The 144179-nt window shown below is 43.3% G+C and overlaps 1 protein-coding gene, 2 long non-coding RNA genes and 2 pseudogenes across 3 annotated transcripts; 4 read left to right on the top strand and 1 right to left on the bottom strand.

The window, feature by feature from the left end:
- Nucleotides 1–30470: 30470 nt before the first annotated feature.
- On the top strand, nt 30471–53168 carry LOC118983566 (uncharacterized). The gene is made up of 5 exons (XR_005065742.1): nt 30471–30705; nt 42722–42783; nt 42889–42948; nt 43242–43481; nt 52644–53168. It is a non-coding gene; the product is annotated as an uncharacterized LOC118983566 (long non-coding RNA).
- On the bottom strand, nt 47630–57446 carry LOC118983567 (uncharacterized). The gene is made up of 2 exons (XR_005065743.1): nt 57008–57446; nt 47630–47866 (listed from the first exon to the last, which is right to left on the bottom strand). It is a non-coding gene; the product is annotated as an uncharacterized LOC118983567 (long non-coding RNA).
- Nucleotides 57447–62101: 4655 nt separating this feature from the next.
- ZNRF2 (zinc and ring finger 2) lies at nt 62102–138428 on the top strand. The gene is made up of 5 exons (XM_037041216.1): nt 62102–63424; nt 102242–102337; nt 122556–122661; nt 129709–129788; nt 135329–138428. Exons 1-4 carry the CDS (start codon nt 62944–62946, stop codon nt 129764–129766), a joined length of 741 nt encoding a protein of 246 aa, XP_036897111.1. The 5' UTR covers nt 62102–62943; the 3' UTR covers nt 129767–129788; nt 135329–138428.
- Nucleotides 96405–97225, top strand: LOC118983565 (10 kDa heat shock protein, mitochondrial-like; annotated as a pseudogene).
- Nucleotides 124160–125719, top strand: LOC118983619 (ubiquitin-conjugating enzyme E2 variant 1-like; annotated as a pseudogene).
- Nucleotides 138429–144179: the final 5751 nt, after the last annotated feature.

Genomic DNA, 144179 nt, shown 5'->3' with positions numbered 1-144179 from the left:
GGCAGCTGTGAGAATAGGATTCCGTGATAAACAACCACAGGCTGATCAGGAACCTGGTATGGATTTATGAGCCAGCCATTATATGCTCTATCCAGAGAGAATGAACTAAAACATTAAAAAGAACAAGCCAGTAAGGAGTTTGAGACTGAGACTCCTGTGACCACCAACATCCATGTGTGCCGCTCCCCTGGGCACAGCTGGATGACATTCCCGACCCCTCCCCACCATCTAGAGACCATGTGACTAGTCCTGGGCAGGGATGATGAATGCCACTTCCAGGCCTGGCTGCACAAACCTTCTGTGAGATCATTTACACCCCCTCTGTTCATTCAGCTGCTGGTTGGCTGTAGAGAAGCCGGCAGAGAACTTTGAAGGCCTAGGTATCAGCAGAGACGCGAGGTGGAAGAAGCCCGAGCCCCTGCATGACTTCGCGGAGCAGAGTGTCTCATACCACCCCACACTCCCAGCATCATGGATGCAGTGTGAGTACAAGTTTAAACTCTGTTGTGTTAAACCACTGAGACCTGGAGCTTGCTAGTTAGAGTGGTTACCATACTGACTATTAGAGCTGAAGCTGGGAGATCATACCCCTGAGACAGAGGCCAGGACTACTTAGTGCTTCTCAAATGCTTCCCACTGAAGTTTCCAGAAGTGCAGGTAAGTGTAAACACATGTCCTCAGGTCCTGGGGCTTCTGACCCAACAGGCTTGCTTTGCGTTTCGATTTCCTCTTTGTCTTCCCAGTGGCAAATCTGTCTTCTCTACACCGTACTCATGTATCCTTTTATATAGAAATAATATTTATTGAGATTTTACCCTTAAGTTGAATTGACTTTTAGTCTGGCACCCGACATAATGGCTGTGTTAAAGTTTGGCTCTAGGATCCCGGCCCCTCCCTTTTCCCTGGTTGTGTTGGTGAAAAGCAAACTGTACCAGGAAGGCCTGTGTGAAGGGTTTCACTCAGAGCTCTTCAGATTTCAAATGCCTCATTTAGTTCTTTAAAACAAAAATACAAACAAACTTGGTCCCATTTTTGTTAAGGTTGAAGCTATTAAAATGTTTCAATAACTTGGTTTGACAAGAGAAACAGATCATATTAAACAAATCTGAGGATAGTTGGTGAAGCCATGTCCCTCCCTGGGGTGGGATAGCCAAGATGTGAAGATAGGCAATGTCTTTTTTCCTGCCTTATATTTCCACCTCAGAGGGTGTTCCATCTGCCAGCGGAGGCCACGCTTCCTGGAAGGTGACCAGCCAGAAACACTTCATCTCGGAACAGGAATCCATCGAGGTTGCCTTAGATCAGGAAGAAAGTGCCTGAGTCCACTCCCCCTTTCACTGTTTGGTCCACAGAAGCTTCTAGTTCAGGAGCCAGTCCCTAGAGAGAGGGGCGTGGGGAGGGGGAGGAACCAGCACTCAGCACTGGGTCTGAGTCGATGAAGAAGTATGGCACTGCTGACATCCTTAACAAGCGCCCTGGAGCGCTCCCAGCTGCCACAAAGGTCCGTATTTTACTCTAAATCCAATCTGTGACTCCTGTCACCTTCTCACACGGTGGGACGCTTATGCAGATGTAACAGATGGCTGTGTGTGGCAATGGTGCTCTTCCCCCACTGCCAGGCATGGTGGGTTTTTTCATAAATTCCTTTTTCTTTCACCCAAGAATAATTTTGCATGATATCAAAAGCAATGTCTTATTCCAACATTGTAAAAAAGCATAAAGAAGAAACTTGTGTCTCTTGTAATGCTACAACACTGAGACAACCACTGCCTAATTTTACTGTGTTGCCTTCCTGCTTGTTCCTTTGTACTGCTCTGTCTGGCTGTCCCACTGCCCAGGTGTGCAGAGGGACTTGGGCTAAACCTTCCGCATCCCCCAGGCACTCCTTTGGCTGGAGCGGACCAAGCCAGGGATGGGGCGCTTAACAAAGAAAGAAAACTAATCCGCCCATAAGGGATGCAAACCACCACCTTTTCAGCAGATTCCTCACCAACCACAGACCTAATCTTGACACAGGCAGTTTGATGACATTCGGTTGGCTCCAAATATGTGTTGGAACATATGTGGTATTTATGTTTAAAAAGAAGATTGTAAATGGCGGTTAGATGCCTGGGCCACAAAAAAGCATGGTGAGCAGCAGTGTATCTAAGAGATCGTTGATGGTGGTTCGGATCGCACATTCTTCCTGAGACCTGCTGAAATCCAGGTCCCCCTGAGACCCAAATCCCATGCTTCCAAGGCTTATTGCCCACCCCCACCTCCCGCCCCCACCACACACACACACACACACCCTTTTCTTGAATCTCTCTAAATCCTGAGGCTTTTGGCTGGGCAGATGGCTGTGCTCAAAAGCACAGTGAGAGAACTCAGATGGGAGATACATGGGATCATTCACAAGTCCTGGCTGCTGGTTTGGGAGTCAGGGTTGACCCAAGCTCAAGTCCCAGCTCTGCCTTTTGGTGGTTGGGTGAGTTTGGGCAGATTGCTCAACCTCTTTGAGCTTCAATATTCTTATGGCTAAAAATGCTAATAATTACACACATTCCTAGGGATTTATGTAAAGATGAGATGGGATAAGACATGACTTGTCAGACTTGAGAATGATATCTTACAGATTCCCACTGTTGATTTAAATTATTTAAATAAGGATATTTCTTAAACACCAACAAATACCCTTATACTACTTTAAAGCCAAAGGCAAGCTTACGAATAAGTAAAAACCAAACAACAAGCCAACAAAATTAAAATGGATTGATGTGATGAATGATGTTATTTTGTTGAGATTAATTCAGCTTCTTGAAATGTTGGTTTCTAGTGCCTGCCAGGACGGGTTCTTGGCAGGGTTCTTGGCACCCTGAGCCCACCATATGCTGAACCACAATTCGACACTCGTAGCTGTTTTCTCCAGACACTGCACATGGGAGAGCTGGAGGCTGCATGCAGCCCAGGACATGCTCTGTTTGCTCACGGTATTCATTTTTCCCCAATTAGTGGCTTTAGAGAAGAATAAAGAAATTTCATAGTAAATCTGCCTTTCTAACTTCTCTTGAAAAGCTGGACACTCTGGCCCCACAAAAGCCACATTCCCACATGGCCACAAAGGCTGCAGCTGAGTGGCGCCTCCCTCTAGCCTGAATGGTGGCTTCCAGTTTGCCCCCAACCCTCCCCCCACTTGCCAGCCATACTCAGATGTGTAAGCTGCCGGCCCCCTCAGTATTGGTCTGTGACCCCTTCCTATGTGACTTATTGAAAAGCATCTCTTCTTTCGTCACTAGTCAGTGACAATTAAATAGCACTTCGAATGCCAACAAAAGATGAGAGACCCAAGTACAAAAACATTCCTGATATTATGAATAGTGCTCAGTTATAAGGTGGCGGTCCAGAGGACGCAGCCAAATATGCTTGTGCAAATGTGTTTGAAGAGTATATGGAAGTAACCCCCCTAGGATTCTCTTAGTCCCCCTGGGATCCTTAAATCCCAGTTTCAGCACCTCTGAGATAAGGGTGACAGGCATTTAGCATGGTGCCTGGCACAGAAAAAAGATGAATAGAAGGGCAGGGATCTGGATTTCAGTGATAAGGCTGAATAACTGGAGCGTTGCCCGAAGATTCCTACTCAATGCCTGCTCCACTCCGAGTCAGTGGGCTATGCTCATTGACATTCGCCTTGTGGTCAGCCATCACCTACAGAGCTCCTGCTTCGGGAGGTACACCCCAGGTTGTCCACCCACTCTCAGCGCTCCTCCCCTAAGACTTCTTGCAGGTCTTAACTGCAGGGGCCAGTGTATGAGACAGGCACCTCTAGCCCCTCCCTCTGAAAACACATCACACACTTTTGGCTCCTAGGATCTATCGTGGTCAGGTGGTTAGCCAACCTGGCTCAGGGAGGCAGAGATTCATACGCAAAAATGAAGTCAAGGGATTCTGGGAAAAAAGCACACGGCACTTGCTGATTATTTTTCATGGCTTCCAAAAAAAGAGGGATACTGGGCTTATTTGATTTGAATGTTCTTAGGAAAGGCAATAATATGAAAGAAAGAAAGGTAGGACTATCGGTCTGGAGATTGATTACACGTGAGAGGGGAAGGATGTCACGGAATACTATGTAGGGTAAGAATACGTTTCTATACATTTCTACACCCTAAATGTCCAATAATCAAAATCAAATTGATCACCCTCAAAAGATGAGCCCATGGCCTGGATGCTGTTTAGAAGTAAACGGGGAAAATGAAGCATAACTATAGAGCACAGAACCCGTTTTCCCTTTGTGGATCAAATGAAAGCTCCATGGGAGGCATAACCCAACTTGTTACTGTTTGAGGCTCGTGGTTTATAGCAGCTACCACAGGGCATGTGCCCCTTCAACTTTCCTTTGTTAGCGCAAATGGGTAGTGGTGAGAACGGGAATTAAAGGGGAACAGATGGGGAAGACATGGTGTCTGTGCCCCCTGCAGGCTGCCGGAGGAGGCCTGGACGCACTGGTGTGGGGAACAGATGAGAGGAACAGATGAGATGCCTTGAAACACTTTTCTGAGAGTTGGTGAGCCTCCCGTAGCCACACCGAGGATGCTCCTCCCCACAGGCTCGTGGGGCCCCAGCATGGCGAGGAGAGACTGCTTGAAGGCAGGACGGTGCACAGAGCCCCTGGCTCACACACGGGAGTGCATTCCTCAAGGTCCAAACAAGCAGCACGCTCCATGGTGACCAGTCGCACCACAGGGCCACACTTGCCCAACTTACTATGGAAGTCCAGAAAAGCTGGAGAAACACAGGAGTGCTGGTGGGTATAGCCGATTGTGGGGGGAGTAGGAAATGGGGCTGCAGAGGCAGATTCGTGCTGGAATTTAAACCCAGGAACAGCGGTCATACGGGTTGAAACCACGCGATTTTGTCGAGGTGTAGAACGACACGGCTTTGGGAGCTCACCTGTGGTTTTGGGGCTCCCTTAACGATGCAGCTTAGGAAGCTGGAAAGCAAGATGTAGCGTGATGCGGAGCTCTCTCTTAGCAGTTTGGAAGAATGCAGGAGGGAAGCTGCAGGAAGGAAAGGGGTGAAAGGACTCTTGCTGGTGGGCCATGAGAAGGTGCTGTGTGGTTTTGGATTAACAACTGGAGATCCTGGTGACACAGCTGATGGTGCTGGGAACCAAGGGAGGCCTGCCAGCCAAGCAGGGATTACTGGGAAGAGCTGAAGGCTACCTGAGCCACACACTTCTGTTTCTTTTCCTGAGATACGGTACCCTTGACTGGGCAAAGGGGGGAAGGAAGCACTGTGTGTTTGTAGGTGTTTTAAGAGACTTTGGGATTTTAACATAGACACTAAGTCTGTGTAACTTTTGAATAAATAATTCCTTTCCTTTTCACCAAACTCTGGCACTGAAAGCCATAATTCCCTGGTGGTGGGCAAGGCGAACCTCGTACAGGGGGACCCAGCGAAGGAGTGGAGCATTTGGTAACGGTATCTTGTCCCCCACCACGGGTCTGTTCTGCAACACGTGGGTGAAGATTTTTAAAAAAACAATTCAACTTCAGTGACTATAATGTGTTGAATTGTGTCCCCTACAAGGACATGTTGAAATCCTAACCCCCAGAACCTACAGATACAAGTAAGTAAGATGCGGTCACACAGGGATAGGGTGGGCCCTGAATCCAATGTGTTTGGTGTCCGTGTGAATGGGTGATGTGACATTACAAGGGAAGGAGGCCATGTGATGCCAGAGGCAGCAATGGAGGGATGCAGCTGCAAGGAGTGCCAAGAGTTGCTGGCGACACCAGAAGCAAGGAGAGAGGCAAAGAACCCACTCTCCCTCCGAGCTCTTGGGATGAACTGACCCTGCTAACACCTTGGTTTTGGACTTCTGGCCTCCCGAACGGTAAGAGAAAAAATTCCGTTGTTTTAAGCCATCCATTTTGTAGTCATTCTTAGGACAGCCTTAGGTAATCAGTGTTGTCACCTTGCATAGAATTGGACCTGAGAGAAGAATGAAATGGATACGATTGTCACTGGACTGCCAAGAATCTCTCAACGCCACGCTGCAGGCTGCCGCCAGCATCAACCCCCCCTGCCTTCTGCTCAGTTCCAATTCCCTTGCACTTCCTTAATCCACTGTCCACTCTTTCTCTACATTTTAGTGAACACCAGGTAAATGGGACCCTCCAAACAATTGCATGGCTGGCAGAGACGGAGGGGAAGCAGGGTCCGGCCCCGGGATGGGAGATGGCTGCTCCGAGAAAGGAAAGCCAACGTGGCTGGGAAACATACGGCATTCAACACATTCTGTCCGAAAGCTGCGCCTGGCAGACTGTGACAGACATGTAAACACAATGCCATCGGTATCTAATAGTGAAGTCCCCGTTCTCAGCCAATTCAGAGCAAAACTGGTTTTTTTCTTCTAAGAAAAAAAGAAAACTAAGTAACAGTCCGATCTTCAGCAAAGCTGCAGAAACAAACCATTCACGCGGTGGGAGTGTTTAAGGATGGGCCTCACTCTCCAGCAGGCTCTTCTGCCGCACGGCGTGCGAACTTGTGCTTCCTCTGGCTCTTTTCTGTGCAGCACACGGGCAACCCTGTTGGCAGCGCTTTCCTGCCAGTGTTTCCCTGCCTTTCATGCCCCCCAACCCCACCGCCACTTCCGCTGACATTGATCTCGAGTGAACTTTAAAACAAAGATGTGTCTCGTCTTTAACGCCCACTTAGCCTGCTGCTCTTCTCTCTGTGGCGACACTCCCGTCTGTCCTTGGATCTGTGGGAGACACAGGCTCCGTCTTTTTTATCAGACCTCGTGTCTCCCAGCCTGTCACCTTTGTGCCCTGACACAAATCGATGTGCCGTGTTCATCTTTTTAACCAAGTGTTTACAGCTGGTGGCACCTCCCCCCAGTTCACTCCCTGGCATTCTGGTACTTGCATGGCATTAACATGCAAATGAAGTGAAATGATACACTTCCTTACTCAGCTGAGAATTCACAGTTCTGGGGCTGAAGCTGGGCTGGTATGTTTTTTAATAGATTTCTGTAACACCAAGTGTTGCTGCTGGGGTGGAAAGCAGGACCGTTCCCAGATGTTCGCCTACCCTTTTCCTTTCCTTCCTTCCTTTTCCTTCCTCTTTCTCTCTCTTGCCCTTGATGGGACTCAGCACATGCTAAACCCAAAATATGGCACCTTGGCGTATTGAGTATTTTAAGCTGAAAAAGTTTGAGAAAACAGCCCACGCAGGAAGGTCACGCTGACTCCCTCCTTCGCCCCCATCGCCACCGGTCATAAAACCCTCATGGGGGAGCTGCCCTTTGTAATCCGGAGGAGCCCGGCATGCCTTCCCCCAGTCCACCATGCTGACGTCGGCACAGTAATCAACCACCCTGCGTAAAAATACTCAGGTCTGGCTGTTCCTTTAGCTCTTCCTTCTTTCTGGAAGCTCCCAGGTCACATAAAACTCAGATCAAATACATCTGTGTGATTTTCTCCTGCCCATCTTTCTTTGTCAGATTAATTTTCAGGCCCAGCATGGGACTCTAAGGGGCGCAAGGAAAACTTTTTCCCTTCCCTACACCCTCTAGTAACTATGGACTCTGGTGGATAATAATGCGCCAGTGAACAATAGGCTAACCCATTGTTACGCTACCCCTCAGGTGCACGGTGTGAGCATGTTTCTTTAGGGGGTGCATGGGAAAACTCTGTATGTTCTCCTCAACTTTCCTGTGAACCTAAAATTGGCTCTTTAAAATAAGACTATTTAATAAGCAAATGTTTTAAATAATTCAGTAGTCATGACCACATGCCCCTGTCGTTCCGTTCGTAGGTACATACGCGGAACCGGGAGAGCCCGCGCCCACCCAAAGACTAGCACACAGAAGTTCAGAGCAGCTTTAGTCCCATGAGCAAAAACTGGGAACAAGTCCAGCGCCCCTCCATGGGTGAGTGGATAAACAGAACAGGGCATTTTTTCAGGATACGCGTGCATGATGGGTCTTAAAGGGGATGATGATTTCCCAAAGCCACTCGGCCGCTCTGAGAGGAAGGACCCTTGGCATGATCATTCTGTGAATGCCATTGACTGGAGAGGGTCAGTAGGATGCCCTGGACACGGCTTTGGACTGAGTCCTCACCCCAGGGAGTGTCCTAAAGTACAACATTGGGACAGACCCAGAGCAAGTCACTTGCTTCTTTCCCGGGCCCCAAATTTTGCCACAGACCCTCCCTTCAGTTTGTTCCTGCAGCCTCTGCCCAACAGGCAGGTGGCAGTATGGCCCAGTGACGCCTTCAAGGTCACAACTGGAGAGTGACATGGATACAAGGAAACTTCTGCCTCACCTCTCTGGCATTGTTTTATGAGATTCCCAAAGAACAGGAATGTATTTTAACAATTGCTTATGTTCGCAGCCTATTTTACTTATTGGTGGTTGTGTAACCAGTCGCTCCAAAGCTGAGTGGCTTAAACCACCATGATTTATGACTTCTCGGGATTCCATGGGGTGACTGGGGTACCGTGACTCATGTGGAGTGGGATCAGGCACTGGGAGTCCAGCGAGATCCAGAGGACCCATTATTGGTGGACCCAGGGTCCTCTCCCCGTGGTTGCTGGAGCGTCCTCATGGCATGACAACGAGGCTCCAAGAAGAAAGTTTTCAAGAGTGTAAGGTCATAAGCTGTCAGGATTTTCTAAGGCTTTGGCCTGACACCAGCATGGTGTCACTTTCATCACCTTCTATGGCTGAGAACAGATCCCAGGGCAGCCCAAATTCAGAGGGAGGGGACTATTTAAGCCCATGAATACAAGGAGACATTGGAACCACCACAACTACAGGGAAAGGACCCTGAGGGGAAGGAGAGGTGGCCAAAGGCAGGAGGAAACATCTGGGGGGTGATAGGTATGTTCTTACCTTGATTGTGGGGATGGTTTCACAGGTGACACACATATCGAACTTATCAAATAAATTTGTGCCACTTATTGTATACCAGTCATACCTCAATAAAGCTCTTTCTGAAAAGAAAGCAATCGACTTACAGAATAGAGAAATATTTTAGTAAATTATGATATATCCATTAGGTGGAATCTTTTATAGCTAGTATCAGTGATAAGAGTAACGGGAATTCTGATGACATAGGATGAATGAAAAAAGCAGTATGAAATTCTGGGTGCACTAGAATTTTTGTAAACACATGTATGTGTTGGCAAGGCCAGAAAAGCATATACAAGATGAAAGTATCTCCACTAGGGAGGTAGAACACCGTGCATTTTCCCCTTGAATTGCCCAAAGTTTCTGCTCTGTTGCTGTATTTTCTTTGCAATTCATCTCCTGGTCCTTTCATTTTGCACTCACTCAGTTATCGACCTGTCAGCCCCCCTCAGCTCATGCCCCGGCCGTGCAAATCCTGCATCTGTCTAAAGCAACTTGTTCCTGACACAGGGCCACTTTTTTAGACAGGGGCCCTCAGTGCTTCCATGGAGTGACACATACTTCTGTCCCCATTAGTTCTAGTAACAGGCATGCTCCCTCTCCCACCAGGAGCTGTCACAAACCCAAACAGGTTCTATTTCACAACTACGTCCCTATTAGTCACTCCCCGCCCCCTGCCCTTTGCTGCACCTTCTTATAAAGCACACGGGCTCAGCCAGCGCTGTGTGTCTGAATCACCGCCAGCTTCCAGCTCACTGACTGTCTGCCCCAGCTGCTCACCCCTCACTTAGCAGAAGTGCACAAGCCTTCATTTGCCTCAGCAGCATCCAAAGATAGCAAGACAGCTACTGCTGGTATCAGCTGAGAAGTTCCCCTCCTGCCTGTCCCCCTCTCCCCCTCTCCCCCTCCTTCCCGACATTATCTTTTCGCAGAGAAGCTACTCGGGGAAATGTGCTGTTATTCTTTCCCAGTTGTCACACAATCACAAAGGCAAGTTCCCAGGGACATGGGCTCAGCAGGCCAGCACCCAGGATAGGGGAGAGAAGGGAGTTAGGTCTTTTAATCACTTCTTATAGGCTCTGAGTCCCCCTTTTTACCTGCCATGAGGGTGCTCACTGTCAGCTTTGGATCAGGTCTGCCCCTCCGGATGGTGAGCGTGGAAAGACAGGCGGTGGCAGGCTGCCATTTACAGTCTCGTGGGCCAGAGTGAAGTGTGGGAAGCAGGTCCATGAGGAAGGAATTCAAGCCAGAGACAGAGTGGTGCCTGCCAAGTCCCTGTCACCTGCCTGCATGCGGGGTGACACAGGGATAGGGTGGAGATTGAGTGTGCCAAGGCTGTGGGATGGCTGAGGGGGGCAGTGAGGGGCACAACATCCACATCCAGCCCCAGCCGTGTGTTCTGTCGGGGAGGCTCTGGCTGTAAGCGGGCAGTCTGGCGTCTGTTAAACTGCTCCTCCAGGGGGCCGGGCCAACCTCGCCTCAGTGCCACAGGACGGCCAATGTGCTGTGGACTAATTTGTTCTTAAAATGGGATTTTTTTTCAACAGAAGGCCTTTTCTCTCATAGGTCCCTGCTTGCCCTCTGCCTCTCTCCCTGTCTTGTTGACTCTCTGCTTTAAGTTTGCACAAAACTTCTTGCAGAAGTGCATTTTGCACGTGGCACTTGTCATCTGAGAGTTCCAGTGCTGGGCCCAGTCTGAGGGAGAGACGCCCAGGCCCAGGTGGTGATCTGCTAGGTGGCAGCGGGGTCTTCCGCCCTGTCTCTGTCCTCTTCTCTCCCTGGTCCCCATCAGGCAAGAGTGCAAGCAGGAACACAGGTGCACAGCGGTCCCGACACATTCTGGAAGGGAGGCAGTATACCACAAAAGTCTTCCTTTTCAGTGTCCGTGATTTGCATAATAAAAAATGTTTCCTGTCTCTGCTTGCTTCCTGATTGCGCTAAATACAGCCAGTGCTCCTTAGAGACAGGTGGTTGGCTACAGGAGGCCGGAGGATACCAAAAGGCGGGAGGCCACAGTCCCTTATACAAAATGGCATAGTATTTGCATATAAGCTGACACATCCTTCTATATATTTTAAATCATCTTTAGATTACTTACAATACCCAACACAATGTAAATGCTACAGAAAAAATTGTCATGCTGTATGGTTTAGGGAATAATGACAAGAAAAAAATGTTTAGTACAGACACAACCATTGCAGACCTAACGGCATAGTATTCACATCAGCATCGACGTAACTGGTTCTCAAATAGTTTTGGTCAGAGGCTGGTCGAACCCCTAGATGTGGAGCCCACGGCAGGGGGAGCAGACTGCACAGCCTTTCCGAACAGTGGGGAGGAGGTCCTGAAGTTGACCCCTCGGTGATGTATAATCACATTTCTACCTCATCCAGAAAGCTTTCTTTGCAAGAAGAAACGGGGTGACCTGAGGGAGTTAGGTTTATACATCAAGATGACTGTCCTAAGGTTAAAAAATGCTTGTCTATAATAGAAGAAAGTGATGGTACTTGAAATCCCTCAGACATCCTGAGTGCTGGAAAGAAAGATTTATTTCCCTGTTCACAGAGCCAGGAACTGAAGGGCAAATAGAACTCAGCTCTTCCGGGTTCCTGACCTGCGTGGGTCCCCATGAGGTGGTGAGGTCCTTGAAGGTAGAGTCTGTCATTAATTTTTTTTAATGTATTGATTTGAAAAAGAGAGAGAGGTTGATTTGTGGTTGCACTCATTCAACAACATTGGATCATAGGCTGGTTCTTGTATGTGCCCTGACTGGGGATCAAACCCATAATCTTGGCGTATAGGGACAACATTCTAACCAACTGAGCTATGCAGCCAGGGCGAGAGTCTATCATTTTGAAACATTTTTGCAGCCTTGCTGGGTCAAACACAAAGTAGGGATTCGATAAATATCTGTTTATTTATTAATAAATAACTGTGTCCTGAAAAGAACCAGCAATAGCAATGTGTTGAACATGGACACTTTCATTAGGACAATTACTTGCTTAATAAATGTATGAATCCTATATTCCTCCATATTTTAGTCACCCCCAGAGAATTAGCTCAGCTAGCAAAGAAGCAGCCAGAAATAGATAGCAGCAGCCAGGAATGCCTCCATTTCTCAAAGGGATACTATTTTCACAGTTTCTGGGAGTTTGTGAGACAATTAGGACTATTTGTACAATTTACAGAGATTGGACTGCTTACATCACCTGCGTTGCTCAATCTCACTTCCTCCAAAGCCTTCAAAAGCATGAGTTCAGGTGTGTTTACCCTGTCTCATCAAAAAACCAAATGAGGTCACAGTGCTGGGTGTTTGTTTATGTTCCCCCATGGGGCATCTTTAAAAATGTCTAATGCCCAGGTCCCTCCCTGGACCAATTAAATCAAGATCTCTCGAGAGTGTCCAGGTATCGTATTTGTAAAGCTCTCTGGAGGGGTTTCAAATGGAGCCAGGATGGCGCCCTCTGGAAAGCCACGGGGAAGGAGGCACGAGGAAGGAAAGGGAGAGGAGAAAGGTCCTTTCTGCTTTCTACAGGCTGCAAGTTTGCTTCCAGCCAGGAGTGCTGCTCAGATTTTAATGTCCATGCAGATCACCTGGGGATCTTGCCGAAATGCAGGTTCTGGTTCAGGAGGTCTAGCTGGGGCGGGAGATTCTGCATTTCTAATGAGCCCCAGGCTGGTGCAGGCACAGCTGGTTAGCAGGTACCCTCGGAGCAGCAAGAGTCTAGAGCATTTTCTGTTCAGTAAGGCTGATAGTGATATATGCTCCCGAGCCCCGTTTGCATGAGTGCCTTCAGAGCATTCTCAAGCCTTACAAAAGAAGATTCTGGAAAACAGAGCATTGCTGGGCCTTTCCCCTGGCTGGGCCAGTGACAAGCCCATGACTCTCAGAGCTCCAGTACTACGACTCTGTAACTGTCATTGTGAAGTCTTGTTTTTCTTTTCTCTGCCTTCCTCAGGGTTCTTTCCTGGGCCTCAGCAGGGAACTCACTGAGGCAGGGGGTGAGGCTGTGGTTGCTACGTCAGCCACGTGAAACACTCAACTCTCGTAGAAGCCTATCCTCAGCCTCATTCGGAGGCATCCCTTCTTGCAGGATTATCGTTGGAAATGCACGTATAATAAATTATTGGCATTTCTCTTAACTGCACATGAAATAAATGTATGCCTTTCTTCCACCATAAAGAGGAAGAAGAAAACACAGCAGCTGAGGAAGGACCTAAATAAACAGCCTTCCAGGTCAGGCCTGGGTGAAGGAGGCAATCTCTTCTCCTGTGGGATCGAAATAAGAGGCAGTTAATTGACTTGGCTGTGCCAGGGGTGTTGGGTAGACATCGAAAGAACTATCAGATAATGAGGATTTCTAAACTGGGGAATAAATGACCTGGTGGGATACGATCTTCTTCCCTCGAGGTATTTAGAAGCTGGAGTAGGAGCCAAGCAGGACTTATGGAGAGAGAAGAAATAGCCTGTGTGTGCTCCGCAGAAATAAATTCCTCATGCTGTGTATTTCCCAAATACTTTCATGCTACAGTGGCAACACTCGTGAGTCAGGTGGGAAGGGCATCTATTACTACTGTCATGGGAAGAGACCGACGGAGTACGGTGAACTGCCCCCTCGGCTGCCTCAGTTAGCCTCGGGGTGGGGACTTGGGTGAGTTTCCTGATGCATTGCTCTTTTCCACTGGTGCTTGAAAACGCTGAATTGGGCGAAGTATTAGGGATGGTGGGATCCCACTACTGTTTAAATCACATTTCTGAAAATGTTCATTGTGTATAAAAATGGAACTAATATGGACTTACCACCTTCTCCCCTTGTTAAGATTTGGCTGGAGGGCAGGATGGTTTGGCTTCCAACTACCCTGATTAGAATTGACACATGCTGCAAATTCAATTACTTTGGGGGGTGGGAGGGAAACAGAGTGAGAGAGCTCTCCTCTGCTTCATTTCATGGTCTACTTAACAGTGAGGCATGTCCCAGGGGCTTGACTCGAAACCAGAAAACTCCGGGGCACCAATTGTTGGGAAGCACCCAGCCTTGCTGGAGGCGAACGAACCAGATGATCTGATTATGACTTCATTGTCCAGCTGGAGTCCTGCATGGCTCCTTGCCTTAAGAAATTTGGAGTAAAACGGAATTTTAAAACATAACTGCCACCTCTTTATATCTCTCCTATGGATAGGAAGTCAAAGAAGGGAGTAGCCGAGTTTCTGTACTGAGGGTTGTTTTTAGTCCAGGGGAGCGGAGGGTGGAGGGAGGCTTAACGTGGAATCAGCTGCTGGTGTCCACCTTCTAATCAATTGTCCGTGCTCTGTGGCCTCTTCTGTTCTCGTCTCAGGGTACAGCCTTGCTTCAGAGAGCCCATGTACATATCAGCAATGTCTGTGAAAATCAGGAAAAGAAATACGTAGTATTCCAGAAGATAGATGTATAAAGATGAAAAATCAAAGGTATATTTAATTTTTTTCTGCAAAAAGCTTTATTGTTTCCATTTGGTCCAATGCACAGGGGAGGGCTCCAGGGTGGTTTAAATGATCCCTAGCGGTTGCAGGGAGAGGCTCAGGCAAAAGCCAGACAGACACCGGGGAAATGCAGAGGGGCCCCTCCAAGGCCTTGGGACTCCAAAGGCTCCTAGTTGTGCTTGAGGGTGAGCCTTTTGAAGAGATGCCTGTTTGGCCCAGCCTGGGGGCAGGCCAGCCTGCGGATGTCAGTCAGGGGGTTGCCCATCTCCTGGATGAGCTTCACCTGCTCATCCAGGAAGTAGTTCACCGGAGGTCACAGAGCTGAGGGGCTGTGCAGGCACAAGGGCCTGGGTCAGGTCCTTCTCCAGGACCACAGCAGCTTCCCTGGCATCCTAAGTGTCACCCACTCCCTGTGGGGAGGCTTCAGCATGTCCTGGAAGAAAATGAGTCCACTGCACTGGTTTTGCAGGTTTACAAGACACTTGGCACCTCCCGCTTCTTCTCAGCCACCTCCTAGAAGAAGTGGCCCATGCCCTGCAGAGCCACTTCGTCAGGGTCACAATGGGAGCCCTGAGAGAGGTAGGTGCGGGAGGCCTGCAGATGCAGGTGGGCCGGGAGGTTGACAGCAGCCTCCACCCCGGTGGAGTAATTCTGATGAACTTGGCAGCTCATGGTTGTACAGCAATGAGCAGTTAAGGATAAAATGAATGGTGTTAGCTGGTCTCGAAGGCTGAGGTTAGCTGAGGCGGTTCAGAAGGCAGTGGCTGGAAAAGAGGTTGGAGGGTGGTCGGAGGCTGGAAGAAGGCACGGCCCTGGGTCTGTTCTGTCCAAACCTTGTTGAAGCAAGAGACAGATCCTGGGGACCACCGAAGGCACTGTTGGTATATTTACTATTTTTGTAAGAAATGTCAGTCTGGAACTTGAGAAGAAGGGGTTATATTTTTCTGTTTTAAAAAATACACATATTTGGCCTGGCTGGTGTAGCTCAGTGGATTGAGCATGGGCCCACGAACCAAAGGATCCCGGTTCGATTCCCAGTCAGGGCACATGCCTGGTTGCAGGCCAGTTCCCAGTGAGGGATGCGTGAGAGGCAACCATACATTGATATTTCTCTCCCTCTCTCCTTCCCTTCCTTTCTAAAGACAAATATATAAAATCTTCAAAAAATACACATATTTGTGTGTATATATGTGTACTCCCTTAGACATATACCCTCCCCTTATAAATAATTAAATCTGCGTACACCTATGTGTGAACACACCCTAAATATTAAACACCCACACCCAGGCTTTAACATATGAGGACGCTGCAGAACTGAGTTTCAGCAACTTCTGTTTTGTTTTCAACGGAATTATGGCTAACCTTTAATTCTTACCCTTTTGTAACAGATGTGGGGTTCTGTTTGTTGCAATCTGAGAACGGAAGTGTTAAAAAGAGACAACAGGCCCAAAGTGGAGGAACTTGGGGTTAGTGTACATCACCAACACTTTCAGCCCCTCCCAGGAATATGACCTTCACAGTCCATGTGGAACCTGGTCAGCACTAGTGAGACGGACTGCCTGATAGGCCCCCACCTTCCCCTAAAGGAGGGTGACCCTGCCTGAAACAGCCTGCGTTTGTGCTGGTGGTGTCTTTGTCCTGCTCCCTTCTGCCTGCAAGACTCTCCCATTTTGTGCAGCTCCTCAGATCTCCTTCCTTTTTTTTTTATTTTTTTAAATTTTTTTATAAAGTATTTTTTTTTCTAAGACTTTATTTATTTATCCTTAGAGGGGAAGGGAAGGAGAAAAGGAGAGAAATGTATGGTTGCCTCTCGTGAGTCCCCTGCTGGGAACTGGCCTGCAACCCAGGCATGTGCCCTAACTGGGAATCAAACTGCAATTGTGTGGTTCGCAGGCCGGTGCTCAATCCACTGAGCTACACCAGCCAGGGCCTCAGATCTCCTTCCTTTTTGCTGCATGGGATGTTGCCCGATTCAGAAATCATTTGATAGAGCCAGGAAGATCTTTAAAATTTATTCCGTCAAATTGTGTTTTTAACTGACGAAGGAAGAAAGAATTTTTAACAGAGTTACTTGGGTGGTAGGGTTCTGCATAAAATGACTTGCCTCTCCCAGGAAATAGGGAGGGAAAACATAGAAACCGGAAGAGAGACTTCCTGGCCCCCATTACCTACACTGTTAGGAACTTCCCTCTTGAAGCAAGCTGGTGTGAACCTTTTGCAGGGTGTATGTGTGATATGTGTCGCCTTTGACCCAATTCCTCTTCTAGGAATTTGCACTAGCCAGGGGTGCAAAGACAGAAGGGTGGGATGCGCATTAGTGGCAAACTGGAGAACTGGAGACGATGTCAATTCAAGGTTAGACATTATTCACTGTCTGTTACATAGGTCATACTACACCCACACTTAAGAATAATGAACTGCCGTTCAAGTGGTGACACAGACCCATATTCCTGCTTGGGAAGATAATGAGAGTTGATAGTTAATGACTGTTGAGCGTGTCTTAGGTGCTTCACATATGTGTCTGATTTCATGCCCATAACCATTCCTTAAGCGAAGTATTGTCATCCTCATTTTACAGATGAGGAAAATGGCTGGAATTAAGTAGGCCCAAGGTCACAGATTTAGTAAGCAGTCAATCAAGATTTAAGTTTTAGAGCCAAATATCTAAAGCTCTCTGTGAAAATATCCACAGTCCCTTTCTGAAAGAAACAAATCAGCAAAGGAAGTAAAAGAGCTCCGTCTACACGAATAGATACACACACAGAGGACGCAGGAGAGTTGGGGAAATCATGCCACGGTTCGGATTCGCAGGTTTCGGTGTAAAAGAGTCAAATTCAAATCCCACCTCCCCACTTACTAGTCCTACAACCTTGGGCAAGTAACTTGGTCCCTCTAACACTTTGGTTTTCATAATTACAAGAGAGATAATGTTGCCTTTCCCATGTGTTCATTGTCAGGCTGAGTAATAAATGAGCTGTTGCATGTGCAGAGAGACTTCTAGAAGGATGTTCACCTACTCCTTTGACAATGGTCGTATCACCCGGGGAGCAAAATTCTTTTACCTTTTCTCCCTTTCTGTATTTCTTTAAGACTGCTTCAAAGGGTTTATATCATTTTATAAACAGAAAATGCAGTAAAGCTCTTTTGATTTTGGAAAAGCAATAGTCAGGAAAAAGGATGAGGACAAGGAGGGAATGGGAGAGAAGTGGAAGTCGGAGAGGGCGATATGCCTCCATCTTGAGTAGAGCTGACTTCCACTGGCAGGACCCGGGGTGGAACGAGAGTGTTCTGCCCTTCTGGGGAGCGGGCTGTGCCCCTGTCCTCAGGTGGGGGAACACTCTGCAGGAGTCAGGCCGGTCTCACTCTAGAGCAGGGCTTTGCCAGGGCAGGGCTCCCATTGCCAGGCCTGGCCCATCTTCGTGCCCTTTGCCAGATCCCTGCTTTTTCTGGGAGCTCCCGGGAGGGAAGGAGTCTGAAAAGATGATTCTTACAAAGGTGTAAGTGACTCATCAAATGACGGCAGTCCTCGCTAAGTTTTTGTGTTAAAATAAAAACATTCAGTGGAACCCTTGGCTCTCTGGAGGGAGACTAAGTTTGTCTAACCACTTAAAGTTAATTTAGATTTGTACCCAAACTCTTAGAATTAGACCTGCATTTGACCTAGTAACTCTACCTTTGAGAATGTATTCCAAAGAAATAACCACAACTATACAAAATGCATAGCTATGTGAATATTCATTATTGTAGCTCTTTGTACTTGTGAAAATTAAGTTATTGTTGGAAAATTAAATTATTGTCAGACTGCTTACATGCCCAACAATAGGGAATTGATTGCATAAATGACATCAGTTCCATTTAATGCAAGACAGGATTCCTTCTAAAAACGTTACTGGGGGCCTACATTTACGGTCATGGTGAAATGTTCACAATACAATATTAGGTGAAAAAAGCAAGTCCCAAATGTAAAAAAAGCAAGTCCCAATGTAAAAAAACCCCCACCCAAATGTATACTTATATATTAAGACTTTTGAAAGGAGCAAAATGTTAGTATTTGTTCCTGAAGCAATATGTGAATTTTTTCTTCTCTTTCTTTATTGAATATGTTGCTTTTGAAATGGAAAATATATAATGTTATTACAAGTTTATTTTTAAGGCATAGAAATCCAAAGTAGACCCTTCCTACATTGCATCACCCTATGCTGATAACTTGCTAAGGACAGCTGCCGCTGCTCTCTCATTGTACCTCTGTGATTCCACTTTTGCATTGAGCCTGACATGTGGACGTTCTTCATAAATATCTGTTGAACAAATGAATGAATAAATAAAAGAACAAATGGAGGAATGGAGTGGTGGCAACAGAGGGCCCAAGATGGAGGAGAAACCGGGTACACACACGCTTGACCTCCCCCTCAGTGCGTTGTGCGTAGTGCGTAGTGGGGGGGCTCAGCCAATGCTGCGTCAAACTGTAAATGATGCTTTACCTCTGCCCACTGGGATCCTTCCGCAGACCCTCCCGCAGCGGGCACATGCATACCCTGACTGCTGGTCTTGTGCCAGAACTGTGATAACAACGGCCACTGCAGTAGGAAGCTCAGTGAGCTGGGCTTTTGTCATACAGAAAAATAAATAAAATGAGGCAAGAATGGCTTGTTAAAAATTAAATGTTGATCTCTTTCTAACGTTCAAGAAATGTAGAGGCAGGCAGCCCAGAGTCAGGAGGCAGCCCGCTGGTGTGAGGGACCCAGGTTTCCTCTATCGCTTTGCTTTGCCACAAGTGGCTTCCGTTCCCAAGGCCACTTCATGCTCAGGATGCCTCCTGGGGTTGCAGTCATTTGGTCGGCATTCCAGCCTGCAGGGAGCAGTAAGAGGAAAGAAAGGCATGGCCTCTCTCCACAAGTTGCCCATAGGACCTCTCCTATGTCCCATTGGCCAGAATTTTGTTGAGGGAGCCTGACAAATACAGTTTCTATTTTGGGGCGGCCTTGTTCTCAGCTAACGGTAGGGGTCTTGTTTCTGTGGAACAAGGGAGGAAATGACCTCGGAAACAACTGGCGACTTCTGCCACTCAGATGTCCTCCCGGCCCTGTCAGTAGCCAACCTGAGCCTCACTGGATGTGCAGCGTCTGCTCTGACGACACAGGGAAAGTCGCTGTGACGGTGGCTTACAGGGAACCAGGTGCTCACCTGCTGCCTGTAAACACCGCCTGAGGGAGGGCACACTTCTTTAGGTGCCCCTGAGTGGCCACTCCCACTTACAGCACAGTCTCTGCTAGTGTCCACTCCTTCACTGACCAGGGGTGACCCGGGTCACTGCTCTCTGCACTGCAGCGCTGGACCACAAACTGGAAGTCAGCGTCTTGGCTGCCACAGTGACTGCTTAGAGCCTGCAGATCCTGGCCGGCGGTGGCCTTCAGTCCATCAGAGGAATCAGAACGAGCCCAGGAGGATTCTAATTATATCAGTGAGGGGACAGTGTCCGAGTACGTGTATTTGAGTCACCCTCATGAGCCAGAGGGATGCTGTTCTTTCTGATGTCACCATGGGACTGACAGGCCATGGATTTAGGAGAAGAAGAGCAGAGGGAGAGCACTGGTCCTATGTGTGTGTGTGTAGATGATAAGAAGCAAATTATAAGCCTCTCAGCAGCTCTCTCTTACTTGGGTGCTGTGCCAGTGTGCGATCGCCAGCATCCAAAGCAGTTCTCAATGATCCTTGCTTCCTGGTACTCACGTCCTTGTACGGTTCCTTCTCACCTTGAATCAGGGCTGACCTGTATGACCAATAGAACATAGTGGAAGTGGTGATGCGTGACTTCTGAGGCTAAGTCATAAGAGGCATTGCAACTTCTACCCTGGTCTCTTGGTTTGATTGCTCTGGAGGGAGCCAGTCACTGTTCTGAGGACAGTCGAGCAGTCTTAGAGAGAGGCCCATGTGGAAGGGAGCTTAGCCCTTCTCCAACTTATCAGCCAGGTAGTGAGCAGCCTTAGAAGGGGCTTCTTCAGCCCCAGACTAGCCGTCAGATAACTGTAGCCCCAGCTGATGTCCGACTGAATATATGGGAAATCCCAAGTCAGAACCACCCAGCTAAGCTACCCCTACATTCCTGATCCTCACACACTGAGAGAGCAAATGCCTCTTGTTGCTTTAAGCCACTATGTTTTGGGGAAAACTGTTATCCAACAACAGACAACTAGCACAGCCATTGCATATAATTTTTTCATCACAGCAGCACTCTGAACTAGCTATTATTATCCCCATTTTACCAATAAGGAGACCAAGGCTTAGCAAGGTTAGTTAATGTTCCCAGGGTCAGAGCAGCTGGTAGAAGCAAAGCTGGAACTCCAGTACAGCTTTTCACACACAAACCTGTGCATCGAATACCTGCTCGCTCTGCTGCTTGCGTGTGGGCCCACCTGCGATTTCCAGAATGCCTGGATGCACAGTGAAGCCAAATGTGCCTGACTGAACTGAGTGGTCTAGTTACAGTGAGGCTTGGCTGCTGGCATCTGGGATTACGCAGACCCTAGAGGTAGCTGCGGATCTGTGCTCAAAACTCCACAGCCAGTTTAAACCTGAAGCACATGAAATGTTCTGAAAATCAGACCGTTTACACCAAGATTGCCTGTCCAGTAGCCCCATTTAGGTCTTTGGGAGACAGAAAGGGTCTCAAACTCACAGCAGAAGTTTGAACAGCCCTAGAACAACTGCCTTTATTGGGGTCTTACCACCTGATGTAGTTTGGGGGCTGCTGACATACAAGGTTGTCTGGATACCAAGAGCAGGGGTGTGGTCTATGGGAAGGATGTAGAGTGGAATGATCATTTGCCCTTCACTTGTTTCTGTGATGGGTCAGTTTCCATTTAAAAACTTGGCTGGCCACCCACCCATGTGTGGATGGGGCCGAATTTAGTCAGTACCCACTTGTCAGCACAAGAACATTAGCATTCTTCTGACGTCACAGCAAACAACGAGCCTCTGAGCTCTGGTCTGCAACTAACTCATTTGTGTCTGCGCCATTCTGGCTGGAGCCCTCACAGAGAGAGAAGCAGCCCTGTGATGCCTGGCAGAAGCTTTATAGTACTGTCGCCCTTGTTAGCTAAGAACCCCAGGGACGTGGGTGGGAGAGAGGCTTCCCCAGGTTTCCCCAATGCACCCCAGATGAGGGTCTGTTCTGGCAGCTGCATAGGCAGCTGTGTAAATGTGCGGAAGGTAGGTCCCTTTCTGAAGAATGAAATTTCATGTCTAAAAGAGAACTCATGATCTTGCAGCTCTCTCGCCCTTTCCATTCTAGGACTCCTGTCACTATGCCCCCAAGCTCAAAGCTTTAGAATCAACACCGACGGGCCCCTCCAGCCAGCCTGTCAGATTGAGCCAGTCAGCCAGGCTTGTCAACATACCTTCCAGACTCCTGAGGACCAATTCCTCTCCATTTCTGCTGGGCCATTGGCACATCACTGAGATAGGTGCCCGCGCCCACATCTCTTCCCCTTTGATAGCTCTAAACTGCCGACTGAAATGGCTCCAAATTTGTTCACCTACCTTTCAAGCCCCTGCATAGTTTGTTCCTACCTCATTTATTTTTCACAGTTCCCCAACGCTAATCCTTCTACCCACAGCTGTGCACAGGTGCACACGTGTGTGTGCACGCACGCAGGCACCTAGCCACACTCTTGTGTGTGTCTGCCAAGCCCCACACCACCCCCCACCATTTACTGGGGCTGCCTCCTCTGCAGTTTTTGATGGTCTTTGTAATGCTTTCTTTGTCTGTTTCCACCCATCCTTGTTTGCCAAGGAAAACTCGTCCCCCGAGTTGGACAGCAGTCCCCGGCTGTCTCTCCTGTCATGATCTGCACCAGCTGTTATTTTCCAAGACAGCTCACACCTCTGCATTAGCCCCATCCTCCAGGCCCCTCAGGCTTCTAGAATCGCTCTGTATCGAAAAGTCTTCAAAAAACGAAACAGAATGGATTGGAGGGGAAGCACAGCCCTGAGGGCCCAGTTCACAAACACTGCTGCTGGAGCAACTGTCCCGGGGACCACACTGTGTGGAGATTTTTGGTTTGCTGGGCAGAAGGAAAACACCCGTTAATTGGCTATGACCACGAAGGTCAAGCACACGAATGGTGAAACAGGCAAAACAACAGAGGACAGGGAGACAGAAAAGCTATGGTGGAAAGCGGTGCTAGACGTGACTGGAAGTGCTGAGGGCAGTTAGGAGCCGCAGGCGCTCCACGGCAGAGAAGCTACAGAGGAGACCCGCTCTGTGGTCCGTGGGGTGGCAGCAGTTTCTCTCCCTCTCCCTTCCTCTCTCTCTCCATTACTCCCCACCCCCCTCCCCCGCCCGCACTCTCTCTCAAGGCCACCTTCCTTAGAACTAGGGAAGACTCTGGGGAAGCAGCCTCTTCCTGGCCTGCCCTGAGGGCTTGGGTCTGCAGCTGCCAGAGGACATCAGCCAAGTGGAGCACATGGGCAGCATATGTGACCTGACCATTTCTGCACTTTTCCACCAGAAGCCGCATCTCAAGTGCCTACAGGGACCCAGCAGGTAATATAAATGTGCAAAGTAGGGCAGGTGTGAGGCACAGAGAGGGGCAGGCACCACGACAAATTGAAGAGAGCATATCCCATTGAAAGGCATCCAATGTACATCTTTCTTAGGATAACATGACAGTTAAGTAAGACGCGTATTGGGGCCAGATACAGCCCGCAGGCACCCTGCCTATAACCTGTGGGCTCCGCAGGCATATGTGCAACCCAGCAGGAGGGCCGGTGATGGGAATGGTGACCCTGCGTTGCCAACGTGTTGGTTAAGCCCTTTCAGACTGCCAGGACCAATGTGATCCGGTGTGGCAATAGTGGGCATTCTGGGGAAGTGAACTGGGCAGCTCCCCACCACGGAGCACGGTCAGGGAGCAGTCAGGACTCACAGCAGCTCCTGTGGGTCCACAGAACTCTAGGAGGTCAGTGGAGGAGGGGCCTGGCCATCTTACTGTTCCCTTAATAGCAGCCTTGGTGGCTTCCCGCGTTAAAGGCTGTGCCATGGTTACAATTCTCCTGTCACCACCCTGTCACTCTTTTCTTCTCTCTACCTCTCAGCTTCTGCTTATCCCTGACTTACACTGATTCATAGCAGCTGCTGATTCTTGACTTGTCTCGCCCAGTGGCTTCTGCCTTCTGGTATCGTTCCACTTCTGCCTCACAGGAGAGCCAGGAACATCTACATGCTTGTTTGCTGGCAGAGCAGTCTGGCCAAGCCACCCCCTTGGCTACTCACTGACCTGTGGGCGGGTGCTTTGGGTGAACTTCCAAGTGTCAGAGTCAGCTTAGCTTTGGCCTGACAATCACAGTCACCCAGCACAAAGCATGGGGCTCACTTGGAAAGAACCAATAGTGCTTTTTCTCAGGAGGGGCTATATGCAGATAGTTGGAGTGTCATGTCTACGCCACCAGGGTATTTCGAATCATATTCAGGATGCTCTCTTAATGAAGGCAGGGAAAAATCCAATGAAATAGGCACAGGAATCAAAGGCTTAACTGTCAGGTATAAGAAAAGTGAGGCTAAACTTACATTCTTTCTGTATCCGTTAAGGTTGCATTTGTTTGCAGGTAACAGAATACCCAATTGGGAGTAGCTTAAATGAATATGGACTTTTCTCCCAGAGGAAGCAGAGAGGTGGGTGGTTTGGGTACTTGTTCAGCAGCTCTGTGACATTAGGGCAGCCTCTGTGACGTTCCTTTGGCTTGTGCTTCCTGGTCACAAGGTTGCCACTGCAGATCCAACATTGACATCTATGTTCAAGGAAGAAAGAACGGGAGAAGGTGCTTGACAACTGAGATTTTCCCCTTTTATCCGGAGAGCAAAAGCTTTGTAAGAACCCACCCACGTCCACCAGTAGACAGCCCCCTTCACATCTCTTTGGTCGGGACAGTGCCATCTTAGCTGCAAGGCAGGCTGGGAAAGGAAATAAGATACCCAGCACTCCAACTTCATTGACAGCATCTTGCTTCTTAGGCATAGGGATTTTCTCATGTTGTGTGCGCACCTACATGTTTCTGGCCCAATATACCATACAGCATTGGATGCATTAGGTGAGGAAGTGTGAGCCCAGAAAAAGAACCCAGAAAAAGAAGTGTAGGTTTAAATATTAACTCTATCGTTTATTGACTCTGCAATGTAAAAGCAATCAGCCTTGCTGAATGTCCTTCTCCTGCTAGGCAAAAAGGGATGCTAAATACCTCCCTATAGGGCTGTTGTAAGGATTAAATATGACAATGTATTTATAGCTCCTGGCTCTGTGGAGATACCCCCAAGTGGTTACTGTTGTATTGTGTTGTGCTGTCTTCTGTTAGGGGGACACACAGTAGTAGACAGTATAGCCTGAAGGTCAAAAGCACAGGCCTCTTCCATTTGTTAGCCAAGTGACCTTGGAGAAGTTACTCAGCCTCTTTGAGCTTCAGCTCTCCTCTCTGTAAACTGGACCCAATAATAGAACATATGTTGGAGGGGTGCATTAGAAGGAAAGAGGCAGTGCTCACAGCGCCCTGGGTGCTCTGCTAGGCCCGAGCACACGAGGCTGAGAGTTGGCTATTACTAATATCAATCGCTTTGCTCCTCCCTTGACCCAGAACTAAAGCCTGTTGAACCAGAAGAGCGAGTGCCTTACTGTTGAAACTTTAAAACCAAGCAGTCCCCAATCCTTTAAAATTCACAATTATTATAAACAGAAGTAGCCTCATATGAGAGTAAAGTGTTGGGGTAGGATGGTCTGCCCTGGATTTAAGCAATAACAGACAACATTGTAGAAAAAAATATTCACTACTTTTTAAAGACCAAGTGAAATTTAAAAAAGTATCTGCTTGCTATGATCACCTTGGGCCCACATTTCTAAACAATGTAAGTGATAAAACAGCCCCCTTCCGTGTTGTTTGCTGTGTGGAGAGGATGGCTGCAGGCGCATTTTAATAACAGCGACGTGAGCTTTGGGTGAGCACCTTCTGACACCCTGTCCCACAATGGACGCCGTGCTGTCCCGGAGAGCTCCCGTCCGTCAGCCTCCGACACCTGCGGGCGCAGGTCTAATGGTTTGGAGCTTCCCTCAGTTGGTCCCTAAGCCCTGCAGCCCTCTCACTTCTGCCTGTGAACAAGAGACCCAGAATCCACAAAGAGAACTCAGGACCCGTGAAACAGAGAAGCAAACTTGAGTCGCTTCAATTACATGTAACTTCTGGGACTCCTTAGTGGGACTCAAAGTTTAAGGAGTTAACTTTGGGCTATAGCCCTTCGTGGGATATCTTTGTTTTGCAGGCAGAAATTTTAGTTCATACATGATATAGTTTACCACAGTGGTGATTTTTTAAAATGCAGTCACGCTTTTAAAATGATTTGTTTTTAGAATTAACAAATCAAGGCGAGTGTGCTAATTTCTGATCACTACATGATTACTGCTAAAAAAATAATTTCATTATATGGAGGAGGATGTTAAAAATGATTTGTTCTGATTAGATGTTTCGCTGCCCTCGTGCTGCTGTTAGCAAAGGTGGGGGAAGGCAGAGGAGCGTGAGCAAACAGCCGTGTTCCATCAGTCCTGAAATGTGCGGTTTTTTATTTATTTATTTTATTTATTTATCTTTAGAGGGGAAGGGAAGGAGAGAGGGAGAGAAATATCAATGTATGGTTGCCTCTGCTGAGGACACACAATGTATTGTGTGTCCCCTGCCGGGAACTGGCCTGCAACCCAGGCATGTGCCCTGACTGGGAATCGAACCGCAATCCTCTGATTTGCAGGCCCGTGCTCAATCCACTGAGCTACACCAGCCAGGGCCTGAAATGTGCGTTTTGACTCACCTGTTAAGCTATCTCAGTCACTGTGATAATACACCGGGAGTATTACCACTGGCTGGCTAGAAGTCACCGCTTCCAGAGCCTGTGCATCAAAGCCAGCAGCAGCTTGGAAGAAATCTTGGGGCCAATGGTGGAACATCTCTTTTAGAAATGCTGCAAGAGCACAGTGCCCTGGGCCAGGTGGAAGGGCAGGTGAGGTGAGGGGAGGCCTAGGAATGTCAGACTTTGAATAGGTTTAGGGAACACTTGAACTGGCTCATTTTGTTTATTTATTTTTTGATGCATGAATGTAAAAGACTGACAGAAGAAACATGTGTAAAGATAAGTATGCTCCTTCAGAAAAATACAAAATTTTTTAAATCTCAAAAAAAAAAAAGGACTTGCTCCCTAGCACACACGTTTACTAGACTGCAGAGAGAATGCAGCCCAAGCCCCTCTCTTTGCAGCTGTCCGAGGCCATTCTGACCTCTGCACCAAGCCCCCAGGCCCTGCTGGGAGGCCCTCCCCGGCCAGTCCTGCCTGCACACCGGTGGGGTTTGGCTGGTTTGGGGTGTCAGTGCACAGACCCCACAGACCCCTTTGGCCCAACCACTGAGCCATTACCTATCCTTTCACTTGCCTTGTATCAGTAACAAATGATGATACATTTTCACCACCATCAGCTGGATACCCTTTGATTTATTTCTCAATAGGTTTTGAATTTAGTCAAGAAAGAGGGGTTCTATTTCTTGGCATTCTCGGGGATCCCAAGGGTTAAACATCGCATATCAATAGACATACCGCAACTCCTTGCTGCGTGGGACCTAGGGTCAAGCAGACTAATCATGGTTAAATCAATTAACAGTTGCATGGGGCGGAGTAGGGGGGACAGGGAAAGCTTCAGAGAAGGGGGGACATTCTATTTAGGCTTCAGAGGATAAGAAGAAATCTGTCAATAGGGCAAGATAGAAATAGGCACAGTGGGGACTGGGCCTGGTCTCTGATGATGTGTTTAAGTCCCCATCTTTCCCTGACCTGTTTTGCTCATCTGTGGAAGGAGGACAAGAGAGCTGCCCTTGCCTCCCTCCCGGGGTCCCTGGAAATGTCATGTGACACAGTGGAGGCTGTGATGTTTGACAACTACACAGGTTCATTATCTAGGACTCAGCCCCCAGCACAAACAGCAGCTGTCAGCAGAGAGGGTGAGAGCAGATTTTTTTGCAAGTTGATGAATTCTTTTAATCTCCTATAAACTGTCCTCTTCCGGAAATGGTTTTCATTAATGTCCAAGGCCCACAGTTGCAACACCAGGCCTCTTGTCTCTTACCAAACACACTGATAAAACCCAGTCTGGCTTGCTTTGATGGGTAAGTTAAAAATTCTATTTTCAGAGAGAACAACGGAAAAGCAGACAGTGTTGTCAGTTTGACATTCCCGGGCTAGAGTACTTTCAGGCTGCTGCTGTCTATGTGCAAACAATGCATTTAGAAACCAAATGGGTGTCTGATGAATTTCTTTCTTCTCCCCAATTTGCATAGAGAAGAGGCCAGTGGAAAATGTAGTGGCAATCACATCTCAGTGGTAATGAAACAATGAGGCGTGTTTTGACGGTAGATGGGTGATTAAATAGTCATGAAAGCAGCAGCTGGCTCCTTTCTCTCTTTTGTGCAATTAGGAGCTATTTCTCCTGCGAGGAACACTCCAAGGCGATCACACCTGACTCCACCACGTTTCCAAAGCCCGTCTGGAAGACGCACCTCTCATCCACCACCATTTAAAGGAAGAAACAGGACGTTTGTTTTTCTGTCTTGGTGTGACATCACCTCAGAGAAAGGTTGCCAGCATGGAGCAGACACCTTACTTACTCCCCAGCGTGAAGGGGAGGGCCGTCCCCCACAGGACCAGAGAGGGTTTTGCCAGGGGAGGTACCTGCCCGTATGGCCAGATACTGTCGGCAAACCAAGGCTCTTGGTGGAAGAGTAAGAGAAAGAGTGCGTTAGGGCAGACAGGTATGGAGTTGCCCATGTGAGAGGCTCTGGGAAGAGAAAAGCTCTGTAAATAGCCCCCTTGCAGGCAGTTCGATGCTTTGAACAATAATTACAGCCCGTGTGCAGTAACCAGGGGACAGGGCAGATTTCAGACCTCGCTTCCGGCAAACGTTCTGGGAACCTGGGGATGAGGAGGGAAAGATGAGACGGAGGAAGACTAGGAAACACAGCTCGGGCCTCCACCCTCTCTGCAGTACCCCTTGAAGGGGCCCTTCTGTGGAAGGGATCCTCGCTGTTGATTAGAGCCAGTGTCCCTCTTCTTCGGATTTGAGACTGTTCCCCAGCTCACTTCAGAGTCGATAGTGTTCACTGGCCACCTCTTGTGCGCCCAGCATGGGGCTGGGGCTTCGGGGGGATTGAGAAGACTCCCCATCATAATCCCAAGCATCTGTAGAATGGCGTGAGGTTTATGCTGTGTTTTCACATAAATGTTGTATATTTTTGCCTCCCTGAGGGGTCAGAAAGAATGTGGGAGTGATTTTTCTGGGAAGAGGTAAAATGATGATGATAACAATAACTCAAAGGTATTGATCATTTACCATTGAGAGACTTAGTCTCTGAATTCTCATACTTAATTCTCCTGCTTTATAAGGAAGGTACGACTCTCATCCCCAATTTGCAGATGATGAAACAGAGGCTCACAGAGGTTGGGTGAGTGGCCCAGGTCATGTCACTAGGACGTGGCCTCCAAACCAGCTGAGGCAGAGCCTGGGGTCTTCTGAGTCCCATGATTTGGTCCCATTTTAACACTTAGTCCTGTCCCTCCCCCAGGGAGAGACATTCAACAGGCATTAAGAGCCTACTGTGTGCCGAGAATAGCTCTTGACCCTGGGGACACATTCATGTATTCAACAAGTATTTCCTGAGCACTCACTATGTGACAGGCACTGTCTGGTCCCTGGAGTTCCTCCGTGAGCAAAGCTCTCTGCCCTCCCGGGCAGCTCTCTGCCCTACTGAGGCAGACAGGCAACACACACATTGTGTTTAAAGAAATAATGTTGTGTGTGCATAAGTGATTAGATCTTTGGACAAAAGGAAAGCTTGGGGCACAGTGAAAGGAACCAGCAGTGCTGGAGTGGGGACAAGGGGACAGAATACACTTGTAAATCGGGTGGACAGAGGAGGTCTCCTTGAGAAGGTGACACTCAAGGACAAATGCTGAAGGAAATGAAGAAAGTCGCAGCGCCTTTACAGAGGAAACAGCATTCACGACAGAGGAAAGAGGAAATGTCGGCTGTGTTCAAAGACCAGTAGGAAGGTAGTGTGGCCAGAACAATGACCTCGGCGGGGAGCGATAGTGTCGCATGTGGGATCCAGGTCACGGTGGGCCTGGCGTGCCATTGTACAGACTTTGACCTGCGTCCTGAGTCAGACGCAGAGCCCTGCCAGGCGCTGAGCAGAGGAGCAGCATGTTCTGACCTCTGCCGTAAGGACGGCCCTGGCTGCTGCTTTGAGAATGAACCCTGAGGGGGCCAGGCAGGGAGGCCAGCCAGGAGGCCGAGGAGGAGGTCCAGACAACTGGTGATGCTCACTGGGCCTGCGAGGTGAGAAGCAGTCAGACTCCGAAAGTTTGCCAAACGTTAGACCAACGGAAACCTGCTGAAAAGAGAGCTGTTTGTGCAAACGAGGAACATTACAGAGGAATTTGTGAATGCTGATTTTAAAAACTGAGACATGGTGCCAGCTAGGAATGAATTACACTTCTAATGACCCAACAGAAAGCACAGCCATTGTAAAACCAGGATGCATAATGAAGTATTTTATTACTTATATCATTAAATGCAATGCGTTCATGCAAATACACAAAGTTGCTAGCAAAGCCACTTCCTTCAGGACCTTGCCCATGTGACTGTGCTGCACGCAGCCTGCAGAAAGAGTAACAGTATTTTAGGAACCAATGCATCTTTGTTTTCCAAGCTGGACTAGAATTACTTTAATTCACTGGGGAATGCAAAGAAAACGAGGAAAGGAAGCACAAGAATGCGTGTATTACATAACCGTTCCTGATCCCTGTGACTGTGGACACCTCGCAGTTACAAGAGTCCAAAGGCGCTTGGTTTTCTTCTTTTCTGGTAGACTCCATGCAGGGGTGTCCAACCCGCCACCCCTGGGCCACACACGGCCCAGGATGGCTGTGAATGCAGCCCAACACAGAATCGTAAATTTACTTAAAACCTTTTCTTTGCTCATCAGTTTTTGTTAGTGTTTGTGTTTTTAATGTGTGGCCGAAGACAATTCTTCTTCTTCCAGTGTGGCCCAGAGACTCCAAAAGGTTGGACACCCCTGACCAAGAAGCTGAGTTGGAGTAAAACGGTGGCCTGGACGGCTGGGTTCACAGCGCTAGCTCATGAGAGGAGGCTGAGTACCTGGTGAGGAAGGCAGTCATCCTTGGTGTGCTGTGTTCATCCTCTCTGAGGGCGGCAAAGGAAGTGGTTTGCTGTTAAGGCGGACTGGATGGTCACTGGATCCTTTATGACAGGTGAGTGTGGGACTGGGAGGGGGATGAGCAGCGTTGATGTTTACTGATCGACTCCGGTGTGCCAGCAGTCTGCAGTCTGATTCACCTTTGCACCCGGTTTACAGGCTTTGAATTCAGCCCGACATCGTTCATTATTGAAGTGCACGCAGTTGAGGGACAAGCTTGCTTTCTGTTCAGCCACATGCTCCATGGTCTGTATTGAGGAAATGTTACTCTCAATGGAGCTTGCTCTCAAACATGTGCTCGGATGCTGGTTCAGTGCTGAGCGTGATGAGCTAGCCGGGGAGATCGGTACATGCCTGCTCGCCGGTGGCAGATCATGCAGCCGATATGGAACTGCGGGTCAGGAGAACAAAGTGCAAGCTTCCCTCCAGGAAACTGCTATGTGTAAATGTCTCTGTTTATTTTCTTTAAAGCATGTTTAAACCCTCCCAGCATTCTTACTCATGGGGATCAGGGTTTATGGAAGTTCTAGCCACTAAAAGACACGAAAATGAAACCAGTAAATAATACTATTATCATTTGTGAGGGTCCATTAGAAATAACAAGAGTTCAGTAAGGAGCTTCTGCTAAAAATCACATTCTACATCTTTGAGGAAAAGCTCAGAGAAGATCACCCCTGGCCGGGCAGGGCCTTGGGCATCAGCTTGCTCACTGGAGGGAAAGGGACGTTAATTCCTACACGGAACTTTGTCTACACTCCAGGGTGAGAGCAGAAGAAAGGGAAAAGTTTGTGAACTCTGTGTCCAAAAATAAACATGGCCGGCTGAAAGAAAACTAAAGATGCCTTATTTTTAACCAGCTCAAAAGGAAATCAGACACTCCAGACCAAGGACCACAATAAGAACTGTAAGAACCTTGGATACAATTAAATTTCTCACATTTTTGACACTCTGGTGATTCTTTGTATCCCTTCCCCTCTTACTAAACACACACACACACACACACACACACACACACACACACACACACAGATTCATGGCAGAACTTTAATAGGAAAAGAGCTTCTGAGTTTGTTTTCAGGAGCAACGATGATAAGATCCATTCCGTCCTACAGCCAGATTGGAGGAACCCCAAGGGATACAGAAGATGGTAGCCATGACCGAGGTTGTCGCTGGGCTGGAAACAGAATGTCACGGGTTCAAAGTGCACCCGAAACTCAGCTTGGAGGTACAGACAGGGGCAGCACACGGGGAAGGCTGGGGAGGCAGGGTGATAGCCTCGGCTCATGCGGGTCATCTCAGAGAATGTCAGAACAACTTTCCTTTTGGTTTCAAAATGTGTCCCTCAGAGCTTCCAGGACCTGGATCTTTGTAAGTGCATCTGAATCTAAGAAGATTGCTTCCTGGCAAGGCAACAGTTCCCTCTGTTGCCATGGAAACAGCACTATGCTCATGTGTCAGGAGCTCTCTTATATGTACACATGCATACTGTATATTTACATATTCTTGGGGAAATGCCTTTCATGCCTTCCACTTCTGCTATTCTTTATACTTCTAAGAAAGACATTTGGAGCCCAAATTTTACTAATTCCTACTATCTAATTGTTTTCTATCACCTCCTTTGTTGACTTTAAAAATTCTGATTTTAGATTTTTCTTCAACATAGTCTTTCCTGGAAGTAAAATATCCTATTATTTGCCCCTCACCTATCTGAGATTTTTTCCACTCCTTAAAGGAACATACTGTACATCCCAATACATTTAGTGTATTACTTAAGAAACCTATTTCAGATTGTACTGAATTTCTTTGATGGATATTATGATTCATTTGCATGTATTTCATTTCCTCAAATACTCTCTATCCAAAATACTGTTTTTAACTGGCAAAAGAGCAATTTTTTGGAAGAATGTTGATGAATCACAAGTTTGTGTGAGTAAAAGACTATAGTTGTCTGCATAAACTTGAAACTAAGAAAAATTTGAGGCAGAAAATTAATTTATTTCAAAAGGGATTTGGGGGCACCTACAACTGACTGTATATGACTCAGTTTCCTTGAGAGCTGATCCTGATTGTGTGGAGGAGTTCATGACCAACCACGAGGCAGGTGGATGCACGTGGTACGTGAGAGTCAGGAAACTGGCCTTGGAGTTCACCACCAGCTGTGGGCTTTTACCTCAACTGAATTAGGCTGTAGAATCATAACCTGTAAAATGAGCAACTTGAGCTAGACCATCACCCAGCTCCAAGATGTATTTCAGCTTCATACCCAGGCCTGGTGGAGATTCGTGGTTGATTCAGCAGGCTGAGTAAGACCCATGGTCCAGGCAGTGACTCAGTCATGCACTGGGTGAGGTCTGATATCCCATTGTTTTTCCCACCCCTTGCTATTCCCGTCCCTACCCAATGCCTTGGTCCATAGTCTGGGATGGAGCTCCTACCCAAGTATCCCTTCCCACCATACCTTCTTTCGTCTTTGTCAAGTCTGACCATCCTTCGTCATTCATGTAAGCTATCTGGTGGCTGCATTTGTTACAGTCAAGGCAAAAGCCTTTAACTGTAAGGTTACTTACTTTTTGGAGATACCATACCCTGGTAAAGTCTCCTGTGTTTCCTACCTCATTCCCTCTCACATGCTCTGCTTTAGCCTCAGAGCAATTTCTGGGACTCTCCATGCTCTCTCATCTGCTCCAATGGACTACACCAGTGCTGCTGCCACAGCCCGGAAGAACCCCCTCCACTCAGCCCTCCACTAACTCCTTCCCACCTTCAGTCAGCTTCAAGCCCCTTCTCCAACTGAACTCTTACTCTGCTCTTTCCGTTTTTAGAGTTTACCACCAAGTATAACAAAACCATACTTACTTAACGTCCACCTTCTCCAGTAGGTGATACAATCCATGGTGACACTGGGCCACTGTATGCCCAGTGCTTGGGCCACACCAGGGCTCAGTTCGTAACTGTTGAGTAAATGCACGGATGAACAAATGAATGAGAGCGCTGTCTCAGACCAAAGACCCAACAAGTGGTGGGAGTTTCAGACCCTGGCACTTGCTGATGGGGGAAAGACCTTTTTGGGCAGGTAAAACATGAATCTCACTTTACCTACAGTGCTCACCTGGTTTTGGAAGGACAAACACTGGCAGGAGGCAACATCGTTATTCCCAAATACACCAGCTTGGCCTACAACTAAAGGTCAACAGTGAGGCTTTGACTCACTATGAAGCCTTTCTTTACATACATCTAAAGCATTTCACTTTACATTTGTGCAAACATGTTGGTGACCGCAGCCCCAAACATCAGAAGCATGATGGACCCTGGCTGGTGTGGCTCACTTGGTTGGAGTGTCATCCAGTAATGAAAGGTTGCAGGTTCAATTGCTGGTCAGGGCACATGCCAAGGTTGTGGGTTTGGTCCCCAGGCTGGGCACATGTGATCCCCAGTCCAGTAATGAATGGGAGGCAATACCAACTAATGCTTCTCTCTTGCATCAACGTTTCTCTCTCTTCCTCTCTCTCTGAAAGCGATGAAAAAAAATGGGTGAGAGTTAAAAAGAAAAGCATATGAAAGCATGGTGGCAGGGATGTTAGGCTGAGATAGAAAGTTGAATATTGATTCCATCTCACATTGAAACTTTGGCAGAATGAGAACAAGAATCCAGTTTTTGCTAGTCAAGTCACTTTGCCTGTCTAGGCCTCAGTTTTTCTACAGATTTACTTCCTTTTCCCATTTCACTCCTCAGTGCACACTGGAACCCTCCTCATAAATGCAACTCTTCAAGGATCCATGATGGCAATGGAGTAGATGGAAGCTGTACTCACCTCCTCCCAAGACCCAAGTGGAATCACAACTAAAATATAAAGCAATCCACCTGAATAACCAACTGAAGACTAGATGAAGAAAAGTCTTATAATCAAGGATTTTCAAAAGCTACACTGAGACTGGTAGGGCAGTGACATGAAAAGGACTTAACTGATATCTTCAAAGCATTTCACCCAATAGCAGCAGAATATACTTTCTTTTCAAGTGCACATAGAACATTTTTTAGGGTAGACCACATCTTATGGCACAAAACAAGTTTTAATAAATTTAAGAAGACTAAAATCATACCAAACATTTTTTCTGACCATAGTGGTATAAAACTAAAAATCAATCACAAGGAAAAACTAAAGAAACACACAAAGACGTGGAGGCAGAATAACATATTACTAAACAATGAATGAGTTAACAATGAGATCAGGAAGAAATCAAAATATACCCTGAAACAAATGAAAATCAGAAAAAAACCCTAAATCTATGGGACATAGCAAAAGCAATCCTAAGAGGGAAATTCATAGCATTACAAGCCTATCTCAAAAAACATGAAAAAATCTCAAATAAAGATTCTAACTTTACACTTTAAAAAAAACTAGAAAAAGAACAACAAGCAAAAAGTGCGTAGAAGAAAAAAATAATAAGGATCAGAGCAGAAATAAAATAGAATCTAAAAAACAATATAAAAAGATCAATGAAATTAAGAGCTGATTCTTTGAAAAGATAAAGAGGATCAACAAACCTTTAACCAGATTCATCAAGAAAAAAAAAGAGAAAGGGCCTAAATAAATAAAATCAGAAATTAAAGAGAAGAAGTAACAACTGACAGCAAAGAAATATAAAGGATTGTAAGAAAATAGAATCCGAATAGACAGATTACAGCTAGTGAAATTGAAGCAGTCATCAAAAAACTCCCCACAAACAAAAACCCTGAACTGGATGGATTCGTTCAAAGAAGAACTAACACCAATCCTCTCAAACGATTCCAAAAAATTCAAGAGACGACAAGCTTCCCAAACTCATTTCATGAGGCCAGCATTATCCTAATTCCAAAACCAGATAAAGACACACAAAGAAATAAAATTATAGGCCAATATCCTTGATGAACATAGATGCTAAAATCCTTAACAAAATATTAACAAACCAGATCCAGCAATTCATTAGAAAGATCACACACCATTATCAAGTGGGATTTATTGAGGTGACGCAAGGTTGGTACATTATCTGCAAATCAATAATCATGATACATCACATAAAAAAATGAAAGATACAATTCACATCTTATCAATAGAAGCAAAGCACTTGATAAAATCCAGCACCTATTCATGACAAAAACTATCAACAAAGTGGGAATAGAAAAATCATACTTCAACCTAATAAAGCCATATAGGTCAAACCCACAGCCAGCGTCATACTCGATGGCCAAAAGCTGAAAACGTTTCCCTTAAGACTGGGAACAAGGCAGGGATTCCTGTCGGTGCCCAACCCCCTCCCTCACAGGTTAAAAAAAAGTATGGCAGGCATTTCATTAGTAGACATATAGTATTTTTTAGATTTTGTGACATTTGTAATTTTATCAGCTTTTAAAATTTTGTTGTATTTTCTAAATAGAATATCTAAATAGATAATATCTAAATATCTAAATAGATATCTGTGTTTATACCTTAAAAAAAAATCACTCGCATGTGAACTTTTCTTTCCATAATTGGCTTACAGGGTACACATCTTCTCAGAAACCAGAATGGACATTAATGCCATTAACGAGTCACTGTCCAGAGTGGTGCAGGGAACTTAGAACTGCCCTGCTTGGTCTGTTCGTCTTGCCTGCAGACTGGCCAGGTGGCTGGGGGATTGCCCTCACATCTCGGAACATTGGTTCCAGCTTTAAAACATGGGTTCTAATCGTATTTTCACCACTAAATCAATGTGAATGAGGAAGATCATGCAACCTCTTGCTGTCTTAGAGTTTTCAGATGTGAAATGAAAAGAATGTCTCTACTTCCGTCTGGGGGAATTCGGCACAGGCTCTTGGCACCAGTGGCTGTGGCCATGCCAGTTCGATGCAGAGGTCCAGCCTCAGGCCAGCACACAGATGCAGGCTGGCCAGGGACTTGGGGCACCTCCGTGGCTGGGTCCCACCAAAGGTTTCTAGAGCGAGGCATTGATGTATGGACTTCTGTGGCCTGAGAGGACAAACAGGGTGTTAATTCTGGACAGTGGTTCCCCAAAGAGCCAAGTCCAATCAGGTCTGATCTATATAGCCAACGAGAAAAATAAGGGTAAATGTGGTGCATGTCTGTCTGCGTGTGAGTGTGTGAGTGTATGAGTGTGCACATTGCCAGCTGTTCTTTCCACTGAGATAGTGTCCTTCCTATTTGGGGTGTTAAACATACATAAAAATGCACTCGTCCATGAGTTTCCAAAGTCCACTTGTATATGCTGAGCTGAAGGACACCTGTTTTTGTTTCCTAGAACTTCTGTGACCTGATTTTGCCAGTCAATGATTAACTTACCTTGGCTAGGAGAGGTACTGCCAAGCTTTGGAACTTTACCCAGCTTCTTAAGTGAAAGGACACTAACATTTACTGAGCATTATTTTGCTTTGTACCAGCAATGTGTTGGTGCTCTTATATCCACGGTTGCATTGAAATCTTCTTACTTAGCTACTAAGGAGGTTGGCAATATTATGCCCATTTAAAATAAGAGAAATATGAAGCTCAGAGAAGACAAGTCTCTTGATCAAGCCGCTGAGCTGTTAACCAGTAAGTCTGAATTTGACCTGAGTCTGAGCCCAAAGTCCATAATCTCTTAACCTCACTAGCCTATTCCCAAAATAAAACCACAAGACACATATGTTAGTCGGGGGTATACTTTTGATGTCACCAGAGGGCTATCTGGGGACTAGCACTGTAATCCTGAGACCTAAGAAGACACCATGAAAGAACTGTAGGGGCCCAGGGACTCACTGTCAACAGAGACAATCTTGCCTTGCCCGGGCCTCTATTGTATAATCCAGGACACCAGGACCTCTTCCTGTTGGTGGAGTGTGTGAGTGAACCTGAAGGGGTCTCAAGGGACCAAGTGAGACCAAGTGCCCAAGTCACGCTATGGCCCTGAGTGCATTCCAGAGCTAAATGTAATAAAAATATTCTGCTCAACCCCACATCCGGGCTGAGCAGTCAGCCTACCTTGAAAGTCCTTTGGACCTTCCAGAGGGTTCTGTTTTTCATCGAGGGTGCAAGCCAGCCCATCTTGCACATGCTGCAGGAAAGTGCTGACACCCCGGCTAGCGGCCACGCCTCCCCAAGGTAACTCGCACTGTGAGCAGGGCTGTCTCCATGGTGTTCGTGGCTGGGAGCCATTCTCCTTGACCCCCACCTGGGCTGAGCCAGTTGTCAAATACACTGAACGTCATCCCTAACTGTGTCTGTGTCCCTTGGGCAAGCTGTTACCATGGAAGGTCATAGAGAGTGAAGGACAATAAAGATGCCTTGAGCAAGGAGAGCTAGAACCTGGGGCAAGGTGGCAGGAGGAAGAGCAGGGCATGTGCAGCTAAAAAGACATGAGATGCTGTCCCCAACCCACAGGGGAAGCTAGACCAGGGATGGTGAATTTTCTTGAGAGTCAAGGCTAATGGACCAGTCATGGCTCTCAGGAGCCCTGAGCTGAAACAGAGTCAGAGGTCAGTCTCAGCATGATCACCCGCTGTGATTGATGGACGATGTCGGCCAAGGGCTCAACTTGGGGTGTAAGTGAGATCGTGCCCGTATGCATTGTGTGTGTTATACTTGTTAGCCCTACTCCAGTTGACATGGAGCCACATTTTAAATTCTTCGGCCTTTGCTGACCTGTCTTTTTCAGAAGCACACCAGCTTTTTTTTGTCCTCATAAATATACATGGCTACCCACATGCTGCTTGAATAAGAGATTCACAGCAATCGAGGCAAACTCTCTCAGAGGTGTCTGGCTAATGAACAGTGAATGCCACTCAGCATATGTCTCTGAAAGCTGTGAACAGGGAAATCAGCACACGTCAGCTTTCCCTGGGTAGTCACTTGTCCTCTGCCCAATGCACCAGGTTCTCCTGTGCCCTGGAACCAGCTGTCACCCTCAGATCCCTGAAGTGGATGGTGAGTGTGGTTGGATTTACAACATCTGTCCCTGGGCTTCACACAGGACACATGGCAGATTAATATGAGTTGTGACTGTGAGACCAGCAGCACTTTCCATTGTAAGTGAACTTTCTAGAAACGTCTGCACCAGTCGATGATGCTAATGTCCATGGTGCGTCCAGCTGAATGGATGGGAAATGGTACAGACTGGCACTCACCTTGCGCGTCCTTATTGTTCCTCTGCCTGGCTTTGGCCTTTTTAAAAAAAAATAAAATCAAGCTTTCTTCAATGTGAAATCATCTTGTCTTCAGGGACCCTCTCCTTTCTAGGAGGTGTGTTGTCACTGGAAAACACCAACGAATTTTCTAACACCAAAGCACTTCCTTTGCAGTGGACCTGAAAGTTTTGTGCTTTGGGCTTTCTGGGGGTTGGTGTACTGTGGTGCTGGGTGGTTTCAGTCGGGGTTCTCCAGATGAGTAGAATTAATAGGATATATAAACATATGTTCTTATCTACATACATATATAGATATATACACAGCAAGAGGTGCCACAGTCTGCCATCTGAGGACCAGAAAATCTGGTGGCAGAATTCAGTCTGAGTCTGAAGGCTGAAGAGCTAGGCGGTGACATCCAAGGGCAGGAGAAAACGATGCCCCAGCTCAAGCAGAGAGGAATCCTCCCTTCCTCCACCTTTTCGTCCTACTCAGGCCCATGTGGAATGGATGGGACGAATCCCCGCCCCACCCTTGCCCACCTGCACGGGAGGGGCCATCTTCTTCACTCAGCGCACTGGTTCACATGCTGGTCTCTCCCCAAGACCCCCTCACAGACACACCTAGAAATGATGTTTTACCAGCTGTCTGGGCGTCCCTGAGCCCAGTCAAGCTAATACATAAAAATCAATCATCACACGGGTTGAGAGTGTAGAGCCTTAAAAATCATTATGATTTAGAGAAATAATGGTATTCTTTTAATTTTAAAAAGAGTAGTGAGTGCTTTGATTGCTAATACTAATTGTACAAAAATGCCATTGGGTATTTGTGTGGGGAAATCTGGAGGAAACAGCAGTAGGGTGAAGGGAAGACAGCTTTTGGCCATTTAACCTGTTTCCTGTGAGGTGTTTGACAATTCTGCTTGTGACATTGTCGTTATAACTTAGAAGTTCAAGAGCCACATCTGAGTTCAAATCCTAACCCACCCCTTACTGGCAGTGTGACCTTGAGCTAGTGATTTAATCTCTCTCAGCCTCAGTTTTGCCAATTGTAAAACAGAAGAAATAATAGTTTTATGTTTACAAAGAATCAACTTTTGTTTTCATTGATTTTTGCTTTTATTTTTCTTTCCTCTATTTTATTTATTTTTTACTTTAACCTGTATTGTTTCCTTCCTCGTATGTGCTTTGAGTTTAGTGTGCTCTTCCTTTTCTAGAGGTTGTGTTACTGATTTGATATCTTTTTCTTTTTTCATGTAGGTGCTCACAGCTATAAATTTCTCTCTAATCATTGCTTTCACTGTATCTCCTAAGCTATACTATGCTGTGTTTTTATTTTCATTCCTCTCAAAATATTTTCTAATTTCTTTTGTGATTTTCTTTGGCTTATAGTTTATTTGGGAACATGTTGTTTAACTTCCATCTTATCTGAGAATTCTCTAAATTTTATTCTGTTCATCAATTTCAATTTCATTCCATAGCAGTCCAAGAAAACACTTTGAAACTTCAATATTTTAAAATGTTTTATGTTAAAATTGTTTTACACTTGCTCATAGCCTAGCATATTGTCCGTGCTGTGGTGTGTTCCCTGTGCCCTGGAGGAAAATGTGCATTGTGTCCAGTGGAGTGTTTGGTAGATGTCTAGTACGTCTAGTTGGTTTATAGTGTTTCCTTGTTGACCCTCTGTTTAGTCGTTCTGCTCATTATTGAAAGTGTCAGATTGAAGTTGCCAAGTGTTATTGTTGAACTGTCTCTTTCTCCCTTCGTTTCCGACAGTTTTTGTTTATTTCTGACACTAAGTCTGCCCCGTGGTCAAGTAATGATTAGACATCCATCAGTACGTGGCACCTGGTTAATCTTTGTAGTACCACAGTACCACAAAAATTGAGATTTTCTTAAATGCTGGAAACCAGTAGTTCTCCCAGCTCCGCAGAGGGGCTCTGTGTGCATGTTAGGACAAGCCTTCAACGTGCAGCCAGACAATCGGCAACTCCGCCTTATCCTTCCCTTCCTGTTTGCACACAGCTTCGAAGTTAGGGTGCATAGAAATGAGAGTTTAGGGCCTTCTCTGGTTCTTCCTGAGTATTCTCACAGCCCTGGGCACTTGCACAGCTCTATGCATGCCCATGCCTTCTAGTTTCTCAGGACTCTGGGCATCTCATTCCCCGGCTCTTCCTTCTAAGCTTTTTGGTTAGCCCATTGTTCGCCAACTGTTATCCACTGCCTAAACAATTGCCTCTGTGTGTTCTCAACCAAAGTCCCCAGGGAAAAGGCTTTTCACACTGGGTAAGCTTCAGATCAAGTCAAATAAAGACTGCCTTGCAATTGGAATCTTGGGGAACTACCAGATGGTACTCCAAGATGAGGCTTTGAAGGTGCTCCAGCCCTACTGTGCCCCCTTCAGTGGCTGCCAGCCGCATGTTTGCTCTGTGACTGTGGGCTGGTGATTTGCAAGAGTACCGCAGAACTGAGGCCAGTGGGTGATGGGTGCAGGTCGAATTGAGCTCACGGTTCTTAATGCGATTCACTGGTTTTACCTGAATAAACACTCATTGGATTGTCACAAGTCTTTGATTAATTTCCAGAGTTCTGGAAAAGCTGATTCTGACCTTTTTTTTTTGTCAATTTTATCACTGCTGTATGGAAGAGAGAATTTTTGGAGATTCTTACTCCACCATTCTCACTGACATTACTCCAGTAAGTTCGTTCTTAATTGGGACAAAGAGTGAGTGTTCATGTCCTGACCAACATGGCTCAGTGGGTTGGGTGTTGTCTGGCAAAGCAAAAAGGTTTCCAACTTGATTTCTCCACCAGGGCACATGCCCGGGGTGCAGGCCAGTTCCCCCACTGAGAGTATGAGAGATGCAACTTATTGATGGTTCTCTCCTTCTTTCTCCCTCCCTTCCCCCTCTCTCTAAAAACAATTAATTAATTAATTAATTTTCTAAAAAAAAAAAAGCAGTGAGTGTTTTGAAAGAATAGTGCTGAAGTTATGGGGGTGGCATGCTTTCAAGTGGTGACAACATCCAGGGTAAGGTCACAGGAATGGATGGCCAGTTGGGGTGAAGTGGAAGTGAATGTCATTGCTGTGGGGAGGGGAGCAGGTCAAACAGATATCAAGGCCAGGCTGATGGGAGGTTTGAATGTCCACATCTCTGCTCCAAATTTGTATGTTGAAATCCTAATCCCTTTGTACTGGGAAGTGATTAGATCGTGAAGGTGGTATTCTTATGAATGGGATTAGTGCCCTCTTAAAGAGGCTCCAGAGATTTCGCAAACCCCACCCAACAGGTGCGGCTGCAGTGAAAATTGGCCTTCTAGAAAGCAGAACTTTACCAGGGACCGAATCTACCGATGCCTTGATCTTGGACTTCCCAGCTTCAGAACTGTGAGGAATCAATTTATTGTCTCAAAGCTGCCCAGCTGATGGTGTTTTGTTTCAGCAGCAGGAGCAGACTAAGACAGACAGTGCCTGGATGGGTTTTGAAATCTTCCAAGAGGATGAGGATACTACTTGGGGGAGAAGGAGATTGACCAGGGGCCTGAATACCCCATGACTGGAGCAGACTCACCTGAGACTGATGGACAGTGACAATGTTGGTGTTTGAAATTTGAGAAACAAAAGTTATTCTGCGCACAGCCAGTATGATAAAGCAGTGGTAGAGCTATAACAAAGGTACAAGGTGACTGAGAGATTTTAAATGAGAATTATGGTAGGAGATTAAGGAGGAGAGCTGTTACCAATATAACTCATGCGTTCTATCTGTAGGAACACTTCTGAATCCCAGCCAATTATTTCTGTTTATCCCTTCATGCATCAGAGGTAAAGGCAAGAATTGCGGCCCTTGGTAATTGCAACTTCTCAAGGTGTTGCTCTCTCTCTTTATTCTTCAAGGGAACCCCCTTTCTCTGAACTTTATATTACCTGGTTTTCTCTCTAGCTTTATATTAGAGTGGAGCCCATAAGTCTCTGTTGCTGGAGATGACCTACCACAAGGACCAGGTCGGTGACCTGCATATCTTTAGACCAAGGTTGTCAAGGCCTGGAGAATTCCAGGAAGCCTGACACCATCTTCAGGTATCAGGTGGATACCTGAAGATTCTCCAGGCTTTGAGGGCACTGATTCAGCCATCTTTGGTCTTACACAGAATCATGAATATTCATCAGGTAAAATTCCTTTAATTGATCTTTTCACTGTTTATAATAGCTAAGTGACAGTGCCCTACAACGCTAATGTGCAAAAGCATTAGACACTAAAATGCTCTGACGGGACCGCCACCAAGTTGTCTCTGAATACAAGCCAAGGCATCGAGATTGGTGGCTGGAAAACACACTCTCAACCTACGTGCTTAAAGCCTCCACCCATCTGGATGAGGAAAAGCAGTTCAAGTTCAGCTCTCGTGACTGAAAGTGAAACTCAGCTGCTTTTTTGTAACTTTCTGATCACATGTTTACACCAGACTTAAGTGGCATTAGGGAAACGAAGCAGGGACACCATTCCTCCTCATCCAGCTGCTGGAACTCTCTCTCCTGCCCATCGTCATCAGCCTCCTGGAAAGAGTGGTCTGTGGTTGCCTCCTGGTCAGTGTTCCCATGCAGCCTTCAACCTCCACCGCCCCTCGAAGATCAGTGATGATGGGTGCTCCCCTGTCAAGTAGGATGTCAGTGTTCATCATTCTCTTCCTGTGTGAGAGTGCTCAGTGAATGAATTGGTCTCCAACACCCCGAACCTTCTCCTCCTTCTATCACCTTCTGGGCTATCCTCCCTCCTGTTTTTCCTCCTACGGCTCTGACTCTCCCTAACTTCCCTGCTTCCTCTTCTTCCTTCTAGTAGTATCTCCCATAACAACAAAATTTACATCCCTGGTCTCCGCCTGTGACTTCCATGCCCTGAGCTGCAAAGGCCTGCAGGAAACTGACGTCGACACCAGCACGTAGTAAATATCTCCGACTCGGTGTGCCTCAGACTGTACGAACTGTTTCCCCAAACCTGCTCCTCTTCTTATCTTCTTTAATCTTCACACCCCCTCAAGCCTGGAAATGCTGAGCCATGAAATATTATCTCTCTATAGTCAATCCATTATATTTCTGACAAAAGCATCACCAGATGTCTCTCCTCTCCACCCCCACTGCATTCCTAGCTATCTCCCTGACTGTAGGCAACCCTTCTCTCCAATCCGCACTGCTACTGGAATTTCCTCTATAACACACAGATCTGATCGGTGTCAGGCCTTGGAGGTCTCCCAAAGGGAGCCCCTGCTAATTCGGGACTGCAGTTTTACGTTGGGTGCTCTGTTATTCCATCTGGTTAGCATGTCCTTTTACTTTTAAATGCCACCCATTTAGATGATGAATTGTGTGGTCATCCTACCCCGGCTAACACGATGAAATCCAGACAGACTCTTTGATCGGGTTTACCATCTGGCCCCGGGCTAACTTTCTAGCTCCATCTTCTTCACTCTGGCTGCCTGCCCTTCCCCAGTCACACCAAGCTCTTTCCCACCTCATCATCACTGCCCGAGCCGTCTCTCTTCTCGGGGAACACCATTCCCCCCATTTCCCACTTTTCGACTTCTCCTTAACTTTCACCGCCCAGCCAAAATAGCGCCTGTTCTGTGAAACATCATATCCTGCTGTCCCAACCCCCAGACCCCCGTTGCGATCCTATGGCAATTTGTTCACATCACTGTTGCAGGTTCTGCTTTGAACCTGGCACAACACCTGGCACATGGCAGGCCTTCCGAGCATTTTGAAAAAGAGGTTTTAGAGAAGCACGAAACCACAAGTATTTTCGCTGGCTCTGATTAGAAATAAGAGCTTTTATCCTCCATATGGGACTTGCTTGAGAAAATCCAATGTGTCCTAGCCAAGTTCATTTCTCCTTCATCTGTAAAGTAATAGGGAGGGTAATGGCTGCTGCCCAGACCTACCCATGTGAGCTCAGGAGGGTGATGAAAAACGAGTCCTGCTGTTGAAGTGTAACATGTTGACATAGAGAGTGACATATCCTCCCCATCTCCTGTCTGTCATCTGTCCCCGCAGCCTAGGGCCTGTGGAGGGTGGGGGCAGGAGATTTGGAGATCTGACAGATGGTTATAGAGAGAATGCACCTACGGGAGGTCAGAGTGAATTATCCCAATACGAACAAAACTAAATAGAAGATTAACTATTTTTTGAACAAGCACATGGGTCAAATACCATGCTAAGAATGTTACACACCACTTCTTTCTGTAAAGCCACTCTTATAAGATGGGTTTTGTGATTTCCCATTTTACATTTGAGGAAACTGAAGCTCAGGGAGTTTAGGCAATTTACTGAGGGCACGAAGCCAGTAAAGTGGGTTGGGATACATAATCAGAACACCAGTAATGAACACGTATGTGCCAGGGTCTCTGTGGTGTGTGCTGCTTTGTCCTCACAGGCACCCTAGCAGCTAAGTTACTGTTGTACCTCCATTATCACATGGGAAATCCTTCTAGTAACCAGCCCGACATCAGGTAGCTAGTAAGAAACTGCCAGTCAGCTAATTCCAGAAACTGCATGGCTGGTATGACCTTCTCTGTTTTGTAGGTCTGTTTGAGGTTGCTCTCTCAGCTCATTTTCTGTTGCCAGCATCCATCAGGCACTCTTCTTTGCTCCTCAAAGTCTAGTCCGTGGACCCAGAGCCTCGGTATCACCTGGAAGTATGTTAGAATCGTGAGCTCCACTCCAGCCCCAGGGAATCAGAATCTGCTTTGTGAGAGACCAGGTCTATCCAGTGAGTCTCAACCTTGTCTGCACATTGAACTCCCCTGGGGAGCTTTAAGGATTCCTGGTGGCCAGCTTCCACTGTCAGCATTCTACCTGAATCGTCTGAGTATGGTCAGGTTCTTGCGCTTTTAAAAGCTTCCCCAGGAGATTCTGATGTGACAACTGTCTGAAAACTGCTGCTTTAAGCACATACAGCCATTGGTTCCTTCCTTCTCTCCCTCGCTCATTCACCTTCTGCGCATCCGACCTCACTGAAACACGCCTTGCTGGGGAGATGGGCAAACACTGCCAATATAGTAGAGTAAGCACTGTGAAACTCATTATCCCAAGGGCCAGGGGAGATTCAGGGGCGGGCCTGATGTCCAGGTCTGCAGGAAGGAGTCAAGGCAGATTGCTCATAGGAAACCACATTAATCTCAAGGATGGGTAGGAGTTCCTTGGATTTGTTAGAGGGATGGTGAGAGGGTATGGGTGACTTCTCGTGTACTACAAAAGTGGGATTCACACAGTGGTAAGTTGTAGCATATCATAGAGGTTATTTAATGAATCCAATGGTTTTCTAACTTCTTTGATGATTGCCCACATTCAAAGACACATTTTTTTATGTGTCAGCCCAGAGTACATATAAAACTTCATGAAACAATACCTTTTCTACATGTGTTACGTTTTGATTTTTCTAGTCTCTCAATTCTCTTTCTTTAGAAAAAAAATTGCTGGTCATGCTTAACGGACCCACTGATGGATTACAAGCCCCACCGTGAAAGAACTGAGTTAATTTCTTCGATTTCCTCCCCTGAGGAAAGAATAGCCCAGAATAACTAAATGAGGTGACCTGAAGAGGCCGGAAAAATGTGTTCAAGTTCCAGGGTAAAGGGTTGGTGTTAGAAATAAAGGAAGCCTTCCTGCCGTATTGGTTGTTGGGTATTTCAGAAGGATGTGCCTCCCCTAGGAGTCCCACCCACTTGCTAGGCGGCTAAGGCACAGCCTTGTAGAGAAGGCAGCATGACGACTCAATAAAGGAGGTGGCCGGGTCCTTTCTAGCTCCGCTGAAATATTTTGGCTGTATTAGTACTACGAGGCAGGGATTCTCAGTTTAGCTAAGTTTGGGGAGGGGTCAATGCCACCTGGGAGGCGAGGAGAGGTCTCTTTTAGAAACATTTACACCCATGATTAGTATATACAACTCCCAGCCAGTCTGATGTGCACCCTCCCTGCATTAGGGCCAAAATTCCAGCTAACAATAAGCCTTATTGCTCTGATTGCTGGGGGTGTATCCTACCACTGCAGGCAGGGAAATCAAAGGACAGGACCACTGATCTCTGGAGCCATGGTTCCCCTCTTATAGGTTTTGGAGGCCAAGAAAAACTCAAAATGAGCTCAGGGTTCAATAGCAAAATGCAAATTTTTCATTGTCTGAAATGACAAAACTAAAGAACTCCACATAAACAGAAAAACAAATCTACCCAAATCTATCACAAGAGCAGAAAGGACATAACCTTGAACTGAAGGGAAGTCTTATCAATGGAATACATTTAGCTTTAGGAAATTGTAAAGAAATGTTTGATTCTGGTAAATACGCATAATGTAAAATGATCTTAACCATTTTTAAGGTTTTTAGTGCTGTTCATTACACTCCACTTCTGTGCAACTGATCTCCAGTACTCCTTCCACCCCGCACAACTGAAACTCTGTCTCCAGTAACAACATCTCACGAGTTCCCTCTGCCCCCACCCCCCGACACCCACCACCCTACTTCCTGTCTCTATGAATTTGACTTCTCTAGGTCCCTCCATGAGTAGAACCAGATGGTGTTTGTCTTTTTTGTGGCTGGCTTATTTCACTTAGCATAATGTCTTCAAGATTCACCCATGTTTTAGTATGTCAGAATTGCCTTCCTTTCTAAGTCTGGTTAACATTCCAGTGTATGCACAGGCTACATTCTGTTCACCCACTCCCCTGTTCATGGACACAGGTCACTTTCACCTTTTGATCATTGTAAATAATGCTGCTGGGAACATGGGTCTGCGCATGTCTGTCTGAGTCTCTGCTTTCGATGCTCTTGGGTCCATACCAAAGGTGCGGTTGCTGGACCACATGGTCATTTTGTGCTTAATCTTTTGAGGAACCATCATGCTATTAACAGACATTTAGCTTTTCACAGATCAAAAAGCAATGATGCCTTGTCCTCATTTTTCTGGTTTTACTGTGAACGCTTCCACACAGATTGGCATGGGTCTACACATCCATGCCTGGAATTACAGTCCTAACAGATACAAACTTTGTCCTGAGGCTCTTTGCTCTTCACACGAGGACGTCTGGATTCTTTATGTGTCGCCTGCTAAGAAAGATAATTATTTTAAATCATAAAATATTCATTAAGCAGTTTGGAAAATTATACAAAAGCCATTAGCTTGATTGCACTAAATAGGAAAAACAAGACAGTTTCTGTTATTCAAATTATCAAGCCATTGCCATTCGAGTCTGGCTGTGGGTCACTCTCACTGCAGGACTGTGAACTGAGGGTACCACAACAGACATTGGTTTCCCCTGCATGGTGGCCGAGTTGACTAAAATCCTAGAGAAGACGGCCTGGCTCCCAAAACTCTTGTCTCTCCAAAGGCCCTGAGCATTGAGCTAGGGAAATTTTCTGCTTGGTGGGGCTTAAATTTTTTTAAGATGTACATTTTACGTTCTTTGTGCACACCAGAAGAAATTCTTTTGTTATTGGAACTCCTGAGCTATTATCAAATAGCTTTAACTCAGTAGAAACAAAATCCTGCTGTATTAAAATGAAATTCTAATCACTATGGCCATACTCCTCATTAATTTTGGTCTTGACAATATAGTTCCTTTTCTTCCCCAGTCCTTGGTTGGTGGGGAGATGAAGCAACAGAACAAACTTATTATTAGTAAGCCATCTGTTAAAAGATATACTGGAAAACACATACGGATGTACCTCTGAACACTTCATTGAAATGCTGCGTTTTACTAAAGAAATTACAGAGTTCTTTTAATTTCCCCCTGGGAATTCAATGAATCACTATTTCAACAGATTAGGAATTCTAAAAAAATAACAATTCATCATCACCAAAAACTATGAATCTGCTGTTTGTATATGTCATCATCTGACGCTATTTCCTACTTACCTTTTCCTTTTGTGCTCAACTTGCAGAGGCAACTGAGTTTCGGAGATGTGTTTACCCCTTGTGCCTCTGACAGCCAAAGCTGAGCACCGCAAGTCTCACAGTGGGGTGTCACTCCCCTTTCTTTACAAAATCCGGACGCTTTTAGTTCAGCACCTTTTACTTTCCCATCCATCTGTGCGATTTCCTTGAAACCTGAGATTTACATGTCACGAAAGAAGAAAATGTCCTAAATGTATGGAGAAAACCACACTCTGTGGGAAAATCTGAGTATTTCACGATGTTTCGATCCACTTGTTTCAATAAGAAGGTTTTAAGACTGTTTCTGGAGGGGTTAGTATCTGTTCACTGGATCCTCATCTGCACATTTTGCCTAAACGAATGATACGAAAATGTGCCTGCATCCAGTCATTTGACAAGACTGGAATCCTCTCCCTGTCCTACCGTTACTCCTGTCGGTCAGCCTCTTGTTATTTTTGTTTTATAATATACATACCATAACATTTACCATTTTAAGAATTGTTAAGTACACGGCTTAGTGGCCTTAAGTGCACGCACACGGTTCTGCGACCCCTCGTCATTTTTCACCTGGGCACTGCGGCAGCCTTCGAAATCCTGCCTGGCTTCTAATTTTGTCCCGATTCAGGAAACAGAAATCTTATCTCCGTTGCCTTATTTTCACCACATGCGTTGGAAGAAAAGGGAAAGGTGGAAGGGCATTCTTTGCCTTTTGCCCTGTGCTTCAGGCGTCATGGTTGGCGAGAATGGGAGGCTGGGAGAGCTCAGAAGGGCCAAGACCCTTGGCACCTGGCCGGTCCCTGGCGGAGGTTGGTCCTTGCTCAGGACTTCACAGCCACAGTGATTGTCCGTGAACCTAGAAAATGGAAATGCTCTTAAACTCATTCGGCACTCGAGTATCTGGCCACCAGGAGCATCAAAAGGCTTTTGGAAGTACAATCTTTAGCTTTAAAATGTGCAGAAAGCACCATTTAAAAACATTAGGAGGCAAGACGCTTAGACGGTTAAACTTCGCACCAGTGTACACAAGCATAAACAAGAGCGAGCTCCAAGGCAGCGCTGGGGCAGCTGAAGTCACCTGGTCTGCGCTGAGTCTTGGGCCCTCTTGCTGGTGGGCGGGGGGGAGGGAACAGCAGGAGAGGGCAAGAAGGGTGGAAGGAAGGAGGGGGAGGTGCCTCGAAAAGGAGGAGCCCATTGATGGGAACTGCTTCGCTCCCCAGCCTTTGGCAGTGCGGTTTTGCATCACTAGATGTCAGTGTGGACTTGCCCAGTAGCCACCTTCTCTCTGCGGAAGGGGGCGGGGGACGGTGGGGGGTGGGGGTGGACTGGTCAGACGACACCCTCGCCCAGATCCTTCCGCAGGTCCTGACAAACACACAGCTGTTTTCAGAACCGTAATTTCACCAAACAGATTGTGTGCTTACAGATTCTTACTCTCCAGAGTTCTTTCGGAACGCGGAAGCCTGAATCAAAGGCTGCTCCTTTCAATCCGGGGACTTCATAACAACCTCAGTGGTGGCACTGGGGAGGCAGCCTACGGCGCTCTTTTGGGGCAGGTAATGGGAAGGCCCTGCTGGCACTTAGGGTCTTTAAAAGCAGAATGTTGTCACCTCAGCTACCTGTAGTGTCCACCTTCAGGAAATCATGGCGTCCTCTGCTCCAGGCTTCAGAGTGGGCCAGAAGCCAGGGCAATAATATGTGTGCTCAGTCACACGAGGGTTTTGTGGCCATGTTTACTAGTTTTGATTTTTAGGCAACTTGTAACCAGGGGGCTTCTGAAATCCTAAAGAACAGTCAGTATATTAGTTTCCCTATTGCTGCTGGGACTAATTGCCATCAACTTAGGTGCTTAAAACAATACAAACTGGCCCTGACTGGTGTAGCTCTGTGGATTGAGCATGGGCTGTGAACCAAAGAGTTGCCGGTTCGATTCCCAGTAAGGGCACATGCCTGGATTGCAGGCCAAGTCCCCCAGTGGAGGCCACATGAGAGGCAACCACACACTGATGTTTCTCTCCCTCCCTTCCTCTCTCTCTCTCTCTCAAAATAAATAAATAAATAAATAAAATACAAACTGATTACCTCACAGTTCCAGAGGTCGGAGGTCAGAAACAAGTCTCACCTGGCTACAGTAAAGATGTCAGCAGGGCTGTGTTCCTCTCAGGGGCTCTCAAGAAGCATCCATTTCCTTGCCTTTCTAGGTTCTAGAAGCTACTGGCACTCCTTGGCTCCTGGCTTCCTTCTGTCTTCAAAGCCAACGGTGGCTCATTGCCTCTCTCTCCCAGGCACTGCTCTCCCTCACTGCTCTCCCTCTGTCTCTCCTCCTCGTTCTTTCCCTACTCAGATAATCCAGAACCACCTCCTTATCTTGAGATGCTTAATTTATATCTGCAAAGTCTGTCTTGCCATGTAAGGTGACTTAATCACAGATTCCAGGTCTGTCTTGCCATGTAAGGTGACTTAATCACAGATTTCAGGGTGTGGCCATCTTTGGGTGGGTGTATTTCTGCCTATCACAGTCATTATTTTTAAAATAATGTATGATGCAATTTTTGAGGTAGTGACCTTTGCAACAGGCCAATTCAGTATAGTAGGAAGATGTTGTTTAGACAGTGGACTGTGTTGGAAGATAACAAGGCCCAGATTTCCTTTGCTTGTGGAATGCTAACAATGAAGGAAAAGAAATGTGCCGCACCCATTAGGGGCATTTGGTTGCCCTCCAGTGACTGACAACACTAACTCTGCCACCTGGGTGCCTCCCCATTTGCAGGATGTCTATCCCAGGAACAGCACCGACGGACACACACAGAGCGGGAGTCCGGGTTCCAGCACTGAGAAGCGCTGTGCAAAATGAAATCCAGTGCTCTGAGAAACCTGGCTAGGGTGCCCTGTTTATACCTGCATGCAAATTTAGGGCTGCATCGGACTGACGCCTAAAGCCAACAGAACTTAACCCTGCGCCCTGCCACACCTAACAGCCGGTTTCATTCTGCTGTGTTCATTTAGATTCATCTCCCCACTCTTGAACTTGATCTTTCCTACCCAGTGCTACCAGGGACTGGAAAGCTTTCCTATTACCCCTGAGTGTTTCTTCTCAGCCAATGGCAACATCCAATTGGTCTCTGAGACCTGTGGAGGCTACTGCCTTAACAGCTTTTGAATCTTCCCTCCATCAGCCCTGCAGTCTTCTACTTTACTGTGCTTTCCTCCCCGCCATTAGTACATTTTCCAAAATACTGCCTGTGATCCTTCTCAACTTCCTGTTTGTGAAAGTGGTTACTTTTTGCCTTCTGGATTGATTCCAGCCTCGTAGCCCAGCACGCCAAGCCAGTTGGACTGTGCCTCAACCCACTTTTCCAGGCTATCTGCTCACTTCATCGCCTCCCACCCTTCATTCCAGCTGTAACGTACTACTTGCAGCTCTGCAAATGCTCAGAGCTCTCTCTTGCTTCACACTCTCTCAGCCTTCCAGAATGCCTGTGGCTGCTTAGGCCAACTTTCTCAGCACGCAGCTCAGTGTCACTTCTGGGAACGTGTCTTTGTCCTCCACCCCACCCCCATTCTCCCACCTAGCTGCAGCATGCCTTTACCACATTGCACTGTAATCATCTCATTCTTTGTATCTATGCCCCTTGACTACAAGTGAGAAGGTTTTTTGAAGGCAGGGGCCCTGTCTGGTTTAATTTTGTATCCCCAGAGCTAAGCACAGGGCCTGGCATGTTACAAATGCTCACTTTTTCTTTAAGGAAGGAGAACATCTCCAGTGTGGGTCCCAAGGTGTCCTGATGTTTCCACGAATTAGGGATGACCCAGTTCAGGGCTGTGCTCTGGAACTACCGGGTTTAGACCCATACCCCTGGAATGCAGCCAGCACTCAGCTAAATTCTGGGAAACAGAGGGTGGAGCAAGTCGAACAGTAGCTCTTAGGGCTCAATACTCTCTTGTTGCCAGGGAAGGACAGTCCTGCAGCTCAGAGCTGACCGGTTCCAACCTGGCCTCACCTGGGGGCACGTATTGAGCAGCAGCGACTAGAAGAGAAGGAAATCGGCCCCCTAAGGAATGGAACCCTCCTGGCTGAGAAGCAACGAAAACAGCACCTTTGCGACACAGACGGAGTGTGGTAATGACAGCCCGGGAGTCGGCGGGAGTTCAGGACATGTGTTGTCACTGCCGCCCCTCACATTCCGCAACAGTTCCCAAGTGTTTCCTTTGTGCAGGTTGTCTCGGGCTTCTGGAAGCAGGACACGCTACAGAGTTAAAGTTGAAACAGGAATGGGGTTCCTGTACTTGGGAGACATTTGCAATCTGGGCCTAACATAAGGGGCTTGCTTTAATTGGGGCTTTTCCTAAGATTTGGGGGAGGAAGTGGGCAGGGAAAGTGTCTGATACTTTTTCCTCATTCATGTGTAGCCACAGTGATTTAAATGAGTGACAGGAAGCAGGGAGGGGAGTGCCTATGTGACCACGTGCATTGGGCTGGCCAAAAAGTCCATTTGGTTTGTTCTGTAAAATAAAAGACACATTTTTCATTTTCACCAAAAACTTTATTGATTTGGATATTTTGAGTATGTTGGCTATCTCCCATGAGATATAACATTGATTGTTCTCAATTAAAGTCTTGATTTGATCGTTGTTGGCTCCAACGGGTCTCCCCGACTATGGAGCACCGTCCAGCAAGAAATCTCCAGCATGAAACTTCACAAACCACTTTTGACACATTCAGTCCGTCACCGCACCTTCTCCATACACTGCACAGATCATTTTTTGCATTCCAACCTTTCTTGAAATGATAAAGCATCAAATGCCATAAATGTTGCATATTTTCTTCCATCTTCAATACTAAAATGACTACACAAAAATTCACCAATTTTGATACATTTTTTAAAAATGCTCGCTGATGTGACAGCTATCATTATACAATTTATCAAAATTATTTCAAATGAAGTTCAAGGCAACAAAGTGCTACTAAAACTATCTTATGGGGAAAAAAAAGGAAATTTTGGCCAACCCAGTATCATGTAGCAGAGAGTAATTTTTTCTTCCAAGAGATTCAGTTCTATACGCTGGGAAAATCCCCTCAGTACTGACCCTATGACACACCTCTCCACTAAATTTTGTGTCTCTTCAACAGTGACCTAATAAAGATCCAGGATTCCTTTATTCTACTACGTGTGGAATCTGAGAGATTTCTTCATAATTAGGGAAAAGCATCATGGGTTGTGGGGTTGTTTCGTGTGTGAATATTAAGAGTTTAAAATAAGGGCTTTTAAAGATTTTTCTTCCAAAAAATATTATCTGCAGTCAAAGTGGATTGAGAATAGAGCATAATATAAATATTTAAGCTCTTATTAATACTCCATAGCTTTTTGATTAGCAAGAATTAAGTTAGTTTTATCAGCAGGTGCCGGCATAGTGTCTTAGGCTGTTTTCAGAAAACAAAATGATTCCAGATTCTATAATTGACATAGCTTAGGGATCTGGTCACCGGTTACCATAAAACACTTCCACTACACATTTAATCCTATTCAGGTCCCCTAAGTGTAATTTAGTGAAAGTGTCATTTAACTACCCTTTATTTTTAAGGATTCTATAATTTTATTTTTTGTTTTTTATTGTTTATTTTATTACAGTTGTCCCAATTCTTTTCTCTTTTGCTCTCGTCCGCCCAGCCCACCCCTTGCTCCTGCAGCCCATCCCACATTGTCATCCATGTCGATGTCTGCAGGTCATTCATACTCGTTCTTTGACTAATCCCTTCCCCTTCCTTTCATCATTACCTCCCGCCCCCGCAGTTATCAGTCTGTTCCGTGTTTCCATGTCTCTGATTCTATTTTTCTCGTTAGTTTATGTTGTCCATTAGATTCCAGTTATAAGTGAGGTCATATAGGATGTCTTTTGTTGACTGGCTTAACATAATCTTCTCCAGTTTCATCCATGCTGTCACTAAGGGAGAAATTCCTTTTTTCTTTCTGCTGTATGGCATGTACCACGGTTTTTTAATCCACTCATCTACTGATGGGCACTTGGGCTGTTTCCAACGCTTGGCTATTGTAAATAGTGCTGCTATGAACATAGGTAGGGATCCATATATTCTTTTGAATTGATGTTTCAGGGTTCTTAGGGTATAATCCCAGCAGTGGAATCGCTGGGTTATAGGGAAGTTCTATTTTTAATTTTTTGAGGAAATTCCATGCTGTTTTTCACAATGGCTACACTAGTCTGCATTCCCACAACAGTGCACGAGGGTCCCCTTTTCTCCACATTCTCGCCAGCACTTGTTGTTTGTTGATTTGTTTATGATGGCCCTTCTGACAGCTGTGAGATGATATCTCATGGTGGTTTTAATTTGCCTCTCTCTGATGGTTAGAGATGTTGAGCATTTTTTCGTATGTTTATGGGCCATCTGTATGGCCTCCTTGGAGGAGTGTCTATTCAGGTCCTTTGCCCATTTTTTAATTGGGTTGACGTCTTTCTGGTGTTGAGTCATATGACTCCTTTACAAATTTTGGAGATTAAATCCTTGCCCAATGTATCATTGGCAAATATGTTCTCCCATACAGTGAGTTCCCTTTTTGTTTTGATGATGGTTTCTTTAGCCTTGCAGAAGCTTTTTGATTGCATAGAGTCCCATTTGTTTGTTTTTTCCTTTATTTCCCTTGCCCTAGGAGATATAGCAGCAAAAATACATGGGATATCTGAAATTTTCCTGCCTATGTTTTCCACTAAGACTATTATAGTATCATGACTTATATTTAAGACCTTTTTCCATTTTGAGTTTATTCTGTTGCATGGTGTAAGTTTCATTTTTTTGCATGTACCAGTCCAGTTCTCCCAACACCATTTATTGAAGAGGCCACTTTTACCCCACTGTATGCTCATGCCCCCTTTGTCAAATAATAATTTACTATAGAGACTTGGGTTTATGTCTGGGTTTTTAATTCTGGGCTTTCCATTGATCTATGTGTCTGTTCTTATGCCAATATCAGACTGTTTTGATTACCGTGGCCTTGTAGTATAGTTTGATATCATATATTGTGATCCCTCCAACTTTGTCCTTTTTTCTCAGGATTGCTGAGGCTATGCATAGTCTTTTTTGGTTTCATACACATTTTTGGAGTATTTGTTCTAGATCTATAAACTATGCCCTTAGTATTTTAATAGGAATTGTATTGTATCTAGAGATTGCATTGGTAGTATGGACATTTTAATGATGTTAATTCTTCTAATCCATGAACACGGTATATGCTTCCATTTATTTGTATCTCCCTCAATTTCTCTCTTCAGTGTTCTATAGGTTTCCTTAACTACCCTTTTTAATCAAGAGAAAAATTTTAAAAGCTTTAAGTATTACAGACTTCAAAGAGCTAGTCCCTGGTCTCTTAATGACAATTAAATTTCATATATGTGTATATACATATATTTTTCCCATGGTAGAAATATGTTGGTTTGTCATCATGTCATATTATCACCAAGATTAAGGATGTACATATTTATTAGCAAATCACTGCTAAATAATTATAACATTAAATCCTTAAGTGTGAGTAATGTATCAAAATTACACAAAGTGACAAAATCAATTCCAGTGAGTCCTAGTATATATTAAACTGCACAATTCACAAACTGCCAGAGGTAATATGCAAATGATTACAACCTGCTAGGGATAATAACATTGAGATGAAAATCGGTGTATCTGTTAATTCGTTTCAAAGTATTTTCAGAGAGAGACTGGGACTTTTGAGACTCGTCTGTTCTGTGGGACTGGTCTAAAGACCATCTGCACTTTACAGAGGAAACAGGTCTGGCCAGGGGAAGTGGCTCGCCCTAGATCCTGCAGCCAGTGGTAGACAGAGCCCGGCCCTACCCCTGGCCTGAGCCGCCCCCCCATCTGTGGTGTGTGCGTACAGTTCTGTCATGATTGGCTCCATCCTGTGGGAGACAGGCATGGCTGATTAAAGAATCAATGAGCCGAAAGGGAAGGGTGGGTTTGGCTACCTCGTGACAGAAGAATAAAAGTCTGTTACATACACCAGATAAACTATTGAGGTTCTCTGAAAAACTACCCAACAATGTGATTCCTAAGCATTCCTCTACGCTAACTTTAGTTCTAGACTTTAAGATACAAGCTTCTCATTACTATGAAAATCCTAACCAGTGTTTTCTGTAGGCTGTATTAAGATAAAATTTATGTTTAGATGGTCCATTTCTTTCTTTAAAAGGTGAAATATAATAGTAGGAAAAAGGCCAATTTAAAGATAGATAATTATACATAGAAACTTATAGTTTGGGAAGGAGACTGGGTCGCGTATAACACTTACTACAAATGAAATGCGAAGCCATGACCATCTTGGAGTGGAAAAGTGGGATGCAAGTCTTCAGTGCAGAGGACAGGGCTGCTACAGGCTGCAGGAGAGCCTGGATCTGACTGAAGGGTGGGTGTGAGAGGTCTTCTGCCTTGCGCATATTTGTTGTCCCACACATCCAAGGGCTGATCCAGCACAGCCTTAAAAGGGTGGTCAAGAGAGGAAAGAGAAGCAGGAAAAAGACTAAAAGACTAACTGCCAAAGGGAGAAGACTCACCCCAACTGAAATTCAAACCAGACAATAGCAAAGTGATCACTCGCGTATTTTTATCAAGAAGCCCACAACTAGCTTATCTGTTTCAGTGTGGGTTTCTGGCCACCAAGTTTGTCAACATAAAGAGCTCCAACAATGAGATCTGAATTCAAACCCTAAAAGTTTTTGGCCAAAATATCATCATTGCACCATGTAAGGAGGAAGCAAAATAAAGCACATGAAAATGCTTCATATATTAGGAATTTTAAAGAGCCGGGGATCCAATTCCTTAAAGACTGACTGAGATATCGAAACAACAGCTCCGACTATGTACAGGAAAGTGCCATTTAGACCAGCCCTTCTTCAAGTGTGGCCCGAGGTCTCGCGGCATCAGCACCATTGGGCTCCTTGTTAGGAGGCAAAATCTCAAGGCCCAGCGGAACGGAGTAAGGACCATTGGGAGTGGGGCCTGGCAGTGTGTTTTAACAAGGCCTCCATATGATTCTTTTCGTGCACTGAAGTTTGCAAAGCACCCATTTAAACGATCAAACAGCAAAAAGTCAACCCAGTAGTCAGGGACCAGCATTTCAGAAAAGTGAAATGGAACAGAAGAGGGAGCACAGTCCACAAAGCACGGGCATGACCTCGTAAAATCCATTTCTGGGCTATGTGTGTGTGTACACCTGTGTGCACTGATTCGGGAGAAGCAGCCCTTTAATTTTTAAAGAACTGGAATGGTATAACACAGAAGCTCCATATTTGAAATGAAGTCAAAACGGTTTGATTGACGATAAAACATACTGACAGCTTAATGTGGATTCCTGTTTGGAGAGAGGCTGAGGAGAGATGGAAGAGGGCCGGGGAAAGAACTCCGCAGGCCAAAGTTTTATAACTCCAGAATCCTCGTGGGGGGGGAACCAAAAAGGCCTACCCAGAGAGGAAATGGAAGGGGCATCTACCACTGAGGAGATATTAAGGAGGACAAGGACAAAATAAGGTCAAGTCTGACCTTCAAGAAACAATTATTTAAGTAGAAATATTCCTTCACTCACAGATCATTTTTTGCACTCTCACAGGTGCCAGGCGTGGTGGTAGATGCTGGGGAGTACACATATGAGGCCCACCATGAACCAGATTGTTTAGTGATGAACAAGATCAATAATAATAATATAATCACATGATCAGTGCTGTAAAGGAAAGGTTAACACAGCACCGAGTGAGAATTTTGAGGCTAGTCTGTGACCATGGGTTGGGAGTCGGGTGACAGGGACGTCCATGTGAGGAGGGCATTTAATCAAAATGCTTTAACATGGTATTCTATTTTGACACTAATCAGTGATTACCTAGATCAGTGGTTCTCCAACATTAGCATGAGTCAGAACCTCTCAGAGGGCTTGCTCAAGCATGGTTGATTAGGGTGTGGGGTGGGGCTGGAAAATCTGCCTTTCTGACAAGTTCTTTGGCAATGCAGAAACTGATGATTTGGGGACCGTATTTTGAGGTTCAGTGATCCAAATGTCTGAATTAAGAGTTGTGCTAGATGGAATTTCTAGAAACACAATGTAAAACAAATAGAATTTAGCTGGTCCACCACACACACACACACACAAATATCAGGGGTGTGGTTTTTTTTTACTACATTTTGATGGTATAATTCACTATAAATTTTTTATATATCAATTTTTATTACTGGGTTAATATTTAGCTTAGGTATTTGACAGTCAGACAACAGTTCTTGTGTGTGGCAAAGACATGCTTGCTATGTGCTTGCCAAAATTAGTTCCTTTTCTTCCCAGGCACACTTACAAAACCACATTTCCTGATCCCTTCACAGTTAGGTTAGACCGTTTGACTGATTTCTGCTAACATGGATAGTGGGCAGGAGGGATGCAAACCCTTCCAGGCTTGGCCAAATCTTCTTTCAATAACTGCCTTTTTTCTTAGGTGCGCAAGATCTAGTGAAGGACTCAGTGGAGGGGCCTGCTTAGCCACTAGATAATGGCCTGGGTCCGATTCACCACTTGGGGAAGAGACACCTAGGATTGCCCCTCAGGTGGGGAACTGTTTAGAGACAGATGAGAAAGTGTACCAGGGGTTTTTGCACTGTGCTTTCATTGTACCACAGCCCTGAGGTTTACGGGTTTGCTTCTTCTGTGTAGCTTGGTGTGCCCTAATAGGGCACTGAGTAACACAAAACACATATTTATGACCTGAAAGAATGATCATTGCAAATGCAATTTTTATCCCGTATGTCCAACACTAAGCCTGTAAATGGTCTTCTCGCCACTCATTTCTGCAACAAATACTTACCTATAGGCTATTGTGTGCCAAGCAAAAAAAAAAAAGTGCTTTCCATGCCCTCATGAAATTTAGACTTGTTAGGAATGGACACAAATGTAAAATATTGTGAATGGTGTGCACGCGTGAAACCTGGCACAAGGAGGGTTTTTTTCCCTGGTTAGGAATACTTCTAGAGGGCGTTTGTGGTATAATTACCATCGGGGTAAAAATGACTTAAAAATACAACCAACTTTGGATGTGATGAAGCATAAAACAAATCTGAATACACCTAAGAGTCAGCAGGTTTTATTGTTAAATCTTTTCATTGAATAGTTTTAACTACTAAATGGGATTTGTTCCATATTCGAGTTATCTAAACTTTTAAAAAAATTTTAATCCTCACCCAAGAATATGTTTATTGATTTGATTTGATTTTTTAAAAAATATTTTATTCATTTTTAGAGAGAAGGGAAGGGAGGGAGAAAGAGAGGAAGAGAAGCATCAATGTGTGGTTGCCTCCTGCATGCCAACTGGGGATTTGGCCTGCAACTCAGGCATGTACCATTAGTGGGAATCCAAGCAGCGACCCTTTGGTTCTTGGGCAGGCACTGAATCCACTGAGCCACACCAGCAAGGGCTGTTTACTGATTTTAGAGAGAGAGAGAGGGAGAGAAAGAGGGAGAGAGAAAAATATTGATTGGTTGCCTCCCATATGTTCCCTGATCAGGGATCAAACCCACAACCTCTTGGTATATGGGATGACGCTCCAACCAACTGAGCCACTCAGCCAGAGTGAAAGTTATCTAAACTTTTAAAATGCATGTACAAAGATCAGTACAAAACTATTTAATTTACTTACCAGTTATTAGCTCCCCAGAGACTTGCAAGTCTTTTACTCCTTTTTTTAAAATCAGTGTTTGTAATTTTCTCTATTAGCAGTAGGTTCTTAGAGTAAAATTTTACTCCTGGACCAGAGTTTTACACTCATTCAATAAAAGGCAAATCAAATCAAATCACTAAATACCTTCTTTAATTGGAACTTGTTATGCTGGTAACCATCATCATGGCCTTTCAAACCGTTCTCTGCTTACCAAGTAACTGTTGGTTTCAGGAAGCTTCTACACAGGATGCAAGAATTTTAGACTTGCATTGATTGCTTTGTCTTTCCATTCTCAGATATATATACATATATACATCTGTGTGTCTATATGTATATATGTATACATATATGTGTATATATACACATATATACATGTCTATAAATATATACCTATATATATTCCACTGGCATGTCTGATATCTATATATCTATCTCTCTATATATCTACACATACACACATAGCTGAGGCCTCAGAATCATCTGGATAATTTCTGCAGAGAAATGTTAAAGCTTAATGCACAATTTGATGCAGATTCATGGCTCTACTTGCTCATTTTGAATGTGCTGGCCACATAGTACACTCCGTAGCTTCTACGGTACCACTGACTAGTGCAGTAAAGTCCTCCTTATTCACGCATGCGCATTCCAGTCCACTCTCCTTGGCTGCCAGGTTATATCAATGTCTTCCAAATCATTGCCCTTATATTAACAATGGCTGGACTTTTTCCGGACAGGCCCCCCTCCCATATTCTTCATTTCTGTTTAAAGACTTGCTTGTCATACTTCATTGAGTGACGAAAATCATTACATAAATGACATTAGACATATAAAATAAAGACGAAGTATTTACTTCTGTAGTTTGCACAGAAAACACCAGCTTTATTTTTTTACATATAGCACAGTTAGGCATTTTCAAATTGTGAGAGTCTGGAGCAGGCTAGCCACTGGACATACAGACCAGACCATGGTCCACTACCAAAATACTAAGTCACGGGAATAGGCTGATAATTTATTCAATAAAGTCCATCTTAGAAAAATTATCAGATTTTAAACCTGCACACACCCTAGAAATATAATACAAACGTCCCAGGAAGGAAACTAAGTCAAAAAAGGTAACATAATTTTGCCCACTACAGTTATTTAGTTTTGGTCCCAGGCCTATAACCAGGTCTCCTACATCGGGTCCGCTTTCTCTGCACCACAGTTTTTGCCCCAGAACTGAAGGTTAGGCTGGATTGTCCATAGCGCTTCCAACTCTACTCTTCCTCCATGATTGGAGTGACGGATGCGGTAGGGCTAATTCAGATCAAATTGGCTTCTACTGCATTCCTGGTTCTTTTGTTTTCACTATTCTTTTATTATCAGCATTGCTGAGCTTCTGTTTCATATAAAAGACACACTCATTTAATAACACAAGCAAGGAATTTAACTCACACCCAAACTGATAGGTTCGGGAGACAGGACACAGCCTTCTCCAGCCAGGAAAATATGAAGGGGACACCCTGCGTCCGACAGCCACGTGCGGGAGGAGGGGCCGCTTTTTGGTTGGTGCCTGGTGGGGCCCAGTCCCTCCAATCGGCGTGGGCCTGGTGAGGGAGGAGAGAGAGCGCCCAGGGGGAGGGCGGGACCAGCCATTTGTCTATCACCGAGTCCGCGGGAGGTTGCACCTACCAAACCCAGATACCTAGAGGAGAGTGGACCGGGGCGGGAAAACCACGGCTGGGGGAGGCGGGGCCATGCAGGCGGGAGCCAATCCGCTAGGCGGCACGAGGGGACGAGGGCGGGGTCACCGCGCGCGACCCAAACACTAGGACCCCGGCTCTCCCTGGAGTACCGCTGCCCCTCGGCCTTCCGGTGCCAGGGTCCAGCAATCTCCTCTCCTACTGGACCACCACCACCTTCGTGGTCCTGTCTGCCCTCCGCTCCTCCTTCGCGGGGGCAGAGCGCCGGCGGTTGCCGGGAAGCGCGCGCACCTCTTCCCTCCCCTTCTCAGTCCTCGCCTCACGTGCCACTCGTTTTTCCTTTTTCTCCGTTAATAACAGCTGGGTGGCTGGGGGAGGAGGGAAGGTGTCCCCAGCGGAGTCTGGGCGGGCACCTCCCACTCACCCGCGAGCCGCCGTGGGAGCAGGAGGATGGCGGTGGTAGCAGCGGCCGCCCGGGAGGAGGCGGTGCCGAGGCCTGGGGCGCAGAGCGCGGCGGCGGTGGCAGAGAGCAGCAGCAGCCCGTCGCGGCGCAGCAGAACCGAAACCGGCGGCAGCCGCACGGCCCCCTGAGCCGTCCCTCCCGCCGGAGCCAGTGAGGGGCGCGCGCCGAAGCTCGGACCTCCTTCCTGTCCGCCTCTCGACGCCTCCCGCGCCCCTCGACCCCAGAAGAAAACCGCGCCGGGTGTCGACCGCCCCTCGGGGCGCCAGGCGGCGGCCCTGGACCTACGGGCTTCCCCCTGGGCCGGCCGCGGCGCCTCGGCCCTGCCCTCTAGCTCCCGCGCTCTCTCCCGCCCTCCGGGCGCTGCGCGTGGGCCCGGCCCGGGGCAGGTCGGACATGGGCGCCAAGCAAAGCGGCCCGGCCGCTGCTAACGGCCGCACCCGCGCGTACTCGGGCTCGGATTTACCTTCCAGCAGCAGCAGCGGAGGGGCCAATGGGACCGCGGGCGGTGGCGGCGGCGGGGCTCGGGCCGCGGCCGCCGGAAGGTTTCCTGCTCAGGTGCCCGGGGCGCACCAGCCTAGTTCCTCGGGCGGAGCCGCGGCGGCCTCGGCCGCCCCTCGCAGTCGCTCCCTCGGCGGCGCCGTGGGGACCGTGGCGTCGGGGGCCCGGGCCGCGCAGTCCTCTTTCAGCATCCCCAACAGCAGCAGCGGCCAGTACGGCTCGCAGGACTCGGTGCACAGCAGCCCGGAGGACGGCAGTGGTGGTGGCGGTGGCGGCGGCGGCGGCGGCAGGGACCGGCCGGCCGGAGGGGGCCCGGGCGGGCCTCGCCTGGTGATCGGCTCTTTACCAGCTCACCTCTCGCCGCACTTGTTTGGAGGTACGGCCCCCTCGCTCCCTGGCTTCTAGGCTCCCACGGGCGGCACGTGGGCCGCGGCTGCATTTATTTTTACCCTTCTCCTTATCTCCTTCAGCTTGAGCGCCGGGGTTTGGCCGCGCTGCCCGGCTCAGTCACCCCTCCCGGGAGGAAAATCGCCGCTTAACCCCCGGGACGCCGCTGGGGCCAGACCATAGTGTTTGTTTTTTTAAACGTGTGCACCCTTACCTCTGAGCGTCTCCCCAGGACAGAAAGCCCTTGTTTTCCCCGCGAGATGAGAAGAGCAAATATTATTTTAAAACAAACTGACGCAGCAGCCCTGGTGCTTTGTGGCTTTTAGTATCAGGAAGTCAGGAGACCCGTTGCTAAATGTAGTTCTATCTTGGGACTCGAGTGAGTGTGTGAGCAGTTTCTAAAGGCCAAAAGTCAGAGGGTCTCAAACAATGAGAATCTGTAAACGGAGGGAGTGATCTCCTTTGGACTGATTGTTAATATATAATTGTAAAGTCTGTGCAAATAGGCCCACCTACTACGCACATTTAATCGGATGAATGCATTAATGGAAAGTGTATTTTTAACCCCAGTAAACTGCTACCTTAGATAAAAGTTAATGTGAGTCCTGCTTAATTTGGACAGCGTTTAAAAAATTGAAAACAGTTTAAGGAGATGAACTAATAATTATCACAACTCTTCCTACAAGGTGCAGTTGAAAGCCGAGGTGCATTTGGAAAGCAGTGTCTACTTGAGTTCAGGAAAAGTCACTTGTGAGGAATGGAAATTTTTGGTAGCAAAATGATGTGCTTTTATGCAGAAACAGGAGGAAGGGTGCACTTGATTTGAGGAAAATGAATTTGACCTCTAGTTATGTTTTATAGTGATCTCTACCCTCAAAACAGTAGGTGAATCAAGAATCTCTACCCTCTCTTCCAAGTTCATGGAGGGAAAATAGAAGTTAAATAAGGTTACAGATACTGACTGAAGATAAACATTTGCATATCATTGCATATGTGTCTTGATATAACATAGTTCACAATTGAGCGCAGGCAAACAGCACACAGCATCCCCTCCATTTCTGTGCCCCCTTTACTCAGTGTTTATAAACGTGAGAAATTTGAGAGGAAGTTCGTAAAGTGGGATGTTCAGTAATGAAATTTGTCTGTGTTGATGTTCTGTACCCTCCACCTTCATATTAGCATAAATTAAAAATGGGAATGTCTCGTTTTTTCCATCTTCTTAATACTGCTTGCACATTCACTATAGAACCGTTCTTTAGCTGCCTTATATTAATTACTTTTTATAAAGTTATTTTGCTATGTAAATAAAATTATTAACATTTCTTAAAATTGGGCCATTAAAATATCCTTGGCTTTTGAGAAAAAGAACTAGTGTTTACCTTCCTGTGAATTGATTATAATTAACAGTACAGTTCCTGCATTGAGGAATAACAAAAGACAGTTTCTTGAGAATGGGAGATCCGTGTAATAATAAAAGATAAGCTGGTTTTTAAAAGATACTTTTTGAAATGAAAATTTACATTTAGCAGTTATGGTTTTAAAAAGATAGTGTGTTTAAAAGCTTGCTAAAGAAAGAGAAAAAATGAAGGCTTGTCAAAGTAATGGTTCTTAACATCTTTAGTGTATCGATTGCTGTCTTTATTCTTTTTGTAGAGTTGATGTTCTTTAACAATATCTACATGGGTTTGTTTTCTTAAATACAATTCTATTCAGAACAGAGGACAAATATAGTTGACATTCATGTTGTTAATTCATAGTAAATAGCAAATGAAAAGGACCTAATTGCTGAAAGTTAGAGAGGGAAAGCATTCATCTCTTCTTTTACCCAAGTTCCTAGATTTGCACACTTGGTTCTTTAGTCCTTTTGGGGTTTGGGTGCTGGGGCCGAGCAGCAGAACAGTGACAGTGAGGGACTTGGCGCAGTGTTTCTTACCCAGAACTCTGCAGAGAACTGAGCCCTGATAGCCTAAGGCATCTGTTGTATGCAGCTCACTTTTTCTCCTCTGCCTTCTGAAGTTTAGAAGGAGTCTTGGAAAATTTGAATGATGTGTGTTCAGTGGTTCAGATGAGGGACCCCAGGTGAGAAAGGCTGGAAGAGGATCAGAGAAATTACCTGTTCTGTTACATAGTGGGAGTAGATCAAAGTGCTTGTACCTTAAATCCTGATTGAGACAGGAAGATAGAGTGCACGTGTAAAAACACATCTTTCTAGTCACATGCACTTTAATGAGATTTTTACTTCTATTTCAGTGGATGGTTTCTTAGGGAAACTTAATAGACGTATGCTTCTCACCACTCGAGATTTAGGGACCTAGATGATGATTCTTAATTGTTTTAGGAATTAACTATATACTTCATTGATTTAATTTTAGTATGTATTATAGTATTAATGTGTTTATTCAGTTATAAATTGTACAAATGTAACTCCATCTGAATAAAGAGAAAAGGAATACTTCTGAATTAGTGGAAATGTATTACTTTAATTTTGTAAAAATTAATTGATACATTTGTATTAATAATATCTCCTGATAAGAAAATGTGGTACCAATAAGATTCAAAATTATTCTCTTATGCACTGTCATGTAATTTATAGAAAAGAAAAACCTAACCCAGTACCACTTTCTTTTTTTTTTTTTTTGGAGTCTAGCAAGGTGAATTGTTGCGAGTCCCTTCAGAATGAATGACATGTCTGTGTTGGTGTGTGTTGCTCCTTCTTGGACACGGGTTTTGGCTCTGCGCTCCTATTTCTCTCCAGAGAGAACCAGTAGAGAGGCACGCACTCCAGGAGTTGCAGTTTGCAGAAATTTCGCAGAACTGAGTTGTTGGATAACAGAATGTAGTTATAATAATACAGGAGTTCTTAGGTATGGTGGGATTTTCTTGTTTTTGCTATTTTCAGGCCGCTGACTTTAATACTAGTGAAGTGAACAAAAGCCTTGTCTATCACTTTTGTTTTAAAGCAGGTCTTAACGGTAGAGTCTAATGTTTAAAAGTGCAACGGTATGTCAGAGGATTTTCCTGGATTTATGTCTGCATTTTTCCCACTGTCAAGTTGTTAATGTTCATACAGGTAATTAATATGGGTGGTCATGACCCAGTCTTGAATGGTCCAGCCAGGATGGGGGAGGTAAATTAGACAAGAAAAGTACACCCATGCATGGAGTGTATGTCTGGAGAAATTACGTGGGCTGAGAAAATATGCATGGGTCTGGGAGTGAAAATGTGAAGTGAATTTATCTAGACAGTTAACCGGTGGTACTGGACTGCTGTTGACCTCCTCCTGATTGGCCAGAGTTTGTCTGGGTGTGGTGTGCCCCCGGAGTCTTCCAGTAGGCTGGTTGTAATTCATGCAGGTGCCTCCTGTTCCTTAAGAAACATGCTTCCTTATATCAAAGGAGCACGGGTTATCTCTTACAGCTGAGAATATTAAATAAAATCTGTATTTCTAGGCAGGTTTATTTTTCTTAATCTTCAGACAGATGTAGGTTGATTGTGATTGATATACTTCCTATTCCTGAATGTTCTTTTATTCAGTTGAGGACTTTTATGGGGTGTGGCAGAAAAAAGTGACACTTCTAACCACAACTCCTGTTACCCACCACCCCCTCACCAAAAAAAAAAAAAAAAAAAGAACAAAAACTCAGGTGTTGTTTTTCACTTATAAGCCCATAGACTTCAAACACTGTAGGAGACCCCATGTGTCATATGCTCATTAGACTAAAGTGTGGGCTCTGTCATGGAAATTTTTTTTTAAGATTTTATTTATCTTTAGGGAGGAAGGGAAGGAGAGAAGGAGAGAAACATCAATGTATGGTTGCCTCTCATGAGTCCCCTGCTGGGAACTGGCCTGCAACCCAGGCACGTGCCCTGACTGGGAATCAAACCGCGATCGTGTGGTTTGCCGGGCCGCGCTCAATCCACTGAGCTATACCAATCAGGGTGTGGAAATTTCTGCTTTGGGAATATTTTGAAAATTCTCTTGACTGCAACGTGGATGGATGGTGGGCTGGAGTGGTTTGTGTTGCACACTGGGCATCATCTGCTGTGCGAGCTGCCTGACCTCAGTACTTTCGATGCTGTGCTGNACTGGCCTGCAACCCAGGCATGTGCCCTGACTGGGAATCAAACCGCGATCGTGTGGTTTGCAGGGCCGCGCTCAATCCACTGAGCTATACCAGCCAGGGTGTGGAAATTTCTGCTTTGGGAATATTTTGAAAATTCTCTTGACTGCAACGTGGATGGATGGTGGGCTGGAGTGGTTTGTGTTGCACACTGGGCATCATCTGCTGTGCGAGCTGCCTGACCTCAGTACTTTCGATGCTGTGCTGGCTGCTGAGCCAGTAGGAGCTCTGCTGTTTTACCGAAAGGTAGTGTCTCCAGCAAGGCCTCCAGCCCCCTCCAATTTGATTGTTTTGCCTGGTAACCAGTAAGTAGGCTTTTATTTATTTTCTGGTTACCAGTACCACTAATTAGTTACCAGCTTTTTCATGTTTATTTATTTATCGTGTCTAAAAGGAGAATTGCCTTAATGTTGTATTTATTTCATATACAAGGTATATGTACAGCTGAGTATATTATCAAATGAGTTAAAAAAGTATAAGAACTGCTTTATGTAGCAAAGGACTTCCTAAGTGTTTTAATTTTGCAGGTACTTGACTGGTATTAACTAATGAATGAAGTTGGTTTTATACTAATTTAGCTGTTTAGAAATTGGGGAAAACATGCCCTTTGTGTGAACTAAAGGTTCAGAAATAGCTTTAGATTCTGATTTATGTTGTTTTGTGTGCTGCTTATTAACAAATTACTGCAAATTTACCTTTCTAAAATAGCATGTATTTATTATCTCACAGTTGCTATGGGTCAGGAATCTGGGAGCAGCTTGAGTAACTGGATTGTTACCTGGACATTCAATGGGGTTGGGGTCCACTTTCAAGCTCCCTTCCTCCTGCAGCTTGTTGGTGAAATTCATTTCCTCTTGGTTAAGGTCAGGACAGGTTGCTTCTTCAGTGCCAGCGTTAGTCTTGGGCCAGTGTTACAGTCTTCTGTAAATATGTGCCTGTGATCACGTACAGCCCTGTGGTTAGCAGCAAGTCACGGGTCCTGTTCACACTCAAGACAGAAAGGTGTCAATGTCCGGAGGCAGCATCAGCATGGGTAACTTCTGTCTGTCTGCCCCATGGGTTGTAGGCTTAGGTCACCGAGCTAAATGTGCAACTGTTCTAACTTTAAAGTCAGTTTTTATTTACTTTGAAAAAGTAACAATGTGTATAATAAGTGTTGATTTACTAAACAGCCCCTTCTGCGGCTGAGTATGTATTGTTAGTAGTAGACTTGGGGCTTCTTCCTGTTCTTGCTCAGCTCTCAGTCGAGACTGGTATACACTATAACAAGTGCTATAGTAGAGCTGTTAACAATGCTTTGTAGGGTATCTCTGTCTAGGGCAGTCCAAGAATACTTCCTGGAGGATGGTAACATTTGAACTGTTTTTTAAGCATTTAGAAGTTTTATGACCCTGGCTGGTGTAGCTCAGTGGATTGAGCACGGGCCTGTGAACCAGACGATCGCGGTTCGATTCCGGTTCGATTCCCAGTCAGGGCACATGCCTAGGTTGCAGGCCAGTTCCTGGCAGGGGCCAGTTCCCAGCAAGGGATGCACAAGAAGCAACCATACATTGATGTTTCTCTTCCTCTCTCTCCTTCTCTTCCCCTCTAAAGATAAATAAATAAAATATTTTTTTAAAAAAAGAAGTTTTATGGAGGGAGGACACTAAAGACTCAGAGCAGCACCCACAAACACCTGCGATGTTGATGGGGCGTACTAATAAAAGTTAAGTATATTTGGATTGTAGGGAGCAAGGAGGAATGATGAGAACATAAAGCTAGAAAAATAGGTGTGGACCAGTTGTTGAAGGATTTTATAGTGTTCTAAGCATGTTTAACCTAAGTTTTGAAGCAGGGTAAGTCCCATGATCGGGCCAGAGGGCACCGTTACAATCATGGTTTACGTGGATGGAAACCTCCCTGAGGAGTGCAGGGCTCAGCCTTGGATGCTGAACACAACATGATGAAAGTGCACCTTAGGAGGCCAGAGTGGCAGCAGGAGGACGAGCTGGGACTTCTTTAGAATATAGTTGGTGGATGCTTAAATCGAAGTCTCGGCATTGGTGAGGGAGAGGAGAAGTTGGGTTTGATTGCGATTTCTTAGGTAGAATTGATAGGATTGCAAACCTGTGTGCATAATGATGACACTAACCAGTATTAACAGCAAAGAAGGGAAGAACAAGTTTTAGAAATGACAATGAGTTCTTCTAGGCCTGATAAACTGAGTGGCTGTAAGATTCCCACCTAGAAACATCCTTCAAGCAGTAGGAAGTATGAATCTCTAATTTAGGATATTACAAAAAAGTGAGAAATTGTCAATCTTTAGTTTATAAGTGAATTGAAAAGTGGGTAAGATTACTTAGGGATGGCTATAAATTGAGGAGAAGCAAGTATGAAATTCTGGGGAGCAAGAACTTTAAGAGACAGGCAGGTTAGGAGGCCAGCAATTAGAGTGGAAGCACAAGTGGAAAAAGATTTGTTCGAAACATTGTGTATTATAAAAATGTGTGTCCATTAGAGAAAATTAGAATAAAGAAAACACACGTAAGTAATTGAAAATCACTTGTAATCTGACCACCAGAAGTAACCAGGGTAAAATGTTGATGTGTATTTTATATATAGATACAGATATGCAGGGTGAAGTGACAGCAGATTTGCCGTTGATCAGATGGAAGATTTGGGGCATTCCTTCTGTATGTCCTTTTGATTTTACACATTTTTGATGTTCTGATACAAGATTTTAAAGCTACAGGTTTTCCTCCAAAATTGCATTAATTAAATTCCACAAATTTTGAAGTTTTTTTTTTTTTTACTAACATTCAGTTAGATATATCTCTTGATTTCTTAGATTCATGGGCTACATATTCTTTGACAACACACTCTTTCCCCTTCATCAGTTTCTTTTATCATACTTCATTTTTCTATAACATGATACCTAAAATAACTTCCCAGTATTCCAGAAGTCACTCAATACCTATTTAATGAGAACTGCTTTGCCAAGCGCTGTTGGGAGAAATAAGGCACACACCCCTGCTTTTGTGGTGGCTGTGCTTTGAGCTTCAAGTAGTGTCTGTCAGAATCTTTCTGTTCACTGTCCTTTTTTTTAAATGGTGAAGAAATCTAGTATATCAAAGAAGGGTAAGCACAGTCCATCATTTGAATTTAATATTCTGATCATTTTGTATATTCCAGTTTTTGTTGGAATGTCATTTGTTTCAAAGAGTCAACTCTTCGTTTGAACAATAAATTTACTAGTTTTACTAATTTTATTTCATTTGCTTTGCTTTATCCCCTAGTTTCTTTCTCATTTGTAAAATTAATTTTCCCCCTAGCTTCCTCGTTTATTTTTTCATTTAGTCTTTTAAGTGTGGTTTTAACGTTTTTAGGTGGTAAGTTTGCTGTTCTTTTTTTAATTGCTAGTGTTAAGTAGAAGTATTTTATTGTAGTCGGAGAAGGTTAAGACTATTTCAGTTACAAATGATGGAAACACAGCTTAAAATAGTCTTAAGGGAACAAGTAATATATTTTCTCACAGTATTAGAAAGGATCCAAGGGTAGCTCACAGGATTGAAGGGGTGAGTGGGGGAACCAGGGTCCCTGCAGCCGAAATTTGGCCATTGTGTGCATGCGCACTCCCACACCCCTGCCCGGTCTGCCTGGTCTGCCTGGGCTGCTCCTGCATCTTCCCCAGTTTTATCCCTTCTATTGAGTATTGGCCTGTTTTGATTCAGCCACCTGCAGGCTCACTGCTACTTCCAGCCACCTGCGATCTGAGAGGCAGTTTGCTCCACCCCGAACAGAAAGACTGCTTTGCCCAGCTGAAGTCCTGTGCCTGTGCACAGATCAGTCACTGGGGCACAGGAGGTGGAATGCTCTGTATGTGCAGGCTGCCCTGTCTTAACGTGGGGAAGAACTTGCTTGGGTCTTCCAGTCAGGCTTCCTGGGTTGTGTCCATTCATGTTGTGCAGCCTTCTGCTAGTTACTTAACCGCTCTGTACCTTATGCCTTATTCATTTTCTCGTCTCTAAAATCAGGACAAAAAGAGTATTTGCTTTGTAGTATTATGAGGATTAGAGTAATTTACATAAGGTACATTATACCTGTATATTTTTAGCTAACATTTGAACCTCCATAAAAAATGATAGCATTCGAGACTCATACTCTACTCCCCATCCTCACCCTCCTCAGGAAGACCATGCACTTTCCTCTTCTCAACTTCTCAGATTTTTCAAAAATAATACAAAGTTCTAGTTTTAGTTTTTATTATTTTTGAATCTTCTATTTCTAGGAGTCTCCGCTGAATATTTGAATTAATTTTTTTAAACCCCCACTCCACGATGTGCTTATTGATTTTAGAGAGAGGCAGGCCAGGAGAGAGAGGGACAGCAGTCAGTTGCCTCCTGTACACACCCTGACTAGACATTGAGCCTGCAGCCTTTGTGATGTACAGGAGGGTCCTCCAACCGAGTTACCCAACCAGGGCTGAATCAAGTTTTATAAAGCACATGTACTGTGTTAGCCACATGGCAAAAAAAAACGTGAATACTCACTGTTCCTCAAAATGTATTTGGTATCAAGGTTATTGATCACCAAGTTATTGTTTATTTAAATCATATATAAAACCACACTGCCCTAGAAAGAAGTGAATTCCTAGGGTTATAAAATTACATTATATATCTTGTGGTGTGTTCATCCATTGCACTGCACATTTGGGTTTTAATTATTTCCTCTACCATTTTCTCTCATTGTTTCAGTGTTGACTCCTAGAGAGCTCCTTTATTGTTTTCTTCTTTTAAAAATATCTCTGCTTTTTGTATACACTCTCGTTTTGTGCTTTCTAGGAATATTAATGATGTGTGTACTTATCCGTGCATAAATTCTTTTTCTCCCTTTTGACTTAGCTTCTTCCCAGTTCCCTTTTCTCATTGTTTGGTTTCAGTCATTGCTTAGGTTTTCTTCTTCAGATGCTTGGTGGTTGTTGGCTGGTTTCTTGTCCTTTAGATAGAGTGAGGCGCTAAAACTGGTTGGAAGCTCTCTGTGTGTGTGTGGTAGGGCCACCTCTGGGGGCCCCTTTCTTAGGAGTAGTAAGTTACTGTCTTTTCTTTCGGTCTGGTCGTATTTTCAAGAATGGCTCTTCTCCTTGGGGGCAGAGTTAGGAGGAAGTTGAGAGTCTTACACGCTCAGTGTGGTTCTTTCATTTAGTCCTCATGTTCAGTAGGTACCTCTGCCTTTAGATATTTCTGCTGCCTCCGAGTGCAGGCGCCACTGCCTACTGCCCACAGCCAGGGAGGACCACGGGGCGGGGGGTGGGGGGTGGGGGTCCGACTGCTGCTTACTCAGCGCCTGGTGACCGTCTCTGGGTTTGAGGCCTCTCTTTGTGTCTGTAAGTCCTTACGCTGAGTGTAAATCGGGTTGCTTCTCGGCTTTCCTAGTTTTGCAGTTAAAGTTACCACTCATTTATTTTTCTCTATCCTGTCACAGGCTTGTTCCCTTTAACCGTGGCATTTTTTATGATTTTAGGAGAATGGTCTGAGCAGGTACTGATAAATTTAATCAGGCGGTCATCTTTAAATGCAGGTCCTCTTTTTAATTGCAGGAGAAATATGAATCCATTTTTATGAAAGTTAGACAGTTCAGACCCGACTTATTATAAACATCTTTATGGATATTACACACATTTATTATTTTACAGGTATGGGGGTCAGAGGCACAAGACAGGTTTCACTGGGCTATGAAGTCAAGGTTTGGAAGGCTTCTGGAGGTTCTGGGGGCAGGAAGCTGCTTCCTTGCCTTTTCCGGGTTCTAGAGACAACCTGCATTTCTTGGCTTATTTCTTGGCCAGGCCTTTTGCAAACTGCCATCTCTCTGGCTTTGACTCTCCCGCCTCACTCTTCCTTCTGCTTTTTAAAGAAGCCTCGAGATTAAGTTGGGTCTACCATGTAGATAATCTAGGATAACCCCCCTGTTTTAAGATCAGTGATTACCAACTTCAGTTCTGCTTTGCCGTGCCACCCAGCAGGGTTCCAGGGACTAGGCTGTAGACATCTTCAGGAGGACCACCGTTCTGCCTGGCACGTGGCGATGTCCCTTGGATAGTCTCATTGGTTAAACTTTAATTAGCTCTTCGCTGTTGTACCTTAAATAATTCTGTTTTTTTTCTTTTTATTGTTGACACTATCAATCTAAAAGATGGTTAAATGAGTACTTTTCAGATCTTGTATGGAAGAGTAAAAATGAGTGGATTGGTAGAATAAAAAAACAACAACAAAAATGCAATGATCATCTTGTGTAGTCTTGAATGATTGAAAGCAGAGTTGTCTAATTTTTATTCATAGTAAATTAAATATTAAAATTACACTTAGTAATGGAAAGAAGTTCTTCATATACAATTACTAGGCCCCTGCAGATTTTATGGATAAACTTCAGTTACTAGGCCCCTGTGGAGTTTATGGATGAACTTGAAGTGGTTCATAAAGCTTTTGAAATTACATACAGAATTTTGTGGTTTGTTTTTCTGGAGGAATAATCCATAGTTTTCACCAGATTTTCAAAGGTGTGTAGTGCCCTAAATTGATTAAGATTCATTGGTCATTGGTCTGTGAATTTTTCATGTCTAATTAAATTCTTAATATTTTTGGTGCAGTTCTCTGTGTTTTCTATATAGTTCTTTTACACCTGAAATTTTACCTATAGAACAGATGGTAAAACTTGGCTGTAGGCCGGATGCTGATATCAGTGAATGTGGCACATGGACCCTGTTTTGCTGCGCTGGGTGATTGTCATGCTCCTCTCAGTTTTTTTAACTCTTAATTATTCGCCCCTGATCCTTCAATTTTATCATCTTTGGGGCTGGCCTCTTTGTGGAAAGGAAGCACCTGCTTTTCCCCCTTTTTTAAAATTTAGGGTTAACTTCGTTTGTTGGAATGTGCAGAACCTACATGTCCAGTTCACGGAGTTCTGACAAAAACGTTTGACCATTCGCTGTCACCAACACTGTCAGAATAGAGAACACCCCGAAAAGTTCCCTCACGCTCCTACCCGTCATCCCCACCCAGAGGCCGGTTAATACCACCTGTCTCTGTCACAGATTGGTTTCGTTCTGCCTGTTCTCAAACTTCATACAAATGGAGTCATGTGACGTGTACACTTTCATGTTGAGGGTAAGTTAGAAATGGGAGGCGTTGGCCCCGGCTGGGTAGCTCAGTTGGTTAGAGTGTCGTCCCCATGTACCAAGTTTAATCGCCAGTCAGGGTACATGCAATAATCAACCAATGAATGCATGAATAATTGGAACAACAAATTGATGTCCCCCTCCCTCTTCCTCCGCCTGCCCCTTCCCCTTTCTCTCTAAATCAATTTTAGTGAATTTTGATCCTGCCACTCCTGTTTTCCCACTCTGTCCCCCCCAGGCCGTGCCCTCCCAGTCAGTCACTGTGCGGTGTCACCGCACTCTGATGGCAGCTGAGACTGAGAGTGCCGCCCTGGCTGGTGCAGCCCAGTGGGCGGGGAATTGCTCGCAGAGCTGAAGGTGACCAACTGGTTTGACCCCCTGTCAGGGCACTGGGAGGTTTGGTACTTTGTCTGGGCGCTTGTGAGAGGCCACCCATCGATGTTTCCCTCTCTCCTCCAAATAAATAGTCTTAAAAAAAAAAGCTAAGAATACCCAAAGTGTTGAACTATGTAGTAGAAGGCTTGAGTGGCTAAATGCCACAAAAATAACTTAATTTAAAAATTAACACTCCATTTATCCCTACTTTGCTCACAGTTTAACTTTAAATTGATTGGCAAAGTTTTGGGATGATACTAAATGTTTTAGATGGTATGCACTGTGGCAAAGGGGGAATATAGTTGATTTATTTGCATATTGTCAATTCTCAGGAAAAGGACAAACTTCAGGGAACTTTTGGGTTTTTTGGATCAGTATTTCTAAATGTGGGAGAAATCTCACGTATGCAAAAAATGTAGAGAAGTGGTTGAACAGGATTTCAAAGAGTTTGGAATTCTGTTTTGGGTTTATTCTAAATCGTTTTAAAAAATAAGTAGACATTGGCTAGACATACAGCTTTCTTTCTGCCTCTAAGGTGTTTTTGTGAGTCCAGGAAGTGTAAATGAGTCAAAGATCATACGAGGTCCTGTGTACAACTTAACTGAAATCCAGAGTAACAGCTGGGCTTGTTTTCTCCTCCATCAGAAACTCCAGCCTTGTGTGGGAGGAGCCGGGAAAGGGAGTGCTTGACGTGACAATGAGACAAGACTGTGCCACATCTTGTCTGGGGATCCTTGGTCACCTAAGATGAGAGCAGGAGAGAGGGTCTGCTCATCTTCATAGCCTTCGAGCCTTCACATCAAGCCGTATGGATTGAGAAAGGTGACGAGGATGGCAGAACCTCAGTCTGGGGGTTCCGTTAATATCCATGGGGAAGAGGGCTTTTCCAAAGCCTGGAGATGGGCTTTACTAGACTTGTGAAAGACTGGGGCGTGATCAGCTGCCTTCACTTTTGATGTAGTTGATGTTTTTGGAAGGGTCACTGGACAGGTGAGAATTAGTTCTACTTTGAAGGAACTACAACTAGCTTTATGCTCTTTGCCTTTTCCTTGGGCTTCAGTTTCCAAGGTAGACTAAAGAGTAATGAGGCTTTTTTTTTCTTTAAGCTGTGTCCATGTCTTGGATTTGACATACTAGTATAAGCAAATCCCATTCCTAACAAACTCCAGAAGATAATTGAATTGACTGGGTGGGAACAAATGCCTGGGTCAGGCCGGCAGCCTGCCGAAGTGTCCCTTTGTGGGCCAGTGTGCGGGGGGGCCTGTGGTGAGGCTGGTAGAAAGGGACCTGCTGTTGCTGGTCCAGAGACGGACGTGGTTTTCCTTTTTCGGGGGTGCGGGGGTTGTGAACTCGTTCTGTCGGATCCCTCTTTGGTGTTCTGAAAACAGTCTTCTGGAAGGTCGGGAGCTCTAGAGGAGTTCGAAAAAACAGACAGACTTCACAAAAAGCTGAGGTCTGTTGGGATCAAATTGTCTACCACCCCACTGACATTATTCATTCTTGCTCGTGCTGTATATTCACAAACTTAGTGTCTTAAGACATTTCTTTTCAACATAATGTTACATGTAGCAGAGACTTGGAGAAAAATATTCCATACACTGCGTGTGAAAAGGTGATAGTGGACTTGAACAAGCAGAAGCAACACAGGCTTAGGTACTCTTTCATGTCTTAGCTGACTTTAAAATTACGCGTTGAGGAAACTTAGAACTCTTCTCTTGTCACGGTCTGTGGATCTGATTTTTCTTTGTCGCTCTACTTATTTACTCAGTCAAAAACTACTCGGTGCCGCCCTGGCTGGCGTGGCCCTGAGCGTTATCCCAAGAGGTGAAAGGTTGCAGGTTTGACTCCCGATCAGGGCACAACGCACGCCTGGGCTGCAGGCCCAGTCCACGGTTGGGGCGTGTGTTCCACAGTTGGAGCATGCATGGGAGGCAGCCAGTAGATGTTTCTCTCCCAGGTCAGTGTTTCTCTCCCTCTCTCGCCCTCCTTTCCCCTCTATGAAAATAAAAAATTACTTAGTACCTGCTGCAGTAGGCCAGGTGGGCTGTCTGATACTGGTGATACAATGGTGAAAAACACTTCTGTCCTCGGGAAGTCTGGTAGATAGATAGCTTAGAAATAAATGATTTAATGTCAGTGTAGTACGGGTTTTGCTTTGGTAATTTTCTTATCAAATTAGTGTGCATATGAGTATGTAAAGGCCAAAGACCAGAAGGTAATATCCATACATTCAAATTTGCTTATTTCTGGCTAGTAAGGACAGTTCCATTTTCTTCATGTCTTGCCATCTATTTTTTATGGTGATACTCTTAGAACTTTTATAAACAAAAGAATTGGCGGTGGTGTCATTGGTATTGCTGCCCTCACTACTGCTGTGTCGTCATTGCTCACACTTCCAGAGCTCGGATTCAGTTGGAGCCCATCTGACTCGGGGGGGCTGTGTGTGCCCTTAGCTCTCAGGCCCTAAGGAGCAAAATCGACACTGGGTAGCATCGCTGAGAGTTTGGTCTGGTCCCGTAAGATTCTCCTAAAAGGCAATGTTCTGCGACCAAGCAAGTTTGTTGTAACCCATTCAACTTCTACAATAAAGAAATCTGGTTAATTCACTTTAATTCAGCATATTCCAAATTAATTTCACAGTGACTTGACCTTTTTTTAAATCAGTCTTTTGTTGATGTTCTAGCTCTCAGACTTTAGTGGCTGTGAGAATCACCTCCATGCTCACAGTTGTGATTTGGTAAGTTTGGGGTGAGGCCCGAGAATGTGCATTGCTAACACGTTAACAGCTGCTTCGACGCTGCTGGTCCAGGAGCCACACCTGTACTCCCTTAGTTGTGTGATTCGCAGTCCCATGTCACCTCAGGATGGAAACTCGTAGAGCTTGTCTGTTAAACTGTGATGTCAGTGTTTTCCTGCTGAGAGAGGGTGTCTTAAAAGTAGGACACTTGTTTTGCAAAGGAAGGAGACTCGGAAGGGGGCTCCAGTAACTCAATTCCCCGGGGTGGGGGGTGGGGCGGGAGGGGAGGGGCATCACTTCCCTTCGGTCATCAGTTCTCTGCTAGCCTGTGAGCTTCAATGTAGTCATCATAAGAGGGAAGTGACTAAACCTGCCCCACAAGGTTATGATGCGTTACAGCTTTTGCAAAAGCACCTAGTACAGGGCCCGGCACCCCCGGCTGATTCCGACGCACGCTGAAGTGTGAGTTTCAGCCTGTGGGGTTTCGGCCACCTGAGAGTGAGGGCTCCGGAGGGTAAAATCGGCCTGTTCGTCTTCTCAGTGGTTTTCCCACACCTTCCCCACCCAGTGTCACCGGTCAGTGGATCTTCCTTGAAGTTGCCTGGGGGGATGGTGGTAAAAAGAAGAGGGTTATTCCTGATATATCCTAATAGTGAAGTTATAGCCCTTCAGGGCATCCCCGCTCAAGGCAGAATACTGCTGCTGCTCTTCACAGCTTTGGGTCTCCAGCCTTTTCCCATTCTCTGGCCCAGGAACGTGCAGCTTCCTTGCCAACTCGTTTTTTGCGAGGTGTTTTTTTTTTTTTCAATCCTGGATTCTTGCCCCCATCAGGAGGGCTGGTCTAAGCACCTGTCGGGTCCCGCTTCTGGTGCAACTTTGTTCTGCGGTACCGAATTCAGCAGGCTCTGCCAGATTGCTCTGCGGGGCAATGCAGGCCGGAGGGGTAATGTGATAGCACTTTATGCACGTCAGATTGGCAGGGAGTAAAGTAATAACACACCGTTTCAGGTGACGGGGTTGTAAGTGATATTGGTGTACATGTAAATTGTTCTAGTCTTTTTAGGAAACTTAGTAACAGCCTATGCCAGGCAAAAACTGCCCTGTCAGGAGCACGCTGGGGAGTCTGTTTGCAGCAAATGCAGGTGGCCGGGGCTTTCCTTTTTCCGTGGTGAGGACTGGAAAAGAGTATGAATGAGGGTCACCAGCCCCCTGTGTTGACGGACTTGTGAGGCTGGCTGCGCCTCACTGAAGAGCAGAGTGGACTTAAGGGGCATCCCCACAGATTGAGGAGAAGTAGTTGGCAGAGCCGATGGACTGAAACGTCACAGCTTTCTTCCTTGCCAACCCACCAAAAGGAGGAGGAAGGAAATGAGAGGTAGAGGGTCGTGAGTTAGCCAGGGGGCTCTGCGCCAGCAGTGTGCTGGAGTCGGTCCTTCTCAGAGCCCATCGGGTTTTCAGGATTTTGGTGGCCATCATTAAAATTCAGTTATGTGAACTGACAGTTACTTATAATTAATTTATATTTGAAGCAAATGTGATAAATACTCAAAACTCATCACTTCTGAGTTNCGATGGACTGAAACGTCACAGCTTTCTTCCTTGCCAACCCACCAAAAGGAGGAGCAAGGAAATGAGAGGTAGAGGGTCGTGAGTTAGCCAGGGGGCTCTGTGCCAGCAGTGTGCTGGAGTCGGTCCTTCTCAGAGCCCATCGGGTTTTCAGGATTTTGGTGGCCATCATTAAAATTCAGTTATGTGAACTGACAGTTACTTATAATTAATTTATATTTGAAGCAAATGTGATAAATACTCAAAACTCATCACTTCTGAGTTCTCGTATTACATCTCCCTGTCACCTGTGTTCTTGAGGTGACCGACAGCTTCTGCTGTGTGGTGGAGATAGGGGGTAATGCTGTGCTCATTTCCTCCCGGGTCTGTGAGCAGGGATGACACTTGAGGAGCTGGAAACCGGACAGACAGTTTACCCCGTGCAAGTCAGCGCATGTGGGAACGCCAGGGTTTGTCCTCTGGAGAGCAGTTGTTAAGCTTCCACCCGGACACCCGTGGGTGTCACATTTTGCTGTTTGAGGGGCCGCTTGCCTTTCATGTCTGTAATGTACTTATTTACTGAAGTGGTGGGCCTTTAAACTTGTAAAGCTTTTACTGTTCTTCGGAAAATGGGGAGATATTCTACTCACATGTTTATAAAAATATCTGAAGTTTAAAGGAAGATATGCCCTTTTATTTAGCTTTTACTTGTACGTTAGACTGTATTTTTATGAATTTGCTCTTCTAGTCTTTTAAAACATTTTAATGTAAAGGTATCCTTGAAGAGTCTCTTTTTATAACAAATAACCACACAATTTATCTTTCTCTCGTAAGCCGTTGATTTCGTTTACTGAGTTCCTTGCACCGACCCGGCTTGCAGGAAGATACTTTCTGTCCTTTTTAATGGGGACGTGTGGGAGTCATTCAGCTCTTAGAGCAGCAGTGTGTGGAGGTGAGGTTGGCCACTCACCACTAAGCATCGTTATTACTTCCCTAGTATTTTTACTTGTGACTAGAATTTGATTTTTTGTGAGAGTAAAGTGTTTTATATTTGGTGTCTGATGTTCTGGCACTTTAGAAAATCAATAACTTGGGAAATTTTATAAGACTTGTGATGCATGTTACATTTATCTGTCATATGTATTTTCAGCACTTACAGGAAATAAGGACACAATTGGAATCTTGTGAAGATCATTATTCTAAGTTGCTTATTAATATAGTGGCTTAAAATTTGGGGTCTGTAGTTGGGTGTTTGTGACTTTGGCCAAATCATTTAAACTCTAAACCTCTATTTCTCAAAATAAAAGTGCCAGTGATAGTGGTACCTCCCTCATGTAGCGGTTTTGAAGACTGGCTGAGATATGTAGCAGGTAGCAGATTGCCCAGCTCATAGTCGAGTGCTCTGCAGGTACACTCACATCCTTGTCGTAAACTTCGTAATTCTCCTATCTACCCACCAAACTGTGGGTATGAAAGCTTGCAGTAAGTAAAAGATGACATGAAATACTCAAAGTAAGAACTGCTATTGAGACAAAGCCGTAAAGAAGGACGTCCGGGCCTTGATGGCACGTTAGGTGCAGGTGAGCAAAGTGACTGCGTGTTGTCACCTTTCGGTGGTTCAGGAAAGTGGGTAGGTGCCAGCCGAGCCGGCAAGTAGTAAAGCCATCTGTTTTAGTCACAGAAATGGTGAATGACCACTGTGGGTGTATAAATGTATTTGGATAAAAGTAGGTGATTTCCCTAAGATACTGGGTACTCCAATTACTGCAGAATTTAAGTCAGAAAAGGACTCTTGGTTCCCTTGATTATTCAAGTTGCATAGTGACTGTTGTCTGTTATAAAAATTACAGACTTCGCTTTCTTTGCCCTCTCAGGTGTGCCTTTTGTAAGCTCTATGCCCCAATAATAAGCAAGACAGGAGTAACAGGTAGAAGGGGGTGTCGATAATCCACCTCTCATGCTGCTGACAGTCAGCTGCCTAACCTCTTACTTTATGTTTATTTTCTATTTTATTCTTGGTGCCTAGAGTTGATATTGTATTGCCACTTTTCATTCTTAGTATTGATTGGTTTTCCCTCTTTTCTCTACTCTGCTACCTCTATTCCTTCTGGAACCAGTAGTTTAATGGTAAGTATATAAACAAAATTTACAAAGTTTTTGACCTAGTGAGGAATTTTTTGCCCTCACCTGTTTTGGTGAAAACTTTGTCGACTTCAGATGGATCTCTGTGGCTTCCCAGGGCTTCACTGTTGCCTTGTTTGTGTGTAGATGAATCAGGCCTCGGTGGGCGGCAGTCCTGTCCTTGCATGCTGTGTCGGATGGCATCCATCGTTTGTGTGTCCACAGTGGTGTTTTTCTCGGAGCTTGCACTCTCCTTTCCCCCTTCTTTCTGCTGTTTTTTTTTTGGGGGGGGGGGCGGAGGAGGGAGAGGCTCATTGGAGTGGGAAGGAGAAAAATCTTTCTAAACCTGCATTTTTATTTTTCCTCCAGTATTTGGAATCTTTCCAGATTTTGCCAGTTAGCTATCTGTAAGGTGTTTGTTCTATATGCATTAAAAATGTAATTGCTATTATCTTTGGTCAGAATTATAGACTGAGTCCAAGTTCGTTAAGTATATTTTTCATCCATTGTCTTGTAACTGCTAAATTTTCTATTAAGTTCTGTGTTGTTTCATTTCTTGTTTCAAATTTTGAAATAGTTGAGCTTTTTTAAAAGATGTAGAAATACGGGGTTTTTTTTTTAGGATTTATCATAGTAGTATCTATTTGTCATGCTGTTGCTTTAAAACTTTGTACTTCAATTTAATAAAATTTCCATTCACTGCTATGATGTTTAATTCTTTGAACTTAGATTATAATTTAATTGATTAAAAGGATGAGGCTAGATTTAGAGCAGTAAGATTCAATTAGTAAACTCTAGGAAGTCATTTTCATAAAACTCTATCATCAAAGAATATACCTTAAACCTCTTTTTGGTAGTCATAAGAAGAATGCATAAAACAGAGCCCAGTTTTGTGGAATAAATACCACCGCCACGCATGCCCGGAGGCCGGTGGAGCATTGCCAGGGCCTCCAACACCCTCCCCTGGCTCCTCCTGGTGGTGGAGCCTTTTCCTCCTCTTGGAATAATCATAATATTTTTGCTACATTTACATTTATCATTTACCGGCTCCTGTAATAAAAGACAGATTAACAAGAGGAAACCAGGCAGAAGTTCACTGACATGTACCTGGGAGACACCCCAGAAAAAATGAGGAGCTCCAAGATGCCTTAGATTTCAGGCTTAAATATCATCTTTCGGAGGGAGAGAGGGGAGGAGATGATTTTTAGGAAGTGGGCCCTCAGAGAGGAAGGACGGTTTGGGCCAGAGTCTGTGTGGGAGTGGCATCGGCCTCTGGGCTCCTCCCCAGGGGTAAGAGTCAGTCTTTCCAGCTCCTGACCACCTGCATTTGTGACCTAGAGGTCCTTGGGGAGGGTCTGTCTCCATGTAGGCAGGTGAGGGGAGCTCAGAGAAAGCCTCTCTGAGCATCTGTTGTTTTTTAAGTGCCTTACAGCTCACAATAATGTCCCAGTGCGGCACACCTGGGGTGTCGTGTTCTGTCACCCTTCTGTGGTTGTGGTTAATGCTTGACGTTCCACTCCATGAATACACCGTACTTTTTATTTAACCAGTCCGTCATTGGATGTTTCCTTCCGTTTCACTATGAGGAACACGGCTGGTGGGAATACTTCGTGAACATGCATTCCGGTGCCGGTGAGCTCCAAGCATCGTCCTCTGACACAGCATCAGAGGTGTCACTGTGAGCTAGTTAGACCTGCAGAATCGTGGGCCTCGCCCTCCCCTGTTGAATCTGGGCCCGGAGTCCTGGGCACGGAAACAAGCTCTCCCGAGACTCTCACTCGCATGGAAGTGGGAAAGTCACTGCTTAGGCTCCTATAGCTTGAAGTGGACTTGCTGAATCCTAGTTTCTACATGCCTTCAGCTTGCTTTTAAACAACTTAAAACAATTTTTAAAAAGTGTTATATCAACTTTTACTCAGGATGTTGGTGGTGGGAGTCTGTCGTGACTCAGCATCTTCTGTCACAAAGAGTACTGTCAAAGTTTTGCTTTTTTAAATTAGAATTCAGTATTTTTGAATTCACCTTTCACTGTAGTGGATTTTGCCTTTTTCAGATTTACCGAAGAAGAAAAAAGGCTTCTTAGAGTTACTGAAGCCCTTTAAAAAATATTGCTAGGAAAGTTTTCAAATATATTCAAAAGTAGAAATAGTTCAGTGAACTAATCAGTTTCACATACTCGTCACCCACATTTCTAGTTTATGATAGTTGGCCATACTTGCTTCATCTGTCTCTTTTTTTGTCCGAAATATTTTAAGCCAGATCCTAGACATCTTACCATTTCACCCCATGTAATTAAATGTGCATATTTGAAATACATATTATTTTCTTTAGATGATGATGTCTTTATTACTAATGCTTTTTCTATTTTAAAAAGTTAGAGCAACATCATGCTAAAAACATGTAAAAATTGTAAAATGACAGAGCACAGTTTGCAAAATGTTCACATTTTGTAAAATGTTCGCATATGAGTGTGATTTTGCGAGTGAGGTTTTGAATGAACTTAGAGTCTCAGTATTCTCTGCACTGTTCAGACCTCATCAGTTAGGTCATCATACTGAGTGTTTTCCGTTTCACCAACAGAGTAAAACATTTAGGTTTCTGAAACTGGTCAATTAACCGAGGTTTTACCTTTAGGAATAAAATGTTTTGAGTGCTCAAAATTAATTACTTCTCTGACTAACCCAATGTGTGTTAATGGTGTCCTAGCTGATGACGAGAGTAGACAGCTAAAAAAGACTTCATTCTGATGCTTCACTCTTAGCTACGGCCCTTTGAGATTTCCCATCTCCCTATCCTGCTGTTGAATTTTCTGAGTTCAAGACCCTGAATCAGCACCTCCCAGTCTGAATAAATTTCCAGCAGAATGAAGAACACAGTGGAGGTTTTATAATGCACTAAGCAGTGAGTATTTTTTGAGTGTCTACTTTGTTGGTCACTGTTGGGTATCTGTGAGTGTAGGTAACTTTCAGAGTAGATGAGAAGGCAAAAATGAAATATTCTAACATTGCATGTAATTTTACAGCACAAAAGGTGCTCAGTAATTTTTGGTTGATTTCTGCATCATATTGTTCAATTAAATACTAAATCATGCTGATCAAGAAACTACAGACATGTAGCATGTGACACACCTTTTTTTTGTTTGAATGTCGNTTGGTCACTGTTGGGTATCTGTGAGTGTAGGTAACTTTCAGGGTAGATGGGAAGGCAAAAATGAAATATTCTAACATTGCATGTAATTTTACAGCACAAAAGGTGCTCAGTAATTTTTGGTTGATTTCTGCATCATATTGTTCAATTAAATACTAAATCATGCTGATCAAGAAACTACAGACATGTAGCATGTGACACACCTTTTTTTTGTTTGAATGTCGATGAGTAGTTGAAAGAGATGAGGTTGGATGGAGGTAAGAGGGAACAGAATGCATGGCTTTATATAACGAATAAAAACCGTGAGTATGTGCATATGAGTGTGCATTAAGAAGAGTGACATAATCACGTGTGTTATTTGAAGATGGCCTGTGGAAGCAGTTTGGGGAGGGGTGGGCTAGAGCAGATGTGTAAGCAGGTAACTGCAGGTCCAGGAAACAGCACAGTAGCTGGGTAATAGGCTGGTGATGGGTGTCTAGAGGAGCGGTTGAATGTGACGGATGCTTTGGAGATGAAATCTACCAGCTTGTTACTAGTCAGAATAAACAGGCGTGGCTTCAGGGGAGCAGCCACAATTCTGGCCTGACTGGAACATCATCACCACCCACATCTACTGGTTAATTATTTCTCAGCTCTTTTCGTAGACTCAATTTTTTTTTAAGTTTACTGGCAGCTTACAAACAGATTTTTTTTTTCATAATGAAGATTTTTCAGAGGGGTTTTCCTAGTTTCCTCTTTTGAAACAAATACTTAGACATTTTGAATAATTTTTAGTGACTCAAACTCCAGGACCAGCCAAACTTTCAGTAGAGGGCCAGGGAGTAAATGTTTTAGGCTTTGCAGCTCATCTGGCCTCTGTCTGCTCTTGCATGCTGTGTAGCCTGCTATGGGAAACACAGTATATTCACATGGCTGTGTGCCAATAAAATTTATTAGTGGACACATTTGATTTTCATCTAATACATTTCTAGTACATTTGCATGTACTATGAAATCATCTTCTGTTTATTTTCCTTTTTTCCAGCTGTTTAAAAATGTAAAACTATTTTTGACTCAAGGGCTGTACAGAAGCAGGTGGAAGTCTGCATTTAGCCTGTGGATCCATCAAATGAGAGAGTTACCCCAAGTACAGTTTCTTTACAAGAAACGTTCAAGATAAATAGCAAATAAGCTGCAAGATAATTCCTTTTATTCCTAAGGAGTTCTAAATCATTAAATCTGGAATGCTGTTATTTGATCCTTCCCTTTGGGAGTTTGGGGAAACCCAAGAGACAGGAATACACATGGAAATGAGGAACCGTCAGCAAGCTCATTGTAGCCAGGGGAATATTTAGAGTGAATTCCCTGAAGAGCGGTATCTTTAAGAAGGTGGTTAACACCATACCAATGAGACGGTTTCCAGAGGTCAGCCCCTAGGAAAAAGGAAACCAATAACTTTTGTCAGGCTAAATATAAATGTGTTTTAAAAGAGCAGAGTTGGATTGTATTACAGTAGTTGGGAACTTGATTTGGGACCTGGGAATCAGCATTTCTTTTAGCCTCTGCTCTTCTTGGAGCATCACATATTAGTGATTGTGCATCTTCTGCTAAACTTAAAAACTCTTATAGAACCAATCTTTTAATCCTAAATCAAATTTGAGATGATAAGTCATAAGGATTAAATTGCATATGCGTGGCATTAGGAATTAGTGGCAACACTGGGTCTATTTGAGTATGAAGGTAATGGGTAAAGTTTTCTGCCCTTAAAAGCGATACTGATTGCAGTCAGGTGCCCGGCTGCTACAGTTAACATTATTTTGATAGTGATGCTGAACTGTTAATGTATGTTTAGCCTTCATAATTACCTCTTCATTTGTCACTGTGGCTGTAGAAAAGTTAAATTACTGACAATAACAGAGAACACTTTTAGCCAAATAGTCAAGATTTTAAAGCCTCAGTTGCCAAAAGAGCACTTTAAAAATCTTACCAAATTTTGTTAGGTACATTTTGCATATGATTAGGTGTCGAAAACCAGTTACTTGGTAAAAGATGTAGTGTTTGTGATAGTAGATTATGTTAAATACACATACTTGTGAGTTATTATATTAACATTTATTGTTGATATCTCTGCAACATCAAAGCCATATTAATTTTGATAGAAAACAATGGAATATTTAAGTGATATATATTTGTTTAACGTGGAGTTTTTTTAAACATTTTTTTTATTTTTCAAATACAATGGCCATGCAATATATTAGTTTTAAATGTACCACATAATGATTGGACATTTATATAACTTATGAAGTGATCACCCACCTGACACCATACATAGTTATGACAGTATTGCTGATTATATTCCCTGTGCTGTACTTTACGGCCCTGTGACTGACTGTAGACCTGGCAGTTTGGACATCTCGGCCCCTTCTTCCCTTTTTTGCCCATTCCCCTAACCCCCCTTCCATCTGGCAATCGTCAAAATGTTCTCTGTGTCTGTGAGTTTGTTTCTGTTTTGTTTTGTTTTTAGATTCCACATACAAGTGAAATCACGTGGTACTTGTCTTCGTCTGAATTATTTCACTTAGCATAATACCCTCTTAAGTTCATCCATGTTGTCACAAATGGCAAGATTTCATTCTTCCTTTTTTTTTTGTGGCTGAGTTTTTTCCATTGTATGTATGTACATATCATCTTTATCCATTTGTCGATTGATGGACACTCAGATGAAGCAGGGTTGAATCAGCAATTTGGAGACAAAGTAGCAGAAAACACCCAATCAGAACAACAAAAAGAAAAAAGTATTTTAAGGAAATGAAGATAGTTTAAGGAGCCTCTGTGTGAGACAACTTCAAGCATACAAACATTCTCATCCTAAGGTTATCAGAAAGAGAGAGCAGTGAATTGACAACCTATCTGAAGAAATAATGATGGAAAACTTCCCTAACTTGGTGAAGGAAATAGGTATACAAGTCCAGGGAGCATGGAGAGTCTCAAACCGGATGAACCCAAAGAGGCCTAAACATAATTAAAATGCCAAATGTTAAAGACACAGAGAATCTTAAAAGTAGCAAGAGAAAGGTTAGTTACAAGGGAGCTCCCGTAAGACCGTCAGCTAATTTCTCAACATAAACCCTCAAGCCTCGAGAGATTGGCACAAACTATTCAAAAAGGTGAAAAGTAAGGACCTAACAATCAAGATTACTCTACCAAGCAAAGCTATTATTTATAATTGAAGAGCAGATAAAGAGCGTCCCAGACAAAAAAAAAAGTTAGAGAAGTTCTTCACCATTAAACCAGTCTTACAAGAAACATTAAAGGGACTTCTTTAAGAAGGAAGGAAAAAAATTAGATATGAATAATAAAATGGCAGTAACTACATATCTGTCAGTAATTACTTTAAATGTAAATGGAGTAAATGTTCCAATCAAAAGACACAAACAGACTGAAAGAGATAGAAAAATATTTCATGCCAATGGAAATGAAAAGATACATAAGACAAAGTGAACTTTCACACAAAGGCCATAACAAGAGACAAAGAAGGAACAGGCAATTCCGCTTCCGGGTATGTATCTGCAGACACCCAGAACACTAATTCAGAAAGACGTATGCATTCCTGTGTTCATCGCAGCATTATTTACAGTAGCCAAGCCATGGAAGCACCCTAATTGATATTTTAAAAATGATATATGGCTATTGTTCAAATTGTAATCTCTTTGTTTTAATTATTATTTTTGTTCCCCCTTCTCACATTTCAAATTAGTACGTTAGCACATGAGGAACGGTAGGTTTACTTATCATATAAATGTAAGATAACAACTAGGATGGCACAAATGTAGTTTAAATCTAATCCTAAAAGCTTAAAAATGTAAATTTTCTGCGTACTATATCCCTGTACAGTATTGGTGGCCCACTATTTTTTCTTTCAATGTTTTTTTTTCAATATTTTATTTATTTATCTTTAGAGGGAAGGGAAGGAGAGAGCAAGAGAAATAACAATGTATGGTTGCCTCTCCTGCATCCCCTGCTGCAACCCAGCCTAGTGCCCTGACTGGGAATCGAACTGGCAACCCTTTGCTTCACAGGCTGAGGCTCAATCCACTGAGCTACACCAGCCAGGGCTCTTTCAACGTTTTTTATGGTTTTCTTTTTGGACAGTGCAATGCACACTGACGGGAACTGCAGCTGTAGAAAAGAGGATGTGCTACTTTTACTCTTTGCTGTGTCTTCCTATTTTTCTACCTGTGTTCTTACAGCTTGTAGCCTGCCAGTACTTCAGGCCCTTTTACTTTCTCTTGCCCTTTCAGCCTTCTCAGTTAGATATTAACCTTTTTTGCCCCTTTGTTTTAAGTTGCTGTTCTTGGGGAAATCCTTTCTTTAGTTTCTGATTCCATGGGAGTGAATAAGAGTGATGAATGATAGACATTTTAAGGTTAGTGCATGGGGGTGAGTGGCGGAAGAATGTCTCCTTTAGAAACAAAGCAGCCACTAACAACTTGAGGATTTTTTAAAATAGTAAGTCCTCTAAGACTATAATGCATGTTATTCCCTGTTCAAAAACCACCCACACACACTTACGGTCTATTATGGAGAATTTATACAGTGATTATCAGAAAGAGATATGCCTCATTATGTTGGCTTCTCCCTCAGAGTTCTGTGGCTGAGTGGAACATTAATCATTTAAAGGTATATTTTACCTGAAACAACAATAGAAGTAACTAGTCCAAATTTACTTGAAGAAAGTAACAGATTAGAATTTCTGTCTCTTCACCCCTGTGGTCTCCACCCCATCTTTCCCTGTTCACTGGGAAATGGGAAATTTACATGTTTTCTTGTCTTTGATTTAGATTTAATTTTGATAGTTAACAGCATAGTAGAATCTCCATGTTGTGTGTGAGTGCTTCTGTGCATGAGCAAGACAGTGGAAGGGAGGGAGGGAGGCCAAGGAGGGGGAGGAAGGAAATGCCCTGAGGCGTGCTCTGCAAATGCCCTTTAGCTAGCCTTCAGAGGTGCCATTGTCACCTGAGCACCAAAGCGAGTTGAGGAGGGAGGGCTGAGCACCTGGTTTTCACACTGGGGGAGGGAAGGGGTTGGTTAGAGAGGGAGGACATAGTTGTTCATTCAATTTATATCTTTTGAGTTATCTACTGTGCTTTGGCATGGTGCTGTGAAGTAGATAAATAAATTTGATATGAAACCTGAAGAAGATACACTTCTAAAACGTGTTTTTGAGTTCAGTGATATAGTTGGTATTTATATTTGAAAGTTCTAAAGACTTTTGACAATGGTTTCATTATGACTGTTAACTGCCGGTATTTCTTGAATACATTTTAAGTTTAATGAAGTCTGGTAACTACATATTAAAAGCAGTAATTTTGTTTCTACTTACACTTTAAAGAGACTTGGAGCTTTAGTAAAATTCACTGAACATTTAGTAAATAGCTTTTGGCCCTGCTTGGGGCACATACCTAGGTTGCAGGTTCCATCATCCCCCAGGAGGGCCTGTGCGGGAGGCCGTCCGTTGCTGTTTCCCTCACATCAGTGTTTCTGCTCCCTTTCTCTCAAATCAGTGAGCATATGCTCAGGTGAGGATAACAAAATTTTTAAGAATAGTTTTTGGAATAGATACAGCATGGTAAGACAACAAATACAAATAGGACAGGAACAACATGTACATCTTAGAGAACTGGAAAGGAAGCAGTGACAGGAGCCGTGTAGGCTGCACGTAAGGTCGTACTCTGTTTCGAGAGCTCATCATCAAACTTCGGTCGTGTGTTTCCTGCAACTGAAGGGAACTTGGAAACATAGATGTTTAGAAGCAGACTCTTTGGAGACCTTGAGCTTACTGAGAATTTTAGCTGTGGCCTGTACTGATTTTCCAGTGTTTTGCTTTAAGCCAATGGGTGTAGTTACTAACCGTAGTTGTAGAGTTCATCGTAGTAATTATTCCAAAATTTATAGTTAAAATTTGTTTGCTCTTCATTTGACTTCTGTGTTAACTGAGGGCCACGGTGGCTAGTGGGCCTTACACAGCCGTGCGGGGTCTCGGGTGAAAAGCCGTGGCTCAGAGATGTGTTTCTCCCCTGTCCTTTGCCTCCCCACTCCCCCAACTGAGAAAATGTCAGAGCAGAAGCTATTTTTGTCCTATTTATGAAAATACACAGTTTGACTCTGTTGAAGCTCATGCTCAGTTCCAAACGTGCTGTGGTGTGAATGTGTGGGACCCCTAAATCCATGCTGAAAACCCAGTGCCCGTGTTATTAGGAAATGGAGCCTCTGGGAGGTGAGTGGGGCCCTGGGGGTGGGATTGGTGCCCTTATGAAAGAGGCCCGCGTGCTCCCGCGCCCCTTGCACCAGGAAGAGGGCCCTCGCCTGACTGCTGGAACACGGACCGCCAGAACTGGGAGAAAAAATCCTGTTTGTGTGTTACCTGGTACCCAGTGTTTCATTATAGCTGTCTGAATGGCCCACTGTCGAGATCTTTTGTAGTGACTTTAACCTATCATATTTGTACATTTTGTGGATTTAAAATAATCTAGACAATAATATAAAGCCAAAATATAGGATGAGAAGTAACGCTGATGTGGGGTATTTGGTATGTATGTGGAGGGGAGTAGGGTGGGGGGAAAAGTTGGCAGAAAGTTGATCAATAGGCTAGAAGACAATAAATGGAATAATAAAATAATGGAAATAATAAGTAGGAAACAAAACCCCAAACGGGCATCTTTGTAGTGTTGTTTTTAAAGGTGTAAACATTTATGTGTGTTACTGTTGCATTTCATGACTAAAAAAATGGCTGAAAAAAATTTTTTCAAGTGAGTGGAGAGAAATGCTTGATTCTCCAATACTTAATGTCTCTGGGTTTCTGGGTAGTTTCCCATATATTGAAATTACATTTGTTAAGATATCCAGGATTTAATAACTATGGATTTTGATTTGCTTGTAGTTCCTAGTGTATGTTCTTAATTGTACCCATTCATTTTGTAGAATTTTGCCACTGCGCACAGGGGATATTCTCTCTCCTTGAAAACAAGCTCAGAATAGATCCCCCATAATGGTTGTGCACTAGAACATTTTTATGCATGAGATAGTATAATTGTTAGTTTAATTGGTTACAAGTGAGAGATGTGGTAAATGAGTGGGGTACAGAGTGTAACGCACAGATCCCTAGCTAGCTCTGACTCCGCTGCTGCCTTGTTTCATGGCTGCAGCAGAAACTGCACCAAACTGAGCACTCCGCTCTTTGGGAGGGGATCGGAGTGGGCGCTCCCAGCAGACCATCAACCTGCGCTAAGTCCGCGTGGGAGTTGTTCGCAGGGAGCCCTGAGAAGCTTGTAAGCAACGCTGAGGGCGCCATTGGGTTCACACCTCAAGTAAAGGGGGTAGAAATGCGATTCCCTGAGTATTTTTTTTTAAATTAGAAACCAAGCGAGGGAAAAGAAATTACCCCACCACACACCTTTCTCTAATCTACAAAGAAACCTTCAGGGCATATTTAAAAAATCCTTGTATGACATTTTCTGAATTGTTTTTGTATGCTGATATTTAATAATTAAATATTAATATTTAATATTTGAGTTCCTGTGTGTCTCATAATAGACCTATTTTGCTTTGGGACTACAAAAAAGTAAGATTAGATAATGTATAAAAAAAGTGAAGCGACAGAATTGTCACAAATGGGTAGATAGTAGAAAACAATGACTTTGCCTAATGGACTTAAAATATGATCGTGACATAAACTGAGCTTTTCAGGAGAGTGTATTATGCAAAATGATGTGTACTGATGATTTGTGGCCTCATCAACGATTGCTTTTGATGGTTTATAGAATTAGGTGTTTAGGTTCGTCAAGGATTGCTTTTGGTGACGTGTAGAATTAGGTATTTAAACATCTAATCTGGTAAATGTTTATTGAGCAAGGTGCAAATGTGTTCTGTATTTTGCTGTCATTTTTATTTTGTTAGAGATACTTTTGTCCCTTTCTTTGCATTGGGTAGCTGTCACTTACTAAACAGTATTGGTTTTCCTTAAATGTGTCCCTTTGGCTTCTTGAGCATCTTCTCTTTTGTAGCAGGAGTTTTACCTGTTAGAAAACCATGGCAGTGCGAAGACAGGTCATCTGCTGCTGACCTTGCCAGTGGTTATGTAGATAAATGGCTTGCATTTCCTGAGAGCATTTTTTCGTGTCAGACAATCCTGCGTTTATCAAACTCTGAACAGGTCCTCCTGGCAGGGGAGTCGTGGCTGTCTTTGGCTTGCACTCCAGACTCCTGCCCTGTTGCATATTACACACTGTAAAACTTCGCTTCGCTAGGTCTATTTACCTTTCTTTTGACATGTTTACAAAAACCTTACCTTTAAACTGAATTATTTTAAATGCAGGTTATTCCTTCATGCAATGCTCAGAACTCTTAATTGCAGTTAGAATTGACAGTAATTAGAATTCCCGAATTCAACCTCAGGTGTGCCCCTATTGCCTTTGTAGAACTCAGGCCGACGACGTGGTTCACTCATGTGTGTGTTTAGATTATTTATTGAGTCTTGCTGGATGCTAGGGCAGGGTGATTGACTTGAGTACTTAGAAGACTATCAGATGTCTGCTTTGCAGATATCATCAAATTTGGGAGATGAAATCTGCCCAGAAGACTGTTGGTGTATATTAACAAGTGCTATCAATGAAAGGAATATAGTCAGGCAGGGAAGCACATGGGTCTGAGTTCCTTTTTTTTTTAAGTTGAATTAATTCATATAGATTTTACTGAATTTATCGGGGACATTGGTTAATAAAATTACAGGTTTCAAGTGTGCAATTCTTTTTCACCCGTCCTCTTAACCCCACTCCCCTCTAAGAGCTGTCAGTCCATTTTCCGAATCTGAGTCTGTTTCTATTTTGTTTATTTTTTCCATTAGATTCCACATATAACCAAAACCATATGATATTTGTTTGAGTTCTCATACAAGGTTTCCTTGAGATGGTCAGATTTGATCTGGGTTTGAAGGGATGGGAGTAAGTTTTTAATAAATTAAGGGAGAAGCAATGTAAGATCAAAGGCATAGAGGTGTGAATGGTTATGTTTTATTGGAGAAAGGTTTAATTTTCTACACCAAATATGCCTTGGGGTAAAAGTTGGAGATCCCTGGCAAAGCTTAGTGTAGGGACAGTAAAGTTTGCGTGTGCAGTAGAGTGACAGGCACTCTATGGCCAGGATGCTGGGGTAGAAAGCTTGCTGGCTTAGGGATCAGGAGAGCGGAGTTCCGTCGCTTTTGATTCTTTGCACTTAGACTGCTGTTCTCTTTAAGTGAGAAGGTTAACCCAGGAAAATCTATAGACTCAGTTTCATTTCCGCTATTGAAGATAGGAAATGGCAGCTGCTTCTTTGTATTACCTGAGGGCTGAGTGTGGGATAGCAGGTGGAGGTCACCTGCTGAAAAAACCTCCTGGACTCATCCTTCTATGATTGATTTTTTCCTTTGTCATATTAAGCACACATATGCCTAAGGGGGGTTTTAAGCCTCTTGGTCATTTCCTTCTAGAAATTTTGTATGTTAGTCAATTAAGTTACCTAATTGAGATTCAGTCCTAAGCTGTCTCCCCAGCAGGCAGAGGTTGTCCTTCTGTTCTTTCTCTGTGGGCTCTGAGAGCAGGTGTGAGGGCGACTTTCCAGTGTGACGCGTCTGGGGTCTGTATTTTGGTAATAGCCACCAACCAAGCGAGCCTGTGTAGATGGTGGGTTGACAGCTGTGGAATTTTCTTTCCAAGATTTGGTTTGGAAACTCTCACAGGGCCTGGTAACTTGCATCTTCTGTTTTTCCCAGTGAATTCCGACTGATGGCAGGAGCAGTGTTTCCACCTTCAAAAATATAAAACAGAAGCTCATCCTAATTTTCCCTGCCAGTAGCTATATTTACCAGACTCAGTTGTGATAGAGGGAAGCAACGTAAAAATAGTAAAAGTAGGGTTGGGTCACTGGAGATATACATTTTTTTTTGCTATAGTCATCACAGTAGAAAAGGGCAAGGTATTCACATATGCTGGTGCTGATGGTATTTATTTTTACCATATAAAATAACTTTGATACAGCAGGTACGTCTCATTGAATTGTTACAGGAAGTTTTCCTTTCGTCTAAAGGGTCTGGATTTTATCATTAAAGAACCTTTTCGAACTATACTATTTTAAGGACTTACAACGAACAAGTGAATTGTGTGGAAATGGAAAAGGGACATTTCCCATACATCACAGCTACCGTTGTAGGCACAGACAGTAGATGTGCTTTATATTCCTTAGTGTAATCTCTGATCCTCCCCAGGTTACCAGCACGTGAGCGACCTCACCAGCGTTTTACAGGGAAGAGATCGTTCCTTCCCCAGGGACACCTGTGTGTGTGAGTAGGAGTGAATTTGTACCCAGGTCTTTCAGACTGTGTTTTCACTAGACTATGAAAGCTAATAAAGAAGATAGACGCGTAAATAAGTAATGACTGTGCCACGTGCTACACTAGCGAGCAGAAGAAATACAAAGGGGGAGGAGAATGATTGACTCAGCTTTGAGGTGGGCATTTAGAGAAGGATTCCTCAAGAAGGGTGACGCCCGAGTAGGGTTTGATGACCATTTCAGAGTTCTTTAGGGTGGGAGAGGGAGTAGTAATGTGAGTGTGTGAGACCTCTGCTTTTAAAGGTCAGGCTGATGGGCTCAGTTCTGCCCCTCAGTCTCTTCTTCGCCGTCTCCCTTGTTACACACAAACACGATCGTGCCACCCTTACTACTTCTACCATTTCCACATTGTTGGCATTATATGTTCATAGACTGCACTGGGGCAGTAACTTCTACAGCTGTGTACACATTTCTCTAGCTAATACTGTGCATAATGTGCTACCAGTGTGCATGTGTGTGTATGTGTGTGTGTGTCTTTATTCTGAGTAATCATTTGCTTGGATCTTGAATATTTGAGAATATAAATTTTTTGAGTCCACTCTTTTTTCCCTTCTAAGAGTTCTGAAGACAACCCCTCTACCACACATACCAAAAACATGTCCCAAGTAATAAATTTAATATTCTGTAGATGATTCTGAGTCCAGTAGGATTTCTGCCACCCTCACCCCTCACTCGCACATACATTTTTTTGTCTGGACATTTACTAGAATTTTTTTGCTATTTTTGATCTTTTCTTTCTGTTCTATTGATTCATTTTCTTTTTTTGAGGGAAACAGCCTTTTATTTTCCATGAATTTCATCTTTTTCAAATCAGCATCATCTTTGTTTCATTTTTCCTATGTGTGCTTTTCATGTCAGTGATGTTCTCACTAGCTTCGACTATTTCTGAGTCTTCTGTGTTTTTTATTTCTGTAACAAATTCTGTTATAGAAATCTTATATCCAATTTACTTGCTGAACTATGACAGCTCTGTTTCTGAGTTAATTTTTAAAATTGCTAGCTCATCTGCCTTTGTAATGCATTTGTCTTCCTTATATAGTAGATCCAGCACTTGGGTCCCCTTCGAACTCGTTCTTACTGTTCTCGGAAGAGTGGAGCCCATTCTAGCTGGGATGCTGCACCAGGAGAATCGTGTGGGGGAAGGGCAGGGGCAACCCGGGCAGCCAGCAGCTTCCGCTGAGATGTGTTCTCACAGACTTCTTTTCACTCGACAGATGGTCCTTTGCTTTAGAATAGTTTTCAAACCTAAACCAAGGCAATATATGCATATGTTTTGAAAAGATAAAGTACTTTTAGTCTTATAATAAACATTTTTTCTTTTCTCTGTTCTCATGTCCCCTACCTCCCCTTCCTTCCTTCTCTCTTCTTGAATGAACCTTCTACTCTCCTCTTCTGAGGACTTCCCTTTACCTCTCTACTAGAGGTCTTGTTTCCTTGACCTTGGTGTCTTTCTCTTTGTTTTTCCCTTCTCTACTTGCTCTCTTGTTATAGTGGAGCACATGCTCTAGAGGTTTCTCAAGAGTAAACCCAACTCTCCTTGTGGCTGTGGCATGACAGCAGCTGGAGTCCCAGCAAGACAGGTGCTCAGAAAGTTTCTTCCCCTTTTTGACCAAGCATTAGTTGAAAGGAGTGCTGCGGAAACTGACTCAAGGAGGCATTGTGCATCTAGAAAATCCTCGAGAAGTGTTGCAAACCACAGTAGTAGCTGCTGGATCGGGCTTCAAAGGAGAGGGTAGACAGATTCAACCAGTTCAAGGTCCTCCAAAATATGGAGACACCAAAGTAGTTTTATATGATAAGGATTCTTTCTTATTTAGAGATGCTGCCATTCTTGGCAAGTTTGTAGACTGAAGTAAATCACTTTTGAAATGGCATCCCGTGAAGCTGCCTGTTCCCTGGAAGTTCTGAAGTCTTTCATCATGTGAATAATGTCTGTTTCTTTTATAGTAAACTAATGATATCCAAACTTAAAAAAAAGGTGTGTATTAATCAAATGTGAATGTGTAGTAGTTGGAATATATAGTCCATCCAAATGAAATACTTTTCTTTAATAATTTTGAAGTTATTGCTTCATGTCCTTTCAAAGGTTGCTGTTGAGAAGACTTGTGTCATTCTGATTCTGAAAGACAGTTGAACTAGACTCTCCAAAAATATTAATATCATGAGTGACAAAAAAATTAAGAAGTCTGAGAAAACAGTTCTAGATATGTTTTAAATTTATTTTTTTAATTTTTGATTTATGCATTTTAGAGAAAGGGAAAGGGAGGGCAAGAAACATCGATGTTAGAGAGAAACTTTGACTGGTTGCCTCTCATTCGCGTCCAGCCAGGGTGAGCCCTCAAGCCAAGCGTGTGCCCCAGCCCAGATCCGCACCAGGAACCGTGTAGTCTGCGACGATGCCCAGCCAACTGAGCCATGCCAGCCGCTGTTGTTCTAGATACTTAACATCAATCTCATTTCTTCCTGAAAACGCTAGACCTCATTTTTGGTTTTTTGGTTGTTTGGTTGTTTTTCTTTTTTCATCTCTGATGCTTTGTTATTTCATAGTAATGTGCCTTGATATGGCTATTTATTTTCATTTATTGGGTTACTACATTCTGTCAGATTATATATTGTCGATGTAAAAAATGTCCAAATCCGTAGAGATTTTTATAAGTTTACTTGAGCAACATTGATGACATTGCCAGGAAGCAAGATCTCACACTCTGGAGTGTAACCACTTGGCAGTTTCTTTTATACATTTGTAATTAAGGAGGGACAGTAGGGAAGATTACAGGAAGGTGGGAGAAAGCAAGGAGGAGGTTGGATTGCAGTATAGTTAAGACTGTGTGCGCTCTCGAGGGTGGTTATGCTTCAGGGCCTGAAAAAGAAGGTTGATTAGTCTGGCATTTCAAAGGCGAGTGAAGCTACACACACAGGAGGATGGACAGGGCTGGCTGCAGGTGAAGATAAACTTTTTAATAAACAAGTTACGGGCCCGGGGCGTGACTGCCCCCAAGCCTGCCCAGTTAGGAATTTATGATTGGATCGCTCTGTGAGGTCACTGTTCATCACAGGATTTGTCATTTTTATTACAAAACCTTTTTTTTGTCCACAAACTCATCATGAATTTCATTAGGGAAATTATATATGTCTTTCATAGTTTCTTCCTTTTAAGTCTGTTTCCAGTTGGCTGGATGTTAAATCATCTGGGTTAATCTTCGCATTTCATTATTTACTCTCCTGTTTGACTTTTGGTTCTACTTCCTGGGAGATTAAAAAGATGTGGAGAGGACTTTGGCTTTGGAGCCAGAAGGTCTGTTTGCGCTCTGATGCTGCTGGATCTCCAGCTGCGGGACTTTATGTGCGTTACGTATCCTTTGTGTTTCCCACCTTTAAAGCAGGCTTCATATTAGTACTTAACTCAGAGGATGTGGGGATAGATGAGTTAATGTGTCCAATGTGCTTCATTTTCTATTACATAGTAAATGTTAGTTATTATTGTCATATATTATCATTGTTACCTCAAGTTAATATTCTATTTGAATTCTTAATTTTTATCAAAAGTTTAATTATCAAGAGCTTCTGTTTGCTTCTCCATTCTTTGTTTATAGCTTCCTGTTCTTGTTTTACAGAGGCAGTATATCATTTTGAATTGTTTCATGGGGGACAAGTGAGGAAATTTGGAAGAGCCCTTCAACTTACCAGATGAACACCAAAACAAATAAGTAGAAACAAAAGCAACTAGATGGAAAAACACAGAAATTTTATAACTAATTGTAAGGTTTTGCAGGGCTGGCAATGCCGAAGTTGTCTGTTTCCTGCAGTGTTACATCATAGTGCCTCCTTTCTATGAATTTGTTTTGCTGTCCATCTTCCATGTTGGAAGCTGTTAAATTTCCTCATAATTAGGTTCAAAATGTATTTTGCAGAAGTATACATGTCCTCTGTGATGTCCTCAATGAATTACATCGGTGGGACAAGTGTCAGCTTGTCCTTTTGTTGGTGATACTGAGTGTGAACGTTTGTTTAGGTGGTACCATCCAGTTTCTCCATTTTAAAAGTACCGTTTTTTTCTTTGCTAATTAAGTAATTTTGGCTCTATTCTTTAAGTATGTATACTCATTCTTATGTACTTTTGCGTTCTTCCTAAATTCAAAGTCCTATGGTCTGTCACATCCTCCATTACCCATTTTAATTTTCAGGTCGTCCACATTTGACCAGGGGAAGCCCTTTCAGGAGGCTCCCGTGCCCTTTCTGTTTGTCAGTATTGGAGCCCTTCCTTGGCCCTGGCACAGCAGGACACTCTCAGCTGCCGTGTGTGTTCCCTGCCCCAGACCTGGAACCAGCCGGCTCTCCAAGGAGCCCTGGTTTCTTTTCATGGGGGGATGATATTTAGAAACCCGGGGTCTGGGGGCTGTGTCTGATGTTTGCTGCTGAGGTGTTCATGTTTCTAGGCCTTTGTAGTGGATTGAGCTGTGTTTGTGTGCGCACACGTGTTTTTTTAGCTGTTTGATACATAGTTTATTTGTTTTTGCTTACTTAATTTTAATGTGGGTTTTCTCCTAATCCTTGCTTATTTTTATTTTTTGAATTCATATATCATTAACATTGTTCAAAAGTCAGAAACTTTATTAAAAGGTGTGCTCAGGAATACCTTCTTCCCTTTGTTTTTCACTACATTCTCATCACCCGTAGGAGACGTATGTAAACCTTAGTTTTGAAGTTTATCCTTCCTTGTTCTATTTTTCTTTTTGCAGGTATACACGTATTATTTACTCTTCTTTTTGCATAGCTGGTGTAACATGCACATTCATTTTCATACTGCTTTTTTCATTTAATGAAGCCTGGAGACCACTCAATATTCGTTTATGGAGACTTTCTTTTTTTGTAGCTGTGTAGACTCCGTTGTATAGTTGAATAATGGTGTATTCACCAGATCTGTTGTATGTTTCTGAACTTGGGCTGTTTCTGAGTGCCACAGTACATTACTGTGTGTGTTTCAATTAACCCATAGATTTCTCAAGATTCTATGAGTAGACGGGGGTCAATTGATAGGGTTTTGGGGTTCTCACTTGGAGTCTCTCAAGAAGTTGTAGATGGAAGCTGGGGCTGAACTGTGTTCAGCCAGACTGGGGAGAACTTAAAACAGTGGCAGAGTGCCCAGCGACAGTGACGGCCCTTCTCTCTGTGCGTCCTGGAGCACAAGCAGCAACCAGCCATCAGGGCACAGGTTCCCAGTATCTGGAGGACAGGGTGTCTTTGTGCACGCTGGCTCCTGAAAGCTGTGTGCAAGCCGCCCCAGGAACAAGTGCCTGGCTGCCTGTCACGTGGCTGGGGAGGAGGAAGGGAACCGCTGCCCTGCAGAGAGCTGAAATTAACCACAGTACACGGTCAGGGCTTCCTCTGGCAGCTGCGAGCCCTCAGTGGATTCCGGAGTTCTGATCAGACAGAGGCTGCCAGCACAGTGGGGGCCTAGGTGGGAAACAGATTCCTCCAGGGCTTCCTACTCTGCCATCTTCTCAGAACTCCTAGCTGTGCACATCATGTTTGGTATTGCTGGGGACATTCCTTCAGGGTGAGATCCTAGTAATGGGATTGCTAAGATAAATACGTATGTAATCTAGCTCAGTATTGCCAGATTCCTTTCTGTGGAGTTCTGTACAGTGTTGGCATTCACACTAACAATGAATGAAGTAGCTGCTTCCTCACACAGCCTCACCAACAGTGCACTGTCACACTTTTGAGTGTTCGCCATCTGGGATGACTGATGATATCTTAACGTAGAAATAAAGCCTAAAGAGAGAAAACAAAGAAGCACCTGAATTTTTAGTTTTTTAGAATGCTTTTAATACAGTGTGAAAAAGCAGTGTTCAAAATCATTTATTTTACTTGGGACGTTGTGTACCTGGATTAGGTACCCATGCCAAAAGCTTCCCCTGATTTGTGTAAAGTTCTTTCTCAGAGTCACTCCAGTCTGACTCACTCGGTTGTGGTGAGTCCCCCATCACAGCCAGGAGGTGAGTGTCTGCAGGGCCCCAGTGGACTGCTGGAGAGAGCCACGGGCTCGGAGGCAGCTGGCGGGGCTGACTTCTTCACTGCCCTTCTTACAAGCTGTTGTCTCCAAGGCCCTTCCCACCTCTGCACATCAGCCCCGAGATGTCTTTGTGCTCCGTTTGCCGGGAGTTTCTGCTCGCTCATGAGTTTGGCCCACACATGAGCCAGGATGGGATGCTCCAGGCTCTCTCTTACCCACATGTGACTTTTTTGCTTCAGCCCTTTATAGCTGACCAGTGTCCTCTCTTCCTCATTTTTAGTCACACTTCTAAGAAAAACCATTAGCTCAGATCACCTCTTTGCACCACTTCTGATTATTGTTCCTAGGTAAACTGTAAAGGTCTCGGATCAGAGGTTCAGCACCTTAGGGGGGTGTCCAGGGAGGGAGGGAGCAGAAGAACAGCAGGGAAAGAGCAAGGAACAGGTGGGATAGGACAGTTCATGGCACAGTCTCTCCTTCAGTATGCCAGTTTGTTTTGAATAGGGCACTTTAGGCAAATAGTAGTGCGGGTTGGCTGTTGCAGGAAACTAGCTACTGGGTAGGTGTCCGGATTGAGAGAAGTCGCCCTGTTGGATGCTACTGTTCCGTTTGCATTGCGACTTGAGCAGTACGTGTGGCAGCAAGGCCACTGTGCTAGAAGTCGGCAGTCTTAGATTCTAGACCTGGTGTTGCTGCTCTGAAAGGCTTTCCTTTCTTCATCAGATACATTTTTAAAAGGCCAGTGGGGCAGAATGGTTTCTGAGGCGCCATCTGGGTGCAAAGCCTGTGGTACAGATTACACTGCGCTGCGCTGGGAGGTAACTTCCACACGCAGTCAGGGTACAGAGCCGTTACAGCAACATCGTAAGTTGAGGTTAACGTAAAAAAAATTAGAAACGAGAATGATTGGACCCATTCATTAGAAATAGGGGAGCTTTGTAGTGAACCAAATTCTCATTCGAACTTGTTTTATTAGAAATGGGGTGATCTTTATAGACTGATTTAAATGGGATACTACAATCAAACTCTTTCCTAACTTTAAGTTGTAACTTAAAGTTGTAACTCTGTGTAAGTAGTGTGTCATAATAAGTATAATACTGAACTTTAAAATGCTCTCTGTCTTCCCTGCTTTTTTAAAAAGTCATAGTTGCATATTCAAAATAGTTAACAGGACTTTCTTTTACTTTTTAGGATTCAAGTGCCCTGTATGCTCAAAATTTGTACCCTCAGATGAAATGGATTTACATCTTGTGATGTGTTTAACAAAGCCAAGAATAACCTATAATGGTAAGTTCTGTGCTTTAAAATAATGTTTTAAATTAGAATTACCTCAGATGTTATGAATTTCATGTTTCAGGTAAAATTGACAAGGCCGGGAGGACCATCCAGGAACCTGGAAGCCAGCTGGTGTTCTTAGTTAGGCCTGGGGCTCAGGCTGTGCCCTTGTTTCCTAGGGACCACAGTGTCCAGATACCCCACACCCGGGGAAGAGTGTCAGTATAGTTCCGGTACATTTTGAACCAGACTTGGGGAAAAAAGTCAGATAGTTCACTCCTGACTTTTGATAAATGAAATAAAGGAAAAATAAGACTCTTAAAAAAACCTTCATGAGTTGCCTTGGCTGGTGTAGCTCAGGTGGTTGGAGCATTTTCCTGTAACTGAAAGGTTGTGGTTTGGATTCCCAGTCAGGGCACACGCCTAGGTTGCAGGTTCGATCCTCAGTCCAGGCACATAGAGGAGGCTACCAGTGGATGCTTCTTTCTTTCCCTTCTTCTCTCTCTGAAAGCAATTTAAAAAAATGTCCTCAGCCCTGGCTGGTATAGCTCAGTGGATTGAGCACCAGCCTACAAACCAAAAATGTCCTCAGGTGAGGATGGGTAAAGATTTTTAAAAAAGATAACTGGAAGGACAGATTTCAAAAGCATATGAGAAACTCCAGCTTCTTCACATGTGAAGTCTGTTTTGATGTGCCTTTCAAGCATGAGACCTGGGGGTAGGCCCCTGGGAGGAAACAGTGACCGACGCAGAGGTGGCTCCCACAGCCCAGAATCGTCCAAAGGTTAATCAACGTACTAGCGCTTAATTAATCTGAGGTTTCTCCTTACATTGAAGCAAAATGTTGGGAGAAGTAGAATTTAACGTTGAAATGAACTTGTTACTTTGAGCAGCGTTTTTGCAAATTGGTAAAGGAACGTCTCTCTGACCAGGCCGTGCCCCGGCCGCGCCACTGCGGTGGTGGCCATGGAGCGCCCTCCCCGTTCCCTCTCCAGTGCGTGAACAAAAGTGCCTTTGGGAAAGGGGCCTGTTGGTTACATCAAGCCTTTTTGCACTAGGAAATCGAATGGGCTACTTTGCATAACCTAGCTGAAATCCAGTCACAGACCTAAAACACCTTCGCATTTTACCTCGAATTTGAGGTAAAAGTGATTGCGCTGGTTTCTTACTCCATTATCTTATCATCACCCTTTATAATTATCATGTTTGTTACAAGTGTCTTTGAAATAAATATCCTTAAATCTTCATACTCTGGCCTTGAACTTTGAGACTACAAATGTATTTCCTTTGACCATATAATGCAGTTGCATACAATCTTAGACTCCTGTACATTTACTTTTTGCATAACATCAAGAAAACAGTCTTTTTATGTGTCAGTATTTGGCAGTTTCTAATTTCCTACTTTAACTGTGCTAAAGTCATTAAAATTTTCTACTGTATCACTTATTTGGGATCTTAAAGAACCAAAATATAACCTTCTGCTTGGGGATACTGTAAACCAAAGATTTAGGTTTTTAAGTATTTGACAGTATTCCAATTCAGAAGTTAGTAAACTTAATGCAAACAGTAGCTGAAGTTGCAGCCATTTTTAAGAATGGCTACCTACCCTTTGGAGTAGGTGGTCTGAAATTTTTAATTTGTTAAAAATAAACTGTCTATAAATATTGCAGAAAACAGCTTCTTCATAAATATCATGCGTGGTTCTTGAAGTTTCAAAAGTGGACAGTGCCCAGTTCTGGGTGGAGGGAGGGGAGCTCCGAGTCAGGTTAGAGAGGTGGCCTGTGGGAATTCTCCCACCACCTCAGCGAGACCCTGGTGCTAGAGGACAGATTCCCAAGGATACACGTACGATAACCAGGGGAAAATGAGCAAATCTCTGAGATTGTTTAGAAGGCAGGCGTACATATCATCTCCACCAGAAGATGGGAAGAAAAAGACGCTGGGGAGGCCAGTTATGGGAGCTTGCCAGCGAAATCATAGTAAATAAGGGGTGTGGTACGCTGCTTTTAGTCGGTGCTTTCTCCATTGAGTAAGCTTCCCTTGTGATTGGAAGTCATCCTTCTGTTTCTGGTACAGCCCGGGAAACACTCTTACAAATGATTCCCTTCGTAGATGTAAATTTCACTTATAAGGGAACTTCTGCTCTGTTTCAGAGCCTCTCCCGTGTCTGCTCTTTCTAAGTCGTCTTGGAATAACCCCTTATGCCACAGAGGCATATTTGGGAGAGCATATTCTCTCCTTCAGTCCCCACGTGTCACCTGTCACAGATGATGAGTCTGTGAATATTAGTCTCTTTTGCAGCTAGGCAAGGCATCTAGGATTATTACAATGTTTAGGACAGGGGGGAGTCAGAAAATCTTTGAGACAGGCTCTTTTTAGTCACTTAGACTCCTCACAACTTTAAATTTGAATTCCTAGAAGTTGATCCCATAGAAAGATGGTCATAGAGACTGGGCCTCTACATTGTGTTAATTGTTAAAATTTAGTTGAATAAGTTTGAAGATCTAGTTGGCTTCATTCAGTGATTCAGGAGCCAGGTAGCATTCCCTCTAGCCAGATACAAGGGCAATATCAAGTGAAAGACTCTTACAGGTAAAAGGGGGCTGAACGAGGAAGTGGTTACCAGAGCACAGTTTCAGGCAAGGCCATCTTCCTTTCGGGGAAGGCAGGGGTGGTTCCGGCAGATCAGCTCCCTGGTGTGGTCAGCCCGTTTCAGACTGACTGGTTATGGGCTCTGCGCCAGGAAGAGGCTGGCACTGCGGTTAGGTGAGGCGTCACGTCTTCATTTGCTGACTTGGGGGCTTAATGCAAGTGACTCCATTTTTGGTCTGTGGTCTCTTTTTTTAACAACTGAATCAAGAATTTTACTCAGCATAATGCTTATTAATTTATATTTTTTGTAACTTATCTAAGGTAGCTAGATCTGAAATTTTGAATTTTATTTGTTATATTTTTATTAATTAGTGGTATACATATTCACAGTTATCAAGGAGACCTAGACTTTTCAGGCTGGATATATTTATAGTCAAATTCCAGAAGATGCACTGGATTGAGCACGGGCCTGCGAATCTCACGATCGTGGTTCGATTCCCAGTCAGGGCACATGCCTGGGTTGCAGGCCAGTTCCCAGCAGGGGACTCATGAGTGGCAACCATACATTGATATTTCTCTCCTTCCCTTCCCCTCTAAAGATAAATAAATAAAATCTTTAAAACAAACAGGCAAAAAAAATACAAGCAGCAAGACACAATTTTAAAAAAAAATTCCAGAAGATGAATTGCAGAAATTTGAATATAAATTGGTAATTTGGAGTTTCAGATTCATACTCACAGAGATGATATTCAGAGTGTTGGTTTGGTTTCCAAACTAGCTCACAACTTCCTTTAAAAACAAAAAACACCCTGTAATTTATTTAAATACCCAAGTCCTAGTAGCTGAGGAAGAAAACAGACCAACTAGGTGGCAGCTCTCAGGGTGCAGGCAGCTGGCTCAGCAGAGGTTCGGGTAGGGGGCCTGACCTGATCATCAGGAAATGATTGGGGGGGCGGGGGGGATTGTGACTCACTACCTGCTGCAGGCGGTGTTGTGGCAGGATGGAAGAAAATTCAGAATGCCACACTGAGTGTTCATCTGTGTAGATTGCCCTTAAGTCAGGGCCTGCCTGCTTCCCATACATTGCCCTCTTCCGTGTACCTCATTGTTTATTGTACAGACCAGGTAACTTGTTGTACAGTCTGTGAACAAGGTATACATTTTATGAGCTGGGTCCCTCCATTTCCGTGGTCCTCACTTTCTAAAGTGTTTCAGAACAAACCAAAAGTGAGGTAGATAGTGTCAGCAAGTTCTTAGTCTTGATTTTGTTGGTTTTTAAACTTCAGTGGATCATAGCATGTTTTGCATGGTGTAAAGTTCCATTTGTATTTTAGACTTCTGTGATTGAGGGCAGTGAGATTTGTAGTTAAGAAATCTTTGTGTTATTTATAGTTGGTACTGTTTGTGTGAGTGCACCTGGAAGAGGTGTGAATATACCTGGAAGAGGTGTGAATTGAAATACGTGTGTCTTCTCAGAATCCATTATAAACTCATGTAGTGAATCAAAGCAGAGCCTTTTCATAGTCATCAGGAAGAAATAACTAACTGTATGGGCAAGTAAGATGTGCCTCTTACTCTGTTAAATTAACTTATTTGAAGAAATGCAGGGATGGGCAAATGTAGGTTTACAGCTGTGAGTATGTGAAACAGTTTATTTTGCATTATAATTATTTTTGTATTTTTAAAAAATATTTATTTATTTTCAGAGAGAGGGGAAGGGAAGGCGAAAGAGGGAGAGAAACATGGATGTGTGGTTGCTTCTGGCACGCAACCCAGACATGTGGCCTGGCTGGAAATCGAACTGGCTGTAGTTTTTGTTTTTTTTTTGCACTAACAACTGTGAACCTACTTTTGCCCACCCCTGTATTGAGTCATTTGGGAACTTGTTCTGTAATGAAAGTGAGTGGAGCAGATCCTGGCTCGTGGGCTGTGTGAGGACAGCCTGCAGCAGGCAGCTGGAGCTCCACTCCAGTGTGCGCGCACACAGGTTCCCGGTGTCAGGCCCTCCTTGCAGTGCGTTTGTGGGACAGGACACACTTTCTCCCTCTCTAGATACTCTCTGGCTTTTCTTTTGAATTATAAATTTGATCCCCACCCCCCACTCCCCACCCACACACATGTGCACACACTTTAATGCTTCTGAATTCAGAATGCTTTCTGAATGGGCCCGTCTCTTTGAATTGAGGTTTTAAAAAAAGTTGCCAACAACCACCAAGCATGATTTAAAATAAGGAGGCAGTTGTCGTCTGAGTTTCTGTGAACTTGCCCTTCCATGGAAGATTTCTGTTACCTGATTTCATGTCTTGGCTTATTTATTTGCATTGGTGATTTCTGTGGTTGAGTTTGAACTTAAAAGTGATTCCTGACTGCCATTTTAAAGGACTTCATAAAGATACATTATGGGGTGGCATTGAAGCGAAGTGATTTTTTTGTACTATAAATTGGCTGTCATAACATGCAGTAAAAAAATTAATGCAATGGAAAGTGTCCTATTGCTTCCAGGGGTCCCCAACTTCTGGGCAGTGGACCAGTTCTAGTCCAGGCCTGTTAGGAACCAGGCTGCACAGTAGGAGGTAAGCTTGAATCATCCTGAAAACCATAACCCCGCTTCCATGGAAAAATTGTCTCCCACAAAACCAGCCCCTGGTACCAAGAAGGTTGGGGACTGCTGCCTTATACTATATTATGGAAATTTCAAAGTAGATGGTGTCCTAGAAGAGGCTGGCAAAACAAAAACAAAAGCAAAACTATTCTAAAATCCACATGGATTTCTACAGAAAAAATAGTTATTTCTATTAAAAGTGAACTTGTGATGAAAATTTAGAAATATATTAGGCATGAGAGTTAGCAGATGTGATTAGAATTAGCACCCGAAGAACTTTAACACCATAGATAATGTTTATTTTCAAATCATTAAAATCGTAATAAGAGGGAGAATAAGAAAAAGTAGTAAAAAATGAGTTTGTGTTTACAAGGGTAATGGATCAGAAATGGTCATAAGAAGAAACTTTACCATAGTTAGTCTTATCCAGTTACCAGAATTATACATTTACGGCACTGAAACCAATTTTACTGTCCTTCTGTTAACACAGCTACTCAAAAACACCCATTTGCATTTTAAAATTTTTGAAGAACAACAGTGGTTTGTACAAAATACGGACTTGGAATTCAGCTTGCTGGGTTCGGCTCTCTGTTCTGTAACTTAATGTCTGTGTAACCTTGACCTTGATTTCCTCTCCTGTAACTTTACTACTAGAAACGGTGCCTGTCTTCATGAAGTTATTGTGAGAATCAGATGAGAAATCATACATCATTTCTGTAGGTAGTGAGTGCTAACCAGTGAAATCTACTACAGCCATTAGGAAATACTGCTTCTGAATTTGAAAGGTAAACACGTAATAGGTGCCATGTTCAACAAGCTAACAAATCTGTTTTTAAATATTTTAGTTTAAAAGATCATGGTTTAATTCCAAATTTGGTGTCTGAACATTTTACCTGGCAATAATAGTTTCTGTAAAATGTGGAGAAATAGAAAACTACTTGCTCTCTCATATGATGTAACCATTTAGAGCTGCAATTTAGTGCAAAAATAGTTTCCTACTTTTTATAAGCAACAAGTAACAACAACTTTTTATAAGCTACCTACACAGTTGTTGTTATAAGCAACAACTTTTTATAAGCTACCTACACAGTTGTTGTTATAAGCAACAACTTTTTATAAGCTACCTACACAGCTGAAATCTGAAGTTTAAATTTGATGATCAGCAGATTGCTTAATCTTTGTAGAAGCATAGATCATTCTATATTTTGTATAGGAATAGAAGTACTGTAAAAAGCTTACTATACATAGATAAATGTTTATGCTGAGGTGCAGTTTTTCCTGCGGCTTATTATAGAAGAAGATACATAGAATAGGAATTGAAATTGAAAGACGTAGTTCAAGGAGAAGGAAGTAGGAGGAGTCTAAAACATGGAGCAGGTTTCAGATTTAATTTATGATTGCGTTAATACAATTTGAGAAGGAAGGTTTTTTTTTATTTACTGATTCTTAGGTTGTCTCAACATTTCATAGATCTTTATAATCACCTTCACTTTTTATCCTTGTATCACTTTGAATAACATTTTCTTATTCCAACATTCCAAGTAAGCTTTTTTGATTTTAAGAAATCAGGAGAAATAAAACAGAGACCTTAAGGGGACTTTCAGAGGAGTGCACAAAACCAAGTGAGCCAGCCTCGCCATCCTGCAAGGGAAAAGGGTGTTTCCCCGTCACAGTTCTTATTTTGGTCAAGATGTGATAGTGACTGACTCTCATTTTAAAGGAATTCTAATACAGGTACTAATAAAATGTGTTTTCAAAGTTATCTCACTTTTATGGTTTCTGTATGTAAGAAACCTAGGAAGGCCCATGTTAGTCAACAGTTTTGCCCTTTTACAAAGTATTTTATATCTAGTGAAAGATAAATCAGTCTTTTCAGGCATTTAATCTAGACCTTGAAAGGATTAATAACATTTGGAAAGAAGTGGTGTTTAGAAATAACAACAAGGCAGGTATAGTGTGGGTTAGAAAGTTTTTAATAAATTGTTTGGGATTTGGGAGATTAATCTTAGATTCATGTGTGGAAATGTGTCTAAGGGAGAGAATTTCTTTACAGTTTGGCAAATGGTATGGTGCTTCACATGGCGAGTGATGTGCTGGGGGGAGGAAGCAGCTCTCGTGGTGGGGGCGTGGCATTAGCAGGGGAGACCTGGGTTTAGTGATTGCTGGAATTGGGGCCGGGCAGGGGTCACCTGTGATTTGAGGGTTAGCAGTGGAGAGACTCACTTTGCGGTACGGAGAGTGTATGAGAGCACCTGGCTACTCTAAACAGTATGCCAAGGATGTTGATCTTTGCATATGTGAAAACTAAGGAATGTGATTTTTTTTAAAGAGTTTTCTCAGAGAGGGGTAGGGATTTTGCAGAGGGCTGTTGAATACTTGGTTGAGTTCAAGATAGATTTTAGAGAGGACCATTAAAGAAATGACTGGTGAATATATGTTCAGGGATCATTTATTTCTTGCATAACTTTTTAAGTGCCTTTGCTCCTCCCCCATCAGTCACCTTGGCCCTGGTCATTTACGACACTACTCTGGGTTGGCCTGGACCAGAGTGGGCCTGGGGAGACTCTCCCAGCCGCTGGGTGGTTTGGTGTCAGGGTAGGCTCTGCCTTTTGGAGAGTTGTAGTTAACTCTTAACAGTTTCACACTGTGGTAAGGTAAGGTAAGACTAAACATAGTAAAGGAAAATATTCTAGATAGTCTTACTCCTTTGCCATCTAAATAGTTAGCATTTACGTTTTACTCAATTTTTTCCATTTTCTGCTAAATTGATTTTGAGGTCTCCAGGGTTCTTGATCCCTCAGCACCTCCTGGATTAGTTACTTTTACCTTAATTCCTCTGAACTGTACTCCTCAGCATTCACCTCGGTTCCTAGGCCTTTCCTTGAGATGCTTTTTTTAGTATGGAAGACCTATTTATAACTGGAAAAAATCTTCAACACTCAGTTCTTGGTTTTTAAATACCATTGTCTGCTAGAACCAGGGCTCCTAGGGGAAAGGGCCGATTCCAGGGCTGCAGCAGAGAATAAACAGCCTGCCGTGCTGTGGTGTCTGATGGCAGGGAGGGGCTCAAACCCAGGAGGATGAGGTTATGTCAAGGGACACAGAAGTCAAAGTAACCAATCTGAGCAGCCAAATTAGTACAGCGTAGTATTGGGTTACCACCTAAAGTATAAAATAAATATATCTCAGTGCATCAGTCAATCAGTACATCATACAGAAGAGTAAAAGTTTAACCTGGAGATTTAATGCTAAGAGGCAAACCATTTCTTCAGTATTAAAGAATATTAATGCTCCCATCTGTTGTGATGTAAAAGAATTTGCTTCCAAATTTTTCTCATGTGCCATATGTGCTTTCTGATTGTAAATACCCCCAAGGACATACTGGAACATACTGTATGTGGCGGGTGTTTAATTTGAAATATGTAATCTTAGTTTATTATCAACATTAATTCCAAGAGTGGATGAAAAGGATTTAGGGTGGTGAGAGCTATTCTTATATGCCTCAGCAGCAAAAGGCTGTAATTTTCTCTTCCCTAGGTTTTAGAGGGGAAATGTGAGTTAATTTTATTGGGTTTATTGTGGAAGTCTCTTAGGGCTCCTATTATGTAGTCTTACTCTCTATAACCTCAGACATTTTATGTTCATTATATGCAGAGTACAGGGGAGTGCGTGTAATGTATGATTTATTATTCATTAACATGGAACTCAACTGGACTCTGTGCTTTATCCTTTATTGACTTGTGAATCACTAAGAAAGATGTACACTGTTTTTTGCATAGTGCTGTTTTTATTTAAGGTTTTCGGTTTGCCAATCAAAGAACATGATTTGTCTCTGCTTTTGTTTTGATCCATTGAGAACTAGCTCTTTAGTGTTAAACTTGCTAAGTTTATGTCTGGTATTTTATAGTTTTGTTACTGTTACGAGTGACATTTGTTTTTACCACTTGTGTTTTAAATGGGTTTAGCTTTAGTTTTTTTCCAGGCATCTCTCAGTTCGCTGAAATTCATGCTTATGTAAATCTTTTGAGAGCAACGCATGGGAAACAGTGCCTTAGATTTCTTGCATGTGTAATTATTGCTTGTCTGTGCATGTGTGTGTTTTGAGTAGTAGTTGATTTCATATGAAATCTCCGGGCTATACTTTTTTTTTTACTTGAAAATATTAAAATCATTCTTCTAATCTTTTACTGTAAAATGCTACTGTTGAGAAGGCAAGACCAACCTGGTTCGCCTTCCTTTTAGAACTGACTGCCGTTTGCCCAGGTGCCCAAAGAACTCTTATTTTTTTATGACCATCATGTGCTAGGATGTATTTTAAATAGGGTTGATTCTTCATGCTTAGTTTTTTCTAGGACTCATTGTGCCCTTTGAATATATAGATCTGATCTGCTTTTGTTTCTATAGCATTTTCTTGAATTTTATTTTTGACTATAGATAATCTAGTTGGCTCTCGTTTTCTGGTCTTCAATAGATGATGTTTTTCCTTTAATTCTTATTTTTCTTGATTTTGAAACCCCAGGGCTCCTATTTCAGGAATGTCTGTTCTTTCTTGTGCTTCTCCAGATTCACCTTTATTTTATGGTAGTTTTTTTTTTCTCCTCTGTTTTTTATCTTCAATCCTGAGTTCTTATGTCTTTGCATGTGCTCTAGGACAGTTGCTTTCCTGTGTTTCCCTATTTATTTTTTTTAAGTTCATGGCAAATAAGTTTATTTGTTGTGGCTGGATAGTGGATATATGATCTGTTGCACTAGTCAGTATACATAGGTGACGTTTATATTGTAGCTGGTAAATTTGGCTTTGTTCTTTCTCTTAACTTGTGATTATTTTACTTCGTTCTTACCCAGTCTTCTGTGAATAGATCGTGTTGCTCTCCCTTTTTTCTAAATTAATTGAGAACTTTTACTGTGCATCTTTTAATTTCTCTGTTGGTTACTTTACATTAGTATATATCTTTAAACCTATATTTCTACTTTATTCTGTTAAAATTAGAGGTTTCCTTTGTGTCCTCCTTCCTAATATACCCTTCTTGTTCATTTCCTTCTCCTACCCTCCTCATCCTCTATCTCCAACTCTGGGGTATTATGAAGTACTTTAGACTTAATACTCTACATTATGAAGCTCTCGCCGGCAGCACACCACTTCTGTTTCAGAACCCATAGTCACAGTTTTGTCTGTTTAGAGTTACATTTTACTTGTACATGTATTATTGCTCACTGCTGTTTTTATACAATTCATTTATCTCCTTGTATAGATTGATGTTTTTGTTATTTTAATTTTCCTTTTTTGGAAGCATCTCCATGAATAATTTTCTTAGAAAGCCTTCATGGATGGTATACTTAATGAGCTATTGGATACTCAAATGCTTTTGTCTGTTTTCAGACAAAATGAATATTATCTTGGCTGAATATAGGATATTTTTATTTGAGCTACTTTTTATCCTTAAAGTCTGTAAAACTGTTCTGCTCTGTGGCTTTCCTAGTCTTACAGATGAGCAGTCTGGCTGGGTCTCATTGTTTTTTTAAATTTTAAGTTACCCATTCTTTCCATAGGTTGATTTTTTTTTTCATTAAAAAATATTAGAAATTCTATTTTTCCTAGGGTGCATCTACTTCAGTGTTTCTCCACCCTACTCCTGTCTCTGATTAGTCTTGCTTGAGACTTTGTTAGCCCCTGTAGTCTAAAGTTCAAGTCCTTAAGTCAGTTCAGGAATTTTTTTTCTAGTATTTCTTTGATTATTATGTCCCTGTTCCCTTATGCGTGCACGTGTGTGTGCGTGCATGTGTGTGTGTGTGTGTGTGTGTGTTCCTTGTAATTTCAGTGTTAGAGCTCTTGAATTTGTCCTCTGTGGCCTTTGATTTTGGGGGGTTGTTTGCGATTGCTTACATGATACTTATTCTAGGTTATTAATACAGTTTTCTGCAATGACCTTTCTTTTTACCTTTCTCTGAAATATTTAATTTAAAATGATATATTTTGGTTCTGGGAGCTTTTATTTATAAAGTCATCCCTCCTTCCCATACATTGTGACTTTATATATAGTAGATGCCATTTTAACCTTTCACCATGATTCACCTTTAATCACACTGCTGAGTGCTTAGCTTATAACCTTTCTGTTACATAATGTTAGCAGCTGTAGAATCTCTCAACATGCATGTAGATCACACTGTTACTTCTTTCTCAAAAAGAAGATAGGATGCAAGATAATTTGTGAGCCCAGTGGGCATTTGCTTGGCTCACACTTGGGCTTTATTTATTTATTTTTGAAGGTGAGGAAAGAAGCTTCCTAGTTCTGGCAGGCAGGGGGAGTTCTGTCCTCAGCCCAACTCGGGGCTTCTTCCTGGGGTCTCTGCCCTTGTCCCAGTGGGATTCCCTCAGGTCCTGCTGACTCCTGGGCAGCTTGAGGATTGGGAGACTTGGAGTTGGCCTGTTGAAAAGAAAGAAACTCTTCCAAATCTGTTTTCTTTCTCCTTACAACAGTTTGGCAAAACAAAAAACGTTTCACACTTGCACTGTCTTTATTTTCATATGGTTTCATTACATGGAGTTTCAGATGAGTCTAGATTCAGAGTCTCCAGGATCCAGCAATTAGGCACAGTTTTTTCAGTAATCTATTGGCAGGGTGCAGGGAATCCAGAAAGATCTCCGTTAATATAGAGCTACTGTCTCAGTTTCTTGCTTTTCCCAGGTAGAGTTGAGTTTCATAATTTGCATTATTATTTCAGCGGTGGACATTTTAAATCTCTTTCCTGTGCACACATGCTTTTAATATGTTATCCATACATACTAGTCAACCTGTAATTATTTGTGGGCAAACTCGGCATGTATTCAGAGCTCTCTGGTTGATTGGCTGATGAGAACCTCTTGGATAAAGAAGTTAATCCACTAAAAAGTAGGTCCCAACTCAGCTGAGTCACCAGGCAGCAGACAAAGTGCCCAAGTCACTGGAGCAGCCACCCCCTGGTGTTGGGGCACCTTCTCTGTTTATTGGCTGTTCAGTTTTTGTTCTGTGTTTTCTCCAGTCCCTGGGATCTCCTGCTTCATTAGCTGTTCAAACAGTATGTGTTTAGCATTGACTGTGTGTAATATACTGTGCTGCTCTGTGGAATAAGCAAAACCTACCAGGTTCCCTGCCCTCAGAGAATTTACTCTTGTTTCTTTAATATGGAGATTGCAAAGTATTGGCCGCACCCAGCTCACAGACATTTTTTTGTTTGGCTTACACAGTATCACACATGGTTTTTGAGTCACTATTTTGAAAATGAGAAATTGCACCTAAAACCTAACTGCAGCTAACTCCTTTAAATTTATAACGACCCTTTAACACGACTGAGTGCGACAGTTTGCCACACTTGCCTAAAGCCAAGGCCAAGTTCAGTTAGCATTTATTGTCACAACTGTTGTTGTTCTTGTAAAGTACTTTTTCAGAGATGAGCTACTTCTTGACTGTTTCCCGGCAATCCCCATTTAGGCATTCGAGTTTGCGACCCTTGTACAATATTTATTGCTCGGCCTGCTGGTTTTCTCACAGATCAGGTGGCGGCAGAAGAGAAAGACCTTTACGCTTTAGCCTGATCAGCAGAAGCGGTAACACACACGTTGGAACACTGCTCAACGTTTTCCTAACAAAATGACAGACTCTAGGTTCACACACCCAGTGACGGTTCTGACACAGCAGGATAATGACCATGCATTGTGGCATGCTAGAGTATGGTTTGAGTTGATGTTTTTCACTTCGCTTCAGTAATGCTGTAGGTAAATTATTTGTTATATTCAGCTAATAGAACCTTTAAGTATTTTCACATGCATTAGCTGTTTTATTTTTATTCATCAATATTAAAGACCATGTGAGATACAGGTATTATGACCTTCAATTTATCTGAAGAAAATGAGGCTCACAGAGGTTTGTGCAGAGTTCAAACCTGGCCTTTTTGCATCAGGCGGCCGTTCATGTGCATTAATGTCTCAGTGCATTTTCACAATCTCAAGAGCCAGTTGGAGCCTGCAGATTTCACCTTGTGTTTAGGTGGCAGAAAGTACAGTCCGAGGAAGAGTTCTTTCTTGCCAGTAATCATGTAACTAGTCTTCAGAACAAACCTGCTCCTTGCCAAGTACAGTGCTAGATATGTAGCAGGTATAATCTAACTTAATTCTTACCGCGGCCATATGAGGTGTGTATTGTTATTCCCGTTACATTTCTGAATAACGTGAACAGTTGAAATTTGAACTTAGAACTGTCAATAACACTTTTCCTTTCTTTTTTTCTCTTTTCTTTTTTTCCCCTGCCTCCCCCTCCCTCCCTCCCTTTCTCTTCTGTCTCCCCCCCCCTCCTTTTTTTTATGGGGGGAAGGCTGCATCATGTATGATCCAGATTGCCTGGTTCCTTTTCTGTGGTCATTGGACCCCACATGCAGCTTTTTTTTTTTGGACAGCTGTTTTTTTCTGCAGTGATTCAAAATGAAAATGTACCTGAAACTTTAGTTTGATATGTATTTTATTATAGATTTAGCAATTCCATTTTTTTTCTTTTTAATGTGTGCAGCTCATTTAATAAAATACCTTTTTATGGTTTGGTATCAGTGTTTGTAATTGGTTTTAATTTTTGGTTTACTGTTGATTTGTGACAAAGAGGGGAGGTAGGGAAGTTAATTTGATTTGAAGATCGGGGAATAATTTCATAGTGTAATAATTTCTTAGGTGCTTTGTATGACTTTGTGCAGCTTGTTAGGTGTCTAATTTTATAAAATACTTAATCCTGAGCTAGCTTCTTCGGGTAAATTAGGAACAAAACCCCAAGAAACCTAATGTATAAATGTGGAGTTAGTGTTTCTTTAAGTTTCTAACAATGCAGATGGAAAGTAGCTCTGTGTTTTCTCAATTCTAAGTTACATTTAAACTAAAGAAAACGCTGGTGCAGTCATTGTAAATGGCATCTAGGCAGAGGGCGCTAGTATAGTAATTCCTACTGAAATCAGAACAAAAATTGGTTTCTCAAAAAGTTACAAAAGCTGACACTGACGAGGAGCTTTGAGTTTTAGGCAGTTCAAGGAACGATTGTCCCAGGTTTTTATTGGTATGTCTTACAGTGAAAATGACAATTTCCCATGTTAAAATGTCATTTCTAATTCTCCTCGGTGTATTTTTTAAAATTTTTTTATTTAATTATTTTGCAAGTACAGTTTTCTGTCTATTACTCCCATCCCATCCCACCCCCGTGCTCCCCCCTCCCATTTCCACCCTTCTCAGTTGTTGTCCATGTGTCCTTTATATATGTTCCTCTAAATCCCTCCCCTATTTCCCCTGAAATGCAGTAACAGCTCATGCATCTGTAATCTAGAATATTAATGTTAACTTCTTTTAAATTCATTAGAGATAACTTTATATCTGAAAGTATTTATTAATAAACCTTGCAAGCCCCAGTTTTCCATACTTTGAGTAATTGCTTCTTACTAATGTTGTGAATTTTTTTAATTCTTGATTTTTCTAGGGATTATTTCTCATTTCAGCTGCTTTTGTTTTCTGCTGCTATCATTGAGGGTCCAAGAACAAAAAATAAGTCTTCAGGTAAAATGCCTGATCCACAGTGGTGCTTGGCATTGTATTTTGCTGAAAAGATCATATACCTGTTTGGATGCTTGATCTGAAAATAGCGTTGTGATGATTATGAAATTTTCGCATGGAGTTTTCTTGGCTGCCTCTAACAAATTTGGTTTTATTCGTTGTTTTTCTCCCCCCACCCCTGCCCCTCAAAAGGATTTTGGCTGTCTGCTTTTTTTCATGTGTCTCGATCTGCAATACCTTGATGGATATGTGCTTGTACTTGCTAAATATTTTCATTTTGCATATTTGGCTGCTTGAATTTTAAGTAATTTCTTTGGGCAATGCAAATTAAGAGCTTGAGGCACAAGTAAAATATCAATTTACAGAAGTTTTTAATTAGTATATAAATGTATGTTCTTTATCTGTATTTCACAGTTTTATATTTTACTAAAATTAAATAGAATTTAGAATTTAGCTCCTCAGTTGCACAAGCTCCTTTGGGGCTTACAGCTTCCGTTTTGGACAGCACAGATGAGAGACTGTCTCTGTTGCCATAGAAAGTTCTGCTGGACAGCGCTGTTCCCCTGTCCAGTGGGAGGAAGGTGTCAGTAATGAGTGAGCTCGTTTCTGACACCAGTTGTTACAACAGTGTAGTAACTCCAGGTAGAGATGAAGCACATGGCTAGTCTTGAGCCGTTGCCTCCAGATGATGGTAGTCAGGCCCACCTTGAGTATTTCTAACTTAAAGTTGCCTGAAACCGTTCATTTTCTTCACTATTTATGTAATTTCACAGTGAAATCCCATGAAATATAAAAAAGCCAAGTACTTAGTCTAAATTTGAGTTCTGACCCCAGGACTTAACTAGTTTAGTAACTTCTTGTAAGTTACTTCTTTGAGCCCAAATGTGCCTATCTGTAAAATGGAGGTAATATTAGTTACCTCATAACTTAAAACAACTTAAAAGACTTCAATATGTCTAAAAGCATATAGCAAAGTGGACGTTTATAATAGTTACAAATATAGAAGGACGCCAGAGCATTCACGTTAGTTGGGCAGTGTCATTTGATTGGAGCTGTTCCTGCCCTGTCCCTTACAACTGGCCCCTGGAAGTGGCTAGGTCAGGGGTAGTAGCCTGTAGGAGCTTCCGGGGGCCAAGGGGCTGTTGATGACTTTCTGTAGAGTTGAAACAACTGCAGTACCAGAGCGAGGAGAGAAAGAAATGATCGGCTTTGTTTTGGGAGCAGTCTATAAAGTGTTTTCTGATCATGATAATAAAAACTAATATTGTATATAGTGTTTTTTAACATAGATTTCACATAATTCTTTAAAATTTCATCTCCATAATGTTTGAGTACCTTTATTATGTTAAAGAAGAGTAAAAGGAAACTCAAGGTTAACCAACACTTTGAGGTTGCCTAGCTAACCAATGTTGAGGTTGCCTAGCTAACCAATATTGAGAATGGAAATTCATATTACGTTTTCCATTTTAAATCTTATGGTCTTTCTACTTCAGTGTGCTGGTCCCTTGATAGTAGTTGTGTTTCTCAGGCAGGTGTGGATTTCAGGGTCTCTAAGGGATGGGCCCAGGGATATGTGATTTTTTTTTTCCTACAGAGACATAATGCACACTGGAGTGATTCTGGTGCCCACCTCTGGTTTGAAAATCGTTGCTCTCTTCCAGGAATCCTTTTTCTTTTCCTCTTGCAGTATATCAAAATTAATGCCTAGACCATGTGAATAAGACAAGGAATGAGACTAATAACTAATTTAACTTTTATTGTTCCAGATATTTAGATAGATCATCATCAACACTTTTGAAAAAGCAGCAGTTTCGTTTCCCGAGTCTTGAGTGTCTCTCCGTTTGGTCAGTGCTGGTGGCGAGGGGAGCCCCAGACTGGCCGGCTATGGAAGTCGAATCTGTTAGTGCTCCCCTTCTGCTTCCCTCATATCAGTCAGTTTTGGCTGCTTAGTAGCCTGTTCTCACTGTGCCAGGTCCTCGGGCGTTGGCCCTGCCACCTACAGGCAACATCTCTGTGAACACTTAACAGCCATGTCAATTGGCTAAAGATTTTTAATAATCTTTCCTCAGCTGTCTTGACGATGCTCCAGTGTCCTGGTTTAGTGGTATTTCCAGGCCATATTTAACTTGGAATATATCACATTACTAAGCTCAAAACTGAGTGAAAAGACAGTGCCATGGCCGGGTAGCAGAGCTGAGTGAGCACTCTGAAACGCCCAGGTAGGCAACAGTGAGTCACACTGCGTAGTGAATATTTTCAAAAATGCAAAAGCAGATTCTGTTGGAGTTTAGACTTTCAAATTTGAATATTCAGCACTTGCTATTTGAGGCAGTGAGAAAAACTGTGAGGCTTTGCAGTGAGAGTGACCTGCCCTTTCACTCAGAGTTGCGTATCAAAATGGTAACGTCTGAACAGGGTGGTATGTCACCATTGGCTTATAATTTCCTGAGTAAAGAGCACATCCCTAGAAACTACTTGCAGTGAGTCCTGGGCTGCTTCTGTGTGGAGGTCAACGTGTTTGGGCTGTTCTTGGATGTTCTGGCGAACCTTTCTTACCACGGAAACTACGTTCCTGATGATTTTTCATTACCAGCACTTAGGGAGCTAGTGATTGAAATGACTGACTTTAATATGGCATTCTAGATTAAACTAAGACTTTTTTTTAAACTTAGTGCCTGCAAAGTATATAACATTATATATTTTTTTCCAAAATATACCATTCAAATAGATACTACTCTGTGAATTTTATGCAAATTGGATTGATCTTTGTTGTACTGTAAATAAGTTCTCTTGTAAATAGGATAAAATCAGGCCTGTTAAGATATTAAAGTTTTCCCAACTCACAGATTTTTTTTAAAAGCTATTGCAGTAAAGAGATGAAACTTGATAGTCATAGGTCAACTTAGAAGTGTGGTCAGATGGTTGCCTTCAGAAGCCTGTACTTAGTGGGTTTCCACTTATTTTCGGTTGGTGTTAAGAATCTGTAATATGGACTTACATGGCAAAAGAGGCAATAATTTTTCTTTCTTAAAAGCTGGTCTATCTCATTTTCCTAATTTATGATATTTGAGACTTTTATACTTCATTTTGACTTAAACCTCAGTGCACTGTTAATGTATTCCAGACCTAGAAAATGTGATACCCTATTCCATCAATTCTAAGACATGCTTCTTTTTCATACTTTGATAAATGAGATGTGTTTTTACAAATTGATTTGAACCATAATTTAATAGAGGCATTTTCCCCCTTACTTGGTGGTATGTAAAACTAATGGATAATCACTGAATGTCTTAGGCTTGATGAAAATAAGTGATGGTTGATTTTTTTGGAGTTGACAGAGTGGTATGCGTATCCCCGCAGTGAGAAAGTCTAGATGGTGAGAACAGATGGCCGTATTTGGTGTTGCAGACGTTAATGTCTCCTTTAGACGACCTTCGGTTGGTTCTCCCGACTGTTACCCTGGTGTCGCATCTGAAACAATTTAATGACTAGTTTCGTGTTTTCATTCACTGGAAATCAGCCCGGGGACTGGGTGTCCACTGCCTACCTAGCACTACCTGAGGGACCGGGGGCGAGAGCGGGCTTTGCAGGGTGTTACCAGACATGACAAGAAAGGACATGGTTGCTAGGCGGTAGGCTGGCGGGTCCTGTGCTCTAGGGTGGGTGGGATGGCTGCCACGGAGGCGGAGGCCTGTGCTGGTGTTAGGTGTCGTCCACAGCGAGCTGTTCCCCACACCTGCAGGGCTGACTTAGGGTGAGGTTTGTGACATCGGTGGGGCCACTAGGGTGGCCTTTATTTTGTGGGTCCCCACACACCAGTTACCTTTATCACTGGCTAGGTGCTTTGCCTTAAACTGGTTCTCTCTCGTGGAAAGCTATCCAAAAGAAAAAATGGAGGTCAAGAGGAGGCAAGACTTGGGGCTGGGGTGGGTTTGGAGTTGGGGTAGCGGGTGGAGCCTCCAGGGTTAGGAATAGAAGAAGGGGGGAGGATACTTGAGGGAGGCGATAATAAACAGAGTTTCCCATGCACCAGCTTTACTTGTCCGGAAGTCTTTTTCTAGCCGAGTCTCTGGTTATGGCATTTCAGCTTGTGAACGAACTACTCAGGAGTCGGCCAGAATCACCTCAACCGTATTTCCTAAATCCCAAACGCATAACTCCTCCTTGCCGAGGCCTGTCCTGTTCTGTGGCGGTCTCCCTGTTACCCTGCTGGCCTTACCAGTAAATCATCTGCTGGCACCTTCTCCCTCCAGACCAACTGGAGGCCGTGTGTCCTCTTAATGTGCTGTCTCAAAATGAGTCACTGAAGGGGGAGTACTTACAGAAAGTATTTTTCTACAGGGAGCTATTACAGTTATGTGCACAACTAAATTTGTTGGGTTTTATAGTACAGATACTTTATTTCTGGAAACTCCCTTACCTTGCTCTGTCTTTCAGCGCTTAGGTAGAGATTGGTGCAGTCTTTCCCCTTTAACTTGCGTTTTATTCCTCCAAACAGTAATTTACTTATGTGCGGTATAAATTCACGCTGCATGTTCCTGCTTTAGCATTCTGTGAACTTCCTGAGAATGCGCACTCCTCGGGTTTCCCTAGTCTTCGGCAATGGCATGTTTTACTTCTTCTCACTTAGAAAGAGCCAGCAAAGCATATCTGGTGCACGCACTCCATTTTAGGCAAGATACTTTAAAAATTAAAGTTTAACATTAATAAAGTATAACTTAGATTAAACGTTCAGTGTAAAACATAAATCGAGAGAATATTTTTATTTTTAAAGCAATTTTCGCTCTATGAAGCGTCTCACCGCTTAGACACTGCTTAAAGGACTCGGTCAGGCCCTCCCGGTGGATGCTGTTCTGCCTGCCGCGCGGCAGGGTCCGCATTGGCACGGAAGGTGGTTGAGAAGAGTCTTTGCGTCCAGTGTCCGAAGTCTCCTGGTTCTGAAGTGCCTTTCAGAACCTGCACAGAAGCTTTGATCTATCTTGGCATTTTCTTGAAGTTAGGCAGGTATTTTTTAAAAGCCCTACCTTCAGGGTGATTTTTCTAACTTATCTAATTGTGTTCTTTTAGAATTTTAAAAATTATAAAACTATTTTTATATCTTTTCAGCTACAATGCACTCTAAACTTTTAAAAACTATCTCGAGCATCAAATTAATATTGATTAGTAGGAGAAGGGAAATGAATTCCAAATGACAGCTGACTTACTGATACAGTTTTATAGCAAAGTCCTTTGCAAGTTGGAGATTCTATCCTGTTCTGGCTTTTACTGTATACCTCAGTGAAATGGAAATGGAAACGAGAGACATTGTCTATAAGTAAAGCTAAACATTATTCACTGATACATGAACAGTATTTCAAATACGTGTGCTGAGTCTTATATATTTCAGACAAAATATGCCAGTGACCACTCAGTAAATGAGCACTCACATAGTAGCTCTTTCCATTGTATTGTCCTGAATTCGTTCTCTCTCTCCCCAGAGGATGTCCTGAGTAAAGATGCTGGGGAGTGTGCAATTTGCCTGGAAGACTTGCAGCAGGGAGACACCATAGCACGGCTGCCCTGCCTGTGCATCTACCACAAAGGGTGAGTTCCTCTTTGCGCCGAGACCGAGGTGACGGCGGAGTAAGACAACCACTCAGCTTCCTCAAGGTTTCAAACGTTGTAGTTAGGGCTGAACAGGTTTCTTCTTCATTGACCACCCCCGCCCATTTCTTAAAAAATAATGTCCTTTTTTTCCCCTATTAGAACAAAGATTTAAGCCTATATTGTTTATATCCAAGAATCTATCATTTGTTCAGCATTTACTGTGACCCACGTATTGTTCGTGGCTCCTAAATAGGTTATTTATTCCATGTAAGCCTTGTAACAATTTTATTTCCCATGGGAGATAAGCTGGGGCGGCCCGGTAACGAAATCTCTCTGAGGTCACCCAGGTAGTAAGTGGGAGAGCCGAGGCTCCAGCCGTGTCTGTCTGGCTCCACGGCCCACCTGGCTTCCCATGAAGTGTTTTTGGTTTCAGAGCAACACAGAAAAATGTTAACTAAAAAAGTTTTTAAGTTAATCACAAAAAGAATAGAACATTGACTTACAAACCAACAAAAGAAATAAGGTGGAACTTGATATAAAAGTAGGGGTAGAGAAAGCATAGAGAAGAACGAGAAATGGTAAAAAAAATAAAATAAAAGTGAATCCAGTATAGTGATTATAATAAATCTAAATAGGACATACTCACCAATTGAAATCAAATAGAAAGATTGGGATATGCTGTTAATAAGCAACATACTTAAATATAAAGATGTAGAAAAAGTAGGAAAGTAAAGGGATAGATAACTATCTAAACAAATATTAACTGAAAGAAAACTGACAAAGTTACATTAGTATCAGACAATACAAACTTTGTAGCAAAAAGTATTGTTAGTATGATATGATGATAAACGTATATAAAATTCCAGTTTCTGTGTACCTAAGAACATAGTCTCAAAGTAAAATATTTGTAGAAACGTCAGAAAAATTACCAATACGTCGTGATAGTGGGACATTTCAGCATTTCACATTCAGTCCAGCAGACACACAAAACATGTGAAGACCTAGAAAGAGTGAATACAGTTAACATGCTTGACCTACCGGCTGGATGTGTGTGTGTCTGCACCCAGCAGCTGGAGAGTGCATTTTCTTGTCAAGCACACATGAAGTCTTATGAAAATGGGTTGTTTACTAGCTGTAAAGGGAGTCTTAGCAAACTATAGAGAATTGTTGTCACACAGAAAGATGTTACCTAACTAGCACTACATATCAGTAATAAAAGATAATCTTTACACATACTTTTAAGTAATGTGGGTCAGAGGAGAAATCATAATGGAACTTAGAAAATAGATGGAACTGAATAATACAGAAAACCTTTTTGACATTTTCCCAGAGTGACCCTGGGAAGGTATGTGTTAGAGTGGGAAGACAGCTGTCTCCTGCCCTGGCTGGTGTGGCTCAGTGGTTTGAGTACCGGCCTGTGAATCGTAGGGGCTGCCAGTGTGATTCCCAGTCAGGGCACACGCCTGGATTGCAGACCAGGTCCCCAGTAGGGGGCATGCAACGGGTAGCCACACGTGGATGTTTCTCTCCCTTTCTCCCTCCCTTCCTTTCTCTCTAAAAGTAAATAAATGAAATCTTTTTTAAGCCATGTCCTTAAGAAACTAGAAAAATCACAGAATAAACATAGTGAAAATGGAAGGAAAAAATAAAGATCAGAAAAGAAAATAATGAAATTTTAAAAATTGTATACTAGAGATGAGACTAACAATGTCAAAAGTTGGTTCTTTGAAAAGAAAAAAGCCTTTGGCAGGATTGTCTCCAGAAAATAAACAGTTCAGGGATGAAAGGGGATGCATAACTTGAGACAGAGCAGAAATTAAAATTGTTTGGAAATTCCTATGAAAAAGTTTATATTCTTTAAAAATTGAAACAAAATGAGCAATTTCCTTGAAAATGTTATTAAAAAATTATGAACCCTGAATCAACTAATAACTATTACAAGTGGTTATTAAGATTCACCCTGAAACAATCATTTTTTTTAACTCAGACACCTACAAACAGGCCTAGAGAGACAGTCCGACAGGAGGCTCTGCCGGACACCGAGGACACCGTGTTAACAGTTATAAACTCCCCCAAAGGAGGGAAGGTGGAAGGCTCTCCCGCTTACTTTAGGAGACTGGTATAAAACTGCCAAAATCAGACAAAGACAAGACAGGGAATTAGAAGGCAGTTTCATTTATGAACACAAATGCAAAAGTACAAAAACCAAATTCATCCCTCTATTTCTAACATAAGGCCTCATGACCAAGTTAGACTTGTGGTGGGAATGTGAAGATACTATAAGATTAGAACATTTATACGTGATTCACATGAACAGAGGAGAAAGACCATGTTAACTCAGTAAATGTGGGGAAACTTTCAGTAAAATTCTGTACTTACAGTTGTAACGATTTTAAAACAAATGCAAAGAATAAATACTAGAGAAATTATTAAAATGAATAAGATTTTAGCTGGGTTGCCAGATATGAGTTCAACTTAAGAAAATCAGTTGTATTCATGTCTCAATAAGAAAAACAAATATATAATATCTGTTAAAGAATGAAAACATTAACACCAACAGAAACTGCAACAGCAGGAAAGTATGTTGTAAGTAAATCCTATAAAAGTTATTCAAGATTTTAAAACTTCATTGAAAAATGTTGTAGAAGATCTACCATCAATGTGGAGGTATACTGTATTATGATGGGAAGATTCGGTGTCATAAAGATACCAGCTCACCCCAATTAATCTGTACGGTTAGTACCCTCCTAGGGTGACGGTGATGCAAGGTGGCAGCCACCACGGGCTTGGACAATTTACGAAAACCAAATGTGTAGCCTTAAGATAGAATGTGGACCCAAATACCCAGGAGCAGCCCCCTTTGTAAGATTTGTAACAAAAGTGATATGAATAGCATTCACAGTTCTCATGGAGCGGTGGAGAGCCCGTCAGTGCTAGCAAACCGGCCAAGTTCATATAGCAGCAGAGTAGTCTGCGAGGGCTTCGGCACCTAATGACGTCTAAAGAAAACACCAAACTCCCTCAGCCGCCCCAAAGACAGTGTCACTGCAATTAATCAGAAAGGAAGACAACAGGCCTCTCTCTCCCCCATTCAATTCAAGCCGTCTTCATTTTCCACAGTAGCTTTTCCAAATATATCTCATAGACTTCAAAGTACTGGAGAGGAAGCTCTCATTCAAAGGCAGTTTGTCTTAAGATACTGTAAATTATACTAATTTTTTGTCCATTTAAAATATATAAGTTGTACTATAACAACAATAAATACTGTCCCAGTCAAATCTCAACTAATCTTGTTCATGTAGCTTGACAAGTGGATTCTGAAATACATTTATGACCAAAGAGTAAAGGACCAAGAGCAGTCCTAGGCACTCATGAAGAAGAAAACCATGCCAGGGGGACTTGGAAATTCCAAGTATGCAAATTCATGATAAGACGATTCAGACAGAATGGAAGGACAAAGGTGGGCCAGTGGGACGGAGTCAAGTGCATGAACACTCAGGTATCTGTGAGACAGCACAGCACGGGAGTCAAGAGGGCAGGCTCTTGGGAGCCAAGACCCCCAAGATGGAAATCCCAGGCCCTCCACAGTTCACTATAGTCTTGGTCAGGTTACTTATTTAGTTTTTCCCTCCCTTAGTTAAAATGGAGCAATAATATCAACCTCAAAGTTATTAAGAGGTTTTAAATGAGTTAAATTTTAGAAAGTACTAGCACATGAGAGATGCTATGTGTTTGTTAAATAAATGAAAAAAAAATGGATTGACCAGAGGTATTAGTACAGTGGTAGTAGGGAAAGAATGAACTATTCAATGAATGGTACTGGGATCGATTGGTGATTGATACGGAAAAACAATTGAATTCGTACTTTACATTTGAAATAAGAAATCAGTTCCAGATGGGCTAAACATGTACCTACTGAAACCAAAATTTAAAGTGTTAAAATGAATGAAACAAAATGTTCTTGACCTCATGGTAAGGAAGTGTGGGGGGTGCTAAGATAGCCTCCCTCAATAAAAATTTAACAGAAAAGTTGATAAATTTGACTACGTTAAAATTTGAAACTTTCTTGTATCATTATATTTTGAAAAAGTAAAAAACTAGACCTCAGACCGAGAGTTTTTTTTTTAAATATACGTAATAGCAAAGGTTTGGTGTCTGAAAGAATCCTCTTTTTAGCAACTTTCTATAATGCAGTTAGTTCCTTGCCATTGGTAAATGGGAAAATGGTGACGGCTAATGGATGGATGGCATGGTCCTCTGGGATCAGACACTGGTGGTCAGCACGTTAATGTTTGCTCCATCAGATGAAAGCGCGTATGGGAGCCAGCCAAGGAAGACACTGCAGGGATGCCCGTTCACTGAACGTCCTACAGCCAGTTAGGCATGGGCTGCATTTTGGAACTGCTTGCCCACTCCGTAGCTCTGCTCGAATGTTGTGCCTTTGCTTTTATCTTCCTCTGTTGACATGGTATTTTATTTATTTGGAACACACACATCTTTGTTCTAGGTACAAAGTTGCATTGTTTCAGTGGTGAACCTTGAACATAGTTTTCTCTCAGAAGTCCTGTTCTATTGCATGGTTTTGTGGAAAGCAAGAATTGTCAAACATGTGTATATTATAGCTGAAATATCTGGATAGTAACTATCTACAGATGTATTTCTTAGATAAGTCAAAATAGAAAATTTGTCAGAACCTGTTAACAGTTCAGAAAAAAGGAACCCCAAGTGGCCAGGAGACATACAAATACAAGTTGGTGTACTTGGCAGATAGCTCTGCAACAGCTGCATTCTGAGTCCTGTCCTGCAGCTCAGCAGTTCCACTCCTGGGTACATGCCCTGGGGGAGGAGTTCTTGACTTCGAGCTGTAGGACAGAGCTGTAGGACAGAGCTACGGTTCAGTGTGCTGGGCCAGGGTGAGATGAGGAGCTTGCACCAGAACGTGAATCGGTGTGCTGCTGTCTTCACTGAGAAAGTCCTACAATGGTTTTTTTAGAAAGTTAATTGAAACCCTGTGTTTAGTGGAATTAATTGTGGCCCAAGTCTCTTGTCTCACTGAGGACTAGTTACCACACAGCTCCTGGATTAGCACTGCGTCTGGACAAAACTGCAGTCAGTACTGCATTGAGAGGCTTGTATGAGACGGCTCTTGGCATCACGTGTCTGCCAGTGAAAGAATGGATACATAACCTGCAGCATGCGTCTGTGATGGGGCACTGTACACAGTGAAAATGTAAAAACCAGAGCCTTGCTTATTAACAGCTGCAAGCCTCAAACAAATTGACTTTTTAAAAGCAGTTAGAAGAAACTTAACTGTATTTTGGACCAAAAGACACACCTAGGTTTTATAGGAGGAAAATAGGAAAACATTTTTGAAGCAAAAATGGTAAAATGTTGAATACATAAATAACCTTCACCAATGTAAATTGGTAAAGCTACATTCAGAAGACGCATCATCGTTTCCTCCCAAATTTGGGGGGAAGTATGTCTTACAGTCCAAAAATGCGTTATTTTTATGGAAGCATTTATATGAAATTAAAAACATGAAAAAAACACTGTATGTATATTGTTTTGAAATATGCACATAGTTACAGAGTAAGAAAATGCATAAGAATGAAAAGCACCAAATTCAGGGTAGTGATTTCCTGCTGGTGTTGGGAGAAGCAAATGTAATAATTAAATAATGTGTGTTGATAGCCATTCATGTGAAGAGAACCTGGGGTTTTAAGTGATCATTTTCCCAAGATGAGGCAAAATTACAGTTGCAAAATAAGAAGCACCTATTGTAGGTCATACAGGGACTGCTCAGAGGTGCCGTGGACTGTCAGTGTAGCTGGAGTGCTCTGCCGAGTTCTCTGCCCAGTTCTCGGTGCTTTGGGGGAGACCCTGGTGGACCCGGGGCTCTAGAACCACGTGGGCCGGAGAGGGAGCCGGCTGAGAACTGCGCCCAGCAGGACTGGGCGTGCGCATGTAGACAGCAGATGTCTTAACAGCAACAGCAGTTGTTTAGACACTTGAAAGAATATCATGTGGCTGGGATTCTTTACTTTTTGTCTTTTAATTTCTCCCATCATTTTTACCTACCATACCATCCTGTTAGGACACAAGAATGATAATTACTCATTTTGCCCTTCAACGTGTTAGCTGAGCCATCCTGCTCTGCGGCGTGTGCAGACTTGGTGTGTGCCAGCAGGGAGACTCGGGGACAGCGTGAGTCCTGCTTGGGTAACTTCCGAGCTGTTCGGCAAGTTGCTCAACGTTTCCAGGGCCTTGCGTTTATCATTTGGCCAGTAAAACAGAGCTTTCTGTAGTGGTGGGAATGTTCTGTGTCTACTGGCTAGCACTTGACGTGTATGGCTGGTGTGACTGGAATGCACTGGAAGTGCATTTTTCTTTCATTTAACCTTAATGAATTTAAGCGTAAACAGCCATAAGTGGTATCTGTCCACTGCACATGAGGGTAATCATGTGTACCCTAATATTTAACTTCCAAAAAAATCATACAATACCATATAACTGTGAGTGGATGGTGATATACTTAATGTGTGTATGTGTATGTATCGCAGGATGAAATAGAATTAAAGTGAGTAATACTACATTTAAATATGGTCTTTTACAATGTGATGCAGTATTGTCAAGAATTAAAATTAAAAGCTGTTTTTGATTACATTGATAGGTAATGTGAACTGGTTGATAATTGCATAAATAAATATATTTTGAAGAGAGACATAGCTTTCTAGATTTGTCATTTAATTTTGAATATTGGTAAAATAGTAGTTCTTTAGATTCTTTTTTTATAATGATTGTTGAAACTTTAAAGTACTTCCTAGCATAATTTTGCAAAGATTATTTCCTTAACTGCTTAAATAATCAGAATGTCATAAACATGTCTTTAACTTTTATATATATTCATATATGCCAAATGCGATATCTTAAAATATTTAATTTTTCTTTTGCAAAGATACAGTAAAGTCAACAAGTAGGCATTTTCATTATGGCTGTTATGAAACGTCAAAGTTTCACTTTTCTGGTTTTGTTCTTTTCCAGCTGCATAGATGAATGGTTTGAAGTAAATAGATCTTGTCCTGAGCACCCTTCAGATTAAGCATCAGCTTCCTGTTTTATAGGTAATTCTCCCTTTTCCTGTTTAAATTGCTGTTTAAATTGTTACCTGATTTATACATTCTCAGCCACCATTTTCTTTCTTTTCATTCATTCATTCACTCAGGTATGTGTGTGTTTAGACATTGTGTTAGGCTTCTGCATAGAAAACTCACTTTAAATGATATATAAAAAAAACACCTTTCTTGATTAACTTCTATATTCTTGGTTCTTTAATACACATTGGCATATTTAATTTTTTGTTTAATACTTTCTAAGAAAACCATGGAGTACATATCATGACTCCATTTTCCTGGGGTCAGAGTCACTAAGTTCTGTGACTTTAAGAAGCAAGTTGTACCAGCGGTCCAAGGTCATGCAGCAAACAAGCAGAATCAAACTCCATACTCTTCTAAGTGTGTTCTGAAGTAATTCGATATAATGTTATCATTCTGATAATAATAGTTAGTATTATATTGCATTATGATATGCCAGGCATTGTTCTAAGCATTTTGCATTTATTAATAACTCACCTAATTGTTTTAATAACTCTTAGAGCTCAGTACTCTTACTATTCCCATTATGCAGGTGAAGAAATTTAGGTAAAAAGGTTAAGAAACCTAACTTGTTGGGATCCCATAGCTACTTCCTTGGTAGAGCTGGGATTTGAACCCAGACATTCAGGTTCCAAAGACTGAGTTCTTAGCTATTTTGCTATTATTAGGTAGGAGCATTTTCTTCAAAAAGTTGCATTATGTATTCATTCATTCAAATTTGTCTTTCACCTTTGTATCCTCAGCATGTAATATAGTACCTGCCTATATAGTAGACCAAAAAAAGCAGGGGGGGGGGGGAATTCAGTTTTAAACCAAAAGCAATTTGTTTTGCTCTGCTGATTTATTTTACTCATGGTTCTGCATTATCTGAAAATGTTTAGTAAATTGAATGATAACTGAACATGACTATTTTGGACTCTTGCCCTTTTTTGTGTTCCATAAGGTGAATTTATTGACATCATTTGACTTTGAAGAAAAAAAATAGTTAATTGCTATATATAGGAAAAGCTTTTCATAAGAAGATTTACAGAAATGAAAGAAGTCATTTGGTTTTTACATCAAGGCAGAACATTTTAGCCAGTTCTGAAATTGTTTCAGAAGGAGCTAGAGCCTCTGTGTTCAGAGACTCAAGACAGTAAGAGACGACAGTCTTTCCTGAACGGTGAAGACTGAAGGCAGGGGGTAGAGTAGACAGTATCCTGAGGTCTAGTCCTGTGTGTCTTCCATTTTATATTTGGGGTTTTTTGTAAGATTTTATTTATTTATCTTTAGAGGGGAAGGGAAGGAGAGAAGGAGAGAAATATCAATGTACAGTTGCCTCTTGTGAGTCCCTTGCTGGGAACTGGCCTACAACCCAGGCATGTGCCCTGACTGGGAATTGAACTGCGATTGTGTGGTTTGCAGGTCCGCGCTCAGTCCACTGAGCTACACCAGCCAGGGCACATTTGGGGTTTTGAGGTAATAAACACATTCAAGGAATTCTGCCCAGAAGGAGAATAGTTTGTGGCAAAAGATTAGAACACTGACAGAGGAGACTCGAGTTGCGGGCGTCCTCTAGAGACATTGCAGGCCTTGTCCCGAGCACCGAGGCAGAGCAGAGGTGGGTCATGTGCGTGGTTTGGTTGCCTAGTGCACATACAGTGAGACTGACACTGCGCTGTAGTCTGTCCCGTGCAGTAGCATATGTCTAAGAAATGCAACATACATCCTTAATTTTTTAAAAATGCTAACTATCACATGAATCTTCAGTGAGGGCTTCTTGTAGGTGGAGGGTCTCGCTGTGATGTGGGCGGCAGCTGACTGATCGGGTGGTGGTTGCTGAAGGCCGGGGTGGCTGTGGCAGTTTTTAAAAATAAGACAACAATGAAGTTTGCCGCATCAGCCAACTCTTCCTTTCATGGACGTGTTCTCTGCAGTATGCTCTGCTATTTGGTATTGTTTTCCCCAGAGTAGAACTTCTTTCAAAATCTGAGTCCTCTCAGACTCCGCTGCTTTGTATCAACCCAGTTTATGTCCTAATCTAAATCCTTTATGTCCTTTCAGTAATCTTCAACAGGGGTGGATTCCACCTCAAGAAACTACTTTTCACAGGGGTGGCAGTGCAGGGAGTGGGGAGTGGACAATTAAAAATAAACTTAAAAAAATAAAGAAACTACTTTCTCTGTTTATCCATGAGAAGCAATTTGTCATTTGTTACAGATTATCATGAGATTGCAGCAATTCAGTCACATCTTCAGGCTCCACTTCTGTTGTAATTCTCGTTCTCTGGGCATTTCCACCACAGCTGCAGTCACTTCCTCCCCCGAAGTCTTGACCCCTGAAAGTCATCCAGGAGGCTGGGAATCAGCTTCTTCCCAACTCCTGTTGATGTTAATATTTTACCTTCTTCCTATGAATCACTGGTGTTCTTAATGACATCTGTAATGGTGAATCCTTTCCAGGAGGTTTTCAGTTTACCTTGCTCAGATCCACCAGAGAAATGACTGTCAGATGCAGCCTTACAGATATGTATTTCTTGAGTAAGACTTGAAAGTTGAAGTCTCACTCTTTGGTCCCTGGGCTGCAGAATGGATGCTGCATGAACAGGCATGAAAGCAACATTCATCTCATTGCACATCTCATCAGAGCTCTTGAGGGCCAGGTCCATTGTCAGTGAGCTGTAATATTTCGAAAGGAATCTTTTCTGAGCAGTTGGGCTCAACAGCGGCCTTAAACTACTCAGTAAACCATGTTGCAGACAGATGTACTGTCGTCCAGGCTTCGTTTCTCTCTTTACAGAATACAGGCAAAGTAGACTTAGCAGAATTCTTTAAAGCGTAATTCTGAAAATTGTAGAATTTTTGGGGTGGTACGTAAGCATGGCTCCAACCAGAAGTGACCAGCTGCATTAGCCCCTCACAGGAGAGTCAACCTGTCCTTTGCAGCTGTGAAGCCAGGCACTGACTTCCCCTCTCCAGCTGTGAGAGTCCTGGATGGCATCTGCAACATAAGGCTTTTCCTTCCACAAAGAAACTCTGTGGTCGAGTGTAGCCGCCTTCGTGAATCCTCTCAGCTGGACCTTGTGGGTAACTTGCTGCAGCTTCTCCATCAGCAATTGCTGCTTCACCCGGTACTTTGATGTTATGGAGGTGGCTTCATTCCTTAAACCTCATGAACCAACCTCTGATAGCTTTGCACTTTTCTCCTGCAGCTCTCTCAACTCTCTAAGGCTTTAAGAATTGGAGAGAGTGGGGGCCTTACTGTGTGTTAGGTTTTGGCCTAGGGGATGTGGCCGGTGTGATCTTCTCCCCAGACCAGTAGAACTTTGCCCATGTGAACAATGAGGCCGTTTCACTTTCTTATCATTTGTGCATTCACTGGAGTAGCACTTTTAATTCCTTCCTTCAAGAACTTTTCCGTTGCATTCACAGCTTTGCTAGCTTTCAGCCTGTCTCAGCTCTCAACGTGTCTTCCTCACTAAGCTTACTCCTGTCTAGCTTTTGGTTTAAAATGAGAGATGTGTGACTCTTCCTTCCACTTGAACACTTAGAGGCCACTGGAGGGTTATTAATTGGCCAGATTCCGACATTGTTTTGTCTCGGGGAGTAGGGAGGCCTGAGGAGAGGGAAGGAGACTGGGGAAGGGGCATCTCCTGGAGCAGTCAGAACACGCACAGCATCTGTCAGGGTCACTGTCCTACGTGGGCGTGGTGCGTGGTGCCCCAAAACAACTGCCACAGCAAAGGTCACCGATCACAGATCGCTGTAACAAATGCGATAATAATGACAAGCGTGAAATAATTGCAAGAATTACCAAAATGTGACAGAGACACAAAGTGAGCAGATGCTGTTGGGAAAATGGTGTTAATCGACTTTCCTGGATGCAGGGTTGCTACAACCTCCAGTTTTTTATAAAACGTTACTGAAGTGTCCCAGAGTGAAGCACAGTAAAGTGAGGTGTGCCTGTAACTTAATAGCAGCTGCGGGCAGTGAAATAAGAAATGTGGCATGCAGTGAGGCAGCCGTTGGGCCTGGGTAACGCCTGTCCGGTATCCAGGGACTCGTGGCCTTCAGACCCTGTTCTGTGGTGTGAGTCGGACCAGACGGGGGCATGGGCGTGCGATGGGGTGAGACTGCTGAGTAAGGGCAGGGCCGCAACGGGATAGTGCTTTGAGTACATGTGTGCATGTTTTCGTGTCACCGTGAAAAGTTTTTTTGAAAAGGAGAATGCTTTGGTATGTCTTCAATGTCACCTATGTCTGGGCCAATAAATTAAAACTGGTTAAAACTGTATAAACATTTTTAAAGAGAATTATTGATGCTAAGAACCGATGCTTATAAAATGAAATTCTTATCTTAGTATATTATATGCCAGAGTAATATGTCAAGATTTTTTACCTTATAGGTAAAATTTGTCTTCTAGAGCCATCAACCTTTTTTAAAAAATATTTTATTTTTTTATTTTTAGAGAGAGGGGAAAGGAAGGAGAAAATGGGAGAGAAACATCAGTGTGTGATTGCCTCTCATGTGTCCCCTACTGGGGAACTGGCCTGCAACCCAGGCATGTGCCCTGACTGAGAATCGAACCAGCGACCCTCTGTTTCACAGGCCTTTGCTCAATCCACTGAGCTACACCAGCCAGAGCGATCAGACTTTTTTGTGTGAAATGGTATTTTATGGAATGAAATTTATGTCATGGTCTGGTCCGCTCCGTTTTCCCTTTCATGTCTCAGTGAGTGTCAGGCTGTGGAACATGCATCTCATCTCATGCAGCGGGTCTGTTGGTCTCAGACGGATTTGGGTTCCCTTACCCCGTGTATCAGTGTCATCCCTATTTTGTACGTAGGACCTGAGTTCGGTGGCCACTGCCTTCAGAAGTACCGGTCAGTAGGGTCGCTTCCTGTGGCTCTGGAAGTGTCGTTTGAAGAGGCATAGATGTGAAATATCTTGACCGTTTGTTTACACGTTGCTTCTGCTCTGGCTGCCCTTGCTTGTCATGCTAACTCCTCTTACCTCTTCGCGGCCCCAGATCAATAGTTTATCAGTTGGAAGAGGAGAAAATGTTAAAAGTTTTGGTTTTTTTAACAGTGTGTAGCAGCAGATGCCGCATTTCTGATAGCGTTTCTTATGGTGTAAGAATGTAATGATCCAAAGTACAGTTACATGAATAGAAGGTGTTGATTAGTTATGAAATTGTTTATTGTTTTTAATTTGAGGTTTTTGGTTGTTTGGGGAGAGATTTAGTAAGAGGGGGAATGTTTTCTGTACTCTGGTATAGCCTTTATTGTAGAAGAGGAATAACTGATGTAGTGGTGATTTTTTTGTTATATTTTAAGCTTTAATTGGCCCTTCTGTGTCCTTGATCTGTTCATTTGCAGAACACTAATTGTATGAGTTTTTAGAATAGTGGTTACGTATATGATAATTTACGATGGCTTAAAGCAAGGTTCACGGGGAAATGAATGTTGTATTTTGATTTGTGCTGCTATTGTGGACCACTGCTTAAACCAAAATGCATCTACTTTTATGCAGGTTTTCTTCTTTTCTCAAGATGCTTGAAAGACCAAGAGGATATGAGGATCTGTCTCTGGAAAAGCAAAAACAAAAAACGCAGGCACACTCAGCCAGAAATCAGAGCACTGTGCTACTCGGTGGACGCAGAGATGGACAATCATACAGGGAAAGAGTCCTGCTGGAGAGAGGGCATTCGCCACAGAACGCAGTGCACCAAACATGACCCCAGGACTCACAGGGACTTTGAAAATGCTGCACACCCTTAATAGTCAGTCATCCGCATAGGTAACCTGATACACATTTTGTGTTCAGACGCCAAAGTTAACTGATTGAAACGTTGATTCACTTTTTTTTTATTAAGTTCTCTAGAGCTGTGCAACTGGTGTTTTGATTTGTTGTGTTTTTTAGTTTGGGGGTCTCTTTGTCTTCCCCAACATGTTTCTGCATTCGACTATTCTTAAATTGAAGACCACATAATTTATTTCCTATAGATTAAAGTCTTAAATGTGAAACCAAGACATGTAATCAAGCAGTAAAACATTCTCTGAATGTAGACCATGATCTCAAGTTGTTCTATTATTTTTCCCCAAAGGTGGAAAATAGACTTCTACATAGGAAAGCTAAAATACCTTAACATGTTAAATTAATTGAAAGTTGAACATTAACAGAATGCAGTCCAAAGAGTAATCAGGTTACATAATTGCATTTTAATTAATTAAATCTCAGATTGTCTCCTGAATTACAGTTCATTAAGTGTATTGTTTCCTCTTAAATAAAACTGCTGACCACAAATCAGCGAAGTCTTGCAGCTGTGCGACTTAAAAAAACCACAGTTAGGAGTTTTAAGTGCTGCCAGCTACAGTAACTCTGTTTTAACGGGTATTTTTGTTTGTTCTTTTCATGTAATTATTTTATTGTGCTTTGCATCTCCAGGCAGTTTTCCCACATTTGGGTAAAATGCTTTAGCAGGTTGTAAGCTTAATAACTTGTGAAAAGGGTAAAATAAAATTTTCTTGAGTGGAACTTGGAATAATTTGAGGGACTTTTATATACTTTTAAAAATCAGAATTTAATTAGGATGCCAGATTTATAGCAATTTGCATCTTTAATTTTCCAGATAATCTGGAGGTTAGTGTTTGATAAATGATTTTTAAAGCAAATATGACAATTTTGTTAATTTATAATTTATTAATGTGTTATTACTGTAATTGAAAATGTTATAGAACTTTTAAATTCAGTCTTGTGTAGAAAGAAATGTATTAAGCAAAATTATGTGAATAAATATTCCCACAAAATACATCTGAATGGTTAAAAAATACTGGAAGAGAGCTGTTAGGGTTACAGTGCTGAATGTCCTTTTTTTAAATATCAGAAATACCAGTAAGTAGATTCCTGTTTCCAACACGGGGAAAATGCTGTCAGTGAGCATTTGAGCCGTGCACTTGACCCAGTGTAAGTGGAGGTTGCTCGGTACTGTTTTCTTGCTTTAAGCCTTTAATGTATTTAAGTATTTGCTTTTCTATTCAGTGCTGCTACTCTTTATTCCCAAAATTTTTCTCTATTGCTTCTGTTTTATTTTTTTAAGGGCATGTACAGGAGCAACTGCTGCTACCCAGAAAAATTTGTGTATTATAAACAATTAAAAGAGTTTTTCATTGCTCTCTGATTCAGAGCAGATAACATTTTCCCTAAAATTATGCTGTGAAATGCCTTTCGTTACACTGCATTTGATACAAAGAATCTCAAACCTCCAGTATGACAGCTGACAGCACAGTTTCTTAGGTGCTTTTTAACAAGTTTTGGAAAATATTTTTCCCTCGAGGAAAACATTCTTAAATTTTTCCATTAGTCGTAAAATCTTAATATAAATCAATTTTATTTCACATTTTCAATTTTGTAAACTTTCACACATTCACACACACGCACACAGACCCCCCCACCCAGGAAAAACCTCTTAGAATGTGAATAATTTACCTTTTTTCTACTACTTGTGTAGGGTTGTTTTATTGTCTTCCATTCCTAAGGAAAAGATTCACTGTTGCTCTGGTAGTTCACTGTTAATATTCTTCTCGGAGTTGAATTTCTGATATGAATTACTCACTGACTTTTAAAATGTAACATCTGAAGTCCACCTTTCCACCCTCCTCCTCTGCCGCCCCCTCCAGTCCTATTCTCTGTTGGTCGGGGTCTGTGCTGCAGCTGCCGCAATAGAAGCTCCTGCGCTTTCAAAGAAAGTTCAGCGTTTGTCAGTGTCAAGTGCGACGTCATTATTACATTTGTCTAGAACAGTATTTACTTACATGTGTTTATAGCTGTCCCTTTTTCATTAAAATTGACACATCAGCATTGTCTACTTTAAACTCAGTCTCCATCAATGACTCCCTAAACCGACCTGAGAAACTGAAAAGAAAATGGTTGGAAAGCCCACCCTGCTCCAGGGTTTCCTCAAAGTCGCTGTCCTGGAAAATGTTGTAAGTGATATTCCACACGATGTCACGTGTGATGTATTCGGACACTAAATAGCGTGAGTCGGACAAGGAATCACGTTAGGGATTTGTGTGCGTGGCTGGAAGTACTGACAGCTGGACATTGTGGAGACAAGAAAGATTGGAAGCCTAGGCCATCGAATTAGTTTCAACTTTCTAGAATCTTCATAAATATTAATACTTGTTTTCAAATGAGATCACACTTGCAAATACAGAAAACACCGTCTCTGAAATTTCATGTGAGTGCCGCTCTTTTCTTCATAGTGGATTTATTGCTAATTTTGACTCTGTCTTACTTTGCTCTGGCTTCTCCACCTCGCCCCTGCCCCAGAATGTGTAAGAGATAGCAAAATTACTGTCTGTCTATTGGCTCTTTTCTAGAGAAATAGACCAAGAGCATTAATCCGTGCTTTTCAGATCTGGGTGTAAATCCGATGTAGATTGTGTTTTGAGAGCCGTGTTCATGATTGAAATACAAATAATGGTTTCTATAACTGGGTTTTTGTGGTAGCTGAAAGAACATTTAAAAACTCATGTTGTTAACTGTTGCATACTATATAAGTTTTATATTTATTTTGTATGTTATACAATTATTTCAGTTTTTACCCACTAAACATTAATGCAGGGCACCCTCAGCATATTTGCAATGTGTATTTTGGAAAGATTTCAGTTCAAATGAGTTAGTGAAAATGGCAGGTTCCTTTCCAAATCTTATTTTAATTTCTAAAGTTGAGTATAGAAAGTTGAGTGATGAGTAAGAGCAACCATTTACATTAACATAATTATAGCAAGATTTAGGATAGTCCTTTAAATGAAAAAGATTGTAAATTCAATGTAAACATAAGCTAATTTTTTTTTTTACTAACTTGGAGAGTGGAAAGGGGAATTTTCTGACAATAAGCTATATTTTAACAAAGCATGAAATCTCTGTCTTAAAACTCAAGAATAGTTGGATTTGCCATCTGATTGGCATTCACATTATGTGTTAATAATATCAGTCATATTACTCTTTCACAGAGGAAGTTTCCATATAAATTCAGTTATTGGGAACTTCATAAAACTATGTAAGAAGTAAATATTGCTATTAAGGATGAGTACTGTTTGTTAGTTGCAGGAAGTCTTCTCAGTCATTTGGGCCGTTTTCTTGCAGTTGGGTTTATCCTGAGTTGCGCATGGTACGTACTGACAACGGGCAGTTAAATACGAAGTGTCCCTTGTTCTTGTACAGATATTATCTCAGTTAAAAAACATCCTGGCAAGGCAGTATTTTGTCTTCGGCCCATTCCCCTTCTGAGTTATGTAACGTCTGCTGTTTTCTGTGCTGTATTGTAATAACAGTAGGTTACACTGTTACACTGCCTGCTTTTCCTCCCTCCTGGGAGCTTTTCCTTCTGAGACTGAATTGCACGGGTTTTCTTTAGAGGAAGTTGCTACTTTGGTGTGCTCCTGGTAGTGATTCTTGTTCAAGAATAGCCGGTGAAACGTTTCTGCTGATGACTTACCCAGATAATACTGTGAGTACCTACCATATTCTGTGAATGCTGTGCTTCAGGTAGGGAACTGAATGTTTTCTTCTTTAAATCACAGGATTCCTGTGTTGAATGGGAAATGCTCTGGAAGGTAAAAGGCATTGAAGAAAACCAGATATCCTGGTCTTTATGAAAATGCAGCAATACTAAGGGGAGTTGGTATGTTTCCAGATACTTAAGCCATTGTTAGTTTTACAACAATAGCTAATAGTAAGATAGACTAGTGGTTGCTTGTTTATTGAGAGGCGAAGAGCAGCACAACATAAACTGACGCCCCAGAAATAAATGAAATTTTTAAAGTGGCATCATATTACCTATTAACAACCTGGTACTTAGTCCTGGACGGTGGGTCTTAGCCCTGGGGCGAAGACCCCAGGTCTTCGACCTGACTCAGTGCAACGGATTTCTTCCATTCCTAGATTTGCATGACTGCTTTTTGATTGGACACTCAGATTTGTAGGTACTGATGATTCGTGTTTGTAAACTTACATTTCTGCTGGCACCCTGTTGCCAGTGCGCTGGGTGCCGGCATCTTGGAAAGGTTTCATCATTTGTCAATGGCATTTTGAGCACTGGGTGCGTACGATACAGCTAGCAGGCTCTGTAGGGAGCTACACAAGACACTTGGGGGTGCTGTGAGGATACTGGCCTTTTACTGTTACAGTGGTCTGCTACATTTTGTTTCTTTGCAGCGACTTAGGTGAGTTTCATTGTTTGAAAGTCAAGGTACTGATAGATATTTACCTCTGTTGCTTTGTTCGTGGTCTTCACAGCTCTTTTGTAATACCCCTAAATTTCCTCCATTAGTAAGTGTTTTTCTGTTAAATGAGGCCTCACAAGCATCAGTCACAAGAAACACAGAAAATGCGTTAGGAACGACTTGTGTTAGTATGTTCTTAATTAAAATGAAGCAATTCATTATTGATATTTTTAATGAACAAAGCTTCCAAATGATCTTGCCAAATCATCCTGTTATTTAGAAGCAGAATATAAGAGAATGCTTTCAAGGAAATGTGTCATCTTCACCCTTATGTCTAGAAGTTGGCAGTACATTACAATAAAACTGAGAATTACCTGTGTGCTAAAAGATTGCCATGAATTAACTGATGTGACAGTTTCATTATCTATTTTTGTTATAATCATTACCACAAGATTGAATCCAGAAGTATTAGTTAAAATTTTTAATAGCTTAAGAAACAACTGTTTGTGGTGGTAATGGATAAAGCTCTTTCTTTATTATGCTAACCATATATGTAGAGATTTACTTTGAAATTTCTAATGTAAAACCTATTTGTAAATTTTGTAATTGAAATATGACTGGAGAACCATTGAGTTTTGCAGAGAGAGGGTCTATCAGTACATCATCGTAACTTTTAAAATTTAGAGTTTATTTAGTGACATTTCCATTATGGGTTTAAAAGTGGACTCCTTCATCTTTCAAAGCACAGTTCTAACGGTGTAGGAAGGGCTGAGTTTGCAGCGCGGTGGTTCAGGACACGGGCTCCGTCTGCAGTCAGACCGCCTGGTCTCGCCCTTCCCGTGGCCACCGGGCGACATGCTCAATGTCGCCTTCCCTGTGCCTTTGCCTATAAAAAAGATGCTACTGCCGCCTACCTCAGGTTTGTTGTGAGGATTAAGAGGGAAGGCACACGTGTGCACCAGGCACGTAGTAAGCACCTAATAATGCTAGTGGTCATTATAAACAATAAAAGTGTTTGTGTCCATCTATGAATTACTACTTTTTGTTATTCTCTTCAGTCATGAGGTGTAGACGTAATAATGCCTTAGACCTTAAGTGATGTGTTTAAGAAACCCGAGTATAATAGAGGGCATTGTGAGTTCTGATCTTCCCTCTGGCTAAAATCTAGAGACCTACTATTTCGGCAATCATGTATTAAGCGCTACTTGGTTCTGTGGATTGTTAAGGACCAAGAATATTGAAGTCAAAGATGGCTGGCCTCTGGGCACAAATCTTTGATGGGTGACGCAAACAAGTAAACAAGCGTGTGATGGGAATAATAAACGCTGTGATAGACACGCACAGGGCACTGTGGAGGCAGGGAGGGGGGTCGCTAGACGAGGCAAGAGCACGATTCAACCAAGTCTAAGAACAAGTGCATCACGGCGCCGGGGGTACGGAGGAAAGGGTGTGTGGAGTGGGGGGTTGGGGATGGGCGTTCCCAAGGTAGAAAGCAGGGCTCAGACCCACGTGGCAGTCCCGAAGAGTGGCCCTATCTAGAGAGGTAAGCAGGTAACAAATCCTGGAGGGGCGTATGTGCCAAACTATGACCGAAGGACCTTAAACAGGAAAAAGACACATCAGATTTGCCCTTCAGAGTAGAGACGGAGGAGGCTAGAGGCAGAGACGCCCTGTTAGAAAATTTATAGTAATCCAGGCAAGATGATGAGGGACAAAGCTGAAGCAACGACACCAGCAACAGCAAGCAGGGAAGAACGGAAAGCTTCAGAGTAGAACGGACTCATCCTGGGAGTCACTTAGGTGTGGGAGATGGAAGGCACCACCAGGGCAGCTCCCGCTGAACTGCTTTCCCATCTTGAGGGGTTGGATCTTAAGGACAGAGTGTCTGTCCCTGGGGGAAGCTCCTTATGCCAGAAGCATTTGCTGGATGCCCTGAGAAAAGAATGCCAATTCCGACATGAGGGCACTCGGTCTTCAGTGGGAGGCAGGGCCTCAAGAGAGGCCAGACAGGGGTGCCAAGTGAGTTGTGAGAGAGCACGAGTGTGTGCATGTGCACGAGACTGGGTTCAGGAGGTGTAGAGACACCATTGTTGCCAACAGTGTTAGATGAGTCGGTCAGTGTGTGGTAAGGACACCGAGCTGGTTTCACATCTAGGCTGCCTGGGTTAGACCTTCCCAGGCACCCTCTCCCTCCCCCTTAACCTCAGATGCCTGTTGGAGCAGGGCTATGCTTTCCCAGGTTTGCTTAGTGAAACGCTGAGAGCTGAGACATACTCTGAAGCATTCTTAGGGTTTCTCTTCGGTTTGTTTGCCCCACATCCTCCCGTGCATCAGTGTGCTGAGACGTTCACAGCAGGGGAGAGCTACGGCTGGACGCTGAGCCTTTGCAGAAGCAGGGAGGCAGGCAGGCCGAGTCCTGCTCCTGCCTGGGTGCTGCTGTTGGGGTGGGCAGGTTCGGTTTGCAAGAGGAGGACCGGAAAAGGCGGATCAGTCCCCAGAAGACTATAGGCCACTGTTGGCTGCATCGTGACCTTTGTTTAGCCAAGGACAGAAAGCAGGGACTGGTAAACTTACCCTGGAGAAGCAGCAGAAACCTTGGGATGGCCTCACATTAGCTTAGGTCAAGAGTTCACTTCTTCCCACAGGTCGCCTAATTGAACACAACATGTCCATGGGAACAACGATTCCGGCTTCCACCAGTTTCTCCACACCGCCTCGGAGGTGCTCCTGGAGACGATGTGGAATTTTGCAGACTGGGCATTCTTGCCAAGCGAGGCTGTGAGAATAATAGAGACGACACCAGGAAGGGAATAGCCCTAAAATATTTTTTAAAATTCATTATAGTCATAAATATGCGTGATTTAAGATTTGACTTCCCACTAAGTACAGTAGAAATAGTTGTTCTGCATTACCAAATGATGCTGTAATTATAATACAGAATTGCTCGATTCTGCCACACAGTGCCTTCTTCCTGGGGTTCTCTTCCACGAGCTTACAAATCCGGTATTCTGTGAGATTTTTTAAAAAAATACACAATCACAAAATATCTTCCCCACAAAGTCTGTTTGAGATCTCAGTACTTTCTGATCGGCTTGCCCTTTTAGTAAGTAGCTGGGTGACGGAAACAAACTGCAGGGTGTACAGTGTAAACTTACATTCCAGAGGATCATCAAATCACTGTACATCATGAACCTTTCCAACTTGCTCATTAATCATTTAAATTTATCAAATCGGCAAATGTTAGGGCCGTTCATCACACAGCTAGTCAGAGTACACCCATGAAAGAAGGCTCACCGCTCTTTGTTGTTGGGACTCGGGCACTGCCAGGTATTTAAACCCAAACTGTTACCATTTTAGCATGTAACCAGTGTAAAAGCTACAACAGTGAAATATTTTACATTCCTTTTCTTGTTTCAGTCTTGGAAATTCAGTGCATTTTATCTCTGTAGCACAGTTGTATTCAGAACCAGCCGTGTTTTAAGTCCTCAAGAGCCGTGTGTGACCCATGGTACCATATTGGGCACAGGTCGGTACCATATTGGGCGCAGGTCGCAATGACTGTGGGAGTTTGGTTTTCTGCTCCCAGCTCTCCTGACCTGGACATTTTGAAGGTCTTACCACTGCAACTTGGTACAGACCTGTGTATCGAGGTTATTGTAGCCATTGTGCTTGAGCAGAGCTGACCCTGGCCTGTTACCACACTGAGGCAGGTCCCTAATTTTTTCAGTGAAAGAGGCTGGAAATACCTCAAAGAGGCTGATAGTCTGATGAATCCTCTCTGTGTGCTTTCACAGATCCCACTGGCTTTGGTTGTGTTTCCTGTTTTGGGGGGTGGGAATGTGCAGACTCTGAATAACAGGCTCCAATAACTACGAGGGAGTTGGTTGTGAGGTTCCAGCCGAGACAAGCAGGAATTGTGACTGGTGCTGACGAACAACTCCTTTCTGACCTGCCCGTGTTGAGCTCTGCAGGGGCAGGTCCACAAGTTTCCAGCCTTCGGGCAGAAGCTGCCTCTTCACCATGTTCAAGCTAAAACTGCTGCACCTGTCCACCAGACCCTCAGTCGAAAGCTGAGCCTCTTCAAAGCCAGCTTGAGCGTCACCAGTAACTAAAGTCACGAAAGCCCAAGCTGCCTCCCGGAACACGCTCCCTGG

The sequence above is a fragment of the Sturnira hondurensis genome, unplaced genomic scaffold (assembly GCF_014824575.4).
Source record: "Sturnira hondurensis isolate 20B ecotype Veracruz unplaced genomic scaffold, ASM1482457v3 Scaffold0002840, whole genome shotgun sequence".
NCBI lineage: Eukaryota > Metazoa > Chordata > Mammalia > Chiroptera > Phyllostomidae > Sturnira > Sturnira hondurensis.
The sequence above is the reverse complement of the archived record's forward strand: the minus strand, read 5'-3'. Positions and strand labels throughout refer to the sequence as shown.

Coding starts and splice junctions, on each gene's coding strand:
- ZNRF2 (XM_037041216.1), top strand. CDS start 62,944: ATGGGCGCCAAGCAAAGCGGCCCGGCCGCTGCTAACGGCCGCACCCGC. Junction 63,425..102,241: donor CTCGCCGCACTTGTTTGGAG/GTACGGCCCCCT, acceptor TTTACTTTTTAG/GATTCAAGTGCCCTGTATGC. Junction 102,338..122,555: donor GCCAAGAATAACCTATAATG/GTAAGTTCTGTG, acceptor CTCTCTCCCCAG/AGGATGTCCTGAGTAAAGAT.